At 34.2% G+C, this 121226-nt stretch overlaps 2 protein-coding genes and 1 pseudogene across 2 annotated transcripts; all 3 read left to right on the top strand.

The window, feature by feature from the left end:
- The first annotated feature begins 14906 nt into the window (after positions 1-14906).
- On the top strand, positions 14907-19626 carry LOC139893221 (casein kinase 1-like protein 10). The gene is made up of 14 exons (XM_071876370.1): positions 14907-14994; positions 15088-15128; positions 15471-15540; positions 15649-15797; positions 15879-15974; positions 16467-16537; positions 16887-16948; positions 17199-17262; positions 17363-17447; positions 17543-17669; positions 17867-17946; positions 18032-18092; positions 18215-18333; positions 19110-19626. The coding sequence occupies exons 1-14, from the start codon at positions 14919-14921 to the stop codon at positions 19389-19391; spliced, it is 1383 nt and encodes a 460-aa protein (XP_071732471.1). The 5' UTR covers positions 14907-14918; the 3' UTR covers positions 19392-19626.
- Positions 19627-23487: 3861 nt separating this feature from the next.
- On the top strand, positions 23488-25766 carry LOC139893220 (uncharacterized). Its single transcript, XM_071876369.1, has one exon. It carries the CDS (start codon positions 23845-23847, stop codon positions 25459-25461), a length of 1617 nt encoding a protein of 538 aa, XP_071732470.1. The 5' UTR covers positions 23488-23844; the 3' UTR covers positions 25462-25766.
- A 4367-nt stretch (positions 25767-30133) lies between these two features.
- LOC139889838 (uncharacterized) lies at positions 30134-119565 on the top strand (annotated as a pseudogene).
- The last annotated feature ends 1661 nt before the right edge of the window (positions 119566-121226 follow it).

Genomic DNA, 121226 nt, shown 5'->3' with positions numbered 1-121226 from the left:
TGGGCTCGCAAAAATAGAATCACCAGTGGAATCGCCTGCAAGATAAAGTAATTGGTTAAGCAGGCGAAACAAATGAATAACGCATGTTATTCACATGAAATAATAATCGCGATATACCAGTTTGCTGGTCTCCTTCGTAATCCGGCGTAATTGGATTATCGAAAAGAACAGCGTCTTGTTGTTTGAGCTTTTTACTGTGTGATTGTGGCGGTGTCTGTACTGGTCGCTTGGTGGAGCTTAGCTTTGTATAAGGAGATTTGGAGGTTAAGTCGACAATTGGAATGGATTGCTTCTCTTTCTATGATGCCGATTTAGCCTCCGGGCTTGTTAATAGTTTGGTGATCAAGGTTTTTGGCTTAACCTTGCTATCAACCTCGTCGATTTTCATTTTTGGAATGAAGGTAAAGTTGTGAATAACAAGAAGAAGGTTGTAAAGGCTAATCGAGAATTTGATTAATTGAGAAGTACTTCAGCGTAAGCAAGTGGGAAATTTGTTATTTTGGTCCATGATATATATAGGGGATGCAAATGTAATACTTGGTTGTGTTAATTCAAACGGTAACATTTTAGATAATGAGTAACAACGGTAACTTAGTTTGCTGTAACGGTAACAAAGGTAGAGCGAAATTGTCTCAATGCGAGTCATAGTGATGACAACTGCGAATTTTTAGAGTTTATCATGATACATTTGCTATGCGAAATGTATCATAATAAACTGGGGGGACTTGATCATATACATAGCATTGTATATGTATATTTTATTTGCTATGGGCTAAAAGCAGAATTACCCGAATTATAATCCAAAGTTATGCAATATCCGCTGAAAATAAGCACAACAGTTATGTTTTCGCATTAACAAAAGACTGCGGGTTAATCCGCTATGTTTTCGCGAATAGTTAGGCAATCCGCAAACCGCGGATATTTCGAATACTATAAATAGAGAGCATGGCCTTTCATTTATAGGTTGTTGATTTTCTGCCATTTGCCCGGGCCTTTGTGATTTCCACTTGTGATCTTGCCCAAGGGATTTTTACATCTCGCTAAGGTGAATTACGCTAATTGACAATCAAGACCGGGTCGGGGTGGTTGATCACTTGATTGCTAAAGTGAAAGACGATCATCGGGGCCCAAAATTATCATCAAACATCCCATCCTCTATCTTATTATTGCACTCGATCCTTAATTAAGTAATAACTTGATTTAGGATCGATCAGACATTATGAAACTTCTGTAGTATTGATCTTTGTTGTGACTGGATGAGATAGAAATGAGTTTATGATGGTGTCATATGTAAGTACTGTTTGTTTTTGTTTGGCTTATTTCTCTATGTATGATGTTATTGTTTTGGTTAAACACATCGGGATGCTTTATATATGTTGTTAGGTTGCTATGTAATTGTTTGGTTTATTTCTCAATGTGATTCAATCGTCTAAGTATTTTTTGATATAATTGAACATATGGACAAAATGTTTCAATGGGCTAATCGCCAAAAAGTCTCGGTTGTGTCTGCAAGTGTTGGTGGCTAATTATCTGAGGGCGGGGATTGAGAATCTATGTGACAGATAAATTGGTAAGGGTTGAAATACATTCTCCTATGCGAGAAGGAACAGAAAGTCATTCGTTTTGACCTAATTACTGTATCTATGATTTCTTCACTTATTTTTATCGTAGGCCTGTTGAAGGTGTGAAGAATTTGATCAAAGGAACAAGTCGAAGAGAGCTTGACTTGGTGAACAAGTCGTAGGGAGCTTGACTTGGTGAACAAGTCGTAGGGAGCTTGACTTGGTGAACAAGTTGTAGGGAGCTTGACTTGGTGAATAAGTCGTAGAGATCTTGTTGCCTTAATTAAATCTTCTAGTAGGAATGGAGTATGGAGTAAGTAATAGATATTTATATAATGTCTTTTACTTGTAGGACAAGTTTAACTTGGTGAGCAAGTTTAACCCTTCCTATAAATTGTAACCCCTAGCCTCATTGTAATGTGTGCACGAAAATAATAGAAGAAAATCTCTGGTTTGCACCGGTGGAGTAAACCTTTCTTTGCGTTTTGGAGTTGAGATATAATCACGTTAACTACCCTGTGTCGTTTATCGTTTTTATTTATCGTTCCAGCTTTATTAATCGTTTGTCGTTTGTGGGTTTGGTGGTTTGATGAATCACCTGTCTTGTTAGGGCCTACTGAATTCCTAACAAGTGATATCAGAGCTTCAAGGTTCGAAGACGGGCACGATGGCGATTTGAAAGCAAGATATTCGATATGTTTGATGATTCGGGTGTTCATCAAGGTTAGATTAAACGACAGGGTTGTGTGTCTTGCAACATGTGTCAAGATATCGAAGATTTGTTGCTGAAGACAAAGAAGAGATTTTCGGGAAGATCCGGGCATCGGATCTAAGTTATCATTCCTTGTGGTCCTTTTCGAGGGAATGATTAACTTTTCAAAATTCGGATTCTACTGCGCAGCTAGAGAAGAAAAATTACTTCGGGTTCGTTAGCCGTTGGATCGGCTTGAAATTTTTACAGAAGGTGCTAGAGTCATAGATCTAATAGCTGTAAAAATTTGAGGAAGATAGAACCGTTAGATCTCGAGTATAATTTTTCGAAGCTGCTGCGGTTCAGGTTTAACCAATTTTGTTTCGGAGCTGTTAGAGGAGAAAAATTACTGCGGGTTCGTTAACCATCGGATCGCCTTGAAAATCTTTCTGTAGATGTTAGACTCGTAGATCTAGTGGTGGTCAAAATTTGACAGTGATCGGGCCGTTAGATCTTGAGTTATGTTTTTTCGAAGTTGCAGTCGTTCGGGTTTAGAGCTGCTGTAAGAGAAAATTCATAGAGGGTTCGTCTACCGTTGGATCGACTTGAAACTTGAACTGTACGTTTCAGAGGTAATGATATATAAGTGGTAAAATTTTGGTGATGATCGGACCGTTGGATCTTGAGATAGGATTTTTTTAAGTTCTGGCAGTTTTATGAGAGAGAGTTCCGGTTTTGATGTTGCGAGTGGCGAGACGATTTGTTTTGCGAATCTTCGGGCGATAAAGGCTATTATTTTTCAGAGATATATGTTTGTTATGGGAGCCAAAATATATTCCGGATGTGATGGACGGCGCTGTGGGCGCACCTCTCAACGCGTGTGCGTTCCCTTGGTAACCTTGAGTTGATCCTGAAGTCTTGTATCGAAATCTCACTGGTCCGTACACAGACAGTTTGAGAGTTCCGTTTGGCGGCGGTAAAGGTTGGGTCCAAACTATCGTTCGAAGGGAGGCCCATTTGGATTTGGGTTTGAGGGGAGGTTTGTTATGGAGCAAACAATAGTCATACATTAAATATGGGGTAGAAACAAATGTGTGCTTAAAAGGTGGTTTCTCTCTAATTTGGCGGTAAGGTAGCAAACACTGGGAAAAATTGGAAGTAGGAGTTATCGAGAAGGTTGGATACTCGCAGGTTGTAGTCTGGATGTGTGGATAGCGTAACGTGACATTTGCAGCATGTCAACGGTTGGCTTAACCCCTTGGTTGGCACACGCGGTTATGCACCCTCAGTGGATGAGTTGATCTTGGAGCCTTGTGCCATAAGTAGACTTGATGTGGTCCCATTCAAGTTGTGTTCCGAGGTTGCGACATGTACTAAATTAGGTTAGATCTGGACTATCATTAGAGGGAAGGCCTAGTTGAACTTAGGTTTGAGGGGAGGTTTAATGGATTGCAAACCAAAGTCCAACATCAGATTATTGAACGGGTTGACCAATGTATTTAGTCGAATATTCTATAGTATATGGAATATGTGGGCAGGGTTAGAGCTTCTCTCACTGAAGAATTGGTTTGAAGTTGTCGGAAATGACGTATTCGACTGACACTTTGGGTTTGGTTGACATTGGTACAACAAAGCGAGTGGTTTTCTTCGGGGTAACCAATTAGAAATCTTTAGGTGATGGTAGAAGTGGATAATCTTGTAAGTCCTGGAACTTGAGCTTTCTAGAGGGTGTCGAAAATTCGATGGGAGTTTGGTAACCGACGGAAGTACTGAGCTAGTGGGAGTTTGACAACTAATGGGAGTTATGGAGACGATTATGCAACGTGGGTCTCTGATATTCACATGATTAGTACGTATAACACTAGGGTACTTGGATGATGCAAACATACCCTCGAATGGCAAATAGATTTGCAACTGACCGGTGGAACAAATCAGATTCTTCTCGGATAGCCACGGTTTTATTTCTTACTCGTACAGTGGGTGCGTGCTTGGGATGAGAAGATGGGGTTTGTGATATTCATAGCTATGAGGAGGTCAGTGTACCAGCGAGAAAGCGGAAAGTTGAAAAGGTGGTAGATTTCGAGGTTGTTCTTAATGGAGCCTTGATGAAGAGTCTACAAAGACGTCTGTTGGATTTTCTGATTGCTGGTAAAAGGAAATCATAGATAGACGAGAAATTCTGTACGAGGGTGATCATTGACATGTGGGTTCGGGATTGGACATGTCTAGAGTGATAGGTGAGGTGGTGTAGTCTCATGAAGAATCCTATAATTGAAGAGTTGCATACTTCAATTGATCTTCTTGTGTAAGGAGATGGTGGTGCAAGAAACCGAGAGGGACCATGTTAGTAACTGGAGATTGGGTTGAAGCTTAGCGGTTTTGTTGTCGATAAACTTCCTTCCCTCTGGTGTGGAAGAGCGGCGTGACCCGGATGTTTGATTCTGGCGGTATCAAAAGTCGTAGCTGAGAGGATATCGGGAGTTGCTATGGGTATTTGAACAACATTAACAATTAAGGCGGTTATTGATTTCTAATTTAGACAAGTATTGTTGAAGACCTTGTATCGAAATTCTACTCATTCGATGTATGTGATGAGTGTGCATGTCCCAAATGGAGTTTGGCGGTATAATGGTGGTTTGACGTTCTTGGTCAGAAATGGAGATTGATGTTCGGGTTTGTTCAAAATCTTCAAGTGGGAGATTGTTGAGTAGTGAAGAGTTTGCTCAAAGTCTTCAAGTGGGAGATTGTTGAAGGTGTGAAGAATTTGATCAAAGGAACAAGTCGAAGAGAGCTTGACTTGGTGAACAAGTCGTAGGGAGCTTGACTTGGTGAACAAGTCGTATGGAGCTTGACTTGGTGAACAAGTTGTAGGGAGCTTGACTTGGTGAACAAGTCGTAGAGATCTTGTTGCCTTAATTAAATCTTCTAGTAGGAATGGAGTATGAAGCAAGTAATAGATATTTATGGAATGTCTTTTACTTGAAGGACAAGTTTAACTTAGTGAACAAGTTTAACCCTTCCTATAAATTGTAACCCCTAGCCTCATTGTAATGTGTGCACGAAAATAATAGAAGAAAATCTCTGATTTGCACCCGTGGAGTAAACCCTTCTTTGCGTTTTGGAGTTGGGATATAACCACGTTAACTACCCTGTGTCGTTTATCATTTTTATTTATCGTTCCAGCTTTATTAATCGTTTGTCGTTTGTGAGTTTGGTGGTTTGATGAATCACCTGTCTTGTTAGGGCCTACCGAATTCCTAACAAGGCCTTTTAAAATGCTATCATGGTAGAGAAACATGAATGAATCTTAACCCGTGTCGGAGCCACATAGGAGTTTGGGGGTGCACGTGACACCAGTGATTTATTCGATTTATTCCTATGATTTAACTTTTTGTGTGGTTTTTATGGGCCGTTTAAACTAGTGCCACCACCCAATTATAAGGGTGACACCAGCCCATCTCAAATAATATTATAGTCAACCCAATCTTAATTTATATTGGACCAATTACAATGAAAAGTAGTGGTGTAAACATCCTCGCTAATAGCTGACACGTCACAACTGCACATCCTCAATGTCTGTTTTTTTACTATTCTTTCACAATAGCTCTAAAACTGAAAATTATATGATCATATGACCTTCTAAAATAATATTTTGAGAAGTTGGATCTACAAAATACTTTATGGGTATGTTTGGGAGCGAGCTTTTTGGAGCTTTTAGCTTTTAATTTTTACGAAAAAGCTCCTATTAAATAAATAGTTCCGTTTGGTTAAACAAGCTTAAAGCTTTTTGTGAGATGTAAAAGCTTCAAAATTAAACGCTTTGTGAGGTAGTGTTTGATATCAAGAAGAGCTTTTTGATATTTTGCTTACTTAAATACCCTCTCCAAATATTTAAAATTCTTTACGTTCAGACTACGGAGTATCCATTTTTATTAATATATTCAAAACAATAGAGATATATACCAACTTTTCGTTGCCATTAAATAATATTTTCATATCGTACCATTAATAAAAATAATCCATATCTGCATGTAATGTTTATTTTTTTTTTGAAAGGCAAGCAAGTATATTAATATAACAAAAAAACATGAAACAAACTAGCAAGCAGCTAGATAAAGACACCGAACGAACGCACAGCTAGGACTCACAATACTGGAAAAAGACTCGAACACGAAAGGAAAACATAAACTCGAATACACAATTAGACACACCACTACTAGAAATAGAAACTATGTATCCGAATTCGAGGATGCACAGGAGGAGCAACATGAACAACATCCAACCTCCTCATCGTCCTCTACCGAATCATTCATCACATTCTCGATAAAGACTCTTTCGTGCCAACGAATGTTATCCCGACGCCGGTTACGTTTCATATCTCTCCTTCCCCAAACGTGTTTAACGAAATGGCTTTTAATCAGTGGATGAACTTTTCTTTTTTTACCACGAAAACGAGATACCGCGGTATCCTGCAAATCGACACAATTCTCGTTAAATAAATTAGGAGCATCCCCATCACAATTGGCTGAAGATATGTCCAGACCATTAGGGGGATTAGAAACATTAGACGGTCCAATTGCTTGCTCAGGCCCAATTGCTTGCTCAGGCCCAAGGGGATTTTGAATTAAAGTTGGAAATTCCAATCCATCATTTATGTGACGCGTGCAGCCTTTCTCGAGACTTTCATTATCGATATTGGAAATTCCATCGGATACCCTCGACCCTTGTGTTTCACCCTCCTTCTGACCATCGCGAGAATTGGGCTCCGACGTGGAGGCCGCAGTCGGAGAATCATTAAATGGAACCGGCGAATCATAACTTTCAACCGGGACAAATTCGCCATCTTCAACCTCCTCAGTCAACTCTTCCGATTCCCAATTTGGTCCACTGACACCGGTGCAAACATTGTTATTATCAGCACAAGATCCATTATTCACACTCCCACAAGGTAGATCGTTTTCATCCCCATCCCTGGGTAAATCATTATCCCCCACACTAGTATCAATTGCAGCTCCAGATTTAGGATTGAGATTATTTGTTTTCGACACAGCTCCACCATCATCCGCAACCCGGATTTTGGAGCTTTTCGACTCAACTCCACCATCATCAGCAACCCAGATTTTATTAACATCGATCAAAGACCAAGAAATTCGATCTTTGCTGAAACTGAACATAAGCCTGTGGTTGATTAACGACTCAGGAAGGTTAAAATCGAAGCATTTACCTCCGACCCTAACCTCAATATGATTGGACGTAGGAAGATGAGAACCATTAGTGTCCTGTTTAACACCACCAAGCGAGTCAGCGTAACTTTTGCCTTCTCGATTTAAAGGTTTATCCTTACCATGGTTCCAAGGAGCAGGAGGAAAGTCCTCGACATTCAAGAAGTTCGAACGATCTTCACATGATGGACGATTGACATGATTCCTCTCCAACGCCTTGTAAGCACGAATCCACTTCCCATTAACATGAATGGTGTTCAAAAACTTTGTGAAAGAATCAATATCGTCAATGTTCTCAAAACGAACATATCTGAACCGTTGGCCACTCGACAATCTCTTACGTGCAAAATGCACATCTTTAAGAGTTCCATAGTTCTCGAAAACGCTCCGACAATCAACTCGGGACCATGTCTCCGGGAAGTTGAAAATTAAAAACGATATAACTCGATTATCACATGACATTGAAGACGAGTAGCCATTTGGCTTCGACATGGAGGTCACCTCATCATCAGCCAGAATCTGGCCGAAGAAAAGGAGGTGTTACAATTGGACTGAGTGTTGAAAAAAGTTATCGGAAAAAGTTTAGAAGAGTAGCCGGAAAAAAGTATTTGATGACAAAAGGTTAGGATGAGAGAGAGAGATGTTGGAAAAAAGTGTCGGTGAAATGAAGTTCTTTATTATGGTTTTTTGTTCAAAGAACTTAGTTTTGATGTTACAGATTTTGATGTAGTTAAGAATGCATGTAATGTTTATGAATGAATATTATATGCCATTTTTCCATTAAGTTGTTTTCCAGTTATGTTTTTAATTCATGACACCATTCTTACTGTTATATTAATATTATACTTAGAGTACACTGCACATACATCATATTTATTTGTTAATTTATGTTTTGTAACTATTACAAAGTTTTTATAATGATATTTAAGTATTTTTTTCAAGTGTCCATTTTTGTCATTTTATTTATTTTATAACAGCTTCAGCTACTTTGCCAAACAATTAAATACATTTAAAAAGCTTCAGCTAAACACTTTCAGCTAAACGCTTGCAGCTAAACGCCTGCAGCTAAACGCTTGCAGCTTCCAGCTAGTTTTGCCAAACATACCCTATACTAAACTAACTCAAGAGATAAAAGTAGTATGGTCATTAATCATATTAATTATCGTTATGTTGATCGGTTATTAAAGTTTGATTTGATTTTGTCCGTTAAACTGTAACCGTCGTTTCTTTTCTATGACTTGATATTTTTATATTACATTGTGCCACCAGTGACTAAAATTCCTGGCTTCGCCTCTGATCTTAACCTATCGGCATGTTATACGGTTTCATATTCATTCTTCTCTCTTGGTTGGTTTGGGTTTTTTTATCGTAATCATAATCAATTTTCCATTTCAAATCAATCAGTTTACCGTTTGAAACCAAATCATAGCTTCCTGTTTACTTGAAGATATGCAAGTTCGATTCAAGTTAGTACATTCACTTCAAATTCAATAGATTTAGTGTATGTGTATAAGTTCCGCAGGCGATCAAGTTAAGTTGGATCATATTATGGTGTTCTGGTATTTACCTCATTAACTTCTAAGTTTTTCATGTGTCATTTTAAATAAGAATTAAACGAGCTTGTAAGCTTTTGTCTTTTTCTTGGGTTATTTAAAATGAGATTAACTAGCTTGTAAGTTTTTGTTAGTCTTTTTCTTGGGTCATTTTAAATGATATTAACTTGGGTTCAATGGTGTTAACCTGTGACAAAAATTTAAGAATGTCATTGTCAGTGGATAAGAAGATTTGAGGGGGAATTGTGGTATATAAATTCAACTGCTATACCTCACCATAAATGGCAACAGTTTGACGGAATGATGGTTACAGCTTACAAGAGTGAAATTGTCCTGCTTACGAAAATACATTTCTTTAGATTTTGTGATCAAATAAGCTACTACTCGCATTCAAAATTGATCAGTTTTCCTCTGAAACTCATAACAAGAAACGCGTTCAATTTGTATCCTTCTATAAGTTTTAAATTTTAATTTACGATAATAACAATAACAATAATTATAAATAAATTATTACTATCATTTTTTGTTAACATGTGCTGAATGTAGCAAATAATGGGGACAGCTGTTGCATTCACCTTGAATCAAATTGTACATTATTTTTTTTTTTGTTTTGCAAGATAGAAGCTATTTCGAAGATGTAGACCACATGTTCTGATTGATACAATAATGTAATGTTTTAGACTTTAGAGTTATACTCCGCAGATTATTGCAATTAAGTACAAAGATTGCACATACAGTAATTAAAACATGCTCAGCCCATGATTAAACTATTATCAGTTGCAGTTAACTAAATAAACTAATACGAACTCAAATGTTAAGTAATAAAAATATAGGATGAAGTCATAGACAATCAACAAGTTTTTCATAATGGTCACACCATATCTTGCACAAAATCAGGATAAATTAAGTACTATATAAAAGTATTGAAGATAAGTATACAGCACCAGTGGCGGAACTTGAACCCGGCCACAGATGGGGCGGGTGTAAAAATTTATTAAATTTTTCATTGATAGGTGGGGCGAACACTAAAAAAAACCTTATTTTTTAGTAAATTTTTTTTTTTTAGTGTAATTTTTTTTTTTTTTAAATCCAGCTGGGGCGGGTGCCCAGCCCTGCCCCTTATATATTCCGCCCCTGTACAGCACATAAATTGATATAAACTGGATGGATTTTATTTTATTTTATTATTATTTTTTTCCTTTATTGATAACATGCTTTGTATAATGACTTATCTACTTGGGGAGCCTTCAACCCATCTAGCAAGACTTGGTGTGAAATTTGGGTTGTGAAGTTCTTTATGTATGACTACTGATCCAATGTATCTTAAGTGCAGGATAAACACTAAGTACTCTTTTTTTACGGTGTCAATAAATCCATGTACTCTATTACGAATTTATATATTAGTATGAATATATACATATGTCCACATTTGAACTCGAACCAATGAATTCATAATTAAAAGGTCATCTCTATACTGGTAGACCAATGACCATTTGGTTCATGATAAACTCAACAATATAAAGAGACATTTTAGGATAATAAGGTAAATAGGTAATGAACATCAAACATAATTTAGAAACACCGAAAATGGTCTCAACATAATTTGTTTGTGTCAACCTATTTTGTGTGTAATCAATTACACAAAATACTTCAATAAAATAAATATAAATATAATAATTAATAATAATAATATATAATAATATGATATAACTTGTATGTATGGTTAGATATACACTTAGGACCACAATGTTCATGATAATGTTCTGACAAACTGAACCGTGATTGTGAGGACACACAAACATGCACTTGCAAGGACTCGGAAAAATACATATGTAACATTAAATGATAAGCAACATTGAGTTGTAGCTCAACTAGTAGTGACCTGCTTCTCTTAACGAGAGGTCAGAAGTTCGATTTCGCTGGGCTGCAACATACACTCAATGTTACATTAAATGATAAGCATGAGAATATATTACAACAGGAGTAGGGCAAACGACCGATGCGTAATTATCACAAGAAACAGAAGATTCGTACGAGTTTTTTCCCACAATCGATCGAAAACAGAAAACCCAGTAAAACAAGGTATGAATACTCAAGAAAAGTAACCAAAATTAAAGTATACCCACCCTACTTGATAAAAGCAAGGTCACCGCAACTAGAATCAAGGAAAATGAAATGCTTAAGAAACAATACATTGCCAAAGATGAATTCGAACCAGTGCTTCGACGAGATATAGTACATATAACCAGAGAAGGAAAATACTGAGTAAGGTGATGAAATTCAAGGAAAAATCGGAGTGAAGAACATGGGAGTAGAAGCCAATTTACAACCAACAACCAACTGAACCTTTGAAGTCACCCAAACACCCGTGCCATTTGTGCAAATCCATCGACCAAACTCCAATGTAAACCTTAAACTAAACTGCAGTAAGTATAAACCATCACTAACTCAAACATCGCAAACCGCATACCATGAACTTAGCTAACAAAGTAACAATGAAATCATACTAACTACAACCAAAACCGCACAATCAAGACCTCAAAATGCCAAAAGGCTTACCAAACCAAACAACAAATTCTTCTTGGTCGGGGGCCTTTGTTGGAAATTTAGTGTAATTGAGGGATTTAATCTACACTTGTAAATGGGTTAGGAGGTACGGAGTGTACACCCATTAAGTGATAGATTGTCCGGACCCGAAAGTGGTTTTCCATTATCACAAATTTGAGTGATTACGGAAGTATTATTCCTGCACTAGGTGAAACATCTCCATCGTGGAAATAAAACAAACAACTTTATGTAAAGGATTTGTTTTAGATTTGAAAACGATTTTCTAGATTTGGTTGTTGAAAATAAAACAAACAACTTTATGTAAAGGATTTGTTTTAGATTTGAAAACGATTTCCTAGATTTGGTTGTTGAAAATAAAACAAACAACTTTATGTAAAGGATTTGTTTTAGATTTGAAAACGAAATTAGTTAGTGAAACATCTCCATCGTGGAATAATACTTGTTTTTGGGTGCCTATAAATAAGGACTATCATTTATGATAATAATATATATGAAAAACACCTTAATACTCTTATGCAAAAGAGTTCTTGTTTACTGCCAATAACAAGAACTAATCTCTGTCTTATCTCAAAGTGATATTCGTGTAACCCAGGCAATAAGGGTCGAATAATTACTTTCGGAAAGTGATACCACGATTCAGTGATTTATCCCGCTATCGATTATTTTACCCTACACGAAATTTCAATAAAACCTCCAACAGCCTTGCCACCAAAAAATTCTGAAACCACCAACTTAAACGGTTGGAAAAGTGTAGATCTCAGAGACTTTTAAGGAATCGATCGAGACGGTGTTTTGATGACTTTTAAATGTTTTAAAATATACTTAACGTATGTTAGGAGAATATACATTAACAAAACTATTTTTTGTTAATCTTTAGTTGGTCTAGTATATTCTGGAAAAAGAACATCCAACTATTATGACACAACAAATTTATCGAATAATAATTTGAATCATCTACATCTATATTTTTATACTAGTGAAATTACCCGTAGAACTACGAGATTGTTTAAACGAAACAGTTTAATGATATGTTTTAGGTATTAAATGAATGTAAATGCTAAAGTCATTAGGTTTAATAACACGTGAAACCACAAATTTTGACTAAGAAACTTGTCGTTGTTAACTTGGTCAAAATAAATGAACTACATTAATTATACCACCACTGTCTTTCAATTTTCATTACAATTACTATTTTCCTTATTATAAATAAATTGTATTTATTTAACATTAAAAGAGAGACTCAAAATACATGGTTCAACCTCGCGAAAATCATGATTATTTTTGAATTCTTCTATCATACTATATACCTTTATTGTAAATAGTCACAACTAGTTGTGGAGCCCTCGCTTCGCGCCGGGGGCTCCGTTTTGATTGCGAGTTAAAAAAAAGTCTTGATCTATTTTGTAAAAAAAAAAAATTTTCGACATAACATTGAAGGGTTGTTCCTTTTGTGAAAGTTGCTTCTTTTAGCGTTCGGGTTTTATTTAAAAAAAAAGTTAGTAAAGTGGGGGTTCGATTTGTATTTTAATAAAAGTTAGTGGGTTAAATTTGTGAAATTTGAAAAAACTTTACGTATAAAGTGGGGGTTCGATTTGTATTTTAATAAAAGTTAGGGGTTAAGTTTGTGAAAATTTAATATTAGTAAAAAAAAAAAGTTAATAAAGTGGGGGTTCGATTTGTATTTTAATAAAAGTTAGGGGGTTAAGCTTGTGAAATTTGGGGAAAAATATACTTATAAAGTGGGGGGTTCAATTTGTGTTTTAATGAAAGTTAAGGGGTTAAGTTTGCGAAAAGTGGGCGTTCCCAGGTATATCTAAAAGGTAAAGTGTAAATGAATAGTACTATTCATTTATTCATTTCCACTTTACTTTTTAGATATAGGTATATAATATGATTTGGCGTATGTTATCGATTTTCTAATTGTTGTTTAACAAACATATAATAATAAAACATTTAGTGTGATAAATTTTATCATCAAACAACACATAAAAGAAAGTAATTCTTTGAAAAAACCATTAACAATCACATGAAAGTTTGTATCAGCTTTTTGGAAACAAAAGGTTATTTGATAATATGATAGAAATTGAGAAAAAGAATTGTAAAGGTTTGTACAGATTGAGAAAAAGAGTTATAATATATGATGGAGATGCTCCGAAATATATATTTATAAGACAGTAATACCGTAATAAATATTAAATCATATTTTTATTAATTTTTTTGCTTTCCAAATCGACAATCATATATTATCGGCATTTATTTTGTATCTTTTCTAATTAGAATTAATATTAATTGATATTTATATAAAATGATGACATCATCATTATAAAAATTAAAGAGTAATTAGTGAAATGATGACATCATCATTTTCGAACTCTATACAAATAATATAGATATCAAATTTTTAATAGATTTACACACTTTTATTGATATTTTCCAAGTTTTTTCCATAAATTGTAGCAAAAAATTTGTGTAATATGTCATTAAAAGCAGTTTGGTAAAATCTATGTGGATTTATCACAAATTTATTTGAAAATATCAATTCCTAGTTCCTAGTAAATATATTTTGTAAGTTTCAACCGACAACATACTGAATACTAAATATATACTACGTATTTACTAATATTGTACTCCGTACCTTGCATCCATTAATATTTAATAATAATTAATTAATAATTTATAATTTGAAGAAGGAAACAAATATTATTTGGCAAACAAAACAAATAATCGGTCTGTCCAAAATCTTTCTTATCCCTCTCATTATTTTCCATTCATAACAAAAATATTTTCCCCTCAAAATCCGTCATCTTCATCAATTCTTTTTAACAATTCTTTCAATTCAATCAGATCCTCATGTTTACCTGTATCTGTATCTACTTATGGAACCAAAATCCCTAAAACCGATTTCAATTTCCTCTTGATTCCTCTTCTTAGATATTGATCACTTGTTAATTAACTTCAAGAACCTGTATAGTTTTTGCTGTGCATTATCACTATCTTCGACTTATCAATCAATTTTTTTTTGATAAAGTTTGTATCTTCATCACTTTCTGGGCACAAGTATTAAGATATAGCGATGGTGTAAATTCTAGGGTTTCTTAAGTTTCACCGGTAGAATTTTTAAGTTTAATTGTATAAAAATCTGATCTTTATATTAAAAATTGGTGTAAAGGTTTTGTATTTTCAAGATTGTGTGCTTAGGGTTTTGATGGATCTGAGTGCAGTTTTGAGATCTTGGATCTTGTGGCTCTGAATTTTGTCAATTGACAGTTATCTATTTGAATCTGTATATCTGTATAAGGGTTTAATTGATTAGGATTTAGTTATGGATCGTGTAATTGGCGGTAAGTATAAGCTTGGTAGGAAGATTGGTAGTGGATCTTTTGGAGAACTATTTTTGGGTAATAATCTCTATGTTTTTATTATAATTAAATTATTGTTTTTTTTTTAATTCTGCATTTGTGATTGTTTTTTTTTTTTTTTTTTTTGTTCAGGAGTAAATGTTCAAAGTGGAGAAGAAGTTGCTGTAAAGCTGGTATGTGTATAATGTTTTACATCAATGCAAACAAGTGAATATAAAACATTTAAGATGTCTTTAGAATCATTACATCTTTACATAAGTCACCAAATTACCAAAAAAAATTAATTATTTTGTTGCTAAAATTTAACCAAACTTTTACTTAATATGTTGTAATAGTAACATTTCAAAACAAGCTTAACAGTGATTGTTAAAGTTAAAGTGTACAAGATTAACAGCGAATTAGCTAATATAAAGAAATTGATAATCTTCTTCAACAACATATACTAAAGTGAAGTGTAATTTCATTTTTGTTTGTTGTTATTATTGTATTATGGTCTAATTTGTGTTAATTTTCAGGAATCTATTAAGACCAAACACGCACAACTTCATTATGAGGCCAAATTGTACATGCTTCTGCAAGGAGGAAGTGCGTTTCATCATTCCCGTATTTCTGCATGTGTATATATTTTTTATTTTATCTATTTATTCAAAGTCAGAAAACTTATTATATTATATACATATTAATATGACACAGCTGGTGTTCCTCATCTTAAATGGATTGGAGTTGAAGGGGAATACAATGCTATGGTTATCGATCTTCTTGGACCAAGTTTAGAGGACTTGTTTAATTATTGTAATCGGAAGTTTACTTTGAAAACAGTTTTGATGCTCGCTGATCAGTTGGTAAGTACGCCGCCTTGTGTAATTAGTAGATAGGTTGAGCATATTGTATTGAAATTTACATGTTTTGTATCGTTATTGTAGATTAGTAGAGTTGAATATATGCATATTAGAGGTTTTCTTCACCGTGATATAAAGCCAGACAACTTTTTAATGGGTCTAGGACGAAAGGCAAATCAGGTATTCTTTTCTACTAGCTTTATTAGAATCTTTTAATACACATTCTGCATTTCGAGCGTATATATGTATAATATAAATATTTTTATATGGTCACTGAAGTGTTTGATAACATTTTGAAGCATTAAAGTTAACTAATTATAAGTTTGATTCGTGCAACTACCCTTGGTGAGTCTATGTGAATCTGTGTCACAACCTGTATTCATTATTTGTGTTCATTTGAAATAGTGGAGTTATAAATCTTTCAACTTTGTAAAGCTGTTAAAATATATCATCAGAAATAAATAGTTTTGAGTGTTTTTTACCATTCTTATTTTGGTTGTGTTCTCAGGAGAACCTTACCCTTTAATATTATGTTCGGAGTATTTATCTTTTAAAACAAGTTTGTGATGATGTGTGTAAACTCACCTTCATTGTAACATGTGTTATGCTAATATCATCTACTCTATTATCTTTAGATGTTTTGATCAATATATTTTTTTTTTGTTACAACAGGTTTACATAATAGATTACGGGCTTGCAAAAAAGTATAGGGATCTCCAAACCCACAAGCATATACCGTACAGGTATTTGAAATGATTATTGTAAAAACTCGAGTATAATTGGTATTACTTTCATTAAATTGTGTATTGTTATGCATCACAAATGACCCATTTCTGAGCTATCTGACAAGTTTATTCATTTTTCCTGTAAGGATATGATTAAGTTCTATAAACCGCTGCTTTCATTAACAAATGCCACATGGGCTCCATTGTCGATGCTATAATGATTTTATGTGTTTTCTGAAAATCCCCGTTTCCATAAATTCAATTTTTGCCCCAGTTTGTGCTACCTCTAAGTTTTAGGTTACCTTTTCAGATTTTTGTTACTTATGATGTATTCTTGCTTTTTTTTTCCTTTCTTTTTTTAATCCAGGGAAAACAAAAATCTAACTGGTACTGCTCGTTATGCCAGTGTTAATACCCACCTCGGAATTGGTAAATATTCTTCCTCATCTCAGTGTTTTAGAACATTTTTTTTTATTTATAAATTCTCATCTCTAATATTTTATATTTCCACGAGCTTGAAGTTTTCGTAATGTTGGATTAAGCAATAACTAAGTACCTTTCGGGAACATTGTTCTAATTGTTTAATTGAAATACCATTTTTTAGTGCGCGATCGATTAATCGTGAATTTTTTTTTTTTTTTTTTTTTTTTTTTTTTTTTTTGTTTGTAATCAATTGCAGAGCAGAGTAGGAGAGACGATCTAGAGTCTCTTGGTTATGTACTCATGTATTTTTTGAGAGGAAGGTTGGATAATATTTTAACGATTCTTTATATTTTATATGTTCGACTTATAAATTTTTTAACTTCTCTATTTTAAATCGATTCTTATATCTTTGGGTTGTAGCCTTCCTTGGCAGGGACTGAAAGCCGGCACTAAGAAGCAAAAATACGATAAAATAAGTGAGAAGAAGATGCTCACTCCTATAGAGGTATTGCATATAAAAAAAGATATTTAAGCATTTCTTTATTATGTTTAACTACATGATTTGCAAACGAATAATAATTTATAATTTATATTGCGCAGATTCTGTGCAAGTCCTATCCTACAGAATTCATATCGTATTTTCATTATTGTCGTTCTTTGCGCTTTGATGACAAGCCGGATTATTCATACTTGAAAAGGCTTTTCCGGGATCTTTTCATTCGGGAAGGTAAAATCATACTTTCTTTTATTATTTTTTTATGTTTACTAATGTATTGATTTCACGAAAACTTACGGATGCTGAAAAGATTAGTTTTGTTTTTCTATATGTTTCCATCATATGAACAATGTATTATTATATAATTGTTATTATTGTCTTTTAGTTCTCTAACTTATTATATACATATGAACGGGTTCATATTGCAGGTTATCAGTTCGATTATGTTTTTGACTGGACAATATTGAAGTATCCTCAAGTTAGTTCAGGTTCCAGTTCTAGAGGACGGGTCAGTATTTCATCTACTACTCTTTTCATTTCATACTTTTTTTTTACAAATATTTTGCCTCTTATAAATCTTTAACCTAAATCAGACGGCTGGAAAACTACCATTGAATCTTGGGCCTTCAGCCGAAAGAGCAGAAAAAACCCCAGGTTTGTTTTTATAATTATAATAAATAATAAATTATAGTAATTATTATAATACCTATGGCATGACGTGACAAATCAGAAAAAAAAAACATAGTGACATTTTGTGCTGCGTATATATTTTATAGTGAAACTGGAGGGTCGAACAGTTGATGCGTTTGGTAGGCGCAATGGTTCTGGTAGCGGTTTGCATGGTGATCACTCGAGACACAGATCTTCAGAACATGCAACGCCGTCCAAAGAAGCGGTGAGTATAAAAGCATGCCATCCTCTAATATTACTTACATTGATTTTTAATTCACTGATTTGTTGGAAAATAGATATAGATATAGATAATTGATTATTTGCTTATTTCACACTATGTTTTGTACTTACATACTCTAACCAAAAGATTTACGAGTCGCATACTATAATACTCACGGTCATATCATTAAGAGGTGGCAACTGGCAAGTTTGACTTGTAAACACATCTATTTTTGAATTTTTAACAAATTATTTATGACTTAATTTTTAAAACGTAATTATAATAATTATAGTTATTATATAATTATTAGTAGTTAAATTTAATAGGTTATATGCATTGAAAGTAGGCATCATTCAACTTTTGATAGAGTTAACTCCATTTGACCGCTTGCCCTTTTAGCAAAAAATTTAGACCTTTATGAGATTACATTTTGACAGAAACAGGTTATATATAAAAAAAAAAATTAGCAAAAAGGGAACAGGTCGAATGGGGTTAGTGTCTTGAGAGTTTTAGAACCAAAATTTTACCCTTTTCGAAGAGGTAATACCTCTTAATATCACTTTAAAGTTTTGGATAAATAACATAATTTTGTAATCATTATATTAAAGTACAAATCACTTGATTCTTGGCCAATAGTGAAAAGCTGAAAACTACTAGTTTTGTGTGGAAACTGTTTTCATCCATTACTCGACCTTCCTGACCCGCTCATTTTGCCACGTCAGCCGCTTGGTACTTCTTGCATATTGCATAACATTTACATTTATCTTCTTTATATTCAGCACGGTGATTCAGATAGAGCCCGGATCACAAGAACCAGCAGTACTTCAAAAAGAGCAGTCGTATCGAGCAGCAGACCAACTTCATCCGGCGAACCCACTGAGACCCGATCAAACCGGTTAGGTTCAGGCAGTGGTCGCATATCGACCACACAATGGCTTCACTCTCAACCTGGATTTGAGTCCAAGTCATCATCTTTCACACGGGCTGTACCCTCATCAAGAAGTGGTCGTGATGATGCGCTTCGAAGCTTCGAGCTACTAACTATCGGCAAGAGGAAATAAGTCATTTTTCCGTTGATCCATCTGTAAGGTGGTTCTTGAGCTTGTCCAAGTGGTACAATTGCAAGGGCGTTCGATTCTCTGGGCCGCTAAATGTATTATCGATAATTGTAAAATATTCTAGCTGGTAAAAAAGTTACCTCAAATGTGTTTCAGCGAAACTATCAGATGTCACGCCAATTTTCACGCCAATTGATAATATTTTGAAGATTTGCCTTGTACTTTTTAATATTGCATATAGGTTTATGACGCCTTCTCATCGATAGTTATTTGTAATTCTCTAGGTTCGAGCTTCGACCCGTCCCTCGATTTGTGGCCCCCGTTGTTGACGTTTTCTTTTTGAGAACGTTCTCGTTTCTATACGAGTTTTGGTATTTTTAGCAAAAAAAAATTGAATTTTTCTAAGCATGACCCTTAGACTATGGTTAACGCAACGTGATGGCTCCAAAATCACTACCATTAAGCCATTATAGCGCCACTATGTGGCATGATGGAACCCAATTTCCTCCGGCGCGGTGGGAGCATCATATGAATCAAGGAAGCGTGATTGCGTAAGAGTATTGTTGCAGATGTATTCGTTGCAATTCAAAGGGTCCAACGGCTCCGTCATTTATTTCTAAATTTAAAATTTTAATATAAAAAATAAAATAACACAATTTATCCCTATAAATATAACACAACCACCACGGTCCACGGGTGAACTTATGAAGGGCAGGGTAGGGCGACTCCGCCAGCGGATTTGCAATTTTTAGTGCAAAATTTTTTGATTTTTCGATTTTGGCCCCGATGGATTTTTTTTCCCCAAACACTTCATATTTTATCCCAAAAAACTTTGTATTTTACTCCAAAGCCTTCATACTTTGTCCAAAAACCTCCAAATTTTGCTAAAAAAAACTCTAAATTTTGTCACAAAACCTCCATATTTTGCCAAAAAAATCCCTACGTTTTTAAAAAAAAAAAAAATTCGCTCCAGGAGAAAAAATTTCCTGGCTTCGCCACTGAACACAACTCTTCACATTTTCTTACACAACTTCTATCATTTCTTTCTAATCATCTCATAACCATGTCAAACCATAGTCAAAATATCAGTCCCAATGAGGTCGGTTCTTCTAATCTATAAATTTTCGTGTCACCAAATTTGCCCGGTTCGTCCTCAAATTCGCCAAAAAATGTTCGGGAACCTTTTGGCAATCTTCCGTCTCAAAATCATCTTGAAGATTTTAATAACCCTCAATTATTAACCACTTTTTGCAAGCTTAACAATAACCATTTCAACAACAATTTCCACAAGAATTCTCACAATTCGCGCAACCGGACGTTATTCTGTTTCATATTCCTTATACGCAACCATGGTCACAACCACACAAAAATTTTACACCTCTACAAGACGAAGAATTGAAAGAAATTCGTGGTGAAACGCAACAGCCACAAGTACTAATTCTCGTGTTTATTATGTTCGAGTCATTTTTATTTAATTTTTTTTTTTTTGGGGGTAATAATTGCTATGTTTGACTCATGTGTCATAGGAGTTTTCGAGCTTAGTTTGAGCTATTGTGCGTGATATATTCAAGATTTGTTGCGGGTTCGAGTTCATGTTTAAGTGCGCTAGTTTCTTCGTTCGTTTTCGTGAATTTGCAGCCCGAATTTTACAGAATGTTGGTGGCATGGCGTGTCTAAATACTTGATGGAAACTTATGAATAACCTCACAAGGGATAACCTCATTAGAATGATTGCTTTTTATGGATCATTATGAAGGAAACCACATAAGGGATAACCTCATTATGGATCTGGCAGCATACTAGCGTGAGTTGTAAAGTCTGGAGTTGGTATAAATGATGTGGATCTAAACGGTAGCATATGTTGGGATGGCCCACAGATGTGTGGGGCCGGAGTACGGACATCACTGTTAACCATGGATCGTATGTGTGGAGCCTGGGTACGCATATGTGGGGGTCGGGGCTCGTATTTGTGGACCTGTAGGTGGGATCTGTTAGGGGGGTGCACGATTATTACCTTTTGATACAGGTTGGATATATGGGACCGGTGGATGAGTTTGACCTTGTGATACAGATTGGATATGTGGGCCCGGTGCATGTGGTTCACCATTTGTTACAGGCCGAATATGTGAGGTTGATGACGGGTTTCAGTGTTTATTTGTAGATTTGCAGCACACATGTCAGTGTGATTTACGATTGACAGTGATCTGTTTTGCATGCCTGAAGGACTAATTGAGTAGACAGTAGGTGATGGTCTGCTACTAGTCAGATTATGTGGTGATATGATTGGTGTAATGGAAGGAGATTGGTGGTTTGATTCAAATGTTACCATTTTGGTTAGTTGGACTCTTAAGTTTAACGAAGCTTTTTTAACGAAAGTTAGTGACAAGGACTACTATTGTTTCAATCCTTACGTAGTCAACAATCAACAATAACCGGTGTAGTTATCAAAATATAAGGATGATCAACTCACCATCTATTTCAAAATAAATGTGCACCTTACTATTTATATTAGTCTCATAATAATTGTCCAATTGCAAACAATAACTATTAGTACATATCAATAAATTTTCTTTTATTTACTTCCATTTATCAACCCAATCACTCATGTTTTAAATAAATGCAGTAAGCTTTACTTTAAATCTAAGGACAAATATAACATTTAGCATACCTATCTTAACCGGCTTGAGAAGGACGTTTTTGATTTCTTTCATCCGTGAAGAAGTCATCCCATCTACTTCGATGTACAATCTGCCTTTCTTAGATTTAAAGTTATACGAAATAACATTATCCGAATTACCATTAACAATTGAACCTGAAGCACAAGACGGAATTAAATCACGGTTCGCTAAATCATGAAAAAATCCTTTCCGATTGTTGTCCAGGTTGACCACCTCATTTAAAATTACATTTTTTTTATTTAATCAACTTTTTATAAAACTTCTTAATTAGGAAAAAGTTCTTAGGCCACTTACTATCGTTCTTGATTTTCCCTGAACTTCTCTACTCCACATCAACGTCACATCAGCACAAACACTTTAACATTCCTTTCAATTCCTTTCCAAACCCTCACTATGTTACACTCCATTTCAAACTTTAACCCATTTAAATTTATTAAATAAATAGACACCTGGTTTAAATTGGAACCCACAACTCCTTTCACAATTAGTTAGTACCTCTGGCTAAGTGTTTCACAAGTTGCTCACTATCATAGTGAGTGACTGGCCGCTGTTAAAAATCCCTTTTACATTAGCATACCATGTGCCCTTACTAGGGATGGCAATGGGCAAGAAAATAATCCGTGACCCGCGGGTACCCGATCCGTGATGGGCGGGTAAAATCATTAAATCCTACCCGCGGGCACGGGTTCGGGTAAAAAAATATACCCACCAACGGGTCTCGGGCGGGTGGCGGGTACATACTACCCGTCACGGGTAAAACACGATCCACTAATTCATGAGACTTTTTTTAATTTACCCGCAAGTTTATACATACAATTATCAAATTTAACAATGATTTCCCTTATAATGCAATAATGATTAAAAATATAATATTACATATAAGTAAAAAAACTTGATTTACACGTCATTTTACACATGTAGCTTGTACATATAGTTCATAATTAATAAAATTATCTAGCTTTTTAAAAAGAAATTTAACGTAGTTGTATATTATTATTACCCGCGGGTTTACCCGAGGGTCATGGGTACCCGTGGGTCACGGGCATGGGCGAAGATTTTTTACCCGCGGGCGGGTAACGGGTCTTAACAAGCAAAAAAATAACTCGACGGGCTGGTCGCGGGTGTATAGAACCCGTGCCCGTTACCCGCGGGCGCCATCCATAGCCCTTACACAAAATCATAAAGTAAACCGTCGAAGAGTGTACTGTTTTTAAATAATAATTATAGAAACCCTATTTAATTTATAAACGTTTATATCATGAGTTGTTTCAACTGGGCTAATGATGATGATAATTCATTCACTTCAAAATTGATAAATCCATATGCTTTGACGAGTTGTACAGTATAACTCTGCATAAAAATGGCGGATTTATAGGTTGGATTTATCTATCCCCTTTCAAATAAGTGATGAATGAAATGAATATAGGCAATTAGGCATTCAGGAATCAACTTTATGCGAGGGAGTACAAGTTTCTAGTTCGAAAGTGATCTTTCTGCAGCAGATGGCGATGAATCGCAAAAATTATGTTGCTTCTGCTGTTACTTCTTTCATCAACTTCAAAGGTGATCTTTTTGCTACCAACATTTTCTTTAAAACCCCCTTTTCATATTCCTTTCAATTAGGTCTTCTATTTGATCCTCCTCATAAATAATTTTTAGCTGCGTCCCTCCACTCCAAATCATCCTCAGTTCAAGTTCATAATGATTATGATGATCGCCCTCTGTCTAGGTATCAAAAAGTTACCAACTTGAATGATGCTTACAATCTGTTTGATGAAATGACTCAGAGAAGACCTCTGCCATCTGTGGTCAAATTCGGTCAGTTGTTGACTGCTCTCACCAGAATGAGACATTATTCTTCTTCGCTTGATCTTTTCAAACACATGTGTTCAATTGGTGTTCCTCTTAATGAATACACTATTAGTATTTCTATCAAGTGTTGCTGCCACTTGCACCATACCAATAACGGTTTTGCACTTCTAGGTATTTGCTTCAGACGAGATATTGTACCAAATGTGTGGATTTACAGTACGCTCTTAGATGGACTTGTTATTGAAGATAGGATTCTTGAAGCTGAGATATTCTTCAAAAAGATTATCAAACACAATTTATGCGAACCTAATGTAGTTATGTATAACACAGTGATTAAGGGACTTTGTAAGATCGGAAACAATGTTACTGCTATTTCTTTGCTTAGGCTAATGGATGAAAGAGGTCATAAAGCTGATGTCGTTGGGTATAGCACCATCATTGACAGTCTTTGTAAAGACAAAATGATTGATGATGCTTTTGATCTTTTCAATGAGATGGTGTTTCGCAAAGGGATTCTACCAACTGTCATCACATACAACTCTTTGATTTATGGTCTTTGTAACTTAGGTCGTTGGGATGAGGTTTGTAACTTACTAAAAGAAATGGAGGATGAAAGGATCTCTTTAGATGTGCAAACCTACAATGTATTAGTGGATACATTATGCAAAGACGGTAAAGTAGATGAAGCACAATCTGTCATCTACATCATGTTTGAGAGAGGAAAAATTCCTGACGTAGTAACATACAGTTCACTTATTGATGGTTACTGTTTACGAGGTGAAATGAGCAAAGCAAAAACAACTTTTGATTCAATGAAACTCAAAGGTCTGGTCCCAAATGTTGTCACTTATAGTAGCTTAATAAATGGGTATTGTAAGAATATGATGATAGACAAGGCCATGGATATGTTTTCTGAAATGGCAAGAATAGGTTTGAAACGCAATGAAGTCACTTACAACACCATGATACAGGGATTGTTTAGTGTAGGGCGTTGTTCGGCTGCTCGCAAACTATTTGATGAGATGCTTTCTCAAGGTATCCATCCTAATGACTTAACTTATGGAATAATTTTAAAGGGTCTTTGCAGCAACAATCTGGTAGAAGATGCATTCTCTTTGTTTAAGTTAATGGGTAATAGCAATCTCAATTCAAATATTGTTGTGTATACCATCCTGATTGATGGTGCAAGCAAATGCGAGAAGTTTGATATCACAAGGGTTCTCTTTGAGGACCTAAATAATAAAGGCTTGAAACCTGATGTTCATACATATAGTGTGATAGTTAGTTCTCTTTGTAAGGAAGGTCTATCAAGTGATGCAAAGAAGTTGTTTCTAAAAATGGGTGAGAATGGTTGTCCGCCGAATGATGTTACTTACAACGTTCTCCTGCAAGGATATTTAAAAAATAAATACTATGATGATGTAGAGATGCTTTTACATGAAATGGAAGGAAGAAGTTACTCACTTGATGTTACGACCTTAACACTGTTAGTGACAAAGATAGCAAACGGTTCATTGAAGAATACGTTGACTGAGTTGATAGGTAGGCTAGTTCCAAAATACTTGATGGAAACTTACGGATAACCTTATTAGGAGCATATGGTCACAGAAATGGTGGGAAACATTCATTGGATAACTATGTGAGACCCCGTAACCCTCTCCTAATAGCATGAACGGGAAGACCTTATCCGTTTTGATGGAAACTTCTATTGTTTATTTTGCCTAGCCTATCTGTTTCCGAGAGACACTAAGAAAGTGATTGTGTGTTTGAGTATTGAGAAATGAATATTGTAAATACAAAATCTAGGAAGCAGAAATCAGTAGCAATTATCCTTTGGGCTTCATGTGTTTTGAATTTGTGATAGTTGAATTATGTTTTTATAAAATCAGTTTGCAACTTTTAAGTATTTTTATATGTCTTGTGGTTGAATGATGTGTAGCTAAGCATCTTCTTTGTAGGTATGTTATTGCTTCAATGTTCTAAATGTTTACATATACCACTTGGTGTTTCTGACTATGGAGTTTAACAACTTTGGTTTGATAAACTTCATCATGTAACAGTTTAACACACTACAGGTTTTGGAACATTTTGTAGATAAGACTGCTGATTAGGCACGGTTCAAGTATGTAACTCTCCAATGCTGCCTTATCCCACCTAAACTCGTTTAATAAGGTATAACATAGAAAATATTTGTTCACTAATGTTCCCGTAACTTTTTTGCAGTCGTCACCATAGGTTGCTGTTATCGGGATATAGAAGTTTCAGCTTCTTTGGTTCGTTGAAAATCTCGTTTCATTTATTTAAGGTAAACCTTATCCTATCTTGAATAAGAATCTTAAATATACGATTGAAGCTTATCTCAATTAAACAACCCTTTTATAGAATTTATCATGGTTAACTCATTCCATTTCACGTTTATAAACAACTCCTTTATTAGAATGTTTTCTATTTGCATTTTGCAATACAAGCGTTTTTATATATTTTGATTTTTTTATATTTTCATTGAAGTGTTTGATGACATTTTGAAGCATTGAAGTTAACTAATTAAAATTCTGATTTGTGCACTACCCTCGGTGCATGTATGTGTATCTGTGCATCTATAATCTTTCAACTGATTTCACAAACTGTATTTATGTTAATTTGAGATAGTGGAGTTATAAATGTTTCGAATTTGTGAATTTGTTAAATATATCATCAGTAATAAATAATTTGAGTGTTTTTTTTACCGTTCTTATATTGGTAGTTTTCTCAGAAAAACCTTGCCCTTTTATAAAATGTCCAGAGTATTAATCCTTTAAAACAAGTTTTTTGGTGATGTGTATTCTGCTAAGATCATCAACTCTCTTTTTTCTTTTTAGATGTTTTGATTAATTTATATTCTTTGTTTACTTTTGTTACAACAGGTTTACATAATAGATTATGGGCTTGCAAAAAAGTATAGGGATCTCCAGACACACAAGCATATACCGTATATGTATCTGAAAATGATCATTGTAGAAACCCGAGTGAAGTTAGTATTACTTTCTCTAACTTGTCCACTGTTATGCATCACAAATGACCCGTTTCTGAGCTATCTGATAAGTTTTCTCATTTATCCTTTTAGGATATGATTGAGTTCACTTGATTCATGTTGCCGGTCATATATATTTATTTAATCCTGTTAGATATGATCAAGAGCAAAAAATAAAAAATTTGCTTAAGTTTAATACATTGCCACCTTAGCATTGTATTTCATTATACCAAGCCTTCACAATCTGTTTCAATTTTGTGGTGTATATTTTTTATTAGTGAAACTGGAGGGTCGAGATAGAGTATCAGCCTATCAGGTAAACTTCATTCAACTTTTTAAAGAATCAATTCCATTTGACCCCTTCCCCTTTAAGCTAAAAACAATTCATTAGACCTTTTTTCGGTTACGTTTTGACAGAAACGGGTCTCATTAAAAGGCTTAGCTAAAAGGGAACGGGTCAAATGAGTTATCATGTCAATAGTTTTTAGAAGTGAAATTTAATACCTACAAGGCTACATCTTCTTAAATGATCACTTCATAGTTTGGATTACTAATATAACTTTGTAATCATATATAAGTTCATATCACTGATTCTCTAATGTTTCTAACTAGATGCTTAGCAAACATATTTTGGCCCATAGTAAAAACTATGGGAATTGATATGTACACAATCATTTCTTACCCATACAAAACTAAATATGCTTTACATTGTTGTACTGTAAAACATGTTTGTTTGTGTATTGGTAAAAAATGGTTTTGTACATATCATCACCCAAACACTATTTGTATTTTTCGGAACTTGTTTTGAACCATAACCCAACCTTCTTGACCTACTCATTTCTCCACGTAATAGGTTGGCTTGTCTAAATGAGTATTTTGTATTAATAACATTCACATTTGTTTTTTGTATTCAGCATGTAATGGTTCAGTTGAGGGTTTTGGTAGGCGTAATCGTTTGCACGGTGATCACTCGAGACACGGATCTTCAGAACATGCGGCGCCGTCCAAAGAAGTGAAATCACTTTAAAGTACTTATATTGCTTAGAACATGTTTTGACCCATTACTAGACCTTCCTGACCCACTCATTTTGCCACGTCTGGCGTTTGGTATTTGTTGGCATGTCTTGACTCTAATATGAGTATTTTGTATGCATAACATTCACATTTATATTTTTTATATTCAGCATGTTGATTCAGATAGAGCCTGGATCACAAGAACCAGCAGTACTTCAAAAAGAGCAGTCGTACTGAGCAGCAGACCAAACTCATCCGGCGAAAACACTGAGACCCGATCAAACCGGCTAGGTTCACTCTCAATCTGGATTTGAGTCCAAGTCATCATCTTTTACACGAGCTGTACCCTTATCGAGAATTGGCCGTGATGATGCTTTTAGCTTTGAGCTTCGAAGCTTTGAAACACATAGTACTCGTATACGAATCAAGCATTTTTGGGTTACCAATCTTGGATGCAATAACACTAAGACCATCATCTGTAAACCCTACCAGCGGAACATCATACAATTTCACCCATATAGGAACCTTAGTTAGGTCTTCCTTGGTTAACGATACATTTGGAGACCATTTATTCAAGGTTATAGGCGCAGCTCGTATCATCCAAGGACCCCCCTCCAACACATCCATTAAACCTTTTTCTGTTGTAAATTTGAAGAAAAAGAAACCCTTCGAGTTCATCATTACTTTTTCAATCCCAAAATTCCTCCACACATTCAAAGCATAATTTTGAACAACAGGAAATGCCATTCTTTTGCCAATAAAATAACCATATAAAGTGTTATCATACCTTTTGGTAGCTTCAATAACAGAAGACATGGGTAAGACAACATCAACACCTTCATCCATGGTATTATTTTGAGCAATAAACCTAAAGTTAACCTTGGATTTATAGACAGAACCTGTAGTGGCATGTAAAAAATCTACTTTTTGTGTGCCTGAACCCTTATAATCTGAATCTTTCACAGCCTCCACCTTCTTATCATTTCTTACCAAAGCAGGGAATTCGTCAATATTAATGACAGGATCTGGTGCCCTTTGGATATAAGACCCGTTTGTCTTGGTTGTGCTATCACGATCAGGAGTATCGACTTGATTTTGGCTCATAAAGGACTGATTATGCACTGGATTTCTACCCTTTTTACCACTTACGGACTCATCTTCAGATCTATCAGAAGCAGAATAAACATTGACATCATCCCCGTCCCTTCTCGACCCATCAGCCGTATGTGTTTGTTCGTTGGGAAGACCCGTCATAGATTCAGGTTTAGAAACACATACGGATCCTTATTTGTAGCCGATTTTTCTGATTCAGAAGAATCAGACTTCTCCGATTGTTCTTGAGTTTCAGGTTTATCTTCAGAGATTTCAACACTTCTGTTTCTTAAAACCTTTGTTGCTGTTTCTTGAGGTTTCTTCTTCGTAACTCCAACAGACTTTTTCCCCATCTATCAAGTAATCGTGATGATAAACACCAGAACCAATAATGATTAACGAGAGGAAATAGAAGAGACCAGTAACACGCTAGTTAGTATGGATCTGGATCTATGTTTAAAGTATATTTGTTAACTCAAACATCTTATGCTATCAAAAGCTACTTAAATTGTGGTTATTATCGTGAGTGATGCCTTTAATATATAACTTGATGATTGAGATACTATATGATGTTTATGATTTGAAATCTCAGATTGATGGTTATTATTATATTTGGATGCAGCTACAACAGAAAGAGGTGAATGGTACATTTATTTATGCACATATTCATTGTGCTTGTGATGTATCAGAGATGATGAGGATGATTGGAACCCAATTAAAAGAAGTTTAAGGTACCTTTCACATATCTCTCTAATTCTAATGTTCTTGCATTTTATTTGTTTTTGTTTATTTTTTTCTTTTATGAGTTAAGGTGCACTATAATCCGAGTCTGATTATGTTATACTTACAAGGACATGAAGGTTGTTGGGTCGTAATATAGTCCACATGGTTACATTTCCTGAATTGAATTTAACTATGGCAATCTAATTTACAGCATAATAAAACTTTGTCAACAATAGAGGCTTATGTTTAGCGTTATGAATGTACTAACTGTGGTTATTGGTCCTATAATAGTAGTAACCTATAAGGCTAATTGTGGTTATTTGTCTAAACATTGTAATTAACCTATGGAGCATCAAACCTGTGATACAATATATTTTTTGTATTAACATGAACTATGTTGTTCTCCGAAAATCCCGATGGCAGGTTGTTACTTTGTATATAAAATATTAAAAAATGTAATGTTTGGGTTGTGGTAGAGGATGATATATTGCACATTACTTTTCAAAAGAGGGATAAAGGTCAATCATGGTCTTCTCCTATAGATGGTCAAGGTCAGCTTGACCCAAATGCCACAGATCTTGAACATAAATGTCTCATGCTTCAAAGGTTTCAGGAGCAGGTAAGTCGGCTTTGGCTTGGAAAGTACAATACGTATCCATTGATTAATTTCTGCCTTTGTTGATTTGAAAAGGAAAAAACGAAATGGAGCATGTGAACAACCGAAATAGTACTTTCCATTTTTATGGTTTTAGTAGTTTTGGATGTCATAAGGTGTACTTTTATGTTTATCATGTTTGACGTGTCTCACACAAGTATAAATTTTGTAAGCATGTCGTGTAATATTCAATATGTCACCTTGGAGTACACTGAAATTTTAAAACCTGTTGTTGCAGACAAATGTATGATATGTATCACGAGTAATTTTGAGTAAGTCAGCTTACTTATACTTTAATGTATGTATATATAGATATAGATATACATATACATTTATATATACATTTATATAAGATTCACAATTTGGTTACATAATATTAGTCAACTATGACATATCATTAACTAAATTTTCTTTTATAAACCCGTGATTAAAAATTTATATAATTATTACTAAAAGTATCATTATTTTTAATCTATCATTATTTTCACAAAAACTATTATTTATACTATCATTATTATTATTAGTAGTATTAAAAGTATTATTTTTATCATTATACCTATTCTAGTATTATTATAACTATATTTTGTAAACAAAAGACTGTTTACATAAAAAGATATATAATACGAAACTTAACTATATTAATATTGTTATTTATTTAAATATGTAAAATAACATATAAAAATTATTAATATAAAAATTTCATCATTAATAAGTTATAAATATAAACTTGTTCGATTACGATTATATATTTTAATATATATACAAATGATATATGTTCGTGAATCTGAGGCCAACCCTGCATTGTTCAATGTCGTCATATGTTTTTTACTACAAAATACAGTATTGTGAGTTTCATTTGCTCCCTTTTTAAATGTTTTTGCAATATATATTTTTGGGACTGAGAATAATGCGCTGCTTTTATAAATGTTTTACGAAATAGACACAAGTACTTAAAACTACATTCTATGGTTGAATTATTAAACCGAATATCGCCCTTCAAGTCTGTTAACCTAAGAATTTAGGGAAATGGCCCCTGATTGACGCGAATCCTAAAGATAGATCTATGGACCTTGACAAGTCCCTTCGCGGTACGAATGCTTTAGTACTTCGAGATTATTATTATACAGACGAGAGGTTCTGTTTGGGGATATTCTATGCATTAAAGTTAGCGTCGGTTACCAGGTGTTCAATCCATATGAATGATTTTTATCTCTATGCAGTTTGCGAAATGCCTGATACGAGATGTGTATTTATGAGAAATGAAAATCTTGTGGTCTATTAAAATGATAAAAATGATCGTTTATGATAAACTAATGAACTCACCAACCTTTTGGTTGACACTTTAAAGCATGTTTATTCTCAGGTATGAAAGAAATCTTCCGATGTGCATTTGCTCATATTAGAGATATTACTTGGAGTCATTCATGTCATATTTCAAAAGACGTTGCATTCGAGTCGTCGAGTTCATCAAGATTATTACTAGGTCAATTATAGTTGGATATATTATGAAATGGTATGCATGCCGTCAACTTTCGATGAAATGAAAGTTGTCTTTTAAAAACGAATGCAATGTTTGTAAAATGTATCATATAGAGGTCAAGTACCTCGCGATGTAATCAAATGTTGAAGACTTCGTCCAGATGGATTAGGACGGGTCTTTACATGTGGTATCATAGCGGTGGTCTTAGCGAACCAGGTCTGCATTAGTGTGTCTAACTGATAGTCGTTAGGATGCATTAGTGAGTCTGGACTTCGACCGTGTCTGCATGTCAAAAGTTTTGCTTATCATTCTTGTCAAAAATTATCTGCTTACCATCCTTAGTCTAGACACATCTTATTGCATTAATTGCATGAATAGTGTATAGACAAAAATTCATATCTTAGCGTATCTGCTAATTCATATCTTAGCGTATCGGTTACTGTAAACTTTGCCTGACATATTCCGTAAATTCCCTCCGTAATCTACGGGATCTTATGTACTATACATAGATATTCTATGTAATTAGAATACCATCCGATATCCGAAAATCATTTCATATCGAAAAATCCTTCATTCAATCGAACGAAATGGAACTCGCCACTAGTTCAAGTTCTTCAGATTCCGACAGCTATTCCGATATGGATACACACTTGAGCTCCGAAAGCAGTGTAACCGGAATGGATCAACCAACCAGTCATCACCAATTATGGATGAATTGGGGATGGGTTCGTAGTCGACGTAACCAATGGAGACGCGAAGAAGGCGATCCTTTCCACCAACCGAATTCACCTCTTGACGAAAAACCTGAATCACTTACCGGCGAACATGTTCGTAATACCATCTTCTCTCTCATTTCCAGAGTAGTTCGACACGATTATATTCTACCCACAATTCTAAACCTTATTCATCCGCTCGTTCCGACAAACAATCATCTCGGAATAATGGAAGAAGTCAACGAGTTTCGCGCTCGAGTAATCAATGTGGAGAATATGGTGCAAAACTTACCAGCTTCAGCAACATCAACAGTACCATCACCACCACCAACAGCAACATCCACATCCTACACCTCAACATCACAATCTGTCCCACGAGCATCAACATCATACGCACCATAGATACCAAGGAGTACCAACAACAATGAACTATGAAGTATTGATCCATAACTTCATTGAAGAAATATTCTGCCAAGAATATGTGGTTTCTAAAAGTTTTAGAGATTACTTAGTTTAGCTCAACCCGAAAAGCAAATGAGATTAATATCATATTAACTCATTAAATTCATGATTACATCTGAAGAAAATATAAATGTATGTATATTTTCATAAAGATTGTAATTAAAAATTCTTTTGTACAAACTGTTAATGGTGAAAATATTTTAACGGGTAGGTAATACCCGAGGAATATTAAGATTCCACATTAATAAGTTACACTGTACATTCTTCGAATCTGATTCAACAGTCATTTACTATCTTACTTACATTCACAGATATACGTATCCGCTCACCGCAGAATGACCATTTTCATTCAATTTCATATTCGGATTTTGACTTATCAGAATTCAACAAGTGGCATAATGAAGAAAACATTTGACAAAATAAAATTTGTTAGAAACAAACAAATTAACTATGAGAAATTCTGTTAAGTATCCACGCTAACAAAATCCTAGCTAACTGATCCTAGCTAACTGTTAATCCCGTATTACATTTTATTTATCGCAATTTATTTATCGCAATTTTAATTCTCGCAATTTTATTTATCGTCATTTAATTTCTGTTATTTATTTTACGCACTTTTAATATCGGGACACGTATACAAAGTTTTGACATATCATATCGACGCATCTATATATATTATTTGGAATAACCATAGACACTCTATATGCTGTAATGCTCGAGTTCACTATACAGGGTTGAGGTTGATTCTTAAATAATATATATACTTTGAGTTGTGATCGAGTCTGAGACAGGTACACGGGTCACGATACGTATTAATTAATTCAAATATTATAAACTGTATATGAATTAATGAATTAGTAACTGTGGACTGCTAACTGTGGACTACCAATATTGGACAATTAAAAATGAATTAAAATACTGATTATAACATATGAAACTAAAAAATTCTTCAAGTTTGCCACTTGATTTCATCTTAAGTCTCATTTGTATCTTGCCGATTACAATCTGCGTTCAAACCCTTCATGATTCTTGAAAACACCTCAATCGAGAGGATGAACCAACTTCATCTCATCTACGGAAGAAAAGATTGATGCACATAGTTATGCACCTGAAAACACTCGGAACCTGAATAAACGTTTAACACGTATCTGTGTTAACTCCTTTGTCATTGTTATTACCGAAAATAACTTTGCAATCCTTCTCCAAAGTAGTCAGTTTTGTCACAGCTCCAGCAAGTCAACTTCGACTTTTCAGTTGAAACAGTCTTATTATAACCCTGATATATACGATTACCCTTTTCGTCATTGTTACCGAGGAACCGTTTATAATCCACCACGTTAGCGGTAAACTTATCAGCAACCGTAATGATCTAGGATTTTCCCGAAAAATCATTATAATTATCAAAACCCCATCATTTACTTATCTGCATCTTGTAACGAGAATTGCCATACGAATCATTGGGAATTAGCAATCAGTATTTTGAAATCTCGCAGCATTGCGACGTCAACAGTTATACATATAACTTCTATCTCCTGGACTTACATACTTCGAATGTGAAGTTTCTGAAAAACATCCCAAACTGCGGAATAGTTCTCGAAATGCTGATGAAGCAGCAAAAACTATAAACGACCTTAACAGTAAAAAGTCTGATTATAAAGCTCAGAAAAAGAGAAGGTTTGGAACTGGAAAACGGATTGAGCAAAGTATGAAGGAGGCTGTGGACAAATCACAAAGACTAAACCTGCCTTCAAAGAATCCAAATGATTCAGTATCTGCTGAAGTCATTAACGAATACCTTACTCCTTACTCTAAAACCCTTGCAGACAATATTCTTCATCATCCTCTGATCTTAAATATTCTAAGATATCATCGTATCTTTCATTATAAATATCCACGATATTTCTGATGATATTGTCATGCTATCCTCATATGAGATTATTTATCTCTTCGCGCTATCTGTGTTACATCTTAAAGAAAACTGTTTTAGTTTCTAAACATCTGAAAACTCCGAGTTTAAATTATGAATGTTTTTGAAGTAGTGTTGGGAACTGAAGCATGAGTTAGTATAATATAATGACACTTGATCAACGTGATTATATTACAGTAAGTCATGCTGAGTTTCTAATGAAACGTGATGATTCACAGACCATAATGTCATCATGTTCATGTTACACGACTCTTGCATTCTATCTAATCTATAAACATATCAAGAATATATTTTCTTGATAGTCCTATCTTTTCTTTCCTTGAATTCTGGTAATTTGACAAGTCAGATTGTACTATTACCATCTCTTCTTAAAACATAAACTATGTTCATTCTGAAATTCATATCTACGAATTTTGGACCATTATTCACTTGACTTAAAGTCGGGAAGAGAAAACAAAAGGATGGAACTCCAATATATAAAGGAAATGGAGGGAGTGAATTTATAGTAAAATATCCGGCAGAGCAATCAAAACAGATTTTCACAATTAATTAAAGAGATCCTAATTTCTTTAATCACCGAAGAATCAAATCTTAATCAGATCACGAAGATTTTCAGTAAATCCCTTGAATTCCGGAATTCAACCATGACTATTGAAAAGTTATGATGAAACTTGTCTATCTCATTCACTATTTAGTGATAGCTTCATTCGTACGCTTCGAGTAATCAAAATCGTTCTATCTATATTATTCAATAATGATAAAACTCTATTTAAGAACTCAGATTCGTCATGAAAACATACCTATTGTCAGCCATGATGATCTCTATCAAATATCGGGGATGAAATTTCTTTAACGGGTAGGTACTGTGACGACCCGGAAATTTCCGACTAAATTTAAACTTAATCTTTATATGATTTCGACAAGATAAGCAAAGTCTGTAATGTTGAGTCTCGAAAACTTTGGAACAGTTACATGAATGCATGTGCCCTTTTGACTATTCCCGACGATTCACGAATAATTGTTTGTAAATGAATATGTATATGTAAATGTAAGTATATGTATATTAATTTGAAATTATAAAATATAATTTAAGCACTAGAATTAAATATGTAAAATAGAATACAAAATAATTCAGTGTAAATTAAAAATGAATCTATGTATAAATATATAGGATTTCTATGTGTAATTATTACATGTTATAAAAGTTATTATAATATATGATTATTAAATATTACATAATTAATAATATACTATTAACAAGAGAAAATGTAAAGGTTATAATAATATTATTATTACTTTCATTATTATTACTAACATTAATGATTAATATCAGTATTAGTTATATTATTAAAGATAATATATAAATATGAAATTTAAAGCATGTAATTTGTTATCCTTACTAATAAGTATTATTATTACTACTTTCATTACTAGTATTAGAATGAATATTTAATATAAATATCAGTGTTATTATTATTATACATAAATAGAAAATTTAATACAAATAATTTGTTAATTATTATTATTATTATTATTATTATTATTATTAATACTATTATTATCATTATTAACATCATAAGTAGTAATAATATTATTATTAGTGTTACTAATAGTATTAATATATTTATACTAGTTAATTATTAAAAATTAAGAAGTAGATATAAATAAGTATGTTAATGCAGATACATATAAATACATATTAGGAAATCAGTATTTATATTATAAAGATAATTATTAATAGTATTTTTACTACTATTATTATTATGTATCAATAAAGCAAATTATTAATAATGTTATTAATAATATCATAAGGACATTATTATAACTAATAAGTTATTATCTTAAAAATTGTTATTTTTAGGATAATTATTATTAATATTATTATTATGTTATTATTATTAATAATAATCAGTATTTTTATTATTTAATAATAATAATTAAGTTTTATAAATAAAAAGCAAATATATATATATATATATATATATATATATATATAAATACTGATAATTAGTGCAGAATAATATATATATCATTACATATTAAACAGATAGCATCAAGTACGTGCAAATTATAACCTATCATTATCAGTATATATTTTTATTATTTTATATGAATTATAAAAATTAGATTGGTACGAATTTGTTATACTTACCATCGAAACTGTTTATGTTTCTTGTAATTGTCGGATGTTGTTACATATCACTTTCAATGACTGAAATCGTTCATTATATATCAAAGTATTTGAGATTGAATCAAAAGAGAAAAGAAAATAAATAAATAAATAAAAAAACCGTAAACACCTCTGTTTCATATATTTTTTTAAAAAAACTTCGAATTCGAATGAAATTCAAAAATGTGGAATTACAGTCTTTTTAGGAATCTTTTAAATGAACTATCTGTAAAGTTTCATACCCCAATTCCTAATATCAAGTATGAATTTTCGAGTCAAAGGTTATTTAAAAAAAAGTCAAACTTTATGTTCTTCACGAAATTCGTTTTTATTTTGATGTTTCTATTAAAATTAATAATTTCTAAAGTTTTTAGGAGCGTTGGAATATCAAATTCAGGTGGCAATTGTGATCCAAAACGTTTACAATTTAGAAATCGAATTTGAGTTCTTATCGAGCTACTGCAGCGGTTTTTCTTTATTTTATTTTTGTTTCAGTTAATTAATTATTAATCACAACATGTCGTTTATGTTTCAATTATGCAATTTAAATCAAATAAACTATAAAATTTGATGTTGGTTTTGATATATGGTTCGTTTAGTTTGTGAAGAAGAAGCATAAAAAGTGAAACAGAAAGATACGGTTTATATAAATATTTTTGGGAAATACAACAGATAAATTGAAATGGATGGAGGGTTATGGGCGTTTGTGTGTGTTCGAGAGGTCTCGGGTTCGAGTCTAGCTTGGGGCAATTTTTTTTTAAAAAGGGCTTATATGAGGTAGTCTCATTTTTAAAAATTTTGTATTATTATTATTATTATTATTATTATTATTATTATTATTATTATTATTATTATTATTATTATTATTATTATTATTATTATTATTATTATTATTATTATTAGTATTGTTATTATGATTATTATTATTATTATTGTTATTATTATTACACTTATCATTATTGTTATTATTATTATTATGAAGTATTGGAATTATTATTATTAATTAGTATTATTAATAATTAGTATTAATATTTAATGTAGTTATTATTATCATTATCCTAAATATTACCATTAACTTGGTTATTATTAATAGAATAAGTATTATTATTATTATTATGATTATGATTAAGATTATTGTTATTATATATTCATTACTATTATTATTATCATTGTTATCTATATCAAAATCAATAAATGTAGTTTTATTTAAAATCTTATAATTATTAGTATTATCAATATAGGTATTACCATTATCAATAGGATTATGATTATTATTATTACTATTATGAGAATGATACAAATTATTATTATTTTATTAATTATAGTACTTGTATCATTTTATAATTATCAGTATTATTAATATTAACACAAGTATTATTATTAATAGTATCATTTTCATTAATATGAGTATCATTAACAAGATTGTTATTATTAAAAATTTATATAATTATTACTAAAAGTATCATTATTTTTAATCTATCATTATTTTCACAAAAACTATTATTTATACTATCATTATTATTATTAGTAGTATTAAAAGTATTATTTTTATCATTATACCTATTCTAGTATTATTATAACTATATTTTGTAAACAAAAGACTGTTTATATAAAAAGATATATAATACAAAACTTAACTATATTAATATTGTTATTTATTTAAATATGTAAAATAACATATATAAATTATTAATATAAAAATTTCATCATTAATAAGTTATAAATATAAACTTGTTCGATTACGATTATATATTTTAATATATATACAAATGATATAGGTTCGTGAATCCGAGGCCAACCCTGCATTGTTCAATATCGTCATATGTATTTTTACTACAAAATACAGTATTGTGAGTTTCATTTGCTCCCTTTTTAAATGCTTTTGCAATATATATTTTTGGGACTGAGAATATATGCGCTGCTTTTATAAATGTTTTACGAAATGGACACAAGTACTTAAAACTACATTCTATGGTTGGATTATTAAACTGAATATCGCCCTTCAAGTCTAGTAACCTAAGAATTTAGGAAAATGGCCCCTGATTGACGCGAATCCTAAAGATAGATATATGGACCTTGACAAGTCCCATTCGGGGTACGAATGCTGTAGTACTTCGAGATTATTATTATACAGACGAGAGGTTCTGTTTGGGGATATTCTATGCATTAAAGTTAACGTCGGTTACTAGGTGTTCAATCCATATGAATGATTTTTATCTCTATGCAGTTTGCGAAATGCCTGATACGAGATGTGTATTTATGAGAAATGAAAATCTTGTGGTCTATTAAAATGATAAAAATGATCGTTTATGATAAACTAATGAACTCACCAACCTTTTGGTTGACACTTTAAAGCATGTTTATTCTCAGGTATGAAAGAAATCTTCCGCTCTGCATTTGCTCATATTAGAGATATTACTTGGAGTCATTCATGTCATATTTCAAAAGACGTTGCATTCGAGTCATCGAGTTCATCAAGATTATTACTAGGTCAATTATAGTTGGATATATTATGAAATGGTATGCATGCCGTCAACTTTTGATGAAATGAAAGTTGTCTTTTAAAAACGAATGCAATGTTTGTAAAATGTATCATATAGATGTCAAGTACCTCGCGATGTAATCAAATGTTGAAGACTTCGTCCAGATGGATTAGGACGAGTCTTTACATGTGGTATCAGAGCGGTGGTCTTAGCGAACCAAGTCTGCATTAGTGTGTCTAACTGATAGTCGTTAGGATGCATTAGTGAGTCTGGACTTCGACCGTGTCTGCATGTCAAAAGTTTTGCTTATCATTCTTGTCAAAAATTATCTGCTTACCATCCTTAGTCTAGACACATCTTATTGCATTAATTGCATGAATAGTGTATAGACAAAAATTCATATCTTAGCGTATATGCTAATTCATATCTTAGCGTATCGGTTACTGTAAACTTTGCCTGACATATTCCGTAAATTCCCTCCGTAATCTATGGGATCTTATGTACTATACATAGATATTCTATGTAATTAGAATACCATCCGATATCCGAAAATTATTTCATATCGAAAAATCCTTCATTCAATTGAACGAAATGGAACTCGCCACTAGTTCAAGTTCTTCAGATTCCGACAGCTATTCCGATATGGATACACACTTGAGCTCCGAAAGCAGTGTAACCGGAATGGATCAACCAACCAGTCATCACCAATTCTGGATGAATTGGGGATGGGTTCGTAGTCGATGTAACCAATGGAGATGCGAAGAAGGCGATTCTTTCCACCAACTGAATTCACCTCTTGACGAAAAACCTGAATCACTTACCGGTGAACCTGTTCGTAATACCATCTTCTCTCTCATTTCCAGAGTAGCTCGACACGATTATATTCTACCCACAATTCTAAACCTTATTCATCCTCTCGTTCCGACAAACAATCTGTAACATCCCGCATTTTTCCGTTAAATTATTTTAACGCCCGTCTTTTTTTTTTTAGATAATATCTTCCATTATCTAAATTCGTACCTTTCGTTGAGTAACGTACTAATATTTCCGTTATTTAATTATAACATTACTCGTTTACTCGAGCATTTTTAAAAATATTTGTTTGGTTAATTCCCGCACCCGACTACAAACTTGAGGGACCGAAGTTGCCAAGTGGGCAAAGTGGAGACTAGTGGTCAACTAGTCATCACCACCCACCTCCCACCTCATTTCTATTTTCTCTCTTCTTACTTTCATTTTTCTTCCATTTCTTCATAATCATTCAATCATCATCTATTTCAGATCTAACAAGCAAACATCAAAACAAATTACATATTTGGAATCCTCTCTTCATCCTCTACATTTTGGTACCAATTTCATCACATTTGGGTAACATTTCTAAAACTCTAGATTTCTCTAAATTCGTGTTTTTGACTTGAAATGGTGTTAGTTAGTGTCTATGGCCGTTTCTAGCATGAATATATGATTTATTTGCCCGATTTTTTGTTTTGGGTAACTAGTATGAACATTTGAAATGGGTTTGCTTAATCTTGAATTTTGGATGAGTAATGTTGTTAAATTGTTAATGTTCAGGTTTTAATTGTGTTACTAGTATCACTAGCTTCGTTTTGATGCGTAGGTTGATTAAGAAAACATCAAACACATGATTATTGATTTTGTGGGTTTTGGTTAGGGTTTGGTAGACTTAAAACGAACTTTCGATGGTTTGAATGCCATGAATTGTTATTAGTAAGTGTTTAGTTGTAATGTATGTTTCTTTACCTTCAAAACGGCATATCATATGTGTGAATTGGATTCCCGAATCTTAAAATGCATTTTGTGAACTTGAAACTTTGAAAATAAACCTTTAATGATCATTTGATGAGATTTAAGTTATTGAAATTGATGTTTTTGCTTGATGAAAAGTGTTTAGTTGTGTTCCTCTTCAAAATACCTTTCCAACGATATAAGATACATGTTTTGGTTGTTTGCGGGTCATAAATTATGAATGTTTGAAGTTTGGTTCGTGCATTTGGGTGTTGCAGCAAAACAGGATCTGATTACTGATCTGGACACCGTCCAGATTATTGGACGCCGTCCAGGCCTTTAATGCTGGACACCGTCCAGAAAATCTGGACGCCGTCCAGTTACACTGCCAGTTTCTGTTTTGTTTTACCATTTTATGAAAAATGTTTGCTATGCTACGCACCTCCGATTCACATGGAAATTGTTCTAACATGCACCTATATGATTAAAAACCTCAGAAAAATAGTTCGGGACCCGACCCGAACGTGTTGACTTTTTGTTGACTTTGACCCGACCAAAGTTTGACTTTTAGTCAAGCTTAACCAAGTACTTATGCAATCGTTCTAATCTTTCTTTTATACTTGATTCTTGCATGAAACTTGACAACGCGACTCACATGCTATATATATTCGAGTCGTAACGAGCCATAGGACTAATTGAACACATTTCACCCGACCTTGTGTCGTAACTGGTTAATTGATACAACTTACTTGTTTAGGTCAAAGCTAAGCAACTTTCATGCACACGTTTACTTTGTGAAGTACATTTATACTCGTGCACCCGAGGTGAGATCATAGTCCCACCTTTTTAACAACTTTTATACTTTTAAATCGTGGGCTGAGAAACATATACTTTGTTACATCTTGTACTACTTACTTTTATGTTTTGAACACAAGTCCGATGAAACAAACATTCTACAGCGAGTTTAGAACAAAATCCTCAATTCGATTATCATTAGTTATACTTGCCGGGTGTAAGCGAGAACTTATGTTGTATGGATCCATATGGGTTTGACAAACCCTCATTCAAACAGTTTGCTACCTTTTACGAATGAAATATATTTTCGAGAAAGAGTGTATGTTCTAACACTATTGTGATGAGATTCTATGGAAGGAATGTTAAGCATTGATAATTGAGTGCTCGCGAACCTCTTTTTGGAATGCAAGTTTTGGATGATCAATTTTATGGAAATACTAAATCTTGCGATTCAAAAATAACGTTTATTACTACATCTATGATTTCACCAACGTTTTTCGTTGACAGTTTTCTATATGTTTCTCAGGTTCATACTTGGCTACTTGATACATACTTCCGCACACTTTGATTTCTTGCTTGGGGGTCAACCATGCATGCATACGCTAGGGATAGCATCTTTGGATTCAAACTTAAAGCATACATATTTACGCTATTTATAGCAATTGTGATTTTCAACTTTTATTATGTCGCAAGTTATTTCATTTATACTTTACAACTTTTGTAAACTTAAACTTGTTGTCGAACCGTTTGGTAAACTAAACTTTGTAAGTCTTGTACTTTTCAAATGAATGCGACATAATTTTGGTCAAACGAGTCTCATATAGGGACTACGACCACGTAACGGGACCTAAGTTAGTGGCGCTGTCAATGACGATTTTGTCGGGTCGTTATAGATGGTATCAGAGCGTTGGTTGTAGGGAACTAGGATATGCATTAGTGTGTCTGACAGAGTCGTTAGGATGCATTAGTGAATTTAGATTACAACCGGATAGTTAGCCATTGCATTCTGACATACATTTGCTATAGATAGCACTTACTTGACTACTTGTGCATTATACTTGAATCATTCTTAGGAAAACTTCTTAATGGTACCAAGTTTTCATCATGCAAATCTGTAATCTACCGCTTCCCGGTAATACACGTAAACTTAAGATTCATACGCGTAAGGACGACGACGACTTCATTAGTCATACTTGTTCGGGAACTCTGTCTCCCAGATTGTTATTCGCCACCGTTTCAACTTACTATCGGTGTCACACCGGTGTTCCTTACTATCTACCACTTCTTGTTACTACCATCACTACTCTAGGTGAGTATCGTCATCACTATTTTTATCACTACGGTTGCGTACTATTCGTTATCATGATTCGTTACACTTCTCGTAACGGAATACATTATTGTTTGACTTGAATCGCATTGACGTGAACAATCATTTATACACTTCCCTCGGGGAACGCTTCTTTAGAGTTGCACTAATTCTTTCGATTCAATACGAGTCACGTTAGAGACATCGTTACACTTTGTTCATTTTAAAACTTCACGATTATACGAACTTGAATCTATGGAGTGATGTGGGAATGGAGGTATGAGTTAGCGTAATATAACGACACTCGATCAACGTGGTTATATTACGGTAAGTCATATCAAAGTTCTAATGACTCGTGATGGTGATTGGACTCGATCACCCTAATCACCACCATGTGCCATGTACATGACTTCATTTTTCTTGTTTGAACATCCGAAAACTCCGAGAATACTGATAACAACCATACCCGGGACACATCTTCGATTATTGTCGAACCATATTTATGCTTCTAAATGAATGGCAAATTCTTTCAACATTAGACGTATGTTACACGTGTATACTATCTCGTTTTCGCACAGTTTTATCGACGAACTACAAACTGTTTGGTATGCTCACATCGAGGTGGAAACTTCTCTCGCATTACACTCGTACTTCCGTTTAAGGAAATCTTTTATCTAAATTCTCAATGGAGAGAGAGAGACTCTTCACATTATACTAGTATTCGCCACGAGGGGGAATATTCCTAACGAACGTTTTCGGAAACCGATAAATCTTTCGCGGCACGAATTTCTTGAGAAACTTGTTCTAACTAACGTTTTCAAGTCCTAACGAACTTGTTCAATATACCTTAAAGAGATGTACCTCGTTTCAGATCGAGATCATCGTTTCACTTCTAGATTTTGGAGTGCCTTACAAAAAGTCTCGGGACCACGTTTAAACATGAGTACAACACATCAACCACATCCCGAAGGACCAAACGAACATACGATTCAAACCTTGGAAACCATAATACGAGTTCGTGTTATCGACTTCAAATTTACTTGAGGAAAAGTACTTGCCTTTAGTCAAATTCTCTTACTACAAAATTTTCTTTCGTGTATTAACGCCGCACCTTTTCGAAACTTTATATGTCTGCAATTATCATTTTACAATTTGTTGGGCCGATGTAGGCAACAATCAAACCACCGGAATTGAACTCATTCATGAAATAACTGATAAGATCATTCAAATCCAGGAGAGGCCCAAGACGATCCGTAGTTGCCAAAAGAGCCATGCAAATGTTAGACGTAAACCTCTCGAATCCCAAGTGGGAAACCGCGTAATGTTAAAAGTTGCACATTAGAAAGGTGTAATCCGTTTCGGGAAATGTAGAAAGCTAAATCCGCGATATTTTGATCCTTTTAAAAATCTTGGGGCGTTTTGGACCCGTTGATAGCCATTTAGATTTTCCGATTCATTCGAGTCTCCGTTCATCCTACATTCTACATATCAAACTTAAAGAAGTGTCTTGACGAACAAGAACTTGTTATTTCTTTTGATGAACATACTATCGATGACAAATTTCACTTCCTAGGAGAACCGGTTGAAATTGTGAATCGTGAAAACCAAACTTTAAAACAACGTAAAATCCCGAATGTCAAGGTTCGTTGAAATGCTCAAGGAAGTACCTTCACTTATCCGTAGAAATGACAACGCAAGATCTCGAGGGAGAAACAACGACTACTACTTCCAACTAAATTTTGGGATGAAATTTCTTTTAAGGTGTAGGTAATGTAACATCCCGCATTTTTTCGTTAAATTATTTTAACGCCCGTCTTTTTTTTTTAGATAATATCTTCCGTTATCTAAATTCGTACCTTTCGTTGACTAACGTACTAATATTTCCGTTATTTAATTATAACATAACTCGTTTACTCGAGCGTTTTTAAAAATATTCGTTTGGTTAATTCCCGCACCCGACTACAAACTTGAGGGACCGAAGTTGCCAAGTGGGCAAAGTGGAGACTAGTGGTCAACTAGTCATCACCACCCACCTCCCACCTCATTTCTCTTTTCTCTCTTCTTACTTTCATTTTTCTTCCATTTCTTCATAATCATTCAATCATCATCTATTTCAGATCTGACAAGCAAACATCAAAACAAATTACATATTTGGAATCCTCTCTTCATGTCATAACCCGTCCTTAACCATAAGAACGTGTTAGATAACGTATGATTTCATTGCGAGGTATTGACCTCTATATGCGACATTTTTAAAAGAGAAACTGCATATATTATACATTACAAACCATAACCATTATTTTTGTTACAAGCTTTAGACAATAAAAAGATGATTATCGTTTAGCGATAATCTTCGACTTACAAACTTTACATATAATGATAACAACACGATTTCGAGCATATTTTACAACACAAATCCTTGGGTATGCAGTTTTATTTTTGACACAAATATGCGTACGCAAGATCCTGCTCAAATTCAACATAATGCAGCGGAAGCTTTAGTAATCACCTGAGAATAGACATGTTTTAAAAGGTCAACATAAAGTTGGTGAGATATAGGTTTAATGCCGGCAGCAATATATATATATATAGACCACAAGATTTCGTATATAAACAGTTTAATAAAAATATTCTAAGTGGTTGAGCACTTGGTAACCATACTTAACATTAAATCACGTCGCATATTCCCTTTATTATGAAATCTTACTACACCGTACCAAGTGTAGTCACGAAACGAAGTACTGTGCAACCGTTGAATACTGGTCGTCCAGTCCGGTTGGGGTTGTCAGGCCCGATAGATCTATCAACAGGATTCGCGTTTACAATACCGCTGTAAATAACAGTTACCAAGCTACAGGGAAGTATGCCAGTGGTACAACTCAACGTAGAATATATTTTTCAGTTACTTGTGTCCATAACGTAAAACATAAAATACATGTATTCTCATCCCGAAATACTTAGAGTTTAAAAGTGGGACTATATACTCACTTTCGTCTTGAAGATATATATATAATTTGACTTGGTCTCCGGTTGATATCACGAACCTATCCATATATAATATATCAATACCTTTTCTTTTTAAACAAACGTCACATATATATACTTGTTATACTTTTAATACTTTGAATAATTCCTTAGTCCGTAGTTAGCAGTTCGTTGTTAGTAATTCAATTTTAATGGTTCATTTTTAGATGTTTAATATACCCGCAATGAAATAAATAAAACCCCCAACGAAATAAATAAAACACCATCGTATATGTATTGGTCGAGATTAATCTTGACCCACGGTACCGGTGTTGTCAAATGACGTGTTGCGTACATAAAGTACCGGTGTTGTCAAATGACGTGTTGCGTACAATCATGGGATCTTATGATTAATCTTCTCGTGTTGTTTACGGGTGATCCTGAACCATATAAAATTGAATTATAAGTACATATATATAAAATATCATGTTAACTTAAAAAGATGTGATTTATTTAATTTTTCCCAATTATTTTCGTGGCTAAACTAGTCTTGGATATCCGATTTTGTTTCGGTCATAGTTTCTTCGTTACAACTCCGTTTTCGTTGATTCAACTTGCCATCTCCTTGGATCGAGTCCCTCTTTAAGACTATGAACTGTAAATACCTTAGTTTGTATTCAAAATCACACGGAATAGGTCAAACTTTAGTGAAACTTATGAAGTTAATCATTTTCCATCATGTAAACAACCTTAAATGATTATTTTTCTAAAAATACTTATACTTTGAGTTAAATCATGAAATTTTTATGTGTTATCATATTCATAGTAAAAATCATTTTTCCAGAAAATAAACCTCCAATTCAAAGTTTAAGATGGTTTTTAATTATCCAACCCAAAACAGCCCCCGGTGGCACTCCGACGTCATAAAAACAGTTTTTAAGATAATCTTTGAAAAACCAAGTTATACCTTGTTAAATTAGCATATATTTAAGTTATATTACAGGTCTTGGAGTATTTTAAAAGTTAAGTTAGAAGGATCTATTTAGTTTGCAAACAAGTTTGAAAGCATTCAAACTATGTTCTTGTTGTTAAAATTTTATACCACAAAATAAGATAGCTATATATATATGAAGCGAATAAGGTTATGAACATAGATTCTACCTCAAGTTCCTTGGACAAGGTTGTTGTAAAAGAGGAGTAAGAACCTAGAACCAAAAGGGTGATGGAAGTGGATGAAAGATTGGAAGTAAGTTGGTGTTCTTGGAAGGATTTCTTGAAGTGTTTTTGTAAGGTTTTCTTATGAGGTTTAAGTGTTGTTTTTGAAGCTAAATGATGGGGAAAATGCTTGGATATGATCAAGTATGAAGTTAAGAATATTTTGAGAGAGAAATGGAAGTGTAAGTATGAGAAAATGGGGTGAAGAAATGGTGTGCATGCATAAAAACGTTTTTAGGTTATAAAGGAAAAAAAAGATACCTAACTTTGTTTTCTTGCTAAATAATTCATGCTACTTGACAAATGGTTGGTTCCACATGTTTCTTAATCATTTAAGGCTGCTAAGGAGCAGATTTTTATTGGTATATACCAATAGTAAATACATCTAGAAGCTGCGTATGATACGGGTACATATACCCTAGGTATACGTATAGAAATCTTTGAGAAAACGGAACGAGGATTCAAATATAGCTATATTTTGTAAATATACTTATATTGTTTTATGTATTTAAGTCTTTAAAAGTGATTAAATACATTACTTATACGATATATGTATAAACATTATAGGTCATAAGTATTTAAGTCAAATAACGTTACGTATGGTTATCGTTTTGAAAACTTAAGTTAGTAGTTTCAAAATATACTTATAACTTATTGTTATTAATATAAAATGAGATATTAAAACATTCTTAGGTCATGTTAAATATGTATATATACATATATATACACAAACGTATAATTATCATATATTGTATAGTTCGTGATATCATCGGTCAAACTAGACGGTCAAACGTTGTGTAAAACTCTTTTCGAAAAACATAAGTCTCGACAATTTGGATTGCTTATCATGTTGGTAAGGTTTAATTTATGTAAATATTAATCTTATAAGTATAGAACGATCGAAAAAGTGCGGGTCGTTACATTACCTCCCCGTTAAATAAATTTCGTCCCGAAATTTTAAAATTGTACCTATTTTGCGTCATCGAGAAACAAGTGTGGATACTTTTGTTTCATCTGATCCTCTCATTCCCACGTAAACTCGGGACCTCTTCGAGCATTCCAATGAACCTTAACGATCGGTATGTTGCTCTGCTTGAGCTGTTTAACTTCACGGTCCATGATTTCGATTGGTTCTTCGACGAATTGTAGTTTCTCGTCGACATGGATTTCTTCAAGAGGAATGGTGAGGTCTTCCTTTGCAAGACACTTCTTAAGGTTCGAGACGTGAAAGGTATTATGTACTCCGGCGAGTTGTTGCGGTAACTCGAGTCGATAAGCTACCGGTCCAATGCGTTCGATGATCTTGAACGGGCCTACATATCTTGGGTTCAGTTTACCCCTTTTTCCAAAACGTATCACACCTTTCCAAGGTGACACCTTTAGCATAACCATGTCATCGATCTGAAACTCTAATGGTTTCCTTCGGACATCGGCGTAGCTCTTTTGGCGACTACGGGCTGTTTTCAATCTCTCCTTGATTTGTACTATCTTTTCAGTAGTTTCATGTATGATCTCGGGACTAGTTAATTGTCGATCTCCTACTTCATTCCAACAGATAGGAGATCTACACTTCCTTCCGTACAATGCTTCGAATGGCGCAGCTTTAATGCTCGCATGATAACTATTATTATACGAGAATTCTGCTAATGGTAAATATTTATCCCATCCGTTTCCAAAATCGATCACACATGCCCTGAGCATGTCTTCAAGAGTCTGAATTGTTCTTTCACTCTGCCCGTCGGTTTGCGGATGATATGCGGTGCTCATATCCAAACGAGTTCCTAGGGCCTCCTGTAGTGATTGCCAGAACTTTGAGGTAAATCTACTATCACGATCAGATATAATGGAAATAGGTATTCCATGCCTTGAAACAATTTCCTTTATATACAATCGTAATAGTTTCTCCATTCTATCCGTTTCCTTCATAGGCAAGAAATGTGCAGACTTGGTGAGACGATCAATAATCACCCAAATGGTGTCGTAACCCCAGGCAGTCTTTGGTAACTTCGTGATGAAATCCATGGTAATACCATCCCATTTCCATTCTGGGATTTCTGGTTGTTGAAGTAACCCTGACGGCTTCTGGTGTTCTGCTTTGACCTTGGAACAAGTTAAACACTCCCCAACATATGTTGCTACGTCTGTCTTTAAATTAGGCCACCAATAACGTGTCTTAAGATCTTGATACATCTTTCCAACTCCAGGATGTATCGAGTATCTTGTCTTATGTGCCTCGTTCAATATCAACTTCCTTAATCCACCCAACTTCGGTACCCAAATACGATTTGCAAAATATCGAATTCCATCTTCCCGTATAACGAGTTGCTTCTCATACTTCTTCATTATTTCATTTCTTATGTTTTCTTTATTGAGTGCTTCTTGTTGAACCTCTTTGATTTGTGAGTTGAGATTCATGCGAATTTTTATGTTCATTGCTCGAACTCGGATTGGTTCTCGTTCCTTTCTGCTTAGAGCATCGGCCACTACGTTCGCTTTCCCGGGATGATAACGAATTTCACAATCATAGTCATTTATTAACTCAACCCACCTACGTTGCCTCATGTTCAGCTGTTTTTGATCGAAAATATGTTGAAGGCTTTTATGATCAGTAAACACAGTGCATTTAACCCCATACAAGTAGTGTCTCCATATCTTCAATGCAAACACGACTGCTCCCAGTTCTAGATCATGCGTCGTATAATTCCGCTCGTGAATCTTTAATTGTCGGGATGCGTATGCAATAACTCTCTTCCGTTGCATAAGAACGCAACCAAAACCTTGTCGTGAAGCGTCACAATATATTTCAAAATCATCGTTCCCTTCTGGTAACGATAAAATAGGCGCCGTAGTTAACTCCTTCTTTAGTATTTGAAATGCGTTCTCCTGCTCAGAGGTCCATTAATATTTCTTCCCTTTTTGCGTTAACGCTGTCAACGGCTTAGCTATTCGGGAAAAATCTTGAATAAACCTTCTATAATAACCGGCTAAACCCAAAAATTGGCGTATCTGCGTTGGTGTCTTAGGAGTCTCCCATTTTTCAATGGCTTCAATTTTTGCTGGATCAACCTGAATTCCTTTGCTACTAACAACGTGGCCAAGAAATTGCACTTCTTTCAACCAGAAAGCACACTTAGAAAATTTAGCGTATAGCTGTTCTTTTCTCAACAACTCTAATATCAACCTTAAATGCTGCTCATGCTCTTGCTCACTCTTGGAATAGATAAGAATGTCATCAATGAAAACGATAACAAACTTATCTAAATACGGACTACAAACTCGATTCATGAGGTCCATGAATACAGCTGGCGCATTCGTCAATCCAAACGGCATGACCAAAAATTCGTAATGACCATAACGTGTCCGAAAAGCAGTTTTCGGAATGTCCTCTTCTTTGACACGTAGTTGATGATAGCCCGATCTTAGGTCGATTTTCGAATAAACACATGATCCCTGGAGTTGATCAAATAAGTCGTCAATTCTCGGTAGTGGATACCGATTTTTGATAGTTAAACTTATTTAATTCACGATAATCTATACACATCCTAAAAGATCCATCTTTCTTTTTAACAAATAGAATCGGAGCTCCCCACGGTGAAGTACTTGGTCGTATGAATCCATGATCCAGTAATTCTTTTAACTGACTCTGAAGTTCTTTTAACTCGGACGGTGCAAGTCTATATGGAGCACGAGCCACTAGTACGGCTCCTGGTACTAAATCTATTTGAAATTCTACAGATCTAAATGGAGGTAATCCCGGCAACTCTTCCGGAAAAACTTCAGGAAAATCTCTTGCCACAGGCACGTCGTTGATGCACTTCTCTTTTTCTTTCTTTTCGACTTTATTAACATGTGCTAAGATAGCATAGCACCCTTTCTTCAAGCACTTTTGAGCTTTCAAATAACTAATGAGTTTTAGCTTTGAGTTACCCTTCTCTCCATAAATCATCACCGGCATTCTATCCTTACAAGGAATGCGAATTGCCTTCTTGGCACACACAACTTCAGCTCCTACTTTGGACATCCAGTCCATGCCGACTATTATATCAAAACTTCCTAATTCTACGGGTATTAAGTCAATTTTAAATGTTTCTCCGGCTAAATTTATTTTACAATCAAGGCAAATTTTATCGGCTTTAATTAGTTTACCATTAGCTAACTCAATCATGTACTTAGCATCTAGAGGTAATGATGAACAATTCAATTTAGCGTAAAAGCCTCTACTCACGTAACTTCTATCAGCACCAGTATCAAATATAATAGATGCGGATAAGTTATTAATGGTAAACGTACCCGTAACAAGCTCCGGGTCTTCACACGCCTCTCTAGCATTAATAACAAATGCTCTTCCACGTGCAGATCCATTATTCTTCTCTGGATTCGGACACTGGCTCTTATAGTGACCTTGTTTTCCACACCCATAACAAGTAATGGTAGACAAAGCAGTTCTATTTGCATTGGTGGCAGGAGTCTTGGTACCATTTGTATTTGTAACGAGAGCCCTACAATCTTCAGCAAGATGACCCTTTCGATTACATTTGTTGCATACCACATTACAGTAGCCAGAGTGATGTTTGTGGCATCGGTTGCATAAAGGATTTTGTCCTTTGTAACCAAAGCTTGAACCACTACCTGCACCTTGTATGGTTTCTTGTTTCTTAAAAGATTGTTGTTGGTTACCTCGATCATAATTTCCATTCCACTTTCTTTTGTTACCTGATACCTTCACATCAGTATTGGATGCTTTCTTATCCATGATGACCTGATCCATTAGCTCGTTTGCCATGGTTATAGCTTCATGAATTGTCTTAGGTTTCGATGCTGTAACATTTGCCTTGACCTTTTTGGGCAAACCATCTTTGTACATTTCAATCTTCCGTTCTTCGGTTGGAACCAATTCAGGACATAGCAAAACTAATTCTATGAATCGCTGATTGTAGTTGGTGATTTCAGTACCAATAACCTTCAGACTTCGTAACTCATCTTCCAACTTCCTAACCTCGTTCCTTGGACAATATTCGTTGATTAACATTGTTTTGAATTCTTCCCACGGAGTATCATAAGCTACATCTCCTCCTACAGCCTTCACATAATTTTTCCACCACGTGAGTGCACTATCTTGTAAAGTGCACGATGCATACTTGGTCATGTCCTTTTTAACACAACCACTGATTTTAAACACAGTCTCCATCTTTTCTATCCACCGGGTTAAACCGATTGGTCCTTCTGTTCCACTGAATGATGAGGGCTTGCAAGCTTGAAAAGTTTTGTAAGTGCACCCCACACGAGGATTTGGGTTAACTGCAGCACCTCTTGCAGCCTCGACCCATAACATTCTGTCGTTCACTCGCTGATTGATGAGTTCCTGGATTTCTTGTTCCGTCATTCGATTCAATCGCGCCATTTCCTAATGAAAGAAAATAATTATTCACATGGATTATTATAGATGTAGTGTGTATTTATAGTACATTATAGCTTGTTAATAATATGAACCAGGTATTATTATAAAAGCCTTTTCTTCTTATTAGCGTTTTATAATTATATCTAGGGTAGTACCTACCCGTTAATGTCCATACTTAATAGCTTAGTACAGAATCAATTACTACCATCTAAATAATACTTAACCATGGAAAATTATTGCATTTCACACTTCACTATTTTACATATGCTTATCTTACATCGAACATTAAGCAAACCACACTAATAATATTATACAAAACATTATATGATCCCATGGTTTAATACGGCAGCGCATCGTTTGGTCTATTTTCTAGGACGTTTAGGTTCAAAGAATCGCTTAACGCTTATCCTGGTTGTCTGCCTATATTTTGGCTGTGGGACTGAAGAACTGGATGCCGGGATAGAACGAATAGGAATAGCGGGAATAGGGGTGGTAGTGTCTAGTGGAGTTGGTGCCACATCATCCTTACTAAACTCGAGATTTGAATTTTCTAATTCATTAGCCTTTCGTTTCTTTCCTAGTTCGAACTCGTCTTTTGTAATTTCCTGTATTTCTTCCTCGGGTTCACTTTCCTCCTCGGGTTCACTTTCCGGGTTCTCTATAGTCGGTTCATCCGGAATTTGTGAGTCTTCCCCAAAGATATTATTTTCGTCATCGGATAGGTTAATGACTGGAACACCATCTGAAGATTCTGGTTCGGAGTCGCTGAATGTGATGACAAGTTTTGAGCCCGACATCTATCACACAACAACTAACCCATTAGTACTACATAATATTTACATATAAATTTTAACCAACAATGATAAGCAATGGTTTTTAAATCAGACCCGGTCAAAGTCCAGACTTACTAATGTATCCTAACGACTTATCGGTTTAGACACACTAATGCAAACCTGGTTCGCTAAGACCACCGCTCTGATACCACATGTCATAACCCGTCCTTAACCATAAGAACGTGTTAGATAACGTATGATTTCATTGCGAGGTATTGACCTCTATATGCGACATTTTTAAAAGAGAAACTGCATATATTATACATTACAAACCATAACCATTATTTTTGTTACAAGCTTTAGACAATAAAAAGATGATTATCGTTTAGCGATAATCTTCGACTTACAAACTTTACATATAATGATAACAACACGATTTCGAGCATATTTTACAACACAAATCCTTGGGTATGCAGTTTTATTTTTGACACAAATATGCGTACGCAAGATCCTGCTCAAATTCAACATAATGCAGCGGAAGCTTTAGTAATCACCTGAGAATAGACATGTTTTAAAAGGTCAACATAAAGTTGGTGAGATATAGGTTTAATGCCGGCAGCAATATATATATATAGACCACAAGATTTCGTATATAAACAGTTTAATAAAAATATTCTAAGTGGTTGAGCACTTGGTAACCATACTTAACATTTAATCACGTCGCATATTCCCTTTATTATGAAATCTTACTACACCGTACCAAGTGTAGTCACGAAACGAAGTACTGTGCAACCGTTGAATACTGGTCGTCCAGTCCGGTTGGGGTTGTCAGGCCCGATAGATCTATCAACAGGATTCGCGTTTACAATACCGCTGTAAATAACAGTTACCAAGCTACAGGGAAGTATGCCAGTGGTACAACTCAACGTAGAATATATTTTTCAGTTACTTGTGTCCATAACGTAAAACATAAAATACATGTATTCTCATCCCGAAATACTTAGAGTTTAAAAGTGGGACTATATACTCACTTTCGTCTTGAAGATATATATATAATTTGACTTGGTCTCCGGTTGATATCACGAACCTATCCATATATAATATATCAATACCTTTTCTTTTTAAACAAACGTCACATATATATACTTGTTATACTTTTAATACTTTGAATAATTCCTTAGTCCGTAGTTAGCAGTTCGTTGTTAGTAATTCAATTTTAATGGTTCATTTTTAGATGTTTAATATACCCGCAATGAAATAAATAAAACCCCCAACGAAATAAATAAAACCCCATCGTATATGTATTGGTCGATATTAATCTTGACCCACGGTACCGGTGTTGTCAAATGACGTGTTGCGTACATAAAGTACCGGTGTTGTCAAATGACGTGTTGCGTACAATCATGGGATCTTATGATTAATCTTCTCGTGTTGTTTACGGGTGATCCTGAACCATATAAAATTGAATTATAAGTACATATATATAAAATATCATGTTAACTTAAAAAGATGTGATTTATTTAATTTTTCCCAATTATTTTCGTGGCTAAACTAGTCTTGGATATCCGATTTTGTTTCGGTCATAGTTTCTTCGTTACAACTCCGTTTTCGTTGATTCAACTTGCCATCTCCTTGGATCGAGTCCCTCTTTAAGACTATGAACTGTAAATACCTTAGTTTGTATTCAAAATCACACGGCATAGGTCAAACTTTAGTGAAACTTATGAAGTTAATCATTTTCCATCATGTAAACAACCTTAAATGATTATTTTTCTAAAAATACTTATACTTTGAGTTAAATCATGAAATTTTTATGTGTTATCATATTCATAGTAAAAATCATTTTTCCAGAAAATAAACCTCCAATTCAAAGTTTAAGATGGTTTTTAATTATCCAACCCAAAACAGCCCCCGGTGGCACTCCGACGTCATAAAAACAGTTTTTAAGATAATCTTTGAAAAACCAAGTTATACCTTGTTAAATTAGCATATATTTAAGTTATATTACAGGTCTTGGAGTATTTTAAAAGTTAAGTTAGAAGGATCTATTTAGTTTGCAAACAAGTTTGAAAGCATTCAAACTATGTTCTTGTTGTTAAAATTTTATACCACAAAATAAGATAGCTATATATATATGAATCGAATAAGGTTATGAACATAGATTCTACCTCAAGTTCCTTGGACAAGGTTGTTGTAAAAGAGGAGTAAGAACCTAGAACCAAAAGGGTGATGGAAGTGGATGAAAGATTGGAAGTAAGTTGGTGTTCTTGGAAGGATTTCTTGAAGTGTTTTTGTAAGGTTTTCTTATGAGGTTTAAGTGTTGTTTTTGAAGCTAAATGATGGGGAAAATGCTTGGAGATGATCAAGTATGAAGTTAAGAATATTTTGAGAGAGAAATGGAAGTGTAAGTATGAGAAAATGGGGTGAAGAAATGGTGTGCATGCATAAAAACGTTTTTAGGTTATAAAGGAAAAAAAAGATACCTAACTTTGTTTTCTTGCTAAATAATTCATGCTACTTGACAAATGGTTGGTTCCACATGTTTCTTAATCATTTAAGGCTGCTAAGGAGTAGATTTTTATTGGTATATACCAATAGTAAATACATCTAGAAGCTGCGTATGATACGGGTACATATACCCTAGGTATACGTATAGAAATCTTTGAGAAAACGGAACGAAGATTCAAATATAGCTATCTTTTGTAAATATACTTATATTGTTTTATGTATTTAAGTCTTTAAAAGTGATTAAATACATTACTTATACGATATATGTATAAACATTATAGGTCATAAGTATTTAAGTCAAATAACGTTACGTATGGTTATCGTTTTGAAAACTTAAGTTAGTAGTTTCAAAATATACTTATAACTTATTGTTATTAATACAAAATGAGATATTAAAACATTCTTAGGTCATGTTAAATATGTATATATACATATATATACACAAACGTATAATTATCATATATTGTATAGTTCGTGATATCATCGGTCAAACTAGACGGTCAAACGTTGTGTAAAACTCTTTTCGAAAAACATAAGTCTCGACAATTTGGATTGCTTATCATGTTGGTAAGGTTTAATTTATGTAAATATTAATCTTATAAGTATAGAACGATCGAAAAAGTGCGGGTCGTTACACTTCATCCTCTACATTTTCGTACCAATTTCATCACATTTGGGTAACATTTCTAAAACTCTAGATTTCTCTAAATTCGTGTTTTTGACTTGAAATGGTGTTAGTTAGTGTCTATGGCCGTGTCTAGCATGAATATATGATTTATTTGCTCGATTTGTTGTTTTGGGTAACTAGTATGAACATTTGAAATGGGTTTGCTTAATCTTGAATTTTAGATGAGTTAATGTTGTTAAATTGTTAAAGTTCATGTTTTAATTGTGTTACTAGTATCACTAGCTTCGTTTTGATGCGTAGGTTGATTAAGAAAACATCAAACACATGATTATTGATTTTGTGGGTTTTGGTTAGGGTTTGGTAGACTTAAAACGAACTTTCGATGTTTTGAATGCCATGAATTGTTATTAGTAAGTGTTTAGTTATAATGTATGTTTCTTTACCTTCAAAACGGCATATCATATGTGTGAATTGGATTCCCGAATCTTAAAATGCATTTTGTGAACTTGAAACTTTGAAAATAAACCTTTAATGATCATTTGATGAGTTTTTGGTTATTGCAATTGATGTTTTTGCTTGATGAAAAATGGTTAGTTGTGTTCCTCGTCAAAATACCTTTCCAACGATATAAGATACATGTTTTGGTTGTTTGCGGGTCATAAATTATGAATGTTTGAAGTTTGGTTCGTGCATTTGGGTGTTGCAGCAAAATAGGATCTGATTACTGATCTGGACGCTGTCCAGATTATTGGACGCCATCCAGGCCTTCAATGCTGGACGCCGTCCAGCAAATCTGGACGCCGTCCAGTTACACTGCCAGTTTCTGTTTTGTTTTACCATTTTACGAAAAATGTTTGCTATGCTACACACCTCCGATTCACATGTAACTTATTCTAACATGCTCCTATATGATTAAAAACCTCAGAAAAATAGTTCGGGACCTGACCCGAATGTGTTGACTTTTCGTTGACTTTGACCCGACCAAAGTTTGACTTTTAGTCAAGCTTAACCAAATACTTATGCAATCGTTCTAATCTTTCTTTTATACTTTATTCTTGCATGAAACTTGACAACGCGACTCACATGCTATATATATTCGAGTCGTAACGAGCCATAGGACTAATTGAACACATTTCACCCGACCTTGTGTCGTAACCGGTTAATTGATACAACTTACTTGTTTAGGTCAAGGCTAAGCAACTTTCATGCACACGTTTACTTTGTGAAGTACATTTATACTCGTGCACCCGAGGTGAGATCATAGTCCCACCTTTTCAATAACTTTTATACTTTTAAATCGTGGGCTGAGAAACATATACTTTGTTACATCTTGTACTACTTACTTTTATGTTTTGAACACAAGTCCGATGAAACAAACATTCTACAACGAGTTTAGAACAAAATCCTCAATTCGATTATCATTAGTTATACTTGCCGGGTGTAAGCGAGAACTTATGTTGTATGGATCCATATGGCTTTGACAAACCCTCATTCAAACGGTTCACTACCGTTTACGAATGAAATATATTTTCGAGAAACAGTGTATGTTCTAACACTATTGTGATGGGGTTCTATGGAAGGAATGTTAAGCATTGATAATTGGGTGCTCGCGAACCTCTTTTTGGAATGCAACTTTTGGATGATCAATTTTATGGAAATACTAAATCTTGTGATTCAAAAATAACCTTTATTACTACATCTGTGATTTCACCAACGTTTTTCGTTGACAGTTTTCTATATGTTTCTCAGGTTCATACTTGGCTACTTGATACATGCTTCCGCACACTTTTATTACTTGCTTGGGGGTCAACCATGCATGCATACATTAGAAATAGCATCTTTGGATTCAAACTTAAAGCATACATATTTACGCTATTTATAGCAACTGTGATTTTCAACTTTTATTATGTCGAAAGTTATTTCATTTATACTTTACAACTTTTGTAAACTTAAACTTGTTGTCGAACCGTTTGGTAAACTAAACTTTGTAAGTCTTGTACTTTTCAAATGAATGCGACATAATTTTGGTCAAACGAGTCTCATATAGGGACTACGACCACGTAACGGGACCTAAGTTAGCGGCGCCGTCAATGACGATTTTGTCGGGTCGTTATAGATGGTATCAGAGCATTGGTTGTAGGGAACTAGGATATGCATTAGTGTGTCTGACAGAGTCGTTAGGACGCATTAGTGAATCTAGACTACAACTGGATAGTTAACCATTGCATTCTGACATACATTTGCTATAGATAGCACTTACTTGACTACTTGTGCATTATACTTGAATCATTCTTAGGAAAACTTCTTAATGGTACCAAGTTTTCATCATGCGAATCTGTAATCTACCGCTTCCCGGTAATACACGTAAACTTAAGATTCATACGCGTAAGGACGACGACGACTTCATTAGTCATACTTGTTCGAGAACTCTGTCTCCCAGATTGTTATTCGCCACCGTTTCAACTTACTGTCGGTGTCACACCGGTGTTCCTTACTATCTACCACTTCTTGTTACTACCATCACTACTCTAGGTGAGTATCGTCATCACTATTTTTATCACTACGGTTGCGTACTATTCGTTATCATGATTCGTTACACTTCTCGTACTAGAATACATTATTGTTTGACTTGAATCGCATTGACGTGTACAATCATTTATACACTTCCCTCGGGGAACGCTTCTTTAGAGTTGCACTAATTCTTTCGATTCAATACGAGTCACGTTAGAGACATCGTTACACTTTGTTCATTTTAAAAATTCACGATTATACGAACTTGAATCTATGGAGTGATGTGGTAATGGAGGTATGAGTTAGCGTAATATAACGACACTCGATCAACGTGGTTATATTACGGTAAGTCATACCAAAGTTCTAATGACTCGTGATGGTGATTGGACTCGATCAACCTAATCACCACCATGTGCCATGTACATGACTTCATTTTTCTTGTTTGAACATCCGAAAACTCCGAGAATACTGATAACAACCATACCCGGGACACATCTTTGATTATTGTCGAACCATATTTATGCTTCCAAATGAATGGCAAATTCTTTCAACATCAGACGTATGTTACACGTGTATACTATCTCGTTTTCGCACAGTTTTATCGACGAACTACAAACTGTTTGGTATGCTCACATCGAGGCGGAAACTTCTCTCGCATTACACTTGTACTTCCGTTTAAGGAAATCTTTTATCTAAATTCTCAATGGAGAGAGAGAGACTCTTCACATTATACTAGTATTCGCCACGAGGGGGAATATTCCTAACGAACATTTTCGGAAACCGATAAATCTTTCACGGCATGAATTTCTTGAGAAACTTGTTCTAACTAACGTTTTCAAGTCCTAACGAACTTGTTCAATATACCTTAAGGAGATGTACCTCGTTTCGGATCGAGATCCTCGTTTCACTTCTAGATTTTGGAGTGCCTTACAAAAAGTCTCGGGACCACGTTTAAACATGAGTACAACACATCAACCACATCCCGAAGGACCAAACGAACATACGATTCAAACCTTGGAAACCATAATACGAGTTCGTGTTATCGACTTCAAATTTACTTGAGGAAAAGTACTTGCCTTTAGTCAAATTCTCTTACTACAAAATTTTATTTCGTGTATTAACGTCGCACCTTTTCGAAACTTTATATGTCCGCAATTATCATTTTACAATTTGTTGGGCCGACGTAGGCAACAATCAAACCACCGGAATCGAACTCATTCATGAAATAACCGTTAAGATCGTTCAAATCCAAGAGAGGCCCAAGACGATCCGTAGTCGCCAAAAGAGCCATGCAAATGTTAGATGTAAACCTCTCGAATCCCAAGTGGGAAATCGCGTAACGTTAAAAGTCGCACCTTAGAAAGGTGTAATCCATTTCGGGAAATGTAGAAAGCTAAATCCGCAATATTTTGATCCTTTTAAAAATCTTGGGGCGTTTTGGACCCGTTGCTAGCCATTTAGATTTTCCGATTCATTCAAGTCTCCGTTCATCCTACATTCTACGTATCAAACTTAAAGAAGTGTCTTGCCGAACAAGAACTTGTTATTCCTTTTGATGAACATACTATCGATGACAAACTTCACTTCCTAGGAGAACCGGTTGAAATTGTGAATCGTGAAAACCAAACTTTAAAACAACGTAAAATCCCGAATGTCAAGGTTCGTTGAAATGCTCAAGGAAGTACCTTCACTTATCCGTAGAATTGACAACGCAAGATCGCGAGGGAGAAACAACGACTACTACTTCCAACTAAATTTCGGGACGAAATTTCTTTTAAGGTGTAGATAATGTAACATCCCGCATTTTTCCGTTAAATTATTTTAACGCCCGTCTTTTTTTTAGATAATATCTTCCGTTATCTAAATTCGTACCTTTCATTGACTAACATACTAATATTTCCGTTATTTAATTATAACATCACTCGTTTACTCGAGCGTTTTTAAAAATATTCGTTTGGTTAATTCCCACACCCGACTACAAACTTGAGGGACCGAAGTTGCCAAGTGGGCAAAGTGGAGACTAGTGGTCAACTAGTCATCACCACCCACCTCATTTCTCATTTCTCTTTTCTCTCTTCTTACTTTCATTTTTCTTCCATTTCTTCATAATCATTCAATCATCATCTATTTCGGATCTAACAAGCAAACATCAAAACAAATTACATATTTGAAATCCTCTCTTCATCCTCTACATTTTGGTACCAATTTCATCACATTTGGGTAATATTTCTAAAACTCTAGATTTCTCTAAATTCGTGTTTTTGACTTGAAATGGTGTTAGTTAGTGTCTATGGCCGTGTCTAGCATGAATATATGATTTATTTGCTCGATTTGTTGTTTTGGGTAACTAGTATGAACATTTGAAATGGGTTTGCTTAATCTTGAATTTTGGATGAGTTAATGTTGTTAAATTATTAAAGTTCATGTTTTAATTGTGTTACTAGTATCACTAGCTTCGTTTTGATGCGTAGGTTGATTAAGAAAACATCAAACACATGATTATTGATTTTGTGGGTTTTGGTTAGGGTTTGGTAGACTTAAAATGAACTTTTGATGTTTTGAATGCCATGAATTGTTATTAGTAAGTGTTTAGTTGTAATGTATGTTTCTTTACCTTCAAAACGGCATATCATATGTGTGAATTGGATTCCCGAATCTTAAAATGCATTTTGTGAACTTGAAACTTTGAAAATAAACCTTTAATGATCATTTGATGAGATTTCGGTTATTGCAATTGATGTTTTTGCTTGATGAAAAGTGGTTAGTTGTGTTCCTCGTCAAAATACCTTTCCAACGATATAAGATACATGTTTTGGTTGTTTGCGGGTCATAAATTATGAATGTTTGAAGTTTGGTTCGTGCATTTGGGTGTTGTAGCAAAATAGGATCTGATTACTGATCTGGACGCCGTCCAGATTATTGGACGCCATCTAGGCCTTTAATGCTGGAAGCTGTTCAGCAAATCCAGAAGTCGTCCAGTTACACAGCCAGTTTTTGTTTTGTTTTACCATTTTACGAAAAATGTTTGCTATGCTACGCACCTCCGATTCACATGTAACTTGTTCTAACATGCTCATATATGATTAAAAACCTCAGAAAAATAGTTCGGGACCCGACCCGAACGTGTTGAATTTTCGTTGACTTTTCGTTGACTTTGACCCGACCAAAGTTTAACTTTTTGTCAAGCTTAACCAAATACTTATGCAATCGTTCTAATCTTTCTTTTATACTTGATTCTTGCATGAAACTTGACAACGCGACTCACATGCTATATATATTCGATTCGTAACGAGCTATAGGACTAATTGAACACATTTCACCCGACCTTGTGTCGTAACTGGTTAATTGATACAACTTACTTGTTTAGGTCAAGGCTAAGCAACTTTCATGCACACGTTTACTTTGTGAAGTACATTTATACTCGTGCACCCGAGGTGAGATCATAGTCTCACCTTTTCAACAACTTTTATACTTTTAAATCGTGGGCTGAGAAACATATACTTTATTACATCTTGTACTACTTACTTTTATGTTTTGAACACATGTTCGATGAAACAAACATTCTACAGCGAGTTTAGAATAAAATCCTCAATTCGATTATCATTAGTTATACTTGCCGGGTGTAAGCTAGAACTTATATTGTATGGATCCATATGGGTTTGACAAACCCTCATTCAAACGGTTCGCTACCATTTACGAATGAAGTATATTTTCGAGAAACAGTGTATGTTCTAACACTATTGTGATGGAGTTCTATGGAAGGAATGTTAAGCATTGATAATTGGGTGCTCGCGAACCTCTTTTTGGAATGCAACTTTTGGATGATCAATTTTATGGAAATACTAAATCTTGTGATTCAAAAATAACGTTTATTACTACATCTATGATTTCACCAAATTTTTTCGTTGACAGTTTTCTATATGTTTCTCAGGTTCATACTTGGCTACTTGATACATGCTTCCGCACACTTTGATTACTTGCTTGGGGGTCAACCATGCATGCATACGCTAGGGATAGCATCTTTGGATTCAAAATTAAAGCATACATATTTACGCTATTTATAGCAACTGTGATTTTCAACTTTTATTATGTCGAAAGTTATTTCATTTATACTTTACAACTTTTGTAAACTTAAACTTGTTGTCGAACCGTTTGGTAAACTAAACTTTGTAAGTCTTGTACTTTTCAAATGAATGCGACATAATTTTGGTCAAACGAGTCTCATATAGGGACTACGACCACGTAACGGGACCTAAGTTAGCGGCGCCGTCAATGACGATTTTGTCGGGTCGTTACACAATCATCCCGGAATAATGGAAGAATTCAACGAGTTTCGCGCTCGAGTAATCAATGTGGAGAATATGGTATAAAACTTACCAGCTTCAGCAACATCAACAGTACCATCACCACCACCAACAGCAACATCCGCATCCCACACCTCAACATCACAATCTGTCCCACGAGCATCAACATCATACGCACCATAGATACCAAGGAGTACCAACAACAATGAACGTTGAAGTATTGATCCATAACTTCATTGAAGAAATATTCTGCGAAGAATATGTGGTTTCTAAAAGTTTTAGAGATTACTTAGTTTAGTTCAACCCGAAAAGCAAATGAGATTAATATCATATTAACTCATTAAATTCGTGATTACATCTGAAGAAAATATAAATGTATGTATATTTTCATAAAGATTGTAATTAAAAATTCTTTTGTACAAACTGTTAATGGTGAAAATAGTTTAACGGGTAGGTAATACTCGAGGAATATTAAGATTTCACATTAATAAGTTACACTGTACATTCTTCGAATCTGATTCAACAGTCATTTACTATCTTACTTACATTCACAGATATACGTATCCGCTCACCGCAGAATGACCATTTTCATTCAATTTCATATTCGGATTTTGACTTATCAGAATCCAACAAGTGGCATAATGAAGAAAACATTTGACAAAATAAAATTTGTTAGAAACAAACAAATTAACTATGAGAAATTCTGTTAAGTATCCACGCTAACAAAATCCTAGCTAACGGATCCTAGCTAACTGTTAATCCCGTATTACATTTTATTTATCGCAATTTATTTATCGCAATTTTAATTCTCGCAATTTTATTTATCATCATTTAATTTCTGTTATTTATTTTACGCACTTTTAATATCGGGACACGTATACAAGGTTTTGACATATCATATCGACACATCTATATATATTTTGGAATAACCATAGACACTCTATATGCTGTAATGCTCGAGTTCACTATACAGGGTTGATGTTGATTCTTAAATAATATATATACTTTGAGTTGTGATCGAGTCTGAGACAGGTACACGAGTCACGATACGTATTAATTAATTCAAATATTATAAACTGTATATGAATTAATGAATTAGTAACTGTGGACTGCTAACGGATTGAGCAAAGTATGAAGGTTTGGAACTGGAAAACGGATTGAGCAAAGTATGAAGGAGGCTGTGGACAAATCACAAAGACTAAACCTGCCTTCAAAGAATCCAAATGATTCAGTATCTGCTGAAGTCATTAATGAATACCTTACTCCTTACTCTAAAACCCTTGCAGACAATATTCTTCATCATCCTCTGATCTTAAATTTTCTAAGATATCATCGTATCTTTCATTATAAATATCCTCGATATTTCTGATGATATTGTCATACTATCCTCATATGAGATTATTTATCTCTTCGCGCTATCTGTGTTACATCTTAAAGAAAACTGTTTTAGTTTCTAAACATCTGAAAACTCTGAGTTTAAATTATGAATGTTTTTGAAGTAGTGTTGGGAACTGAAGCATGAGTTAGTATAATATAATGACACTTGATCAACGTGATTATATTACAGTAAGTCATACTGAGTTTCTAATGAAACGTGATGATTCACAGACCATAATGTCATCATGTTCATGTTACATGACTCTTGCATTCTATCTAATCTATAAACATATCAAGAATATATTTTCTTGATAGTCCTATCTGTTCTTTCCTTGAATTCTGGTAATTTGACAAGTCAGATTGTACTATTACCATCTCTTCTTAAAACATAAACTATGTTCATTCTGAAATTCATATCTACGAATTTTGGACCATTATTCACTTGACTTAAAGTCGAGAAGAGAAAACAAAAGGATGGAACTCCAATATATAAAGGAAATGGAGGGAGTGAATTTATAGTAATATATCCGGTAGAGCAATCAAAAAAGATTTCCACAATTAATTAAAGAGATCCTAAATTCTTTAATCACCGAAGAATCAAATCTTAATCAGATCACGAAGATTTTCAGTAAATCCCTTGAATTCCGGAATTCAACCATGACTATTGAAAAGTTATGATGAAACTTGTCTATCTCATTCACTATTTAGTGATAGCTTCATTCGTACGCTTCGAGTAATCAAAATCGTTCTATTTATATTATTCAATAATGATAAAACTCTATTTAACAAATCAGATTTGTCATGAAAACATACCTATTGTCAGCCATGATGATCTCTATCAAATTTCGGGGACGAAATTTCTTTAACGGGTAGGTACTGTGACGACCTGGAAATTTCCGACTAAATTCAAACTTAATCTTTATATGATTTCGACAAGATAAACAAAGTCTGTAATGTTGAGTCTCGAAAACTTTAGAACAGTTGCATGAATGCATGTGCCCTTTTGACCATTCCCGACGATTCACGAACAATTGTTTGTAAATAAATATGTATATGTAAATGTAAGTATATGTATATTAATTTGAAATTATAAAATATAATTTAAGCATTAGAATTAAATATGTAAAATAGAATACAAAATAATTCAGTGTAAATTGAAAATGAATCTATATATAAATATATAGGATTTCTATGTGTAATTATTACATGTTATAAAAGTTATTATAATATATGATTATTAAATATTACGTAATTAATAATATACTATTAACAAGATAAGATGTAGAGGTTATAATAATATTATTATTACTTTCATTATTATTACTAACATTAATGATTGATATCAGTATTAGTTATATTATTAAAGATAATATATAAATATGAAATTTAAAGCATGTAATTTGTTATCCTTACTAATAAGTATTATTATTACTACTTTCATTACTAGTATTAGAATGAATATTTAATATAAATATCAGTGTTATTATTATTATACATAAATAGAAAATTTGATACAAATAATTTGTTAATTATTATTGTTATTAATACTATTATTATCATTATTAACATCATAAGTAGTAATAATATTATTATTAGTGTTACTAATAGTATTAATATATTTATACTAGTTAATTATTAAAAATTAAGAAGTAGATATAAACAAGTATGTTAATGCAGATACATATAAATACATATTAGGAAATCAGTATTTATATTATAAAGATAATTATTAATAGTATTATTACCACTATTATTATTATGTATTAATAAAGCAAATTATTAATAATGTTATTGATAATATCATTAAGGACATTATTATAACTAATAAGTTATTATCTTAAAAATTGTTATTTTTAGGATAATTATTATTAATATTATTATTATGTTATTATTATTAATAATAATCAGTATTTTTATTATTTAATAATAATAATTAAGTTTTATAAATAAAAAGCAAATATATATATATATATATATATATATATATATATATATATATATATATATATATATATACTGATAATTAGTGCAGAATAATATATATATCATTACAAATTAAACAGATAACATCAAGTACGTGCAAATTATAACTTATCATTATCAGTATATATTTTTATTATTTTATATGAATTATAAAAATTAGATTGGTACGAATTTGTTATACTTACCCATTAAAACTGTTTATGATTCTTGTAATTGTTGGATGTTGTTACATATCACTTTCAATCACGGAAATCGTTCATTATATATCAAAGTATTTGAGATTGAATCAAAAGAGAAAAGAAAATAAAAAAAACCATAAACACCTCTGTTTCATATATTTTTTTAAAAAAACTTCGAATTCGAATGAAATTTAAAAATGTGGAATTACAGTCTTTTTAGAAATCTTTTAAACGAACTATCTGTAAAGTTTCATACCCCAATTCCTAATATCAAGTATGAATTTTCGAGTCAAAGGTTATTTAAAAAAAAAGTCAAACTTTATGTTCTTCACGAAATTCGTTTTTATTTTGATGTTTCTGTTAAAATTAATAATTTCTAAAGTTTTTAGGAGCGTTGTAAAATCAAATTCAGGTGGCAATTGTGATCCAAAACGTTTACAATTTAGAAATCGAATTTGAGTTCTTATTGAGCTACTGCAGCGGTTTTTCTTTATTTTATTTTTGTTTCTGTTAATTAATTATTAATCACAACAGGTCGTTTACGTTTCAATTATGCAATTTAAATCAAATAAACAATTTAATTTGATGTTGGTTTTGATATATGGTTCGTTTAGTTTGTGAAGAAGAAGCATATAAAGTGAAACAGAAAGATACGGTTTATATAAATATTTTTGGGAAATACAACAGATAAAATGAAATGGATGGAGGGTTATGGGCGTTTGTATGTGTTCGAGAGGTCTCGGGTTGGAGCCTAGCTTGGGGAAATTTTTTCTAAAAAGGGCTTATATGAGGTAGTCTCATTTTTAAAAATTTTGTATTAATATTATTGTTATTATTATTATTATTATTATTATTATTATTATTATTATTATTATTATTATTATTATTATTATTATTATTATTATTATTATTATTATTATTATTATTATTATTATTATTATTATTAGTAGTATTGTTATTATTATTATTATTATTATTATTATTATTATTATTATTATTATTATTATTATTATTATTATTATTATTATTATTGTTATTATTATTACACTTATCATTATTGTTATTATTATTATTATGAAGTATTGGAATTATTATTATTAATTAGTATTATTAATAATTAGTATTATTATTTAATGTAGTTATTATTATCATTATCCTAAATATTACCATTAACTTAGTTATTATTAATAGAATAAGTATTATTATTATTATTATTATGATTAAGATTATTGTTATTATATATTCATTACTATTATTATTATCATTGTTATCTATATCAAAATCAATAAATGTAGTTTTATTTAAAATCTTATAATTATTAGTATTATCAATATAGGTATTACCATTATCAATAGGATTATGATTATTATTATTACTATTATGAGAATGATACAAATTATTATTATTTTAATTAATATTAGTACTTGTATCATTTTATAATTATTAGTATTATTAATATTAACACAAGTATTATTATTAATAGTATCATTTTCATTAATATGAGTATCATTAACAAGATTGTTATTATTAAAAATTTATATAATTATTACTAAAAGTATCATTATTTTTAATCTATCATTATTTTCACAAAAACTATTATTTATACTATCATTATTATTATTAGTAGTATTAAAAGTATTATTTTTATCATTATACCTATTCTAGTATTATTATAACTATATTTTGTAAACAAAAGACTGTTTATATAAAAAGATATATAATATAAAACTTAACTATATTAATATTGTTATTTATTTAAATATGTAAAATAACATATATAAATTATTAATATAAAAATTTCATCATTAATAAGTTATAAATATAAACTTGTTCGATTACGATTATATATTTTAATATATATACAAATGATATAGGTTCGTGAATCCGAGGCCAACCCTGCATTGTTCAATGTCGTCATATGTATTTTTACTACAAAATACAGTATTGTGAGTTTCATTTGCTCCCTTTTTAAATATTTTTGCAATATATATTTTTGGGACTGAGAATACATGCGCTGCTTTTATAAATATTTTACGAAATAGACACAAGTACTTAAATCTACATTCTATGGTTGAATTATTAAACCGAATATCGCCCTTCAAGTCTGGTAACCTAAGAATTTAGGGAAATGGCCCCTGATTGACGCGAATCCTAAAGATAGATCTATGTACCTTGACAACTCCCATTCGGGGTACGAATGCTTTAGTACTTCGAGATTATTATTATACAGACGAGAGGTTCTGTTTGGGGATATTCTATGCATTAAAGTTAACGTCGGTTACCAGTTGTTCAATCCATATGAATGATTTTTATCTCTATGCAATTTGTGAAATGCCTGATACGAGATGTGTATTTATGAGAAATGAAAATCTTGTGGTCTATTAAAATGATAAAAATGATCGTTTATGATAAACTAATGAACTCACCAACCTTTTGGTTGACACTTTAAAGCATGTTTATTCTCAGGTATGAAAGAAATCTTCCGCTGTGCATTTGCTCATATTAGAGATATTACTTGGAGTCATTCATGTCATATTTCAAAAGATGTTGCATTCGAGTCGTCGAGTTCATCAAGATTATTACTAGGTCAATTATAGTTGGATATATTATGAAATGGTATGCATGCCGTCAACTTTCGATGAAATGAAAGTTGTCTTTTAAAAACGAATGGAATGTTTGTAAAATGTATCATATAGAGGTCAAGTACCTCGCGATGTAATCAAATGTTGAAGACTTCGTCCAGATGGATTAGGACGGGTCTTTACACTCATAGTGTTATGTTTAATTACCCGCCCGAGCCTTATCTTTTTTGTCTCGTTTTACATCCGCTATGTGATTCCCTCATTTTTCGATGAAGGTCTAATGTTTCAAATAGTAATCGTTATTTTTAGCAACAAAAAAAAGTCCATAATAATATTTTGAGTTATTTCATGCAAGTGTGATTTTAAATTTTAACTACTATAATAGTAAATAATATATATATATATATATATATATATATATATATATATATATATATATATATATATATATATATATATATATATATATATATATATATATATATATATATATGTATGTATGTATGTATTTATATATAGGCAGGATCAATGAGGGAGTAACCAACCGGGGGGAAGCGGGAGGAAGCAAAAAAAAAAAATTCGTTTTTTTTTTTTGGATTTTTTTTCCGGCATCAAGATCACACGAAAATATGAACATTTAGAAGAGACACTTCGTGATGAATGTTATTATGTAACGACCCTGGATTTTCCAACGTTTATTTATTAATAATTAATATTATTAATACTTGTGTTTAAACGAATGTATTTTATTACATTTACTTGTTGCCATGATTAATCGTACATGACCTTTGAATGCCCAAAACGTCTTTGTGACTCGCATACATTACACGAATAATATTTATGAATATTATTTACATTTATGATTAAGTTTTATTAATTATTTTAATTAACTAAGGTTATTAGTTAATTACTTGAGCTTTAGTTGGATTAACTTGTTAACTACTTGAAGCTTGGGCTTTAATTAATGTTAGTGGACTTAAAGAGCCCACCCTACTTCTTTAATGGACTTGTTAGCCCACTCAACTTAACTAAATGGACTTAACTAGCCCAACACTCATGCAAGTATCATCATTATGGATTAACTAGTTGGTTTGATACTTAAAGAATCTAGTTACACATCTTCCCCATGCTAGGCCACCTTATATCCATCTTTTTAGTCAAGTGTACACAAGGAACTAGTGGATTTTTTGGCCTCCCCCTTCCTTTTTCCTGCTGACCGACGGCTCCTATAGGATAGAGGGAGTTCAAAATATTTTTTTATTTTTATTTTGTATTACTTCTACTTGCATCCTCTCACAATTACACACACACTTCAAACTCACTTTCATTTTCCTCTCATCTTTTCTCTCTTTTCTCTCTAAGATTGTAAGTAACAATGCTTATGTTCTTCCTTTTCTTCTTGCTTAAAACCGAACCAAAAGACCCCCATCATCATCATTCTTGTTCTTGTTTAATGTCTAGATTAATTACTAGTTGTTATTGTTGTTGTTAGTTGTTGTTATTACTTACTAATTACAAGAATCAAACTACCTAGTTTCATTCTTCTTTTATCTTGTATTTACAAGAACACTCAAGAACATAAACTTACTAGTTTATGTTCTACTTTTAAAGTTTTAAAGATTGTAAGTTCATGGTTGTAAAAAGCATGCTTGTAATTCATGTTAGTAAACTTTAAAGTTTATTTTCTTAAAGATCAAACTTTGGTTTGAATCTTTAAAGTATGAAACCCATTAACTTATTTACTTGTTTACTTAGTTATTTCTTCATATTATGCACTTTAATTTCATGTTTGTTGGTTGTTATTGGTCAAGTGTTACTAGTTAACTTTGATCTCATTAATCTTGAACTAAAAGTTAACTTTGAAAGTTCAAGAACATGTAAGTAAGCTTTCTTTAATTATAACTTTGTACACTTATGTTAGATCTAGACTTTTGAGTCTTGGATCTTCAAGATCAAACTAAGAACTATGTTCTACAACTTAAGATCTTGATTTCATAAGTTCACTTTCAAGTTTGTAACTTATTATTAGTTTTAAAGTTCATGTATGTGTTAGATCTAAGACTTTGATGTAACTTTGGTTCATCAAAACACTTGCAACACTTAATGAGTTGTGCTTCATGTCTTAGACTTACACTTGGGTTATGATGGTCAAACCTTGGTGAAAATGATGCAAACACATCAACGAGTTGTACAATTGAAGCTATATGCATCAAGGATGAGAACCATGATAAGCATCGAGCACCAAGAACCACCGGAACCTACTGACCCTACTGTTCTACTGTTTCTGTGTCTGACCTGTATGACCTGGGCTACTGTAATTATGATTTTTAGATATCTCTGTTCGATTAGATAACTTTTCATATAGGACTTGTCTTAATCCGAGTTACGGTTTAGGATTTATGGCCCTCCGATCGTCACTATGTCCATTTAACGTTGTGCTGAAAATTCTGACCTACTCGCACTCAGACCGTCGCCACGGTCAAACGAAGACGAGTTTGCTTCTGTAATTTTTACCACAACTAAATGACTCATATACGGAGCCATGACCACTGTTCTCACCTTATTTCACTAGGTATAGAGGCCGTGGTGACTGACCAAACTCAGCCTTTTTTTTAAACTCTTTTCATGAACGAAACATACTTTACACCTTTTGTTTGATGATGAATGATGATGACCCTTAAGACCTTATTTACATACTTTTAAACCTATTCGGACGATTTACTGACTTATTACTATTTGACTTAGGTTGAGGACCCGTTTGGACAACCTTCATTACTTGCTTACTTTCCGAGTCATACTTTACCGCTACTTTATCATTGTGAGTTATAGCATTCCCTTTTTACTTTAACTTATTTTGGGAACTGAGAATACATGTGGATTTTATGTTTTACATACTAGGCACGAGTACTTAAACTTATATATGTGTGGGTTATACAACGGCATAAACATTCCTTTTAGCTCGGTAACGTTTAATCATTGGTTTTTGAACCGTGAACGCTAATCTTAGATATGGATCCATAGGGTTTGACATCCCCACTCGGGCTAGTAGCGCTAGCATTTAATGAGTGTTTAATACTTCGTAAACATACGCACTTGCCAAGTGTACTTTCAGGGGGTATAAACGTTAAGTTAGTTACCAAGTGCCCACGGTTAACATATACTTTATCATACTGTTTTGAAACGCTCTTTGTAGCACTGAAATCTCGTGACCTACCTTACATACTGTTATACTTAAACTATAGCTCACCAACCTTTGTGTTGACATTTTTAAGCATGTTTTTCTCAGGTGCTTAAGGTTATTTGCTTCCGCTGTCGTGCTAGTCTTGCTGTAGACACCCGCTGCTCTAGAGTCATCACCGCATGAACTGTTTATCTTGCATTCAAACTTTAATACATTTGAAACTATCTTTTGTAACGACCTAAGGGTCACATACATTTATTCATGATTGCTATTCGTAGAAGCATATGTTGGTGTAAAATGCTTGACGTTCGTTATGACGTCACCTTTTATCGTGAATGCAAACGTATTTTGAAATAGGATATAGTGTTTGACCTTGTAATGATCCTATTGTTGATGATTCGTACACGATGGTTTTGTATGGGGCATCACATTTGGTATCAAAGCATTGGTTGTAGGGAATTAGGTTGCATTAGTGAGTCTAAGACCGACCTGAGTAGGATTCACTAATAGGACTAATCTACAACTTGCTAGTTTACGTGTTTCTGATGAACTTACTGCATGCTGCTGCTTACTTTTACTGCTATATGCCGTATGCTATTACATGATTTCACTACTGTATGATATTACTTGTTTTCGATTGCATGCTACTTCTGTACGATTCGTTATTATTGCCATGCTACTTATTGTTATACATGATTTAAACTGTTGGCCTAATACGTGCTTGCTTTATGACTTACTGACATGGAAAAATTTATTTTTCCTTGTTCAGATGTCGGATACTCCACCTACTATCATTTTGGGCAGTTCAGACTCGTCAGCCACCCCACCTGCTGCTGCTGCCGACACACCGATCCCGCTACCCACAAGTGACTCCGGCGCTTCATCTTCCGGGACTAGCAGCCAGGCGCCTGCCCTAGTGGTTACTTCTAGCGGAGCCCAGGACCCTTCGGAGATTCCAGCTCCATCTGCCCCCGGACCCTCAGGATCACAGCCCCGCTCCGGTGAGATTGTGATTCCCGCAGAGTTCGGGGAAGGTCCATTCCGTAACCGGTATCGCCATTGGTGCCGACGCGCCCCTGATGGATGTCTCATTCTGATCGGACCCGCTAGGTACAGACAGATGATGGCTGCTCAAGGACGGCCAGTTCAGCCACCCGTACAGCCACCACCTGATTCGGACGACCCATCATCCACTGATGCTTCATCCGACGACACCTCCTCAGATGACTCCAGTGATGATGAGGACCCTGATGATGTACCTATACAGGCACCCTCCACCCCGCCGAAGAAGCGGTACTGTTTTGATGGCACCGTCATTCCAGGGGTGAATGGAGGTCGTGCTTTCACTGACGCATTTGGTCGGCGTCGTAGGGTTACTGCTCGTAAACGGCTTGTGCCGTACCCTGCCGACCCACAAGTGCGTAAGGCACCCCGTTACGTACTGACTATTTCTGGAGCCGGAACATCTGTACCCCATTATGTAATGTTTGCACCACCGGCACCACCGGCACCACCTGCACCACCGGCACCACCTGCCCCACCATCTCCCACTGTCGAGGAATTGACAAGGGAGGTGGAGATTCTCCGAGCTCGAGTTGCTGAGCTAGAGGACCAGATGGCCCATGTTATGGACATCCTTCACCCACCTTCACCCACCTTCACCATAGGGCTTTTGTATTTAGATTTCATTATGTAATCTAGTTGTAGTTTTATGTTTCACTTATGTATTGTACAAACTTATTCAGATGTATGCAACTTATTATTATTATTAACGAATGGAACTTTGCGTTATTTAATTCTTGCACGATGTTCTATTTACATTACTGTACGATGATTCTGTGGTATTTGTACCTAGATGCGTTATTTAATAACATGCGATGTTTTGATTCCATGTTGGTTGTTGTATACTGTATTATTATATATTGAATACTGGATTTTGACTTGAGTCAAAATTTTTATTTAGAACATCATGGCCAAAGGACGATCAACACCTACCACCTCCCAAATTGAAGAGATGATTGCCGAAAGGGTAGCCGCAGCCATTGCGGAAATGCAACCCCAAGCTCCACCGCCACTGCCACCACCACCGGTTATTCAATCCGTTCGAAATGGGTGTACTTACAAGGAATTCCAGAGCTGTAAACCACATAACTTCAGCAGCACTGAGGGACCGGTTGGTCTCACCAGATGGTTCGAGAAATTTGAATTAGTATTCCGAGTTAGCAACTGTTCGGAGGACAACAAAACCAAATTTGCTTCTTGCACGCTGTCTGACGGCGCGCTCACGTGGTGGAACACAATGGCACAGGCACAAGGCATTGATAAGGCGTATGCTACGCCATGGGAAGAATTTAAGTGTGCCATGATTGAGGAGTATTGTCCGAGAACCGAGATACAAAAGATGGAAATGGAATTCATGCAGTTAAAGGCCGTTGGGAACGACCTTGATGGTTACAACAGGAGATTTTTGGAATTAGCCCTGATGTGTCCGACAGTGGTCACTCCGGAATTCAAGCGAATGGAAAGGTACTTCTGGGGACTCCCTAAGAGCATTAAGGGAAACGTCACCTCGTACAAGCCACCAAATGTTCCCGAAGCGATGCGCATGGCGCATACTTTAATGAATCAAATAACCATCGATGAACCGGAGAAAACTAAGTCTGAAGCAGGTACTAGTGAGAAGCGCAAATGGGATAACCACAACAACAACAACAACAGGGGAAGAAACTATGATCAAAACCCGGCGAAACGACATGAGGGTTTTAGGGGAAACAACAACGGTGGAAATCCCAATCCGAACACCAACACGAACCCGAACTATAAGGGAACCTTACCACAATGCAAGAGGTGTTACAAACACCACACTGGGTATTGCAATGTTGTCTGTGAGAAGTGCCAATGGTCTGGACATATCGGGAAGGACTGCAAGGCCACCACTTTGAATGGGAAGCCGAACACCAATGGACCGAAAAAGTGCTACGAATGCGGGCAGACGGGCCATTTCAAAAATGCGTGTCCAAACTATTGGGATTTAACAAGTTTCATAATACTTAAAACCTTTTAAGAATCATTCAAAGCGGAAGCATGTAAATAACCATTTAGTAACTTGTTAATCTTTAACCAATTAAAGTTAAATCCCAATTAGGATCAAGTTGTGAAACATACTTACAAACTACAAGTAAGAAAGGATTTTATACCTTCTCCAAGCTAGGTAGTAAATGATGAAGATGATGATGTTAAATGGAGCTTCAAAAGTGTGAAACCTCAAGTGATTATACCCCAAACTTGTGCACCAACACCTAGCTTTTGGTTAGGATTTATCCAACACTTGAAATGGACTTGCAAAAACAAATTAAGAACCCTTTCTTACCCTCAAAACTCACAGCATATAGCAGCTGAAATGGGAGTGTTTTTTGCAGTTTTTTTTGGTGTATTTTTGCATGTATCACTTGAGAGAATAAGTGCAATACTTGGTAGAAGTGTAAGGCATGCTTATGAGGAGTTGTGTACTATTAAAAGTAACAAAACAGGCATGTGTACCCTTCCTTGGAGTCCAAAATTCTGCCACATATATTGTTTAATAATAATACTTGTAAGTTTATAAAAGTTTATAAACTTATTATAAACTTATGTATTATTTTGTTACTTATATATTTTATAAAACCTTTTATAAAATATAACACAATATAATCATTTAAACCCATAAACAATTATATATAAATTATCCAAATAATTTATCTCAAGTGATAATATTTTAGAAACCCGATTTTCTAAAATCCAAGTGTCGCGTATTTGTTTAATGATCCAATCGTTAAGATCAAATACGTATAAGGTGTCGGTAAGTTTGTTATTGGGTATGACCCGACTTGGATCATAACATATTAGCCACATTAATTTAATATGTCTCTCGGGCATACAAAATACCTTCAATCTCCCACTTGCACGAGAAACATAAGAAATTAATGCAAGTGACGGATACCACCTAACGACCGTCCATCACCCCCAATATGTTATGACTTTGTGCCATTCAATAACATCATCCTTTTTGAGTTCCCATCTCGAATATGATTAGGTGAATCTTTTCATTATATCCTTTCATCCTAGATGTCATGTTAAATCCAAGAGATACAGAGTGATCACTCTCTTTTAGATTTAACTTTATCAGGCCTTAGACATCTGACTCTCAACGAATAAGAGGGACAAATTCCATCTTGACTACATATGTCCTAGAGATATAGTTTGTATCACACCTGAGCTCTTCCTTATGAACTACCATATTTCAGAATAGTGAAGGAAAGAATCAAGGCACAATACTTGGTAAATATCCGAATCCAATATGTATCTCAGGTCAGAGGATACAATGATATTCGCCTTTACTCAAGATTATATGTGATCAACCACAAAGGCTCCATTTAGTAAATCTTGAGGGCGGGTCTTCCAATATTTGTATCTCACAAATATCTATGAACCTTGGTTGCAACCTTGCCCCACATTCATCACGTGAATGTATACCAATCCAAGTTCATAATAGTCTAAACCTCACACTTGTTCCCACAAATGTGATCGACTACGGAATCTAGAATAATTACTTATTCATGGATAAAATATGCAAAATAGGAACATAACTCAAGATTAATAAATTAATACCATAATTATATTAATGAGTTTGAAAAAATTTCATTCCGTTATAATACATAAAACAGATCATGACCAATCACTAGAATACCGAAGCCCTAATGCACAAACATGTCCTGCATGTTTTGCTCCATGTAAGAGCTTCGTGAGAGGATCCACTATGTTAAGATCTGTATGAACTTTGCGAATACATATCTTTCCCTTTTCAACTTCATCCCTTATGTAGTTGAATCTCCGCTCAATGAGACGTGTCTTTTGGTGAGCACGAGGTTCCTTGATTTGAGCAATCGCACCCTCGTTGTCACAAAAGATCTCAAGAGGATCCTGAATGGAAGGGACTACTCCTAAGTCGTCGATGAATTTCTTCATCTATGCAGCTTCCTGAGATTCCAATGAGGTGAAAATGTACTCCGACTCTGTAGTGGATAATGCAACAACATCTTGTTTTGAACTCTTCCAAGAGACCGCACCTCCATTTAACGTGAAGACATAACTGGACTGTGATCGAGAATCATCTCGATCAGTTTGGAAACTCGCGTCCACGTAACCTTTTACAGCGAGTTCCTCCTCACCAGACCCATATATTAGAAACCTATCCTTAGTCCTCCTAAGGTATTTGAATATACTTTTAACAGCAATCCAATGACTGTTTCCTGGTTTATTCTGGTATCTACTTGTCAGGCTAAGAGCGCATGACACATCCGGTCTAGTGCATATCATTGCATACATGATTGACCCAATGGCAGACGCATATGGGACTTTCTTCATTTTCTCCTGTTCATCTTTCGTGGTGGGGCACTGAGATGAACTGAGAAGTGTTCCCTTTTGAATAGGTACCAAACCTTTCTTGGAGTTCTCCATCTTGAACCTTTTCAAGATCTTTTTAATGTATGCACTTTGATTCAAACTTATCAGTTTCTTGGATCTATCCCTGTAGATCCCAATCCCCAAAATGTATTGTGCTTCTCCAAGATCCTTAATGGGGAAGCATTTACTTAGCCAAGTTTTAACACCTTCCATTGCCGGAATATCATTTCCAAATAACAATATATCATCCACATATAGTACAAGGAACATGATTGTGCTCCCACTAGCTTTCTTGTATACACAAGCTTCATCACCATTTTTAATAAAGCCAAATTTCTTGGCCTCCTCATTAAAACGATGATTCCACATTCTAGATGCTTGTTTTAATCCGTAGATTGATTTCTTTAAATTGCATACCCTTTTAAGATATTTCGGATCAACAAAACCTTCAGGCTGAACCATATAGACATCTTCCTCAAGATGTCCATTTAGGAAAGCGGTCTTGACATCCATTTGCCATATTTCATAATCATAATGAGCAGCAATGGCGAGTAATATCCTAATAGACTTTAGCATTGCCACAGGCGAAAAAGTTTCATCATAGTCAACCCCTTGAGTTTGAGTGAAACCTTTTGCTACAAGTCTAGCTTTATATGTATCCAAGTTTCCATGTATGTCGGTTTTCATTTTGAAAAGCCATTTACAATCAACTAGCCTTGAGCCAGTAGGTTGTTCAACAAGTTCCCAAACTTGGTTGTCATACATGGATTGCATCTCGGCGTTCATGGCTTCCTGCCATTTATCTTTATCAATCCTTGATAAAGCATCTTGATAGTTTGTTGGTTCATCCAAATCAACCACATAGCAACCATCCATGAGAAACCCATATCTCCCAGGAGGATTACTAATCCTACTAGATCTGCGAATGTCTTGTGTATTTTAATCATCCATTTGATCACTCTCAACATTTTCATGTTGCGTGCTAGTGTCAACCAATTGTGTATCATCTACTTGATCTTGAACCTCTTCAAGATCTATCTTCCTTTCACTATTTCCTTCCATTAGGAACTTAGTTTTAAGGAATTCAGCCTTTCGAGCAACAAATACATTTTGCTCGGTTGGATTATAGAAATAGTATTCCATATCATCCTTGGGATATCCTATGAAGATACACTTTGTGGATCGAGCATTCAACTTATTAGGGACGTAACGCTTAGGATAAGCTTCACATCCCCATATCTTTAAGTATGATAGAGATGGAGGTTTTCCAAACCACATCTCATGAGGAGTTCGTTCCACTTTCTTGGTTGGGGCCATATTTAAAATACGAGCCGTGGAGCATAGACAATAACCCCAAAATGATAGAGGTTACAAGCTTCTAGCCATCATAGATCGAACCATATCCATTAGGGTTCGGTTCCTTCTTTCGGAAACTCCATTAAGTTGGGGTGTTCCAGGAGGAGTGAGTTGCGAGATAATCCCACAACTTTTAAGATGATCTTGGAAAGCATCGCTTAGGTATTTGATATTGCTTTAAACATACATATAATTCGACGCAATATCATTTATATTTCATCAGCTTTTATCGTTTACTAAGACATTCAAATGTATAAATCGCGAGAAAAATGACAAAAGATAATACGAGATTGAAGTTTGAAGAAAAGACGATAAACGATGGATTTAAACCAAATATATATCGAGATAACGTTACCCGAATACAAGTTCAAGATGAGCAAAGAAGAAGAGTTCAAATAAAAAGTTCCAAGTCGATATACGTAAACACGGGATCAAAAGAGAACAAAACATAAAAGAAAAACAAGAAAACTGTCGGCTATTCTTACGCGAATCGTGTAACATTCCACACGAAACGCGTAGTAGTTATACCTTACGCGGATCGTGTGGAATCCTACGCGAAACGCATAATATCTTGTCCAGAGTCAGATTCAAATGCAAATGGGACGGTCGCTTTTTCAGTTTAATATTACTACTGCCATCAACTTTTTAGCTGTACATGGTGTATACACTCAAGTATACCTACTGCACTTCAAATAAAATACAAATTATATTGTGAAGGATGGGATATATATGTACATGGAGACGTACAGAAGAAAGGGAGACACATAGAGGAGTAGTACACATTTTCAAGAGATACACAAACAAAAACACATATCACAAAATAATTAGCTACTGTCATTTATTTTTTTAGTACTCTGTATCATTCAATTTCATTTTCAATTTCAAGGTTCAATATTTAGGATAGTTTCAAATATTAAGGGTGTATTGTTCGTGATTAAGAGTATTATTGTACGCGCAAAAGGGGTGTTATTATTGTAATTTTCTACCGTTTAAAGTAAATGAGAGTGAAGATTTTCATAAGTATATTCTGTTAAAATTATCGTTATCAGTTTTTATCATTATTATTATGTTTGTATATTTATATTTTTATGTTTCCCGTAGTATAATGAGTAGCTAATTTCCCTAGTGTTTGCTTAGATGTAGAGCCCCTAGTGAAATGGATTGTTATCATTTGTAAAAATTAAAATGTAACTTTAGTATTTTTAACATTGAGCCTAATTGAACGAACCATTATTATGTATTTGGATGTTTAACCCTTGTCACTTAATTTGTTAGATTAAAATAACGAAAGTTATTTTTATTTGTATAAATTAAGCTTCAACATTAAAAGTGATCTAGACGAACTTATAACTAATTTACTAACACTAAATTAAAAAGTAAGGTTCGGTGGTTTGGGTAATATCACTAGTCATATAATAGTGAAATTGTAAAAAGGGAAACCGTTATGATTTGGGTTTTGGCGAAGGTCAAAACTGGGTTGGATCTCAATTTAAATACTTAAGGACTAGTAACTATCTAAATATAATCCAATGAAAATTATATTTAATTTAGTTAGTCAAAACTTATTATTTATTCGAAAGGAAAATATAAGTTTTATACTAAACATTTTAATACGAGCTTAAACTTAAAACAATCCATGGACCTAGAGGTGACACATTTAAGTAAACACTCCCATTTATTTTGCTAATTATTATTATTATTATTATTTACGTTTATTTTATTCAGTAAGTAAAACTAAAAAAAAAATATATACACAACATTATATTTCAGTGTATTCGTTACTATTTTGTCACCTGGATTATAACATATGCGAATCGCGTATATCTCTACACGGTACGCGTACATATTAAACCATACGCGAAACGTGTATTATACTACACGAAACGCGTAAGTATAATACGGGTACTGTACGAACTAGGTTAAAAATCTAGGGTTTTAATTATTTTATTATTATATTTAAGTTGTTAATTTATAATTATTATAATTTATAATTAGTAATTAGTTTATAACTAGTTAAATATTATAATTCTTATTAATTTATATTAATTTAGTTAAAATATGTAATTTAGTTAATTTAAATAAATTTATATTATAATTGCTCAAAACAAAATTCTAAACAATTAGTTTTATTAAAAAGTTATCATTTTATTAATTATCATTTAGTAATAAACTTATTAGTATGATTTCAATTAATTGACTTTTAAATTAATAATTATAAATAATGTATTCGTATAAATTAATAAGTAGTTCAATTAAATTAGGATTAAGTTATATTTTATTATTATTATGTAGTATTATCATTTCCTAATCCAAAACCCCCTTAAAATAAGTTTAACTTCAAAGACTATTAAAAACCATTGAACACTGTCTCCCTGTGGAACGAACCGGATTTACCGACAAACTAAACTACGCGGATAGGACTAGTTGCCTATATGTGTGAAATCAACCTAAAATCATTAAAATACCACATATACAATAAATCAATTCGTGTAACAAAATAACTCAAATCCGTTCATAAATAAAGGTACTGTTTCAACGCATCAACTTTTTGGCGCCGCTGCCGGGGAACAGTTACGTTTAAAAGATTTTAATAGACTTTAGGTTATTCGATCCTTTTATAGGAATTCATTCCTAGAAAAGCTTCTAATGTTATGATAGAAATTAATGCATGAATTTACGTTCCTCCAACACTGAATTAACTTCTCCATATCCTGAACCCGAAAGAGAATTTCACGAACGCTTAAGTGCTCAAGAAGTAGAATCGCTCGCTGAGGATTTAGAATCACTTTCATTAGATTCTAACTCTGAACCAGATATTCAACAAATCATAGAACCAGATATGGCTGTTACAAATCAAACGATGGAAGCATTAATGAAGGCGACAAGAACAGGTCAAGGCCACGCAATCATCCAACCTACGATGACTGAATAGGTTGGAACACCTACGCGAAATGTGTAACATTCCACACGAAACACGTATAATTAGAACACCTACGCAAAATGTGTAACATTCCACACGAAACGCGTATAATTAGAATCTACGCGAAATGCGTAGAGCTACACGAAACGCGTAGGTTCAAAATCAGTACAGATATCTGGTCGAATTCTTTTCTCTCCTTCACACATTATTATTGTTTTTGCTTACTGAGAGGATGAAGGAGAAGCACAAAAATCACCAAAATCACACCCAAACACTAATTTAACACCATCAATCTCCTCCAATTCATCTACCTTTCAACATGCCGAGATTGGTAAGGGTCCTAAACCCGTTTTTACCACTTGTTTTTCAAGTTTTTCATTTATTATTTTTATGGCTTTAATCCGAATTAATGCATGATATTGTTGAATTTTGTTTGATTAATGCTATATCTATGTTGTTAGTGTGATGTTAAACCCGATTAGCATAAGAATTTGATGTTTAAATGGATTATTGAAAAATTAGGGTTTATGTAAATTGGGAAAATTGAAGAATTACTATTAAATTGTGTTATTTTGGGTCTTTTTATATGTTGTTAGATATTTTGATAGTAGTAAAAGCTTTGAATTTAAGTTTGTTTGATTGATTTTGTGATTTTAATTTTCGTATAAATTTGATAATTTTTTGTAATTGCCATGAATCAAGTATAGATTGTATTGATGATTAGAAGCTGGATTATACGCAATGTGATTGAATTGGATTTTATATGCTTAGCTCATTGCGTATTTCCACTTGTGATTTACATTTTGTTTTTGAAACTCGATTTTTGATTAGGAATTTTTGATTTATTTTTTTTGTTTGTTTTAATTTGTTGATTCATGTGGTGTTGAAACAAACTTGTATGTCAAGAATGAGTTCTTTGCTAACATTAACATACCCAATCGGGACAATTCTCTTGTTTTAAAATGTTATGCAGGGATTATTTAGAATGAGAGCTATTAACCAACAGCAAGGGGAAGAACAAGTAACACCAGAAATGGAACAACAACTACAGAATCTACACCCAAACCTGAGATTTCCTGATGATGTACCTAACCGATTACAAAAGGTTAAGGACTTACTTTCTCTGGTCAGTAGAAACATCTCTCCAGTATACGTTGTGGACTGGGTTCCTTTAGGACCCCCAGTCAATTTAGATGTGCAAATAAGGGGAATTTTAAACCAAAGTTTTACAAACGAATTTGGAATGACTTTGGTTTTTAATGATTTTGAGATATTGTTTAGTTTAAATAGCCCTGTATATAGAGAATGGTGTTTAGAATTCTATTCTACCGTTAGAATAAGTTTACACCCAAAAAATATCGATGATATTAATTTTCTACAATTTAGGCTGGGTGGGGTAGATAGAGCAATGTCCCTAAGCGACGTAACTACCGCATTAGGGATTTACACCGTTGAGGAGATGATAGCTCCCGGTTTTAGGGAATATATTTTTACAGGGGCTAGATATACAGGTAACTATGATTCTGGTTTAGTCTGGCAATCTTTCACTAATAGAAATACTTATGAGCCAGGCCAGGAATCTTATCTAAAGATCACTGATGTTCGCTTTAGAATAATTCATAAGTTTATAGCGAACACAATAAACCAAAGGTCGTTTACTAATACAGATAAAATTAATTATATTGACCTTTGGTACTTGGATGCGATCAGAGATAGGGATACATTTATTAGTATTCCCTATGGAGTTACTTACTTTTTGGCCCATGTTGGTAAGGGTGCTCGAGGGACGAGTGACATGTCGGGGGGTCACTATATCACGTGTCTAGGAAGCTGGTTCGGACTCGACCCGAGTGAATCAGAACCTCCAATCCAACCGGTAAATCAAGCTGTTAAAACTTTAGGATTGGACGTGTATAGGACGGCTAAGGCCATACAAGTGAGGGGTGGGGTAATTAGTTTGAGACGGAAAGAAGTAGTCGCTCACGCTCCTATGGAGGAGGATGAGGAACCCGCTAGGGAAACTAGGAGGAGACGAAGACAGCCAGATGAGGCTAGTACGTCTAATCTAGGTGTTTCTGATTTCGATATGCTGCAAAATTCATTTAATTCATTGAGTTTAGATTTAAGGAACTCGTATGATAATTGGGGACGGAGATCAGAAGAACAATACACTAGTTTGTCTAGGCAAATAGGGGAAATTAGGCATACCCAACTGGCCCAGGATAATATGTTAGAAAACATCCGCTACGATCAGAGGGGCCAGGGAGCACAGTTAGAGTGGGCGCATCATCAGGCTTATTTATACGTAGCTAACCCACAACATTACGCACCCTCAGCTTTTCCATCATACCCCCAGTGGCAAGAACACGGTGACCCTCTACCTCCACCTTATGATCCCAACGCTGCCTTAGCCGCAAGTCAGGAAGCCTATAGGCGTTTTTACAAGGAACAACGCCTAAACGAACAACGGCAGCAACAGGAGCGAGAACATGAAGATCAGGGAGGCCCTGCGTGGCAATTTTTCTAATTTTTCTTTTTATTTTTAGAATTATTTATTTTGTATTTGTTTGTATAAAATGATTTTTATGGTGTGTTAATTTATTTTTACCTTTATTTATATTTTGCAAAAACTTCTAGTGTGGGGTAAATTTTTTGTACTATTAAAGTACAACCTCATCTCGTTTGTGATTGACATATTTGTTGGCAGGTACTTATGATGATGAGATTCGACATAGCGAAACACGAAAGTATTATTGTGATAAAACGGATTAGATATGTTCATACGATATTTTACAATATCCAATTTCTTAAAGGAAGTTCTAAACACTTTACATTTTTTTTATCCTCTCTAATTTATAATTTTAATATGATTTTATGTAATGAGGGCATTACATAATCTTAAGTGTGGGGTGGAAGTATATAAATTCTCGAGAACTTATAATTTAGTGGTTTTTATGAAACATTTTTACAATTTTTAAACAAATATAAATAATCAATTTTTAAGGTATTTACGAGCAATTAAAGATTAGGTGTCAAAAACCGAAATTATTGTCTCCATACATTAAAAATACATAAGTTTATTTGATTGAAATATATAAAAGAAAACCATGTATAACAGAATTTATAAACTCCATATGTTTAGAACTATTTATCACATGTTTCTATGAAGTTTATTGCAGATATCATCGCTTTGGAATGTATAAACCTGAATATCTCGTTAAGGAAGTAAAGTCTTCCAAAATGACACGCTTGCTAACTTATGTTAGAAGATGTAGTCCAGAACAGCTGTAGGTTGACGAAAAATCTTGAAAAGTCATCTCTATCATCGGCTGGAAATCCACCTCACCTCAGCATCAAACAGGGTTTTTGGTGGTCAGACTTATCCTAACCATGAGATGGATCTGTCTCGTACAATGGGGGGCACATTGCAAATTAGCTTTTAAGACTAATGAATCTAATCCCCAGATGGATGATCTCCGTAAAGATCAACCGCATCTATGTTTGACCGCGGTCAACATACATATGCCATAACAAATTGAGGTGTGCAAACTCATGGTTCACCGATAATATTTGGACACGATATAATTTTACTCTAAAACTTGTGCTATTTTATGAATTATATTGTGTAAAACCATTTTTAGGACATTCGGTTTCAAGTTTCATGATACTTCAATTATGGGGCGGATAGCTTGCTAATCGCCGACTGAGACTACGGTTTTCAGTTACCCTCAACCGGAATTTGAGGTTAAAACCGAAAAACGTGTCTAGTGTAAAAACTAGCACGACATTTTATAAAAATCATAAAACGTTTTCACAAGGTCCAATTTTCCCTAAAGATCCAAATTTTAAACTTTAATCACAAGTTTCAACTTTGTTTCTGTTGTCAAAATTTTATTTCGTGTGGTGTGCGTGTGATTCAATAAAAATTGTGTAGTGTTTCTAACTTATTCCATATAGCGTGTGTTTCATTTTGTGTAGCGTGTGTTGTGTGATTTAATGTTCGATAAGGAAAAATATGTAATGTTCCGATTCTATTTAGAAGATGTAATTGCTTGAGGACAAGCAACGTTCAAGTGTGGGGTATTTTGATATTGCTTTAAACATACATATAATTCGACGCAACATCATTTATATTTCATCAGCTTTTATCGTTTACTAAGACATTCAAATGTATAAATCGCGAGAAAAATGTCAAAAGATAATACGAGCTCGAAGTTTGAAGAAAAGACGATAAACGATGGATTTAAACCAAATATGTATCGAGATAACGTTACCCGAATACAAGTTCAAGATGAGCAAAGAAGAAGAGTTCAAATAAAAAGTTCCAAGTCGATATACGTAAACACGGGATCAAAAGAGAACAAAACACAAAAGAAAAACAAGAAAACTGTCGGCTATTCTTACGCGAATTGTGTAACATTCCACACGAAATGCGTAGTAGTTATACCTTACGCGGATCGTGTGGACTCCTACGCGAAACGCGTAATATCTTGTCCAGAGTCAGATTCAAATGCAAATGGGACGGTCGCTTTTTCAGTTTAATATTACTACTGCCATCAACTTTTCAGCTGTACATGGTGTATACACTCAAGTATACCTACTGCACTTCAAATAAAATACAAATTATATTGTGAAGGATGGGATATATATGTACAAGGAGACGTACAGAAGAAAGGGAGACACATAGAGGAGTAGTACACATTTTCAAGAGATACACAAACAAAAACACATATCACAAAATAATTAGCTACTGTCATTTATTTTTTTAGTACTCTGTATCATTCAATTTCATTTTCAATTCCAAGGTTCAATATTTAGGATAGTTTCAAATATTAAGGGTGTATTGTTCGTGATTAAGAGTATTATTGTACGCGCAAAAGGGGTGTTATTATTGTAATTTTCTACCGTTTAAAGTAAATGAGAGTGAAGATTTTCGTAAGTATATTCTGTTAAAATTATCGTTATCAGTTTTTATCATTATTATTATGTTTGTATATTTATATTTTTATGTTTCTCGTAGTATAATGAGTAGCTAATTTCCCTAGTGTTTGCTTAGATGTAGAGCCCATAGTGAAATGGATTGTTATCATTTGTAAAAATTAAAATGTAACTTTAGTATTTTTAACATTGAGCCTAATTGAAAGAACCATTATTATGTATTTGGATGTTTAACCCTTGTCACTTAATTTGTTAGATTAAAATAACGAAAGTTATTTTTATTTGTATAAATTAAGCTTCAACATTAAAAGTGATCTAGACGAACTTATAACTAATTTACTAACACTAAATTAAAAAGTAAGGTTCGGTGGTTTGGGTAATATCACTAGTCATATAATAGTGAAATTGTAAAAAGGGAAACCGTTATGATTTGGGTTTTGGCGAAGGTCAAAACTGGGTTGGATCTCAATTTAAATACTTAAGGACTAGTAACTATCTAAATATAATCCAATAAAAATTAGATTTAATTTAGTTAGTCAAAACTTATTATTTATTCGAAAGGAAAATATAAGTTTTATACTAAACATTTTAATACGAGCTTAAACTTAAAACAATCCATGGACCTAGAGGTGACACATTTAAGTAAACACTCCCATTTATTTTGCTAATTATTATTATTATTATTTACGTTTATTTTATTCAGTAAGTAAAACTAAAAAAAAAATATATATATACACAACATTATATTTCAGTGTATTCGTTACTGTTTTGTCACCTGGATTATAACATACGCGAATCGCGTATATCTCTACACGATACACGTACATATTAAACCATACGCGAAACGCGTATTATACTACACGAAACGCTTAAGTATAATACGGGTACTGTACAAACTAGGTTAAAAATCTAGGGTTTTAATTATTTTATTATTATATTTAAGTTGTTAATTTATAATTATTATAATTTATAATTAGTAATTAGTTTATAACTAGTTAAATATTATAATTCCTATTAATTTATATTAATTTAGTTAAAATATGTTATTTAGTTAATTTAAATAAATTTATATTATAATTGCTCAAAACAAAATTCTAAACAATTAGTTTTATTAAAAAGTTATCATTTTATTAATTATCATTTAGTAATAAACTTATTAGTATGATTTCAATTAATTGACTTTTAAATTAATAATTATAAATAATGTATTCGTATAAATTAATAAGTAGTTCAATTAAATTAGGATTAAGTTATATTTTATTATTATTATGTAGTATTATCATTTCCTAATCCAAAACCCCCTTAAAATAAGTTTAACTTCAAAGACTATTAAAAACCATTGAACACTGTCTCCCTGTGGAACGAACCGGATTTACCGACAAACTAAACTACGCGGATAGGACTAGTTGCCTATATGTGTGAAATCAACCTAAAATCATTAAAATACCACATATACAATAAATCAATTCGTGTAACAAAATAACTTAAATCCATTCATAAATAAAGGTACTGTTTCAACGCATCAGTATTCACCTCCTCTATTGGTACGAAGTACCTTGATTGTCTTATTGAGTTGATTTTGTACTTCGTTCTGATATTCCTTGAATGCTTCAAAAGTTTCGTCCTTATGTCTTAACAAGTAGACATATCCGAAACGACTGAAGTCATCAATGAAAGTGACGAAGTATCTTTCACCTTTCCTAGTCATGGGCTTAAAGGGTCCACATACATCCGAATATATTAATCCCAATAATGTCATACCCCATCCAAAATCTCCTGAACGAATACAATAACATCTGGTACCATCGCGATGAACTAACTTCTATATGCCATGAACGACTCCATGTAATGTCTCTAGAATGAGGCCAATGGGGCTTTGCCTCATTGGTCACCATGTTAACATGGTGTTCGAGGAGACCAAGGGTTCGAGTCTCGGGGGGGGGGGGGGGGGGATTTTCGTGAATTAACTCTAACCACTAACATTGCCTTTCAAAAAAAAAAAAAAAAAAAAAAAAAAAAAAAAAAAAAAAAAAAAAAAATGTCTCTAGAATGAGTAAATGCACAGCGGAAGATTTCTTTCATACCTGAGAATAAACGTGCTTTAAAGTGTCAACCAAAAGGTTGGTGAGTTCATAGGTTTATCATAAAAACAATAAAATTCATCATTTTGATAGACCACAAGATTCAAATACAGTACACCTATCTCGTATACGAAACCATTTTTCATAAATATTAGTAACCGTACACATATCTCGTGTACAAAAATATCATACACATAAACTGTGTATAAAATCATTCTCTCGATACATAACATTCACTTTTCATTCATTGCTTGGCTTGGTAACCGACCTTAACATATAATGCGCATCATTAATATTCCCAAAATAGAACATCTCGTCTGTATAATAATAATAAACTTCGAAGTACTAAACACCACGCCCACTAGCTCTTCCGTCTAGTGAACATTCTAGGTGGGGGTGTTAGACCCGGTAGCTACCTTTAGGATTTGCGTGAATTAGGGCCATACCCGATTCTAATTCTTAGGTTACCAAGCAATAATAATCAGGGGAAAAATATTCACAACAATTAGTGGCAATTATCACATCCAACTAATTCAATAATAATCCACAGAACTTCTGTCTGCATAATAATTCATTCGAGGAATGTTTTGCTTGTGTCTATCTCGTCAAACATTTATAAAAGCATTTCATGTATTCGCAGTTCAAAATATATTTTAAAAGCATTTAATAAAGCAGTTGTAAAATAGTGCATGTATTCTCAGTCCTAAAAATGTAAAGAGTAATAGGGAGCAAATGAACTCACCATATTGTATTTTGTAGTAAAAATACATACGACGACATTTAACAAGTGTAGGGTTGGCCTCGGATTCACGAACCTTTAAGCTTTTTCAAAAAGAAACAAAAAAACGCCTCAGACAGGGCTCGAACCCAAGAATAATTCTATCCAACCTATGTTTTCTGTTTTCCCTTTCTCATCTTCTACTTCACTAACGACCTCGTTCATCATTGCTAGCTTTTAATCACGCCATTATCGTAATCATTATCATAATCATTAATAATCATTATCAATAATCGCCATCCATGATCATTCTTTATCATATATCATTCACTTATTCACCATTATCATTTTACTTAAAATCATGATCATAATCATCTAACAACATCCTCATGATCATCCTTAATTATGTTTATCGCCACTATTCCATTATTCTTGATATGTTCCTCAAGCAAAAGCCCACAATTACTTCGGCCCACAGAAACATAAAATATACCTCGGCCCAAAAGGATATACGATTTTTGTACAACAACATCTTAAAGAATTGTATTGTGAAGTGCCAAGTGGGTTGTTTGATTTAATGTTGTCGGTCATAAAGTAAGAAGGCACACGATACAAGCTCAATTCACTAACAATTATCATTATTAAATTTGTCCTCATCTTTTGTTTCACAAACGTCTTCATCATCCTACACTAATCTCATCATAACCATCATAATCTTAATCTAATATCATTACCTTCAACTAATCATCATGTTAATCATTTCCATTTAACATCGACCTCATCATCAAGGTGCATCAATAACGTTTATATCAACATCTATAAACTCTTAGTATCACTAATTCGTTTAATATAGTCTGTTACTTCATATAACATTTAACAATTATCAAACGGTTTCCATATTTGATGAACATGTCTTTCGGCCTAATCCTCAAAACAAGTTTACGGTTCAATAATTTGAAGCATGCTCACGGCTCATAGCATAAACTGGAACAAGATCCAACCTTTTGAACATAGGATTCGGAATATATAAAGTAGAAACTTTCTTTATTTATTTACCTTTATTGTCTTCAATCCCATAACCGAAGGCTGAATTATTTTGGTAAAATGAGGAATCATCTTGGCCACACAACAATTTAATAAACCCAAGTTACACCAACCCAATTAACAATCAAGGACTCAATCTCTAAAGCAAGTCATGGTCCACTTTAAAGCAATTATTCGATGGCCTAAATCAAACAGATACTTCGTATCATAATATGTCTCTGAGTGGGGTCTTCATTACCCATTTGTTTATATAATAGCACTCCATGTTAATATTCTATAACAAGTTGGTAAAATTTTTAAATTGTAACTAAATTCTAACCCTTTTCTTTTGTTTGAGTGCTCGATAGGAGAATAAAGTTTATCAGGAGCAAGGATAGTAATAGAGAGTTTTAATGGTGTTTGGCATTTGTTTGGTTCGAATAGAAAGAACAAAAACAGCGATGCAAAATAAAAAAAAATATAAAGTGAAGGTGGTTGCTCGAAATGAAACAGAATAAAGAAAAATATATCGTGAGGATGTTTGTTTGCGGGCTTGTTCAGACAGTAAAGAAGATAAAATAATAGTTCAATTTTTGGTAGTTCATGGTCACGGCTGCATAACTGTAGCAGACACAGCTGCAATTTGTAGCTTCTTTGATCATCCGAGACATAAAACAGAAATGAAAATAATTTATAGAGAGGGAGAGAGAAAAAGAAGGGATGGAGGTGATGTAGAAGAGGAGGTGATATTTGGTCAGTTGTTGTGGGATTCATAATCGATGGTGATGGTAGTTTCGATGCTTTACATGAAATAGAAAGAACACAGGTGGTAGAGAGTTAAGGTGGTTTTAACAATCATAACTAACATAAAATAACAAGAACCCGATTTAAGATGTTTGTTTGTTCGATTAGGAAAGACAGAAAAATAAGTGTAGCGGGAACATACCGTAGTAAATGGGTTTCGTTTGTTGACCACGTTTGATCAAAAGAATGAAACGAAACATATGCAAAGAAGTAGTTGGCAAAACAGGAATCATGTTGATGAAAATTGTGTATGTATGTATCATATTTATTTATGTATATCTATGATGTAATATTTTAGGGAGTACCAACTCAAGAAGGAAGAAATAGAAAAGATGATAGAAGTAGTTTGCATGTGTGTTGATTGACTAGAAAGTAGTCACTGAAAAGAATGAAAAAGAAACGAAAATGAGATGGTAATGGTTGTTCACAAGTGGGTGGATATAATAATAAGAATAGGAATGATAAAATTATAATAATACTAACACATAATATCAAAACGTCTAAGAAGACGATATTAGTTGTCATATTGTCATTTTACTACCGACGATTTTAGATATTTTTAATTTACGATTAATAATTAATATTAGATAATAATAATAATACTATTAATATTATAAAACTAATAATAATATTGATAAATACAACAAATTAATATTATCACATAATTATTTACATAGAATGATATATTTTAAGTTTCTATAGTATTTATAAATTATCTTATATACCATATTCATATAAATAATTATGTATAAAGTTTATATTATATATTACATATATATTAACTTACAGTTATTAATATATAATATATTCATTATTAATTTCGTTAAGAACAATAAGTTTTAAAAAATATATTTAGTAACTCTAAGTTGATGCAACCCACTTACGCACCAGCATTTATTTTTTTATTTTCTTATATGATCGTATTTAAATTTGCTTATTCACATTTAAATGTCAAATGAGAGTTACTGTCGCTTACTGAATAAATTCAAAATCACAAGATATATATATATTTAATCATACTTTATTTATATATAATTACATTTAAATTATGATATCATATATTACTTTATTTTACATAATTAATTCAAATAACTAAATTTTGTAATATTACATATTACCATTACATAATATATTTAAATACATACTTTTCTATTTACAATTAAATGTTCGTGAATCCTCGGGAACATTCGAAGGTCAAATGTATTCATGAAAATAGTTCAAAAAGTTTTTTTTTTTTTTTTTTTTTTTTGAGACTCATCATTACAGACTTTGTTTATCGTGTTAAAATTAAATAAAAATTAAGTTTAAATTTGGTCGGAAATCTCCGGGTCGTCACAAATAAGTCTTTAGCCCTTTCATAGGTCCCTTTGAAAGGTGCTTTAGTCATTTTGCCTTATAAACAAGATTCACATACATCAAACGAGTCTAATTCATTTGATTTCAAAAGTCCATTCTTTTGAAGTGTATGCATTCGATTCTTGTTTATGTGACCAAGGCGGCAATGCCATAAGTAGGAATCACTCAAATCCCTTTTGAGTTTCTTGGTGTTTACATGGAACATTGAGCTATTGTATGATGTGTCATCATGAACCAATTCATAAATACCATTTGAAGGGGAAGCCTTGAAATAGAACACATTATCTAAAGAAACATGGATATCATCATTAATGAAATTAAGATTAAAGCCATATTGTTTCAAACGGGATACAGAAATAATGTTTCGTGATAAATCGGGTGCATACAAAACATTTTTCAAAATAAGCTCCAAACCACTTGGTAGCTTCAAAACAAAGTCTCCTTGAGCTTTCACTTGCACCTTTGCTCCATTTCCCATGGAGAGACTTGTTGTTCCCGCATCTTGATCACTTCTTTTGAACCCCTGCAAAGAATTGCAAATATGAGTTCCACATCCTGTGTCTAATACCCGTGTATTAGAAGAAGTAATACTAAGCTCAATGTATACCATATATACATTACCTGAGGTTTGCCCTGCATCCCTCTTTTCCTTTAACTCCTTAAGGTAGACCGGGCGGTTGCGTTTCCAGTGACCCATTTCACCACAACCAAAGCACGGATCCTCCTTGGGGTTAGCTTTTCCGGCAACCTTTTGTTTCTTGTTGTTGTTGGTTGGGGTAACCATCTTCCCCTTTCCCTTGCCCTTGCCTTGGTAGGCGGGTCCTTTCCTCTTAGCCGCCTTCGGCTTAGAAGTGTTATTGTTTTTGGACCCGCCTTCATTGATCGTAAACACGGGTGAAGCCCTTTTACCCATGCTTGCTTCTGCCATCTTAAGCATGGCATGTAATTCGCCAATGCTTTTATCCCAACCATTCATGTTGTAATTCATTACAAATGTGTCAAACCTTTTTGACAATGAGTTGAGAATAAGGTCCGTGGCTAATTCATTAGACACGTTGCAATTTAGATGGTTTGCTCGATCAATAAGGCTTTTCATCTTAAGGACATAAGATGAAATGGATTGGGAGTCGTCCATCCGACATGCATGAAGCGCTCGAACCGTTTCAAAGCGCTCGACACGAGCTTGTTGAAGGAACATCTCCTTTAACTGTGTGATCATGTCGTATGCACTATGATGCTCGAAATCCTTTTGGAGTTCGGGTATCATAGTCCCAAGCATTAGGCAAGAAACTTGCAACGAATCGGTGCAATATTTCTCCCAATAAGCCATGCCTTCCGTATCATCCTCGTCCGGTTGATCGGGAATGGGGTCTTCCAACACATACGCCCTGTCCTCTAGTTTAAGGACAATTCTTAGATTGCGGAACCAATCCATGAAGTTCGTATGGTTGAGTTTTTCTTTTTCAAGGATTGACCTCAACGATAGGTTGTTAAAGTTTATTGGTGCGTTTGGAATGTTGTTGTTGTTATTGGTGGCCATCTACAAAATTTAACAAAGTCGATCAAGTATTAATTTCAATTTAACAATCAATACCCTTTAAATCTAATTGATATTTATTAAATTTTAGAATCCAACGGTAAACCAAATTTCGGTTAGGTGACCTTTATCCCGTCACTTGATTTAGCTAGGTAGTCTTTGTATGAAAATTGCAATCCTTTTGCAACTTTTAAGTTATGGGATCATGCAATCCTTTTGCATGGCATATTTATCCCATCAACGCCTATTTGTTTCTCATGCTTCGGTGACCCTAAGTTTATGATTTCCAAATCAAGTCGTCTTACTTGTGTAAACGTGTAAACTTAACATACAAGCGGTTAGGTGACCTTTATCCCACAAGTTGCGAAATTCACCTTAATCATATTAGTTTGGTCATAACGGTTAGTTGACCTTTATCCCATTATGAGTTTCCTAATATTTTTAAGTGTCACACAAAAGGATGGCGTTTAACTTGTTGCCTTGTTAATAAGGGATTGTGAGTTTTCATTATTTCTAGTTTTAAGAAAACTTTTATGCCATACACCAACATGCATTTAGTGTATGGTTCATTTGAAACCCATTTTCAAGTCTTGTAATTTTAGCCAATTACTTGATATAAACCATTTTATATATATGATTCTTATCATGTTCTTAATAACTGTTTATTAATGTCTTTTATCCGTTTTGAATTTAACCATTTAAATTGACGTTTTGCATGTCGTTAATAATGTTTAATTTAACCAATTAAATTGCCATTTTGTTTGTTGTTAACTTGTGATTTACTTGTAGCAACCAAACATACAAACACAATAAACAACCATGCATGCAAAACAAATATGTTCATAATCAAGCCAATTTGGTAGACATTTGTTTAGCCGAAAACAAATGCCACCGGTTGAGGGTTATAGCACAAAGTAGGAGATTTCAAATCTCCCACTTAATCTTGCATCTTCCTTGTCTTCATCTTGCATCTTCATTTTTACAAAAAATATATCCTAATACATTTTTCTAAAAAATGAAAATACAACCTAATCTATTTTACATACCAAATATAAAATAAATTACATAACCAAAATAATATTATTACAAACCAATTGAATAAATATTACAACCATATGAATGAATTAATATTACATACCAAATGAATGAATTAAATCAACCAAACATGCAACCATTCAAACACAAGGCCAAGGCTTGATTGTGAACAACAACATACAACAAAATATGACCAAATGGCAAGTTCCAAACCCATTTGAAACCTCCCAAAATTCGGCCAAACATGTAACCCACCCAAACATGTAAAATTTTGCATTTTACATTCATGCATGTACATAAAATGCAAAATTTATAGTGAGTATAATAACCATCTCGAAGCATATTTCAACAACTTCGGCTCTAGATACCATTGTTGGGATTTAACAAGTTTCATAATACTTAAAACCTTTTAAGAATCATTTAAAGCGGAAGCATGTAAATAACCATTTAGTAACTTGTTAATCTTTAACCAATTAAAGTTAAATCCTAATTAGGATCAAGTTGTGAAACATACTTACAAACTACAAGTAAGAAAGGAGTTTATACCTTCTCCAAGCTAGGTAGTAAATGATGAAGATGATGATGTTAAATGGAGCTTCAAAAGTGTGAAACCTCAAGTGATTATACCCCAAACTTGTGCACCAACACCTAGCTTTTGGTTAGGATTTATCCAACACTTGAAATGGACTTGCTAAAACAAATTACGAACCCTTTCTTACCCTCAAAACTCACGGCATACAGCAGCTGAAATGGGAGTGTTTTTTGCAGTTTTTTTGGTGTATTTTTGCATGTATCACTTGAGAGAATAAGTGCAATACTTGGTAGAAGTGTAAGGCATGCTTATGAGGAGTTGTGTACTATTAAAAGTAACAAAACAGGCATGTGTACCCTTCCTTGGAGTCCAAAATTCTGCCACATATATTGTTTAATAATAATACTTGTAAGTTTATAAAAGTTTATAAACTTATTATAAACTTATGTATTATTTTGTTACTTATATATTTTATAAAACCTTTTATAAAATATAACACAATATAATCATTTAAACCCATAAACAATTATATATAAATTATCCAAATAATTTATCTCAAGTGATAATATTTTAGAAACCCGATTTTCTAAAATCCAAGTGTCGCGTATTTGTTTAATGATCCAATCGTTAAGATCAAGTACGTATAAGGTGTCGGTAAGTTTGTTATTGGGTATGACCCGACTTGAATCATAACATATTAGCCACATTAATTTAATATGTCTCTCGGGCATACGAAATACCTTCACAAACAAGCGAAAAGAGGGCGGACCACCCCGTGGTAGAGCTTTCAACGTTAATGCAAGGGATGCACGCGAGAATCCCGACTTGGTGACAGGTATATTCACTATCAACAACCTTTTAGCTTCTGTCTTGTTTGATACTGGTGCGGATAGATGTTATGTATGTAGACACTTTTGCGATAAGATTAATTGGTCATTAGTCCCGTTAAAAGAGAGTATGCTTGTCGAGATCGTCAACGGTAAACTTGAAAAAGTTGACCACATTAGTCGAGGAGCTATTATCAACATAGATGGTGCTGATTTCGAAATTGATTTGATACCCATCAAATTGGGAAGTTTTGACGTGATCGTCGGTATGGATTGGTTGAGCAAGATAAGGGCTGACATTATCTGTGGAGATAAAGCACTTCGTATACCACAAGGAGATGGTGAGCCACTGATCATCTACGGAGAGAGATGTACCTCGAAGCTGAACCTCATTAGTTGCGTGAAAGCGCAAAAGATTATGAAGAAGGGACGTCTTGCTGTCCTAGCGCATGTAAAAACGGTAGAAACTGAGGTGAAGAGCGTGAACGACGTTCGAATTGTGAACGAATTTTCCGATGTCTTCCCTGAAGAATTGCCTGGATTACTGAAATGTCCCGTTCTTATTGATTAAAAACGTTCCATATTAATTGATTTCGTTGCGAGGTTTTGACCTCTATATGAGACGTTTTTCAAAGACTGCATTCATTTTTAAACAAACCATAACCTTTATTTCATCAATAAAGGTTTAAAAAGCTTTACGTAGATTATCAAATAATGATAATCTAAAATATCCTGTTTACACACGACCATTACATAATGGTTTACAATACAAATATGTTACAACAAAATAAGTTTCTTGCATGCAGTTTTTACACAATATCATACAAGCATGGACTCCAAATCTTGTCCTTATTTAAGTATGCGATAGCGGAAGCTCTTAATAATCACCTGAGAATAAACATGCTTAAAACGTCAACAAAAATGTTGGTGAGTTATAGGTTTAACCTATATATATCAAATCGTAACAATAGACCACAAGATTTCATATTTCAATACACATCCCATACATAGAGATAAAAATCATTCATATGGTGAACACCTGGTAACCGACAATAACAAGATGCATATATAAGAATATCCCCATCATTCCGGGACACCCTTCGGATATGATATAAATTTCGAAGTACTAAAGCATCCGGTACTTTGGATGGGGTTTGTTAGGCCCAATAGATCTATCTTTAGGATTCGCGTCAATTAGGGTGTCTGTTCCCTAATTCTTAGATTACCAGACTTAATAAAAAGGGGCATATTCGATTTCGATAATTCAACCATAGAATGTAGTTTCACGTACTTGTGTCTATTTTGTAAATCATTTATAAAACCTGCATGTATTCTCATCCCAAAAATATTAGATTTTAAAAGTGGGACTATAACTCACTTTCACAGATTTTTACTTCGTCGGGAAGTAAGACTTGGCCACTGGTTGATTCACGAACCTATAACAATATATACATATATATCAAAGTATGTTCAAAATATATTTACAACACTTTTAATATATTTTGATGTTTTAAGTTTATTAAGTCAGCTGTCCTCGTTAGTAACCTACAACTAGTTGTCCACAGTTAGATGTACAGAAATAAATCGATAAATATTATCTTGAATCAATCCACGACCCAGTGTATACGTATCTCAGTATTGATCACAACTCAAACTATATATATTTTGGAATCAACCTCAACCCTGTATAGCTAACTCCAACATTCACATATAGAGTGTCTATGGTTGTTCCGAAATATATATAGATGTGTCGACATGATAGGTCGAAACATTGTATACGTGTCTATGGTATCTCAAGATTACATAATATATAATACAAGTTGATTAAGTTATGGTTGGAATAGATTTGTTACCAATTTTCACGTAGCTAAAATGAGAAAAATTATCCAATCTTGTTTTACCCATAACTTCTTCATTTTAAATCCGTTTTGAGTGAATCAAATTGCTATGGTTTCATATTGAACTCTATTTTATGAATCTAAACAAAAAAAGTATAGGTTTCTAGTCGGAAAAATAAGTTACAAGTCGTTTTTGTAAAGGTAGTCATTTCAGTCGAAAGAACAACGTCTAGATGACCATTTTAGAAAACATACTTCCACTTTGAGTTTAACCATAATTTTTGGATATAGTTTCATGTTCATAATAAAAATCATTTTCTCAGAATAACAACTTTTAAATCAAAGTTTATCATAGTTTTTAATTAACTAACCCAAAACAGCCCGCGGTGTTACTACGACGGCGTAAATCCGGTTTTACGGTGTTTTTCGTGTTTCCAGGTTTTAAATCATTAAGTTAGCATATCATATAGATATAGAACATGTGTTTAGTTGATTTTAAAAGTCAAGTTAGAAGGATTAACTTTTGTTTGCGAACAAGTTTAGAATTAACTAAACTATGTTCTAGTGATTACAAGTTTAAACCTTCGAATAAGATAGCTTTATATGTATGAATCGAATGATGTTATGAACATCATTACTACCTTAAGTTCCTTGGATGAACCTACTGGAAAAGAGAAAAATGGATCTAGCTTCAATGGATCCTTGGATGGCTCAAAGTTCTTGAAGCAAAATCATGACACGAAAACAAGTTCAAGTAAGATCATCACTTGAAATAAGATTGTTATAGTTATAGAAATTGAACCAAAGTTTGAATATGATTATTACCTTGTATTAGAATGATAACCTACTGTAAGAAACAAAGATTTCTTGAGGTTGGATGATCACCTTACAAGATTGGAAGTGAGCTAGCAAACTTGAAAGTATTCTTGATTTTATGAAACTAGAACTTTTGGAATTTATGAAGAACACTTAGAACTTGAAGATAGAACTTGAGAGAGTTCAATTAGATGAAGAAAATTGAAGAATGAAAGTGTTTGTAGGTGTTTTTGGTCGTTGGTGTATGGATTAGATATAAAGGATATGTAATTTTGTTTTCATGTAAATAAGTCATGAATGATTACTCATATTTTTGTAATCTTATGAGATATTTCATGCTAGTTGCCAAATGATGGTTCCCACATGTGTTAGGTGACTCACATGGGCTGCTAAGAGCTGATCATTGGAGTGTATATACCAATAGTACATACATCTAAAAGCTGTGTACTGTACGAGTACGAATACGGGTGCATACGAGTAGAATTGTTGATGAAACTGAACGAGAATGTAATTGTAAGCATTTTTGTTAAGTAGAAGTATTTTGATAAGTGTATTGAAGTCTTTCAAAAGTGTATAAATACATATTAAAACACTACATGTATATACATTTTAACTGAGTCGTTAAGTCATCGTTAGTCGTTACATGTAAGTGTTGTTTTGAAACCTTTAGGTTAACGATCTTGTTAAATGTTGTTAACCCAATGTTTATAATATCAAAAGAGATTTTAAATTATTATATTATCATGATATTATGATGTACGAATATCTCTTAATATGATATATATACATTAAATGTCGTTACAACGATAAACGTTACATATATGTCTCGTTTCAAAATCATTAAGTTAGTAGTCTTGTTTTTACATATGTAGTTCATTGTTAATATAATTAATGATATGTTTACTTATCATAATATCATGTTAACTATATATATAACCATATATATGTCATCATATAGTTTTTTTTACAAGTTTTAACGTTCGTGAATCACCGGTCAACTTGGGTGGTCAATTGTCTATATGAAACCTATTTCAATTAATCAAGTCTTAACAAGTTTGATTGCTTAACATGTTGGAAACATTTAATCATGTAAACATCAATCTCAATTAATATATATAAACATGGAAAAGTTCGGGTCACTACAGTACCTACCCGTTAAATAAATTTCGTCCCGAAATTTTAAGCTGTTGAAGGTGTTGACGAATCTTCTGGAAATAGATGCGGGTATTTCTTCTTCATCTGATCTTCACGCTCCCAGGTGAACTCGGGTCCTCTACGAGCATTCCATCGAACCTTAACAATTGGTATCTTGTTTTGCTTAAGTCTTTTAACCTCACGATCCATTATTTCGACGGGTTCTTCGATGAATTGGAGTTTTTCGTTGATTTGGATTTCATCTAACGGAATAGTGAGATCTTCTTTAGCAAAACATTTCTTCAAATTCGAGACGTGGAAAGTGTTATGTACAGCCGCGAGTTGTTGAGGTAACTCAAGTCGGTAAGCTACTGGTCCGACACGATCAATAATCTTGAATGGTCCAATATACCTTGGATTTAATTTCCCTCGTTTACCAAATCGAACAACGCCTTTCCAAGGTGAAACTTTAAGCATGACCATCTCTCCAATTTCAAATTCTATATCTTTTCTTTTAATGTCAGCGTAGCTCTTTTGTCGACTTTGGGCGGTTTTCAACCGTTGTTGAATTTGGATGATCTTCTCGGTAGTTTCTTGTATAATCTCTGGACCCGTAATCTGTCTATCCCCCACCTCACTCCAACAAATCGGAGACCTGCACTTTCTACCATAAAGTGCTTCAAACGGCGCCATCTCAATGCTTGAATGGTAGCTGTTGTTGTAGGAAAATTCTGCTAACGGTAGATGTCGATCCCAACTGTTTCCGAAATCAATAACACATGATCGTAGCATGTCTTCAAGCGTTTGTATCGTCCTTTCGCTCTGCCCATCAGTTTGTGGATGATAGGCAGTACTCATGTCTAGACGAGTTCCTAATGCTTGCTGTAATGTCTGCCAGAATCTTGAAATAAATCTGCCATCCCTATCAGAGATAATAGAGATTGGTATTCCATGTCTGGAGACGACTTCCTTCAAATACAGTCGTGCTAACTTCTCCATCTTGTCATCTTCTCTTATTGGTAGGAAGTGTGCTGATTTGGTGAGACGATCAACTATTACCCAAATAGTATCAAAACCACTTGCAGTCCTTGGCAATTTAGTGATGAAATCCATGGTAATGTTTTCCCATTTCCATTCCGGGATTTCGGGTTGTTGAAGTAGACCTGATGGTTTCTGATGCTCAGCTTTGACCTTAGAACACGTCAAACATTCTCCTACGTATTTAGCAACATCGGCTTTCATACCCGGCCACCAAAAATGTTTCTTGAGATCCTTGTACATCTTCCCCGTTCCAGGATGTATTGAGTATCTGGTTTTATGAGCTTCTCTAAGTACCATTTCTCTCATATCTCCAAATTTTGGTACCCAAATCCTTTCAGCCCTATACCGGGTTCCGTCTTCCCGAATATTAAGATGCTTCTCCGATCCTTTGGGTATTTCATCCTTTAAATTTCCCTCTTTTAAAACTCCTTGTTGCGCCTCCTTTATTTGAGTAGTAATGTTATTATGAATCATTATATTCATAGATTTTACTCGAATGGGTTCTCTGTCCTTCCTGCTCAAGGCATCGGCTACCACATTTGCCTTCCCCGGGTGGTAACGAATCTCAAAGTCGTAATCATTCAATAATTCAATCCACCTACGCTGCCTCATATTCAGTTGTTTCTGATTAAATATGTGTTGAAGACTTTTGTGGTCGGTATATATAATACTTTTGACCCCATATAAGTAGTGCCTCCAAGTCTTTAATGCAAAAACAACCGCGCCTAATTCCAAATCATGCGTCGTATAATTTTGTTCGTGAATCTTCAATTGTCTAGACGCATAAGCAATCACCTTCGTTCGTTGCATTAATACACAACCGAGACCTTGCTTTGATGCGTCACAATAAATCACAAAATCATCATTCCCTTCAGGCAATGACAATATAGGTGCCGTAGTTAGCTTTTTCTTCAATAACTGAAACGCTTTCTCTTGTTCATCATTCCATTCAAATTTCTTCCCTTTATGCGTTAATGCAGTCAAGGGTTTTGCTATTCTGGAAAAGTCTTGGATGAACCTTCTGTAGTAACCAGCTAGTCCTAAAAACTGGCGTATGTGTTTCGGAGTTTTCGGGGTTTCCCACTTTTCAACAGTTTCTATCTTTGCTGGATCCACCTTAATACCTTCTTTGTTCACTATGTGACCGAGGAATTGAACTTCTTCCAACCAAAATGCACACTTTGAAAACTTAGCGTACAATTCTTCCTTCCTCAATACTTCTAACACCTTTCTCAAATGTTCACCGTGTTCTTGGTCATTCTTTGAGTAAATAAGTATGTCATCAATGAAAACAATGACAAACTTGTCAAGGTATGGTCCACACACTCGGTTCATAAGGTCCATGAACACAGCTGGTGCATTAGTTAAACCAAACGGCATGACCATAAACTCGTAATGACCGTAACGTGTTCTGAAAGCAGTCTTTGGAATATCATCTTCTTTCACCCGCATTTGATGATACCCGGAACGTAAGTCAATCTTTGAATAAACAGACGAGCCTTGTAGTTGATCAAATAAGTCGTCGATTCTCGGTAGTGGGTAGCGGTTCTTGATGGTAAGTTTGTTCAACTCTCGGTAGTCGATACACAACCTGAATGTACCATCTTTCTTCTTGACAAACAAAACAGGAGCTCCCCACGGTGATGTGCTTGGTCGAATGAAACCACGCTCTAAAAGTTCTTGTAATTGGCTTTGCAGTTCTTTCATCTCGCTGGGTGCGAGTCTGTAAGGAGCACGAGCTATTGGTGCAGCTCCTGGTACAAGATCTATTTGAAATTCAACGGATCGATGTGGGGGTAATCCCGGTAATTCTTTCGGAAATACATCGGGAAATTCTTTTGCAATGGGAACATCATTGATGCTCTTTTCTTCAGTTTGTACTTTCTCGACGTGTGCTAGAACAGCATAGCAACCTTTTCTTATTAGTTTTTGTGCCTTCAAATTACTAATAAGATGTAGCTTCGTGTTGCCCTTTTCTCCGTACACCATTAAGGGTTTTCCTTTTTCTCGTATAATGCGAATTGCATTTTTGTAACAAACGATCTCCGCTTTCACTTCTTTCAACCAGTCCATACCGATTATCACATCAAAACTCCCTAACTCTACTGGTATCAAATCAATCTTAAATGTTTCGCTAACCAGTTTAATTTCTCGATTCCGACATATATTATCTGCTGAAATTAATTTACCATTTGCTAATTCGAGTAAAAATTTACTATCCAAAGGCGTCAATGGACAACTTAATTTAGCACAAAAATCTCTACTCATATAGCTTCTATCCGCACCCGAATCAAATAAAACGTAAGCAGATTTATTGTCAATAAGAAACGTACCCGTAACAAGCTCCGGGTCTTCCTGTGCCTCTACCGCATTAATATTGAAAACTCTTCCATGGCCTTGTCCATTCGTGTTCTCCTGGTTCGGGCAATTTCTAATAATGTGGCCTGGTTTTCCACATTTATAACAAACTACATTGGCATAACTTGCTCCGACACTACTGGCTCCGCCATTACTCGTTCCGACACCATTTGTTCCTTTCGTTCTATTAACCCCTGGTCCGTAGACCTCACACTTCGCCGCGCTATGACCATTTCTTTTACACTTGTTGCAAAATTTGGTGCAGAACCCCGAGTGATTCTTTTCACACCTTTGGCATAGTTGCTTCTGATTGTTGTTGTTGTTGCGGTTATTATTGTTGTTGGGATGATTGTTGTAGTTGCTGTTGTTGTTGTTGTTGTTGTTGTTGTTGTTGTTGTTGGGCCGTTTGTTGTAGTTGCGATTGATGTTGCGATTGTTGGGATAATTGTTGCGATTATTGTTGTAATTGCTGTTGTTGTTGTATTGGTGATTCTTATCACCGTTTTCCTCCCACTTTCTTTTGACTTGCTTCACATTGGCCTCTTCAGCAGTCTGTTCTTTAATTCTTTCTTCAATCTGGTTCACTAGTTTGTGAGCCATTCTACATGCCTGTTGTATGGAAGCGGGCTCGTGTGAACTTATATCTTCTTGGATTCTTTCCGGTAATCCTTTCACAAACGCGTCGATCTTCTCTTCCTCATCTTCGAATGCTCCCGGACACAATAGGCACAATTCTGTGAATCGTCTTTCGTACGTGGTAATATCAAATCCTTGGGTTCGTAACCCTCTAAGTTCTGTCTTGAGCTTATTGACCTCGGTTCTGGGACGGTACTTCTCGTTCATCAAGTGCTTGAATGCTGACCACGGTAGTGCGTACGCATCATCTTGTCCCACTTGCTCTAGATAGGTATTCCACCATGTTAACGCAGAACCTGTGAAGGTATGCGTAGCGTACTTCACTTTGTCCTCTTCAGTACACTTACTTATGGCAAACACCGATTCAACCTTCTCGGTCCACCGTTTCAATCCGATCGGTCCTTCGGTTCCATCAAATTCCAAAGGTTTGCAGGCAGTGAATTCTTTATAGGTGCATCCTACACGATTTCCTGTACTGCTAGATCCAAGGTTATTGTTGGTATGTAGCGCAGCCTGTACTGCGGCTATGTTTGAAGCTAGAAAAGTACGGAATTCCTCTTCATTCATATTCACGGTGTGTCGAGTAGTCGGTGCCATTTCCTTCAAAATAGTTAAATGGAACAAGTTAATCATACAGAATATTAAGAGTAGTTAATAGTATTTCGTAGCATAATATGAACTCATTTATAAAAGCTTTTTCTTCATATTAGCGTTTTATAAGTTTAAATTCGGGTAGTACCTACCCGTTAAGTTCATACTTAGTAGCTAATATACAATTCAACTACTACAATTCTATATGAAAAACTGATTATAATAATATTTCGCGTTCAAACTTTTATACAATATTTTACAAACTTACAATACCGCTTATTTTACATAAAGCATGAAATATAGCATACAATAACTTTGATACAAGATAGTTGTGAAGACAATTCTAGCTAGTACACAAGTCGTTCAGCAAAGGCAATAAAGACACGTAATTCATACGTCCAGAAACAAGTCATGCATTCTGGTTTTACTAGGACTACTTCCCATCCTTGGTCTTGTGCAACATAACCGTTATGGCCGTTGATAAGACAGCGTGTTGTAACGTCATCAAAGGGACGAGGGTTACGTAATGTCCAACAGTCCCGTAATAATCTAAAAACCTCATTTCTTACCCCAATTACCGACTCCGTCACTTGTGGAAACGTTTTGTTTAATAGTTGTAGCCCGATGTTCTTGTTCTCACTTTGGTGAGAAGCGAACATTACTAATCCGTAAGCATAACATGCTTCTTTATGTTGCATGTTAGCCGCTTTTTCTAAATCACGAAGTCCAATATTCGGATATATTGAGTCAAAATAATTTCTTAACCCGTTGCGTAAAATAGCATTTGGGTTCCCCGCAATATATGCGTCAAAGTAAACACATCGTAACTTATGGGTTTCCCAATGTGATATCCCCCATCTTTCAAACGAAAGTCTCTTATAAACCAAGACATTCTTGGAACGTTCTTCGAATGTCTTACAAACTGATCTCGCCTTAAATAGTTGTGCCGAAGAATTCTGACCGACTCTAGACAAGATTTCATCAATCATGTCTCCGGGTAGGTCTCTTAAAATATTGGGTTGTCTATCCATTTTGTGTTTTTATACTGTAAAATAGACAAGAGTTAGATTCATAAAAAAAATACTTATTAATACAAGCAATTTTTACATATATCATAAAGCATAAGAACACTATATTCCATATATTACACCACACGAATACAACTATCTTATTCCGACTCGCTCGTTTCTTCTTCTTCGGTTTTGGTTCGTTTTGCCAAGTTTCTAAGGATATATGATGTTCCCCTAATACGAGCCGTCATTGTCCACATTGGTTTAGAAAAACCTGGTGGTTTAGAGGTTCCCGGGTCATTGTTACAACTTAAGGACTTCGGGGGTTGACGATACATATAAAGTTCATCGGGGTTGGAATTAGATTTCTCTATTTTTATGCCCTTTCCCTTATTATTTTCTTTTGCCTTTTTAAATTCAGTTGGGGTAATTTCTATAACATCATCGGAATTCTCGTCGAAATCCGATTCATCGGAGAATTGGTAATCCTCCCAATATTTTGCTTCCTTGGCGGAAACACCATTGACCATAATTAACTTTGGTCGGTTGGTTGAGGATTTTCTTTTACTTAACCGTTTTATTATTTCCCCCACCGGTTCTATTTCTTCATCCGGTTCCGATTCTTCTTCCGGTTCCGATTCTTCTTCCGGTTCCGACTCTTCTTCCGGTTCCTCTTCGGGAACTTGTGAATCAGTCCACAAATCATTCCAATTTACATTTGACTCTTCATTATTATTAGGTGAGTCAATGGGACTTGTTCTAGAGGTAGACATCTATCACATAATATCAAACACGTTAAGAGATTAATATATCACATAATATTCATATGGTAAAAATATATAGTTTCCAACAAAAATGTTAAGCAATCATTTTTAAAGAAAACACGGTCGAAGTCCAGACTCACTAATGCATCCTAACAAACTCGATAAGACACACTAATGCAAATTTTCTGGTTCTCTAAGACCAACGCTCGGATACCAACTGAAATGTCCCGTTCTTATTGATTAAAAACGTTCCATATTAATTGATTTCGTTGCGAGGTTTTGACCTCTATATGAGACGTTTTTCAAAGACTGCATTCATTTTTAAACAAACCATAACCTTTATTTCATCAATAAAGGTTTAAAAAGCTTTACGTAGATTATCAAATAATGATAATCTAAAATATCCTGTTTACACACGACCATTACATAATGGTTTACAATACAAATATGTTACAACAAAATAAGTTTCTTGCATGCAGTTTTTACACAATATCATACAAGCATGGACTCCAAATCTTGTCCTTATTTAAGTATGCGATAGCGGAAGCTCTTAATAATCACCTGAGAATAAACATGCTTAAAACGTCAACAAAAATGTTGGTGAGTTATAGGTTTAACCTATATATATCAAATCGTAACAATAGACCACAAGATTTCATATTTCAATACACATCCCATACATAGAGATAAAAATCATTCATATGGTGAACACCTGGTAACCGACAATAACAAGATGCATATATAAGAATATCCCCATCATTCCGGGACACCCTTCGGATATGATATAAATTTCGAAGTACTAAAGCATCCGGTACTTTGGATGGGGTTTGTTAGGCCCAATAGATCTATCTTTAGGATTCGCGTCAATTAGGGTGTCTGTTCCCTAATTCTTAGATTACCAGACTTAATAAAAAGGGGCATATTCGATTTCGATAATTCAACCATAGAATGTAGTTTCACGTACTTGTGTCTATTTTGTAAATCATTTATAAAACCTGCATGTATTCTCATCCCAAAAATATTAGATTTTAAAAGTGGGACTATAACTCACTTTCACAGATTTTTACTTCGTCGGGAAGTAAGACTTGGCCACTGGTTGATTCACGAACCTATAACAATATATACATATATATCAAAGTATGTTCAAAATATATTTACAACACTTTTAATATATTTTGATGTTTTAAGTTTATTAAGTCAGCTGTCCTCGTTAGTAACCTACAACTAGTTGTCCACAGTTAGATGTACAGAAATAAATCGATAAATATTATCTTGAATCAATCCACGACCCAGTGTATACGTATCTCAGTATTGATCACAACTCAAACTATATATATTTTGGAATCAACCTCAACCCTGTATAGCTAACTCCAACATTCACATATAGAGTGTCTATGGTTGTTCTGAAATATATATAGATGTGTCGACATGATAGGTCGAAACATTGTATACGTGTCTATGGTATCTCAAGATTACATAATATATAATACAAGTTGATTAAGTTATGGTTGGAATAGATTTGTTACCAATTTTCACGTAGCTAAAATGAGAAAAATTATCCAATCTTGTTTTACCCATAACTTCTTCATTTTAAATCCGTTTTGAGTGAATCAAATTGCTATGGTTTCATATTGAACTCTATTTTATGAATCTAAACAAAAAAAGTATAGGTTTCTAGTCGGAAAAATAAGTTACAAGTCGTTTTTGTAAAGGTAGTCATTTCAGTCGAAAGAACAACGTCTAGATGACCATTTTAGAAAACATACTTCCACTTTGAGTTTAACCATAATTTTTGGATATAGTTTCATGTTCATAATAAAAATCATTTTCTCAGAATAACAACTTTTAAATCAAAGTTTATCATAGTTTTTAATTAACTAACCCAAAACAGCCCGCGGTGTTACTACGACGGCGTAAATCCGGTTTTACGGTGTTTTTCGTGTTTCCAGGTTTTAAATCATTAAGTTAGCATATCATATAGATATAGAACATGTGTTTAGTTGATTTTAAAAGTCAAGTTAGAAGGATTAACTTTTGTTTGCGAACAAGTTTAGAATTAACTAAACTATGTTCTAGTGATTACAAGTTTAAACCTTCGAATAAGATAGCTTTATATGTATGAATCGAATGATGTTATGAACATCATTACTACCTTAAGTTCCTTGGATGAACCTACTGGAAAAGAGAAAAATGGATCTAGCTTCAATGGATCCTTGGATGGCTCAAAGTTCTTGAAGCAAAATCATGACACGAAAACAAGTTCAAGTAAGATCATCACTTGAAATAAGATTGTTATAGTTATAGAAATTGAACCAAAGTTTGAATATGATTATTACCTTGTATTAGAATGATAACCTACTGTAAGAAACAAAGATTTCTTGAGGTTGGATGATCACCTTACAAGATTGGAAGTGAGCTAGCAAACTTGAAAGTATTCTTGATTTTATGAAACTAGAACTTTTGGAATTTATGAAGAACACTTAGAACTTGAAGATAGAACTTGAGAGAGTTCAATTAGATGAAGAAAATTGAAGAATGAAAGTGTTTGTAGGTGTTTTTGGTCGTTGGTGTATGGATTAGATATAAAGGATATGTAATTTTGTTTTCATGTAAATAAGTCATGAATGATTACTCATATTTTTGTAATCTTATGAGATATTTCATGCTAGTTGCCAAATGATGGTTCCCACATGTGTTAGGTGACTCACATGGGCTGCTAAGAGCTGATCATTGGAGTGTATATACCAATAGTACATACATCTAAAAGCTGTGTACTGTACGAGTACGAATACGGGTGCATACGAGTAGAATTGTTGATGAAACTGAACGAGAATGTAATTGTAAGCATTTTTGTTAAGTAGAAGTATTTTGATAAGTGTATTGAAGTCTTTCAAAAGTGTATAAATACATATTAAAACACTACATGTATATACATTTTAACTGAGTCGTTAAGTCATCGTTAGTCGTTACATGTAAGTGTTGTTTTGAAACCTTTAGGTTAACGATCTTGTTAAATGTTGTTAACCCAATGTTTATAATATCAAAAGAGATTTTAAATTATTATATTATCATGATATTATGATGTACGAATATCTCTTAATATGATATATATACATTAAATGTCGTTACAACGATAAACGTTACATATATGTCTCGTTTCAAAATCATTAAGTTAGTAGTCTTGTTTTTACATATGTAGTTCATTGTTAATATAATTAATGATATGTTTACTTATCATAATATCATGTTAACTATATATATAACCATATATATGTCATCATATAGTTTTTTTTACAAGTTTTAACGTTCGTGAATCACCGGTCAACTTGGGTGGTCAATTGTCTATATGAAACCTATTTCAATTAATCAAGTCTTAACAAGTTTGATTGCTTAACATGTTGGAAACATTTAATCATGTAAACATCAATCTCAATTAATATATATAAACATGGAAAAGTTCGGGTCACTACAATTACCACCGCCGAGAGCAGTAGAGTTTCAGATTGATTTTGTGCCAGGAGCTGCACCTGTAGCTCGCGCACCTTATAGACTCGCACCTTTCGAGATGCAAGAATTACAGAGTCAACTACAAGAACTATTAGATCGAGGATTTATCCAACCAAGCTTCTCGCCTTGGGGCGCACCTGTGTTGTTTTTGAAGAAGAAGGGTGGGTCCTTCTGTATGTGTATCGACTACCGTGAGCTCAATAAATTGACTATCAAGAATCGGTATCCTCTTCCATGAATTGACGATCTTTTTGATCAACTACAAGGATCGAGTGTTTACTCAAAGATCGATTTGCGATCCGGTTATCACCAGTTGAGGGTGAAGGAAAGTGACGTGATGAAGACTGCATTTAGAACCCGTTATGGTCATTATGAGTTTCTCGTGATGCCATTCGGTCTAACCAATGCACCTGCCGTGTTCATAGACCTCATGAATTGTGTCTGCAAGCCGTACTTGGATAAGTTTGTTATCGTCTTCATAGATGATATCCTCATCTACTCTAAGAGCAAAGAAGAGCATGAGCAACACCTCCGACTAGTACTTGAACTCTTGAGGCAAGAGCAACTTTACGCCAAATTCTCCAAGTGTGAATTTTGGTTAAAGGAAGTCCAATTTCTGGGTCATGTTGTGAGCGACCAAGGTATCAAAGTTGACCCCACCAAGATTGAAGCTATCAGCAAGTTGGAGACCCCCACTACTCTGATGCATATTCGCCAATTCCTAGGTCTCGTCGGTTATTACCGAAGGTTTATCGAAGGTTTCTCTTGGATTGCGCGTCCTTTGACCGCGCTGACTCACAAGGGCAAGAAGTTCATTTGGGAACCCGCACACGAATCAGCATTTCAAACTTTGAAGAAGAAGTTAACCACCGCACCTATCCTATCACTTCCTGAGGGCAGTGACGAATTTGTTGTTTATTGCGATGCTTCGAAAAGTGGTTTTGGTTGCCTGTTGATGCAACGATCAAAGGTTATCGCTTATGCCTCCCGACAATTAAAGATTCACGAACGGAACTACACTACTCACGATCTCGAACTTGGAGCCGTTGTCTTTGCGCTCAAATTGTGGAGACATTATTTGTATGGGACTAAGAGCACTATCTTCACCGACCACAAGAGCCTCCAACAAATCTTCGATCAGAAGCAACTGAATATGAGACAGCGTCGATGGATCGAGACGCTAAACGACTATGATTGTGAGTTATCATCCTGGCAAGGCCAATGTTGTACCTGACGCTTTAAGCCGAAAGGAGAGGACGGCACCTCTTCGTGTTAGGGCTCTGAACATCACAATTCATTCAAACCTCAACAGCCAGATCAGAGTAGCCCAAGATGAGACTCTCAAGAAGGAGAATATAATTCATGAACATTTGAACATACTTGTCTCTCGATTCGAGGTTAGGGAGTCTGGACTCCGATGTTATGCCGGAAGAATTTGGGTACCTCTTTATGGAGATCTATAAAACCTTATACTTGATGAAGCACACAAATCGAGATATTCGATTCATCCTGGAGCAGGCAAAATGTACCACGACCTTAAAGAACAGTATTGGTGGCCGAATCTTAAGAAAGACATTGCGACTTATGTTGGTAAGTGTTTGACTTGCTCGAAGGTTAAAGCCGAGCATCAGAGACCTTCTGGTTTACTTCAACAACCGGAAATCCCACAATGGAAGCGGGAAAGGATAACGATGGATTTTATCACCAAGCTACCAAAGACGGTGGGCGGATACGATACCATCTGGGTTATCGTTGACCGTCTTACCAAATCTGCACACTTTCTAGCGATGAAGGAAATGGATACAATGGAAAGACTTGCTCAACTATACATCAAAGAGGTTGTATCTCGTCACGGTGTACCTTTATCGATCATCTCCGATCGCGATCCCCATTTTGCTTCTAGATTTTGGCGTTCTTTACAAGAAGCCATGGGAACCCGTCTCAACATGAGTACTGCTTATCACCCACAGACCAACGGGCAAAGTGAACGAACGATTTAGACCTTGGAAGACATGTTGCGTACATGTGTCATCGATTTTGGAAAGGCCTGGGAAAGGCATTTGCCACTCGCCGAATTTTCTTACAAAAATAGTTATCACTCGAGCATTAATGCTGCACCTTTTGAAGCGTTGTATGGCCGTAAGTGCCGATCTTCTATTTGTTGGGCCGAAGTAGGCGAAAAACAAATCACCGAGCCCGAGGTAGTTCATGAAACAACAGAGAAGATTGCTCAGATTCAAGCGAGACTTAAGACTGCCCGTGATCGTCAGAAGAGTTATGCCGATCTTAAACGTAAAGACTTTGAATTCAACATTGGTGACCATGTAATGTTGAAGGTTGCACCTTGGAAAGGTGTGATTCATTTTGGAAAACGTGGAAAGTTGAACCCACGATACATTGGTCCTTTTGAAATCTTGGAACGTGTTGGACCCGTTGCTTACCGTTTGGATCTTCCAGCTCAATTGAGCTCAGTTCATCCTACCTTCCACGTGTCAAACTTGAAGAAGTGTCTTGCTGCACCTGAACTTATCATACCGCTTGAGGAACTTACGATTGAAGACAAACTCCACTTTGTGGAAGAACCAGTTGAGATTATGGACCGTGAGGTCAAGACTTTGAAACGCAACAAGATTCTGATCATCTGAGTACTATGGAATGCCAAACGAGGACCCGAGTTTACCTGGGAGCGAGAGGATCAAATGATGCAGAAGTATCCTCACCTTTTCCCGACTCCTCCATCTACCTCAGCTTAAATTTCGGGATGAAATTTTCTTTAACAGGTGGGTAATGTAACGACCCTGGATTTTCCAACGTTTATTTATTAATAATTAATATTAGTAATACTTGTGTTTAAATGAATGTATTTTATTACATTTACTTGTTGCCATGATTAACCGTACATGACCTTTGAATGCCCGAAACGTCTTTGTGACACGCATACATTACACGAATAATATTTATGAATATTATTTACATTCATGATTAAGTTTTATTAATCATTTTAATTAACTAAGGTTATTAGTTAATTACTTGGGCTTTAGTTGGATTAACTTGTTAACTACTTGAAGCTTGGTCTTTAATTAATGTTAGTGGACTTAAAGAGCCCACCCTACTTCTTTAATGGACTTGTTAGCCCACTCAACTTAACTAAATGGACTTAACTAGCCCAACACTCATGCAAGTATCATCATTATGGATTAACTAGTTGGTTTGATACTTAAAGAATCTAGTTACACATCTTCCCCATGCTAGGCCTCCTTATATCCATCTTTTTAGTCAAGTGTACACAAGGAACTAGTGGATTTTTTGGCCTCCCCCTTCCTTTTTCCTGCTGACCGACGGCTCCCATAGGATAGAGGGAGTTCAAAATTTTTTTTTTTTTGTATTACTTCTACTTGCATCCTCTCACAATTACACACACACTTCAAACTCACTTTCATTTTCCTCTCATCTTTTCTCTCTTTTCTCTCTAAGATTGTAAGTAACAATGCTTATGTTCTTCCTTTTCTTCTTGCTTAAAACCGAACCAAAAGACCCCCATCATCATCATTCTTGTTCTTGTTTAATGTCTAGATTAATTACTAGTTGTTATTGTTGTTGTTAGTTGTTGTTATTACTTACTAATTACAAGAATCAAACTACCTAGTTTCATTCTTCTTTTATCTTGTATTTACAGGAACACTCAAGAACATAAACTTACTAGTTTATGTTCTACTTTTAAAGTTTTAAAGATTGTAAGTTCATGGTTGTAAAAAGCATGCTTGTAATTCATGTTAGTAAACTTTAAAGTTTACTTTCTTAAAGATCAAACTTTGGTTTGAATCTTTAAAGTAGGAAACCCATGAACTTATTTACTTGTTTACTTAGTTATTTCTTCATATTATGCACTTTAATTTCATGTTTGTTGGTTGTTATTGGTCAAGTGTTACTAGTTAACTTTGATCTCATTAATCTTGAACTAAAAGTTAACTTTGAAAGTTCAAGAACATGTAAGTAAGCTTTCTTTAATTATAACTTTGTACACTTATGTTAGATCTAGACTTTTGAGTCTTGGATCTTCAAGATCAGAAACTCTATTTTTTAATTGGCCGGCTATAAATTCTGCAAGAATATTAGGGTTTCCATAAGGCTTTTCTATTCGTGTGATAGCAATGTTAAGTTTTCTATTTACAAAATTAAATTCTTCTACAACTTAAGATCTTGATTTCATAAGTTCACTTTCAAGTTTGTAACTTATTATTAGTTTTAAATTTCATGTATGTGTTAGATCTAAGACTTTGATGTAACTTTGGTTCATCAAAACACTTGCAACACTTAAGTGAGTTGTGCTTCATGTCTTAGACTTACACTTGGGTTATGATGGTCAAACCTTGGTGAAAATGATACAAACACATCAACGAGTTGTACACTTGAAGCTATATGCATCAAGGATGAGAACCATGATAAGCATCGAGCACCAAGAACCACCGGAACCTACTGACCCTACTGTTCTACTATTTCTGTGTCTGACCCGTACGACCTGGGCTACTGTAATTATGATTTTCAGATAGCTCTGTTCGATTAGATAACTTTTTATATAGGACTCGTCTTAATCCGAGTTACGGTTTAGGATTTATGGCCCTCCGATCGTCACTATGTCCATTTAACGTTGTGCTGAAAATTCTGACCTACTCGCACTCAGACCGTCGCCACGGTCAAACGAAGACGAGTTTGCTTCTGTTATTTTTACCACATCTAAAGGACTCATATAGGAGCCATGGCCACTGGTCTCACCTTATTTCAGTAGGTATAGAGGCCGTGGTGACTGACCAAACTCAGCCTTTGTTTTAAACTCTTTTCATGAACGAAACATACTTTACACCTTTTGTTTGATGATGAATGATGATGACCCTTAAGACCTTATTTACATACTTTTAAACCTATTCAGACGATTTACTGACTTAGTAATATTTGACTTAGGTTGAGGACCCGTTTGGACAACCTTCATTACTTGCTTACTTTCCGAGTCATACTTTACCGCTACTTTATCATTGTGAGTTATAGCATTCCCTTTTTACTTTAACTTATTTTGGGAACTGAGAATACATGCAGATTTTATGTTTTACATACTAGGCATGAGTACTTAAACTTATATATGTATGGGTTATACAACGGCATAAACATTCCCTTTAGTTCGGTAACGTTTAATCATTGGTATTTGAACCGTGAACGCGAATCTTAGATATGGATCCATAGGGTTTGACATCCCCACTCGGGCTAGTAGCTCTAGCATTTAACGAGCGTTTAATACTTCGTAAACATACGCATTTGCCAAGTGTACTTTCAGGGGGTATAAACGTTAAGTTAGTTACCAAGTGCCCACGGTTAACATATACTTTATCATACTGTTTTGAAACGCTCTTTGTAGCACTGAAATCTCGTGGCCTACCTTACATACTGTTATACTTAAACTATAGCTCACCAACCTTTGCGTTGACATTTTTAAGCATGTTTTTCTCAGGTGCTTAAGGTTATTTGTTTCCGCTGTCGTGCTAGTCTTGCTGTAGACACCCGCTGCTCTAGAGTCATCACCGCATGAACTGTTTATCTTGCATTCAAACTTTAATACATTTGAAACTATGTTTTGTAACGACCTAAGGGTCACATACATTTATTCATGCTTACTATTCGTAGAAGCATACTGTTGGTGTAAAACACTTGACGTTCATTATGACGTCACCTTTTATCGTGAATGCAAACGTATTTTGAAATAGCATATAGTGTTTGACCTTGTAATGATCCTGTTATTGATGATTCGTACACGATGGTTTTGTACGGGGCATCACATATTATTTAGGCGGAAAAATGATCGACAAAAATAACATTCAAGATAATATTTTTCGTGAAGAATATGAACGTTTTTTTTCATGTTTTGTGAAGAAAAATTTAGCCCGATTTAGAGTTTAGGGTTTAGGGTTTGATGTTTTGGGTTTATTCCATAAACCCAAAACACCAAACCCTAAACCCTAAACCCTAAACTCTAAACCGTTCGTGTTAAAAACTCAATCTAAATCCTAAATCTAAACCCTAAACCCTAAATTTCTAAACCCTAATATCTAAACCCTATAAACCCTAATATCTAAACCCTAATATCTAAACCCCAATAGCTAAAACCTCAACATACGCTCGAAAAACACGATAATTGTAATATATTACTTCTTCGAGCGTTTTTCCGCCAAAATAAAAACATTTATCACAAAGTGTCTCTACTAAATGTTCATATTTTCATCCCATCTATAATGTTCGTGAACAAATTTTTTCAAAAACGAAGAAAAAAAAGTTTTTGCTTCCCCCGCTTCCCCCCGATTGGTTAATTGAAAGAATCACAGCAATCATGTTGCTTGTGCTGTTAATGCTTTCATCAACTTCAAAGGTAATCTTTTTCCTACCAACATTTTCTTTGAAACCCCTTTTTCGTTTTCCTTTCAATTTCAATTAGGTCTTCCATTTGATCCTCCTCATAAATCATTATTATCAGCGTCTCTTCACTCCAAATCATCCTCACCTCGTAATGATTATGATGATCTCCCTCTATCTAGGTATCAAAAAGTTAACAATTTGAATGATGCTTACAATCTGTTTGATGAAATGACTCATAGAAGATCTCTGCCATCTGTGGTCAAATTCGGTCAGCTGTTGACTGCTCTCACCAGAATGAAACATTATTCTTCTTCACTTGATCTTTTCAAACACATGTGTTCTATTGGTGTTCCTCTTGATAAATACAATATTAGTACTTCTATTAAGTGTTGTTGTCACTTGCAACGTACCAATGACGGTTTTGTGCTTCTAGGTATTTGCTTCAGACAAGCCATTATACCAAATGTGTGGATTTAGAGTACACTCTTAGATGGCCTTGTTATAGAAGATAAGATTATTGAAGCTGAGATTTTCTTCAAAAAGCTTATTAAACAAAATCTTTGTGAACCTGATGTAGTTATGTATAACACAATGATTAAGGGACTTTGTAAGATTGGAAACAATGTTACTGTTATTGCTTTGCTAAGGCTAATGGATGAAAGAGGTCATAAAGCTAATATCGTTACATATAACACCATCATTCACAGTCTTTGCAAAGACAAAATGATTGATGATGCTTTTGAACTTTTCAAAGAGATGGTGTTTCGCAATGGGATTCTACCGGATGTCATCACATACAATTTTTTGATTCATGGTCTTTGTAATTTAGGTCGTTGGGATGAGGTTTGTAACATACTAAAAAAAATGGAGGATGAAAGGATCTCTTTAGATGTGAAAACCTATAGTGTATTAGTGGATGCATTATGCAAAGATGGTAAAGTAGATGAAGCAGAAGCTGTGATCAACATCATGTATGAGAGAGGAAAGATTCCTAACGTAGTAACATACAGTTCACTTATTGATGGTTACTGTTTACGAGGTGAAATGAGCAAAGCAAAAACAACTTTTGATTCAATGACACTTAAACGTCTGGTCCCCAATGTTGTCACTTACAATAGCTTAATAAATGGGTATTGTAAGAATATGATGGTAGACAAGGCCATGGATATGTTTTCTGAAATGGAAAGAATAGGTTTAAAACGTAATATAGTCACTTACAGCACCATGATACAGGGATTGTTTAGTGTCGGGTGTTGTTCGGAAGCTCACAAACTATTTGATGAGATGCTTGCACAAGGTCAACTTCCAGATGAATTAACTTATGGAATAATTTTGAAGGGTCTTTGCAGCAACATTCTGGTAGAAGATGCATTCTCTTTGTTCAAGTTAATGGGTAATAGCAAGCTCAATTCGGATATTGTTGTGTATAACATCCTGATTGATGGTGCAAGCAAATGCTAGAGGTTTGATATCACATGGGTTCTCTTTGAGGACCTAAATAATAAAGGCTTGAGACCTAATGTTCTAACATACAATGTGATAATTAGTTCTCTTTGTAAGGAAGGTCTACCAAGTGATGCAAAGAAGTTGTTTCTGAAAATGGGTGAGAGTAGTTGCCCACCGAATGATGTTACTTACAACGTTCTTCTCCAAGGATATCTAAAAAATGAATACTATGATAATGTAGAGATGCTTTTACATGAAATGGAAGGAAGAAGTTACTCACTTGATGTTAAGACCATAACACTGCTAGTGGATCAGATAGCAGCCGGTTCATTGAAGAATACGTTGCTTGAGTTGATAGGTAGGCTAGTGCCAAAATACTTGATGGAAACTTACAGATAGCAAACAACTTTTGACCTCTTGGATTAACTGTGAAAGGTTATATAGTTGCTGACAAGTGATGTTGCTGATCCTGGAGAGAGGTATAATGTCATCCTTATATGGAGTAGTATTCAGATGAAAAATAGTTCATCAGATTTTTTGTTGTTGTATTGGTTTGTTCAATGTTGTATTGGTGCATTTGGTTATTGTACTAAGACTAGATCTTTGTAAGTTAAGGGTATGTTTGGCTGAGCAGCTTATTGGAGCTTATGGGAGCTTATGAGAACTTGAGCTTATGATTTTAATAAGCTCCAAGTCATAAGCTTTGTTTGGTAGACATAAAAAGCAGAGCTTATGAAAATCATAAGCTCTTAAAAAATAAGCTACTTGTACTAGCTTATGAATAAAAGTAGAGCTTATGAACTGGAAAATAAGCTCCAGCTAGTTTACCAAACACTTATAAAAAATAATAAGCTCCAGCTACCAGCTTTAAAAATAAGCTCCAGCTCCAGCTCTAGTCCATAAGCTCCAGCTCCAGCTCCAGCTCCAGCTCCAGCTATAGCTAGTTTCACCCAAACACACCCTAAATTGATGTCATCCATATATGCTTTTGTTATAGTTATGCTTCTTTCCAGTTTTGTTTTGTGGTGACTTCTGCAATGATAATGATATTGATTTCCGGTTTTGTGTCAATCATGGAAAGATACTAACTTCTGATATAACTCAAATAAAAATGGATGTTTCTTCGATTTCTCCAAATTCTTTGTATATGACATCCATGAATTAGTTATATCACAATCAGTTTTCTAAAATTAATTGTATTATATGTACTATTGCTGATTTCTACTAATAGGTTAATACACGTCACTTAAATGAGGAAGGTCAATAAGGCATTGTCTGGCTTTACTGAACCTTGCAAGTCTAAATGGTACAACATTAAGATACTACAATAAAAATTGATAACCTTTTGACACCTCAGCTGGATCAATATCTTAAAGATTGATAGCGAGATAAAGACTAAAACAATGTTGATTAGATAAGAGCACAGGGTGTCTGTGTCCTTGCACCAAGATTAAGAAAACTAGCCGTTAAAATGACTAGTTTTTGAAAATCAAACATTTACAACGGCTAGTTTCTCACCGTCTGTCGCCCGATGCTGAAAACCGACGCCGAGATCGACGGTGGTCCGGTGTCGACCAACCATCGATCTCACCGTAGAATTCGGTCGACGCCGAAAATGGACGGCAGACGCCGAAAATGGACGGCAGACACCGAGACCTCTAACCTGGAGAAATCACGAAATGTTAAGAATTAGGATCATGTTTTGGTGTAAGATTTTCTACCTCTAACGGTTTTCTATGTTCTTGTTTAATGATTTTAATCTACGTGACTGTCAAAATATAGTTCGATCTAAAGAAATCTCGAATGACCACATTGAAAAAAGACGAGCTCGGATAACTCTACATTCTGACCACAAAACGGACATCATATAAAATTTATTTCCATTCCGCTTCTCGACAAATTAACGGGGTGAGGAAGCTTGTTAAAAGTACGGTCAAGATGTAGTAGCTGATCGCACATAAAATATCCCGTCTCCTGTTAGATTCCATCTCCAATAATCGATGTTTGAAGTTCATATTATAAGTTTTAGCAGAAAGGGAAGGTGTCGAATTGGTTCGTGT

This window comes from Rutidosis leptorrhynchoides, chromosome 2 (genome assembly GCF_046630445.1).
Source record: "Rutidosis leptorrhynchoides isolate AG116_Rl617_1_P2 chromosome 2, CSIRO_AGI_Rlap_v1, whole genome shotgun sequence".
Taxonomy (NCBI): domain Eukaryota; kingdom Viridiplantae; phylum Streptophyta; class Magnoliopsida; order Asterales; family Asteraceae; genus Rutidosis; species Rutidosis leptorrhynchoides.
This window is presented reverse-complemented; position numbering and strand designations above follow the sequence as displayed.

Bases quoted from the DNA above. Each gene is read 5' to 3' on its own strand.
- LOC139893221 (XM_071876370.1), top strand. From the start codon at position 14,919: ATGGATCGTGTAATTGGCGGTAAGTATAAGCTTGGTAGGAAGATTGGT. The intron at 14,995-15,087 runs GTAATAATCTCT...TTTTTTGTTCAG, and splicing joins TTTTGGAGAACTATTTTTGG to GAGTAAATGTTCAAAGTGGA. The intron at 15,129-15,470 runs GTATGTGTATAA...GTTAATTTTCAG, and splicing joins AAGAAGTTGCTGTAAAGCTG to GAATCTATTAAGACCAAACA.
- LOC139893220 (XM_071876369.1), top strand. From the start codon at position 23,845: ATGACTCAGAGAAGACCTCTGCCATCTGTGGTCAAATTCGGTCAGTTG.